Here is a 144179-nt window from a genome sequence, read left to right as displayed (position 1 = left end):
CAGTGGCCTAATTCCAATGTAAAGTATTCAAGAGAACACTCATTTCTCATTTTCATCACTTCCCCTTGGGTTCCCCCATCTTTGGGGACTCTCTGAGGTCAGGACATTTGCTTTTACTATTAATATTCAGTGGGACTAAAGGGATGGTGCCTAGTCCTTGCCCTCCGGAGCTCACGTCTCTTCCAGAGAATATTATGACTGCATTCCCCAGCACAGGAAGGAAATACCATTTTCCCAGTTCTTTTTTCCAAAAAAGTCACTCCTCATTTGCTTCTATGAGATGCTTGTCTCTGAGCAGTGTTTGGATTCCATGAGCATGTGTGTGTACCCACCGCTGTCCAGCTAATGGTTGGCTTTGCTTTTCCCGGTTTCCTGGATGCAGGCGAACTTCAAACAATGCAGTTTCCTCCCGATGCTTATCTCCGCAACCCATTTCTCAGAATGTCTTGCCCATTAACTTTCAAACAACACCATTTTCAGTGCCAAGCTGCTTGCTTCAAGGCTTGGAGCTCCTCTGGAGCATAAAGTGATAGTATATCTTCCTCCACCTCCTTCCCATTCCCCTAAATGTTGCCTATCTTTCCCCTAGCCCCCAACAAAAACAAAGCTATACACTTTCTTAGAAACACCCCTAATCCTGAACCTACCCTTGGTCCCTGAAAAGTATTTGCTCGTGGATCATGACTGTAACGTATTTGAAGAGGAGATGAAAAGGCATAGAACACCATTCCTGAAAACGTGTTCCCCGAAGACATCAGAGACGCTGGGCAAAAAAGACAGGATGATTCAGTACAACCCCATACGTCTCTGAGAATCCTTCAGTGGCTCCCCATTGCCCTTAACATAAAGCACAAACCCACTAGGTATCTGTGATCTATTGGACAGTGGGCTTCAGCCCTGACTCCTCACCTTTTAAGCTCCAGCATGTTTTTAGAGACCCGTGGCGGCCGCCTGAACCAGGGGAAGCGCTCCCCCTGCTGGCGGGCAGCTCAGCTGCACCTTAACCCCAACTGCCCATGTATGTACCTTGCTCTACACAGTTGGGGGTGTTCCTGGAAATTTGCGTATTAAATTGAATCACATGGTGAGTGTTCCTGGGGTGTGCACGTAAAAAGGAAATCTGTGTCAAATCCTTTTTGTGAGGCAAGAAATCCTTTTGTGATGGGGAATAATCAATGTCCTTCTCCAGCCCTTCATTTGTTGAAGCTGTGGATTTGGGGGTTTATTGAAGGGGTTCTCTAGATGCTGGTGTTCCTGCTGAAGACCACGAGCATGGTTCCTGGGGAAAGGCCGCGGTAGCTGAAGCTCCGCTCAAAATGCTTGCACATCTGACATTTCCATGGTTTGTTGAGGCTCTTTGTAACCCAAAGCTTGTCTCTGGGGAGTGGTTGGTGTTTCTCAGAGCCTGTTGGGGGATGTTGTCAGCAGCCTCAAGGGCCCTCCACTGGTTGACCCAGCTGGACCAACGCACACATTTGGAAATGGGTCAACTCCTCCTGCGGGCCTTGGCTATAGAATGATCAGGAGGGAGCAGGAAAGAGAGGGCAAAGAGAAACACCCCCTGCATTGGAAGGGTATCAACCCTTACCCAAAGGGATTGTGCCTGTCACAATTAGGGTTGTTTTTCCTCCCTCCAGATGTTGCGTGTTACAGAATCCTTTGTTGGTAAGCACACGCATGGCAGCCTTAGCAGCAGCCGGTGCCAGCCCAAAGGCTTCAACAATGGGGGCTGCAATTGAGCACGAAGTATGATGTGCCATGCACTGAGGTATGAATGTGTACTTCTGACAACACCGGTGCTGTGGTGTTCCCAAGAGCACAGACCCAGTTCTGTTTGTGAACTTTTTGTCACCGGATATAATGAGGCCCCTGATTGAGCCTGGAGACTTGGCCTGAAGGAATGATTAATGGGATTAAGCTTCAAGGCTTGCTTGATTTTGTGATTTGAATCCTTGCCATGAGAACCCACCTTCAAGGCCAGTATTGTGGTTTCACCTGGAGACCCAGGAAGGTGGGCCCTGGGTAGTTCCCACACTAGACTCTGTGGAAGCCAGAGTCTAGAAAAGCCAGGCTGCTTCTCTATAGGGGGTGGGTGTGCTGCAAGTCGGCAAGGAGACCAACTGTGGGCTCCCTGCTAACTCAGCCATCAAAGGAGGCCAGAAACCACTGGACTTGAAAATTATGTTCACAGCACCTTGAGCTCAGAGCATGAAGGGAAACCCAGAATAAAAAGCACAAAGACTCTTTCCTTCTTCAATTGAGAGGGCAGACAGGCTACATGCATTTGAAAGCAGTTATAAACACCAGACCCACCAACTACAATTTAGGAGGTCTTATATGTAATCTGCCCAGTCCCAGATATTTTAATTCTATGTTGCAGGGAAGTGAGTGCCAGCTGGCTGCTGACCGACCACGCTCAGGGTTCAGTTCTAAACAGCACTGTTTGGGAAAAGCTCAATCTAAAACAGACAGCTCTGGTTGTGTTTAGGTTTTGCTTTCTTTCCACTTTTAAATATTAAAAATTGACTCCAGCTGTGGGGTAGAAAGTAACGCCTAACCTATAAAAACATTGACAAATAAATCACAATGCAATTTGCTGCGCATTTTTGTGAGGTCTAAACACCAGTCCTTGAAAGGAATTTTCCATTATTGCATCTTGGGAAGATAACTTCTTCATGAAAAATTCATTTGACTTTTATATTTCATAAAATCATCACATCGCATTCCCACATTTGGGATCTGCATGTGCGCTGGAGCACCCATGACTTTCAGCTTGTCTTTCCAGACTCCTAAGCCTCCCTTCATGACTTTTGCAGGGTGGGGACAACATCAGAAGCCTTACCTGGTCGTTGAGGTTATGTTGCATCCCCTGCCCAGGACCCTGTCTTCTGAAAACCAGGCAGAGTCCCAGCAAAGGGAGAGCTCTCTTTGAGCCTCGTTTGAGAACCAAACTCCCCTACCCAAACTCGGTTCACGTATGCACACCCCTGGGCACCACCCCCATCCAAGTGAGAAATAAGCTTTCACCCACATTATTTTTTGGTGGCATCACTACTAGCATTAGCACTTTTCTTTCTGAGGTAAGGATAAAAGATTCATGGGAAACAGAACAGAGGAGAGGAGAGGGGTCTATGTAACAGACTTGGTGCTATGAATTGGGTTTTTTTTTTTTTTTTTTTTTGCGGTACGCGGGCCCTCTCACTGTTGTGGCCTCTCCCTTTGCGGAGCACAGGCTCCGGATGCACAGGTTCAGCGGCCATGGCTCACGGGCCCAGCTGCTCCGCGGCATGTGGGATCTTCCCGGGCCGGGGCACGAACCCGCGTCCCCTGCATCGGCAGGCGGACTCTCAACCACTGCGCCACCAGGGAAGCCCCAAATACCTTTATTCATAAATGATGCTGATCCCAGCCCAGTTCACGTGGTATCAGCCATGATAGGGTAAGCATGCTGCTGCACTAACAAACAGCCCCAAATCTCAATGACTTATTTCTGCTTATATTACACGTCCATCACAGGTCCACTGCATTATAATGGTTATTCCAGGATCCAACCGATGGGACAACCACTATCTGAAATGTTGTCAGTGTTCGTGGCAGAGGAAAAGGGTATCTTGGAAGGCCTCTCATGAATAATTAAATGTTCACGCTCATTGGCCAGAACTGGTCATATGGTGCCATCCAGACTCAGGGGATGCCAGGAAATGAAACCCCCCTTACTTACCCAGGAGACAGAGAGCAGAAAAGACTTGGTGACTGGCATTGATGGATATTACATCCAACACGTCTGCCTAATGGTGGAGGTCCTTCGGCAGTCTCTATTCTAGCCAGCAACCCTTCTGCACCCTGGCCTTGACAAGGTCACAGCCCTGGGAGTATGGTCATAGAGAGCAGTCAGACTTGTAGTGAATACCCTCTTGGGGTGTCTTCCCGGTCCCTGTACCTCTTCTCTGAGTGTTATACCCAAACTATCTACTCATAGGGGTGACCCCAGCAGTTGCTGTCATGTCAGTACTGCACAAGCCCTCCCTAGATCCAGTTGATTGGATCAGAGGAGTGCATCTAACCAAAGCAGAGCTAACAGAATTCTATGTCCCAGAAATTTAGAATTGTGGTTCAGAAACAGCTAGTCTGAGTGATGCATGGAAATTTGGAAGCTCTGCTAAAGGCATTTTCTGCTTATGCATGGAAAAACTAAGAAAATTGTACTGCAGAAGGACGAGTCAGGCATACAGAGAGAATCCCAGCCTCACCCTAGCACGTAGACACTTGATTCTAGCTCAAACCTGGCACTTGGTTGGCAAAGAAAAATGAACGTTGTATGGGCTAATGCAAGCATCCACCACAGAAGGTAATTACTTAGGTCAAGGGCATTGAGTGTCGGTAAGATTCCTATTAAAACACTGTCACTCATGGAATAGATAATAGCTAGCACCGTTACCAGCCATGGCCACTTTATGGTGGAGAAGTTTAGCAGGTTGGGTAGCCATTTGGTGATATCTTTAGAGAAAAGAGCCCCAGATTAGTCAATTTTGATAGACTGGAATGTATGGGCTTATAATAATGAGGAAATGTTTAATTGCAGATAACAGGAAGCTCCCAAATAACAGTAGGTGATTTCTCTCACACACAAAGAGGTAGGTAGTCTGGGGCCAGCACAGCCACTTAACAAAATCAACACTGGTGCAGTTTTTTCCCTTCAGTTCTCTGCTCTGCCTGCCCTTAGAAATCTCATCTTCATGTTCTAAAACGATGGCTGTTGGAACGCCTCCATGGTGTTGTTCCTGCCAGGTGGATGAAGAGAAGAAAGTTGTGTTGCCTTCTTTAAAGACTTCCCAGAAGTCTCAGTGGCCAGAACTTAATCACTTAGATGAGAAAGGCAGGAAAGCAGCTCTAAGAAGCTCTTCCTACATGGAGTTGCCCGGGCTCCACCAGGTGCTTGCGGTAACATTAGCTCTGTTACACTGGCTCCAACTAATGGGAGTGGGAACCAGGACCCAAATAAGACACCCAAGGGTACACCAGGCATGAAGAAATCCGGCCTTGATGGCAAGTTGGTTTGAAACTGTCTAGTTGGAACTTTCTGGCCAGTTGGAGCCTTACATAATGAATGGTGACATAAAGATCAGATCAGATCCTCCCTTGGAGGGTGCACCACGCAGATGGAAGGGAGTCACACAGGCTCAGGCTATGTCCCAAATGGTGCCGACCCATTGCTCCATGTCTCCTTGAGTTCTGTTGTACATCCCTGACTTGGAAGTCCTGGGATCCTCAGGGACAGCATATTAGAGGCCACGCCTGTCTCATGTATCCTTGTAGTAAACCTCCTTACCAGATGTTATCTAGGAGAGTTTCTTTTTTTTTTTTTTTGTGGTACACGGGCCTCTCACTGTTGTGGCCTCTCCCGTTGCGGAGCACAGGCTCCGGACGCGCAGGCTCAGCGGCCATGGCTCACGGGCCCAGCCACTCCGCGGCATGTGGGATCTTCCCGGACCGGGGCACGAACCCGGGTCCCCTGCATCAACAGGCGGACTCAACCACTGCGCCACCAGGGAAGCCCCCTAGGAGGGTTTCTTTATCAAACCTTTAAGAGCCTGATTAATACAGGAATTATTGTGATAATTATAATTATTGTAATTAACGTCAGAGAGTTTCCAGGAGAGGGAAGGGAAAGAGAATGACATTGATGATTCACCACTTTGCATCAAACTGATCTGGACATGGAGAGGACTGTGATCACTGTAACTTCTGTCTGCCTACAGAACAACAAATGTATGTCTTTCCCATACCTTTCCTCCTGGTTCCTATGGCCTCTATACCTACTTTCACCTATATTTGTTAATTCACTAGGAGTTGCAAATTGGTGATATTTTAGTTCTAATAATTTGTTTTCGTTTACTAATTGGAATACTTTTATAAAGAAACTCTTGCCCTCATCTACTATTTGGTTACCCAAAGGTACAGTTCAAATAGGAAAAGCAAGATATATAAAAAGACTGCCTCCTCTGTAGATGACTAATTCTTTTTTTTTTAATTTAAATACCATTATGAAATTGTGGGTTTAAACATATGTAATGGATTTCAATATACTAAAATTATTTCTCATTGTCCTTTCATTGGTGGGGTTCTCTTCAAGTTGGCTCCTGAGTCCATTTGACATAACCCTTTGCTTCCTGTTTCCTGCTAACTGGTCTGACAAGTTGTTCACCTTGTATATTTCCTGTCTTATATTTGGAGTCAGTCATTTGTCTAAGTAGCTCTGTTTCTTTTGAGTAAGAAATAGCATTTAGAAAGCCGTCTAGGTGTTAAGGATGCCTTTGCTACTGTGTTGATCATTGTTTCTAGACATTTTCAGTGGACAGAGTGCTGGGGGTGAGGGAGGGAACATTTATGAAGCATACACACACACACACACACACATATATATATGATTACAGAGCTTTGATTAAGCTCTTAAATCTTTATCTCCTTTATTCCATGCCAAGAGTCCTGGTTCTCAAGCACACAGAGGATGATAGAATTTAGAATATTCCACAATTACTTATTTGTTTCATCCCATATTTCACACATAACCATCTCAGAATAACAATACCAATCCTACCACCACTGCAATGACCAAAAACATTTTTTTAAATAAATTTGTTTATTTTTGGCTGCATTGGGTCTTCATTCCTGCGTGCTGGCTTTCTCTAGTTGCAGCAAGCTGGGTCTGCTCTTCGTCGCGGTGCGTGGGCTTCTCATTGCGGTGGCTTCTCTTGTTGCGGAGCACGAGCTCTAGGCATGCAGGCTTCAGTGTTCTGGCATGAGGGCTCAGTATTTGTGGCTCACTGGCTCTAGAGCACACACTCAGTAGTTGTGGCACACAGGCTTAGTTGCTCCGAGGCACGTGGGATCTTCCCAGACCAGGGCTTGAACCTGTGTCTCCTGCATTGCCAGGTGGATTCCTATCCACTACGCCACCAGGGAAGTCCCCAAAAACATTTTTTTTAATGTGCATATGATTGCTCCATCCCCCCAATTTAAAAAACAGTTATACTATATCTACATGATCAGAGCATGGAGCTATTATATTCTTACTCTCCTTCTTAGCCCTCATCTAGTCTTACAGTGCCAAGTAGTTATATATTTAATGCTCCCCACAGTGTCTCTCTAGATATTTTGATTGTTCAAAGTTTATTCCCTAGTAGACTTCTTAAAGAAAGCTTAGGGGACCAGTTTCCCTAAATTGTCACATCTTGGTAACAGTATGTCTGTACCCTCCCTTTACACTAGAAAGCCAGTTTTGCTGAATATATCCTTGGCTCGCATTTTCTTTCCTTGAGTAACTTAAGCATGTAACTCCGTTTTGTTCTGGCATAAAGTGTCACTATCAAAGTCTGATGATAATTTAATTTTTTCTCTTTTATGCCATGTGCTCTTTTTTCTAGATGCCCCAAATATTTTTTTCTATTTCTTTAAAGTCATATGGTTTTGTTAAAATATATTGTGGAGTTGTTCATTCAAGCCAGTGTTCCCAGGTACATGGTATGCTTTTTTCCTCGTGATGAATTGGGCACTTTGTTATAAAATAGACTTGCTTATCCCTGGTAATATTATTTGCTCTGAAATCTACTTTGCATGATATTAACTTACCACCTCTAACTTTAGATATTTTTAATTGTGGTAAAACATATATAACACAAAATTTACTATTGTAACTATTTTTAAGTGTACATTCAGTAGTGTTAAGTACATACACATTGTTGTGCAACTAATCTCCAGAACTCTTTTCACCTTGCAAAACTGAAACTTTATTCCTATAAAACAACTTCCCATTCTCCTGTCTCCCTAGCCCCTGGCAACTATCATTCTACTTTCTGTCTCTGTGAATTTGACTGCTCTAGGTACCTCATATAAGTGGAATCATATAGCACTTGTCTTTTTGTGACTGTTTTATTTCACTTATCATAATATCCTGAAAGTTCATCCATACTGTAGCAGGTGTCAGAATTTCCTTTCTTTTTTACTTACTTCTTTTTTTAACTTTTGGCTGCAATGGGTTTTCATTGCTGCACGCGGGCTTTCTCTAGCTGTGGCGAGCGGAGGCTACTCTTTGTTGCGGTGTGCGGGCTTCTCATTGCAATGGCTTCTCTTTGTTGTGGAGCTCTAGGCGCATGGGCTTCAATAGTTGTGGCTTGCAGGCTCTAGAGTGCAGGCTTAGTAGCTGTGACACACAGGCTTAGTTGCTCCGTGGCATGTGGGATCTTCCCAAACCAGGGCTCAAACCTGTGTCCCCTGCATTGGCAGGCGGATTCTTAACCACTGCGCCACCAGGGAAGTCCTCCTTTCTTTTTAAGCCTAAATAATATTCCATTGTATGTGTATACCAAAATTTTGTGTATCCATTCAACTTGTCATGGCACTTGAGTTCCTTTCATCCTTTGGCTATTGTTAATAATGCTGCTATGAAAATGGATGTACAAATATCTCTTTGAGATCCTGTTTTCAATTCTTTTGGATATATACCAGAAGTGGAATTGCTGGATCACATGGTAATTCTATGTTTAATTTTTTGAGGAACCACCGTACTGTTTTCGGTAGTGGTTACACAATTTTACATTCCCACCAGCAGTGCACAAGGAAGGGTTTCAATCTCTCCACATCCTCACCAGCACTTATTTCCTGTGGCTTTGTTTGTTTTGTTTTGTTTTACAGATAGTAGCCATCCTAATGTGAGTAAGGTGGTAGCTCATTATGATTTTGATTTACATTTCCCTAATGATTAGTGATGTTGAGTACTTTTTCATGTGTTTATTTGTATATCTTCTTTGGAGAAATGTCTATTCAAGTCCTTTGCTCATTTCTTAATCAAGTTTTCTTCATTGTTATTGTTATTGAGTTGTAGGAGTTCTTTATATATTCTGGATATTAACCCCTTATCAGACATATGATTTGCAAATATTTTCTCCTATTCCATAGGTTGCCTTTTCACTCTGTTGTTTATATCCTTTGATGCACAGAAGTCCAGCTTTCTTATGATTACTATTACTGTGTTATATATTTTCCATCCTTTAACTTTTTATCTATTTGCTTTTTTATCCATTCTGACAATCTGCCTTTTAATTGAGTGTTTAGACCATTTACATTTAATGTGATTTTGAATATGAGTAGGTTTCAATCTATCATTTTGTTGTTTGTTTTTCTTGTCAAGTCTGTATTGTATTCCATTTTTCTCTATTTTTAACCTTCTTTTGGATTGAGTACTTTCTATGATTTTATCTCCTTTGTTGGCTTATTAGCTATAACTCTGCTTTATTATTTAGTTTTTATTTTAGGGTTTATAATATATATCTTTAATGTATCATAGTCACACATATTATAAGAACCTTATTTCTATTTCTCCCTTTCTGGCCTTTGGGCTATTGTTGACATACATCTTACTTACATACTTTTACATATGTTAAAAATCCTGAAATATATTGCTATTATTTTTGTTTAAACAGATAATTACTTTTTAAAGAGATTTAAATAATAAGAAAAATTTTATACATATGCACATGTACTCACCATTTTCAGTGTTCTTTATTCCTTTGTGTAGAACCATATTTTTTAGTCTAGTATCATTTTCTTCTGCCTGAGATTTCCCATAGCATTTCTTATAATACATGTCTGCTGGTTATTAATTCTATCAGCTTTTTATGTCTGAATAAAAAATCTTTATTTTACAGTTTCTGGGAAAGATCTTTTTGGTAGGTATAGAATTCTATCAATAGATTGATGTGACCTTCTCTCTTCCATTGCTCCCCAAAGGAAATCTACTATCATTCTTATCTTATTCCTTTGTATGTTAAATGTCTTTTACCTCTGGCTGATTTTATCAGTGGTTTTGTGCAATTTGATTTTGATGTGCCTGCATGTAGTTTTCTTCTTGTTTCTTGTACTTGGGGTTCATTAAGCTTCTTGGATCAGTGAGTTTAGAGTTTTCATCAAATTTGGAAGCAATTTGGACATTATTTCTTCGTATGTTTTTTCAAGCCCCCTCCTCTCCTTCAAGGACTCTAAGTACACTTCTATTAGGCTATTGAAGTTGTCCCAGAGCTCACTGATACTCTGTTCACTTTTTGAAATTATTTTTCTCTCTGTGTTTCATTTTAGATAGTCTGTATACTTATATCTTCAAGTTCAACTAATCTTTTTTTTTTTTTGGCAATGCTTAGTCTGCAATGCCAGTCATCTCACCCAGTATATATATATTTTTAGTTTGTTGTTCACTTTTAATTTTTTACTTCTCTTTTTCTTTTTTTTGAATTTTATTTATTTTTTTATACAGCATGTTCTTATGAGTTATCTATTTTATACATATTAGTGTATACATGTCAATCCCAATTTCCCAATTCACCACCCCACCACCACCCCACCCATCCACTTTCCCCCCTTGGTGTCTGTATGTTTGTTTTCTACATCAGTGTCTCTATTTCTGCCTTGCAAACCAGTTCATCTGTACCATTTTTCTAGATTCCACATATATGCATTAATATATGATATTTGTTTTTCTCTTTCTGACTTACTTCGCTCTGTATGACAGTCTGTAGGTCCATCCATGTCTCTACAAATGACCCAACTTCATTCCTTTTTATGGCTGAGTAATATTCCATTGTATATATGTACCACATCTTCTTTATCCATTCATCTGTCAATGGGCATTTAGGTTGCTTCCATGACCTTCATCCAGTATACTTTTAATCTTAGAAATTACAGTTTTCATTTCTGGAAATTCAGTTTGGATCTCTCATATTTTCCATTTTCTATTTAACTTTTTGCACATAGTCATAAAGAACTGTTTTATTGTTCTTGACTTTTAATTTTAACCTCTATGTCAGCTCTGGGTTGGTTTCAATAATGATTAATTATTCTCCTCAGTATGGCTTGTGCTTTCCTGCCTCTTTGCATGCCTGACCAGAATAGGCATTATTCCCAACCCTGTGTAAGCATCAGGTACTCTTCCCCTCAGTCTTTTCAGATGGTTCTTTCCCCAGCTTTGGGTAGCACTGATCAGTACTCTGTTGAATACCCTAAAAGGGCCCTCTTCAGATCTCTAGAGTTCTTTTTCTGTGCTGCTCTCTCCTCAGCGTTCTGTTCTGCTAACTCTAGCTCCTTTTGGTCTCCCTAGGCTCATAGGTTTGTCTCCTCAACTTGAGGAATCTGCCAGACTCCTCCTTGGTTTCCCATCTTTGCACCAAAACCTGGAAACTCTCATAAGGCAGCAAGTTGAAGCAATCATAGAGCTTACTTTGATTGTTTCCCGTGTCTCAGGGGTCACTGTCATTCATTGCTTGATGTCCAGTGTCTTGAAACCACTGTTTCATATATTTTGTCCAGTTTTTCTTTGGCTTTTCCATATTGGAGAGTAAATCCAACCTCTGTTATTCCATCTTGGCCTGAAGCAGAAGAGTGATGTGCTTTTCAACCTTTTTTTTCAGGAATATTTCCAGAATTGTGCATGCTAGTATTTTTTCTGTTCCATTGTTTTAATTTTCATCTTCAGAAATTTCTGTTATCTGTATGTTGGATTTGTTTTGCCTATCTTCAATATTTGTTCTTTTGTCTCAAATTCTTTTTATGCCATTCTTCACTTCTTTCTGATTTTTAATTTTTTCCTCTTTCTCGTGTCTACCTTTCTTAAGACATTATCTGTTGTGTTTTTTTGCTCTCAGCTTTATAGTTTAGTATTCATTTCTTTTTTCTTAATTTTTAATTTTTGGCTGCATTGGGTCTTCGTTGCTGTGTGCAGGCTTTCTCTAGTTGCAGTGAGCAGGGGCTACTCTTTGTTGCAGTGTGCGGGCTTCTCATTGCAGTGGCTTCTCTTGTTGCAGAGCATGGGCTCTAGGCACACGGGCTTCAGTAGCTATGGCTTGTGGGCTCAGTAGTTGTGGCTCACGGGCTCTAGAGCGCAGGCTCAGTAGTTGTGGTGCACGGGCTTAGTTGCTCCGTGGCATGTGGGATCTTCCCAGACCAGGGCTCAAACCCATGTCCCCTGCATTGGCAGGTGGATTCTTAACCACTGCGCCACAAGGGAAGTCCTAGTATTCATTTCTGAAATAATGTTCTTTTTTTTTTTTTTTTAACATCTTTCCAGAGTTCTGTCAGCTCATTTCTGAGTTTTTCTATTTCTGACTTTTGTTGTTCTTTCAAGTCTTAAATTATCTTCCTAATGTTTTTTGGTTCATTTTGAAGTAATAAGTTGTAATTTTGATATGTTTTGTGGACATGTCTTTCTGGTGTGTTTTTTATTATTTATAGGAATGTTATTCTCATTGACTTTTGTTTTTAAATAGTAACTTTGTATGGGCTTTGAGTGTTGCTCATTATGTGACATTAGTTTTCCTAGGCATGTAGAATGAGGTAGGAAATGAGGTTCGGGAAAACTTTTCTAACCGCTCAGAGTGCCATCTTCTGTTGTTGTGTAGAGTTAATAAATACATGAGCTTCTTTTCTGACACTTGCAGGCTCTGTTCTTTCCCTCCATGTCAGATTGGACTTTTTCTTTCATCCTTTCTTATTACCCATGTCCTGACCAATTTTGATTCCATTCCCATAAGTTTCTCCTAACTGTGTGGCCCTGTCCTAGAAGGGAGCTCTGGGTTAGTTTTGAGAGTTCAGAGGGTTAGATGGATCCAGCCTCTTCAGTCATTCTTACCAGAGCCCCTTTTTATTCACTTGTATGGGAAGAAGCAATGCCCTCCCAGTTTCACCTGCCATTCTCAAATTGGCTCACTCTGCTTTCCAGTTTGTACCTGCTGGGTATTTGTTCTTGGGCCCATCAAACCCTGCCAAGTTGCTTCTTTCCTCTTCCACTTGTGCAGATCCTTGATACTGTGCAGTTTTGTGGCTGCTGTTGGTTTGCCTTATCTGCTTGCGTTTTGGGTTGTCACCTAGTTTTGTGTCCATGTGTTTTCAGTTTTGCTATGTATTTGTACTGTATTTATGAGGGGGTTCAGACAGATTGAAAAGCTCTGCTGTGACCACCACCATTTCCCAAAGATTCTGTATCTGGCACATGACATTTTGAAAGAGTTTCTTCCCCACTGGCAAAGCCCTAGACAGACCGAAACCAGGAAAGGGGAGTGAGAGATAGGATTCCCACAAAGATGAAATGGAGAAAAGAATTAGGAGGTTATCCAGTGCATTCAGTGTAGGTGCTGAGGGTAAAGGAATGGTGTTAGTATTTGAAGAGCTGCTTTATTTACTTCTACTCAATAAATATGATGTTATTTTTCCATTATGAGGGTCAAGAGGACCTGCAGTAGTTTGGGTATGTATTTCTAGATCCAGCATATATAGATCTCTTACTTCAGGCTCAGTAACTTACAATATTTTGTTCTGTTTTAAATTAAAATGGCCTATTTCCACATTCTCACTGATACCTAGGACTCTCAGTTCTAACATTCTGTGCTTCTAAGGATCTCAAAATATTTGATAGATCTTTTATGGTATGCGTCCTGTAATGACCTTGGAGATGCAATTCAGGATTTCAACTACCCTATATTTTCCTACCCTATATTTCACTAATATGTGTGATAGGATTAGCAGCACAGGGTCAGAAATTGATGAGTCCCAAACCTCCCATTCATGTTCTCCTGCTCTGGCCATGTCGCCTTTCCCAGTTGAGTTTGTCTATCCCACTTTTGAAAACAAACCCAGGCCATTTGCCAAAGGGATAAAAGACACTGAGCAGTGATGATGCCTAAACTATGCTGAGCATGTTGCCCAATCTTTCTCTTTCTGGGCTATTGGGCTTTCCTGGCAGACGGACTTTGTGGGGCTTCTCAGAGTGTTTGCTACAGGTAACTGTCCGTGTCTCATTTGGAGTCCATGGCTCCAGAGCTATAGGGAGCCAAGGGAGGAAATGGGCTGGATTCCCAGATGAAGGGGAATGTGGCATTGGAAAATATGGGGGAATTAGGGCAAACTTTATCTCCAGATGTAAACAGCGCCTTTCTAAGGACTTGTCAGATGATTTGCAAAACAATTGTGTTTTCTTCAGTGGCCCGAAGCAATGTCCAAATGGGGTTTTTATGGTTCTAGGGTCCCACATGGCCCGGTTTCTTTTCAAAATCACATTCAAAGAAAATGCACTTCAGAAACTAAAAACAATTTTAAAATCACACTAGTCTTTATTGTATCTCTCAAAGATGGGGGATCCAATTTTGAATCCTAGGCAACACAGGGTACCATAAAATTTTCACACATCTCCAATACTCCACAGCTATTCCATAGCCTCTAACTCACTCAGTCTTCTCCAAAACTTTCCCTGACATCCATCCTGCGGGTCATCATACATGATTTTCTCCACTATCATTATTCTCTGCCCTGCTGCCTCACCAGAAATTGCCACAGGGGTTACCACACCTCCAGGCTGCTCTAGGAAACCTAGGAGACCTGTGGCTCCTTATCCCCTGGTCTTCCCTTGTTGCCCGAGGGAAGATGGCAGGACCTCTGGGAACTATATTCTTTGCTTGCTCTGAACATTTTTTTTTGCATGTAAGTCCAGGGAAGAATTACTAATGACTAAAGCTCTCCTCCTTTATATATTTAATCAATTATGGAAAGTACATTTGAGAAAGCTTCCCAATGAGACACTGGGGTCAGTGATAGTGGTGAGAAGGGGACTAATGCTGAGCAAGATCATTAATTACCACCCCAGTGGATGGGCAGGGCTTCCAAAGGGTAGACCTCCAAGGGAGTACTGGGGAGTGACCTTGCTTGTTGTAGAAGCTGACTGTGTGGTCTAAGCTCCCTGGCACCCCTTTAGGAAAATCCAGTTTTGCTTGTAGTCCCCTTATAAGTGCTTCAGTGTCATCTGGAGTGGTTTAAACCTAGGGGACAGATGGGAAAATTTGATGAGGTATTAGCAGTGATCAGAGATGGTCAAAAGCTTACAATTGGGCCTAGATTAGAGAAGAGTATGGAGGTCAGAGAGAGGCAGTGTGGTTTCACAACAGGATGGCCCACTAGGAGCAACGAGAAAGTGATAATTATCTACAAACCTAGAAGGTACTGGGGCACCCACCCAGGAGGCTGGGACTCATGGGCAGTCCTGGAAAGATCAAGGCACATATTTTGTCCTAGAGAAATTGAGGTGCTGGCTATGACAGGCACTCCATGCAGGGGAACTAGAAAAGGATGCAGTGAGCAGAAATGGGGCCTAAAACAAGGAGACTGGTCATAGGGAGCAAGACACAGCCTAGTTTTTAGAATCAATGGACAAGATCAGAACTAAGTCCTAGGAAAACTGAGTGAAGCTGAGCCCACAAAGTACAAAGTGTAAGAGCATGGGCTGGGTTGGAATCCTGGTTCTTTGACCTCTCACCTTTGTGACCTCAGGAAAGTTAAAGAATCCCAGCCTAGTTTCCTTATCTCTAAAAGGGGGTTAGTAATTCCTATCTCACAGAATAGTCATAGACACTACATGGCATGACTGTCCTCAAGCACCGGTACTGAGGAGTAGGGCCATAAAGCATGTTAGCTCTTCTTCTCCTCCCCCAATCATCATCATCATCATCATATCTCACCCACCCATTCAGAACACGACTCACCCCAGAGCCGGGGCTGCTGATTCTGCAGAGAAGTGATGGGGAGAAGTAGGCACAAAATACCTGCACGTGTACAAACGAGATAGCCCCATCTTCCTCAAGTTTGTTTGCAAGTCAGTTTTTTGGCACTCGGAACCCCTGTCCTTCAAAGCTATACTATAAACAATGGTCGAGGTGTCAGGCTGGCCCACCCATGCCTTTTTCTTCAGGGGAAAGAGGCTAAGCATTGAGTTGCCATGAGGTGGGGCTGTCATCTTCACTCTGACCTTCAAAGGAGAGGACTTGAAAGCAGAGGAAGGGTGGAAATCTGCCTTGAGATGAGACAAGCTCTTCAAGGCCACACGAGGGCTTTCCCAAACCCATGGATCTCTTGGAGCCATGCTACGACCCTGCTCCTGGAGAGCAGCGCCGAACCCCCAACCATGGAAGCCCCGATGTTCCAGAGCTGAGAGCTGGGGAGAAGGGGGGCGGCTGGACCTTCTTTGCGATGGTCCACGATCCTCATTCTTTTCTCTGCCCCTGCGGAAGCTGCGCTAGTTGAGTGGGTGCGTCTATGTCTGCCATTTGCCAGCTGTTGGAAGAGAACTAAAAGTCCCATCTGAGGCTGTGATGACCAATTTAATGATGTGGCTGTGAATTAGGGCCTAACAACAGAATTGTCCCTTCATTTTCGGGCTTAGATGAGTTGAGCTCACTTTATGCTGTCTGGCCCTGAAGTGGGTCCTATGATGCAGCTCTGCGTGGAATCCTCCAGGAGGGAGAAGGGGTGGAAGAAGGGCAACGACAAAACTTGCTCAGGCCGCTCTGAACAAGAGGACACAAAGTCTCAGATTAAATGGGAACTGCATCAATACCCAACTTACCCTGAATTGTTGGAGAATAGGAGCTCTAAATTGATGCATTTTTTAAACAACTGAAAGCAAATGCTTCTTCCCCAAAATGGAAACTTCTAAAAGCACATTCATCATTGTTCCATGCTGTAATGGAGCTGTGTCCCGAGGAGCTTTCCCTGGCACTAAATGACCCCCAACTAATGTGTTTTTCTATTCGGGGATTCTTTTGTCTCCTTTTTTATTGCCAGCTACCACTTCCCAGCATGTCATCTCCCAGCATCTCCCACTCTGCTTGCTTGGCTTTGAACTCTGCAGGAGCTAAAGGTTACCAGAGAAAATGAGAAAATCAATCTGCTGGAAGAGTATCTTTATATTTCATTTGATTCTAAGGCAATAGAATTGGATGAAGTATTGTTTTTCTTCCTCATCTATGTGTCATCACTGCCACCCACCTCCCCAAAACACATACAGAAACACTCAAGGAAGACCAAGGCCCTGACCCACAGCCTTTTTCTTCATCCGAATCCCTGCCATTACTACCCTTAGACCCAGCCCACCAGGGCTCCTGCCCCAGACCCCCTCTTTTAGAGGACCCTGCTGTGACCTTCCTACAGCCGTCTCCCTTCCCATGGGGCAAGGAATCCAAGGAGCCAAGGGAAGAGTCCCATAGGGAGTCCATACTCCCTCTTTCAAGTCCATGTTCTGGGTACCTAGGACCCTGGGCGTCCATGCTCAAACGGCCTTGAACCCACTTCAAAGGCCTCTTCCCTCTAGAGGGTGGACAGCGCTGCTGTGGTTAGAAGGGTGTGGGTGGAGCTTGGAGGCACAGGCTGAGGTCACACAACTAACTCCATCTGGGAACGGAACAGGGCTGGGAAGAGAAGGAAGGCACCACCATCTGCATTCTTGCCAAAGCTACACAAATCTTAGGGGTGGACTAAATTCCTGCTGTATTTTAGGACATTTCAATGGCTTTGTGAGTGTCCCATCCAACACAATACTAGCCTTTTTTGGGTTCTTGGCCTCCTGAATTCCAAGTACCTTCACCTGCACTCCAGATTTTAGCATTGCCCTGAATTTCACTACTACTTCTGAATTTGTGGGCACTAAGCATATCAAATATTATTTGCCCACTTGGGCCATTCCCCTCCTGCCCTCTGCCAGTTAAGGCACTGAGCCTGGGAAACCCAGGCCACCATTTCTTTCAAAATCTGAATCTCCTTTCCCTTCTCATTGCTGTGACATCACCCTTTGGGGAAACAATCTGCTCCCTCTTTGACAACCAACTTTAGTTCTTTGATGAGCCTAGAACTTTAAAAACACAAAGGCCTCTATTAGGAATATCTGCAAAACAGCTGACCCTGTCTACCTAAAAAGACACAAAAATCTGAACAGGAGAAGCACAGAGGTGAGGGAGAAATACTTTTCACATCTCTACAGATCTGACACATCTCTCAAAGGCCACCCAACCACCCTTGGACTCTCCCTTGCTTAGAGGGTTGCCACTTGTATTTCAGCCTATTCTGAGACATTCTGTTCCGATTCTTGACTTTGTGCCTTTCCTCCTTTCATTACCTGGAGAAGGCCCTAACCACCTCTGCCCTCGAATGTCATATTATTCTCTCACGCAGCCTCTGTTCTTTAAGCCTGCGCTTCATGCTGAAGCAAAGCACAAATCAGGCTGCCTTACCCTTTGTAAAACCCTTCACTGCTCCCCATGCGGAAGAAAGCTCCCACTCTACGGCCTGCCTGTCCATCTCTCCATACTCATATCCCATCATCCCCAGTTTCAGTAATATCAGATCACTTGCTTCTGTGTGTTTGTTCATGCTACCCCTCTGCCTGGACGCCCTTGCTGCCACCCCGCCCCTTCACTGTTCACCCCTCTTCTCATGACCAACTCTGACTGTCCCTTGACACTCAGTTCAGGTGTCCACTTCCTGACCCTGCTCCTATGTCCCGGCAAAGGCCAGGATGATGTCCCTCTACTGGGCATCCACAGGACTCGTTAAGCCCCTGTATGTGTTTTTAAGTGTCCTTAAGTTCCTCAAGAGTGGCCACTGAATTTTTTTACCTCTGTGTCCCAGCCCTGTCTCACCAAGCCCTCAATAAATATCTCCTGAACACATTCAAACTGAGAAGAGGATGTGGATTTGGGGGATATTTATTTCCTCATTAGTGACTCACTCAAAGGTCTGCTTATTTCTGGGTCCCCTATGACTGGGGCTAGTAGAAGTCAAACTACTAGTAGATCAATCTTAATCAATCAGTTAATTATTATATCAATAGATTCATTAAGCATCTGCTATGTGCTGAGCATTCCGAAAAAGTACGCAATTATACTCAAAGGTTTCTGTCTTCAAGGAGATGAAAACCTTGATAATTTTTCTGGAAACTAAAAATAACATTATTCACAACACAGCATTTTTAATAGAAAAAGCATGAAAAAAGTTATTTTTTCCCTTTTCATGTCTCAAAATGTTTGATTATCAGCTTGCCTAAGGTTCCCAAGCCACAGGTTTCTGGATTTTGTTTGGCAGCCACAGTCTGCCTGAGAGGACTGAGAAAATCAAATAAGGACAAAGTATTATAGGGGAATGTTATTTTCAGGCAATAAAAAGAGACCAGAGCTAGAAAAGCAACGACAGACCAAAGCGGGGAAAGGTGAAGACCTGTTTCTTTTATTCTTTTGAGAAAAAAAAAAATTGAACAAGCCACTTAGAGAGATTTTGTGGAATATTTGCTTCCAGAGCAGTGATTTTGTGACCCTTCGTCAGTGATTCTCAAACAGGGGCGATTTTGCCCCCCAAAGGACATTTGGCAATGTCTGGCGACATTTTTGGTTGTCACATCTTCAGAGAGGGATGGTCTACTGGCATCTGTCTATCAGATGGAGGCCAAGGATGGTTCTAAACATCCTGCAATGCAAGGACAGACCCCACAGCAAAGAATTATCTGGCCCCAAATGTCAGTAGTGCTGAGATTGAGAAACCCTGCCCTGTATTAGGGAGTGGGATCGACACTAACTACATTCCAAAATTCCACAAAAATAATCAAACGCAGTAATGGTGTTTCGTAGTCACAAGCTTGACCCCTGGGCAGCTCTGACTCACACGTAAGGACAAAGCTGGGACTTTGACAGACGCCGGAACAGAGCTCTTAGATGATTTTTATGCTATAATTAGCCTTTAAATACTCTCACCCGCCTTTCCCTTCCCTGCCTCCAGTTTTTTTTTTTTTTTTAAAAAGGGAAATTAAATAAACAAGAGCAACCCCAAAATACCCTTTGTTTATGTCGTTGGCTTTTGTTTTTTTTTACTTTTCTTTGCTGATGGAGTAAAACACAATATTATAGAGAAAGAAGATCACTAAAGGTTACTGCTGAGGCTTTAGTGGCAGCTCATGGAGCACAGCAAAAGCCTTGCTTATGTGAACTACGCAAGAGAGTCAAACGCCTCAGACAGAGATGAAATACATAGGGGAAATATGATCGTCACGACTTGCTAATTGTGCTTTCCCCCATGGTAGGTATTTCTGGGTTATTTATTTATTTAAACACGGTAGTGTATGTTTGAAGTAAGAATATCCCAATCCATATTGTTCTATTTTCCCCTGAGAGGGTCATATTTCCTCTGTCAATAACCCAGGCTCAGTTCTCCTTCAGCCCCATATTACACTTCCTCATAAGAGATGAAAATGCCACATTTTCCTCGAGATCTTTTTTCCACATGACTTTGCTAATGACTAGAGTAAAATTGAGACGTTCAGGAGCAGGAAGTCTCTCCCTCTGTCAAAGTGAGTAAACAAACCAAAGGCAAACAAGACGCCAGAAGCTGAAATGTACTTTTAGAGTGTTTAAGATATGTTCCACAAACCTGGAGGATATCCTCGATCTGTGCTAGGACCTTCATGCCTCTCCACCCAATTCTCCCTGCAACATACAACCATGTCACATAGCCAATGCTGACAAAATCTTCTCATCATTTTGTTGTAGATTTTTGTCTCTTGGCATTGACAGGATGTAATGCAAATGTTTATCAAGTCTCGCCAATCTTACCTCGCCCCTATCTCTTTACCTCCACCCCACAGCGACTCATCTGTACCCAGATACCCACATGAGCATGCTAATTCACATGCCCAAGCCCTCGTAATATCTTACTGCTCTGAAGCACTTTCCCGACTTGTTCACCTGAAGAACTGTTCACCTTCAAAACCTTGCTATGACAGCACCTCTATGAATATTCTGCTGACCTATAATACCCTCCCCCCCACAAACATAATTCTGTGTCAATGTAGCAGGTGTTGTTGACACCTCGTTCTTATTCCCTGGGACAACCCCAGAAGCCACCTGGAGATTCAGTAGACAATTCCTGTACATGTCTATGACTTCACTTCTCAGGATGCTGTGTCTCTTGACTTGAGGACTTTCTCTGACCACAAGAGCATGTCATCCCCACACGTGGTAGGCAAGAGTGGTGGGGGAAGGTTGCCTCAGAAGCAATCCTTAACCATTGAGGGGTGGGAATTCATTCCTTATTTTACAAAGAAACCATCTTGAGGGATGTTCTCCACCATTGTCTCTGATGGTTCCTGGTAGGTCCGAGCCCCTGTTACCCACAGCCTTTACCCACTTATTAATGCACTCTTGATTGGCTCTTTCTCCTTCTCTGTTTTACTCTCTCATGCCTTCTTTGTACCTCCTTGGATCACCTCTCAAATAAATGAATGGCACCCAAATCTCTGTCACATGATCGACATCTTAGGAGAATACAAACTAAGACAGTCCCATACAAACTTCCATTACCATGTGTCTGCTCTGTGTTGTAATTATTTTTTCTGTGTTTCAGATAGCTCCTCCGAGCATAAGCACTGTGTGGTATTTATTTATCCTCAGTGCCTGACAAATAGTGGACCCTCGGTAAATGCTGGTTGAAGTAAACTGACGGGGAAATGGATGGAGAGGCTTGAACAACCATCTGCAGAAGAACTGGAAGAGTGGACCAGTGGGAATAGAAATAAAGAGAAGAAGGAATTTACTTATACAAACTGAGTTCTGAAGAAAAATCAAATAACTAGTGAGGATGGAGAACTCCCAGAAACAGCAATTAGAAAATGCATCTACTGAGGGGAATTCTCAAGAGGACAGAAGCAGTATTATAAATATGTGGAAGGAGGACTCTCGGGTGGGACAGTATCCAGGCTGGCATTTGGGTGGCCAAGGAAAGGGGGTTTCCTGCTGAATGAAAGGTGTAGATTAGACTGAACACAAAGTCAAGATGAAGGAGTAATCTGGTTCTTTATTTATAAATTATTTATTTATTTTTGGCTGCATTGGGTCTTCGTTGCTGCGTGCAGGCTTTTTCTAGTTACGGAGAGCGGGGGCTACTCTTCGATGCAGTGCACAGGCTTCTCATTGCGGTGGCTTCTCATGTTGCAGAGCACGGGCTCTAGAGCGCAGGCTCAGTAGTTGTGGCTCACGGGCTTAGCTGTTCCTCGGCTTGTGGGATCTTCCTGGACCAGGGCTCGAACCCGTGTCCCCTGTATTGGCAGGCGGATTCTTAACCACTGCGCCACCAGGGAAGTCCTGATCTGGTTCTTTTTGAGGAGAAACCTCCCTGAATGGTTAAGCCCCAGACTGATGTGTCAGATGACATCAAGGTTTAGCCCTCTGAGCACTTGCCATCCACTTGCACGTAGTTTCTGCTCAGCAATGAATGTCAATATGGTAGAAAAAACACGATGTGTGTTCTAAGTGGCTGAGCCTGGGCTGGGCTGCAGATGCACTGAAGAAGAGTCAGTGGAGAGAAGGCAGAGGCAAGGTGCCCCAGGTGCCCCAGGTGCCAAGGGAGTGGAAAGCCCCAGGAACAGAGCACTGGGTGTTTATTTGCCTGGGGGTGTGCATTGTTTCATCACAATGCTATATCCTTCCTTAATTTTCTTCTCTTTGTAGACTCTTTTTTTTTTTCATTTTTCATGATGCAATGCTAATGAAAACTCTCAACGGATGTGAATGGAGAGGCAGCGAATGAATACAGGATTCCATCTGACAAAAATTTACTGACAATCCACTAAGTACCAGGTCATGTGCCAGAGACTAAGCTTGAAGTGGGTAAAAATATAATCCCTACCCTCAAGGAGCTTACAATTTAGCAGGGTCGTATTTGTAGCACATTTTCAGGAGGGCATGGAGAAGGGCATGTTAATTCCACAGAGGGGACAGAGAAGGGACAGCTTTAGAGAAGAACTGAAGTTGGAGCCAAACAAGGAAAGTAGGGATTTCATCAGGGAGTGAAGACAGGGCAGGCAACCAGACAGCCATTCACTTGTTCATTTGCTCGCTGATATTGAGTTCCTATTAAGTGGCAGGCATTGGGTCAGTGATAATGAATAAGATGACAGTCCTGCCAGTTGGGTAGAGTCCAATGCTAGAAGCTGATGAGAACCAGGTGTGACCATACAGTGGGACAAGAACAAAAGTAAGTAATTAGCATAATTAGTAAGTAATTAGCATAGTGTGCTATTGTACACTGATGGCACAGTATGCTTCCAACCTGGAGGGCAGTGGGTAGGGGCAAGAGTAGAGGATGGTGTGCTAGAGGAGATGGCATCCCAGCAGAGATATGAAGGTTGAGGCATTGGCCAAGTGAGGACAAAGAAGAATATTTTAGCGAAGAGGCCCTTCTGTGCAAATGTCTGGGAAGAAAGGGTCCATTTAGGAGGATGGTTATTGATGAGCCTGGAGAGATAAACTGGGACAAGATCTTCAAGGGCACTTTGAAGGAATGTGGACTTTATTCCTCTGACAATGAGAAATCATTGAGGCCTTCAGCATGGGCATGCCATGTTTGTCTTTGCATTTTAGAAGGATTAGTCTGGCCACCAAGTAGAAAATGAATTGAAGGGGATAGGAATAAAGGCAGGAAGACCAGCTGGGAGCCGGCTGCAGTAATTCAAATGAAAAATGAGATCCTAAGAATGAGTGGTAACAGCACGTAGAGATGGGGAGAAGTGACCCAAGTAGCACATGCACACGCCCATAGACACCAAAGAATACAGTGGAGCTGAGAGATGCCACATAACGTGGCTTCAGCCCAGAGGGAGCGGTAGAAATTGAATCAAGGTTACCCAAATGTTTGTGGACTTGCAATGCCATGCTAAGTAATTTGGAATTCATACTAATGGCAGTGGTAAACCAATGAAGGATTTAAGGAAAAGAAGATTTTAACCCTGATATCTCTGAAGGATGGATTGGCAAGAAAGGAAACTGCCACCATTTTGGAAATTAATGTCACAGTCCAGATGTAAAACTGGGCCAAGATGTAGAACCTATCTGAGCCTGGCAGATGGTATCTGTACTCAACTATAATGTAAGTATAATAGTCTTTCAATAAGGTAAAATGGATAAAAATCTACCATATATAACTAACTAATTATATATACTATATATATATTTTTTCTATCTTTCTTTTTTTCTCCCTTTAGCTCTGAGCCATGTGGCTGACAGGGTCTTGGTGCTCTGGCGGGGTGTCAGGCCTCTGCCTTTGAGGTGGGAGAGCCGAGTTCAGGACATTGGTCCACCAGAGACTTCCCGGCTCCACTTAATATTAAATGGTGAAAGCTGTCCCAGAGATCTCCATCTCAATGCTAAGACCCAGCTCCACTCAACAACCAGCAAGCTACAGTGCTGGACACCCTGTGCCAAACAACTAGCAAGACAGGAACACAACCCCACCCATTAGTAGAGAGGCTGCGTAAAATCCTAATAAGGTCACAGACACCCCAAAACACACCACCGGCTGCAGTCCTGCCCACCAGAAAGACAAGATCCAGCCTCATCCTCCAGAACACAGGCACCTGTGCCCTCCATCAGGAAGCCTACACAGCCCACTGAATCAGCTTTAGCCACTGGGGGCAGACACCAAAAACAACGGGAACTACGAACCTGCAGCCTGTGAAAAGGAGACCCCAAACACAGTAAGGTAAGCAAAATGAGAAGACAGAGGAATAGCAGTTGAAGGAGCAAGGTAAAAACCCACCAGACCAAAAAAATGAAGAGGAAATAGGCAGTCTACCTGAAAAGAATTCAGAGTAATGATAGTAAAGATGATCCAAAATCTTGGAAATAGAATGGAGAAAATACAAGAAACGTTTAACAAGGATCTAGAAAAACTAAAGAGCAAACAAACAATAATGAGCAACACAATAAATGAAATTAAAAATACTCTAGAAGGAATCAATAACAGAATAACTGAGGCAGAAGAACGGATAAGTGACCTGGAAGATAAAATCGTGGAAATAAGTAATGCAGAGCAGAATAAAGAAAAAAGAATGAAAAGAACGGAGGACAGTCTCAGAGACCTCTGGGACAACATTAAAAGCACCAATATTTGAATTATACGGGTCCCAGAAGAAGAGAAAAAGAAAGGGACTGAGAAAATATTGATGAGATTATAGTTGAAAACTTTCCTAATATGGGAAAGGAAATAGTTAATGAAGTCCAGGAAGTGCAGGGATCCCATACAAGGTAAACCCAAGGAGAAACATGCCAAGACACATATTAATCCAACTATCAAAAATTAAATACAAAGAAAAAATATTAAAAGCAGCAAGGGAAAAACAACAAATAACATACAAGGGAATCCCCATAAGGTTAACAGCTGATCTTTCAGCAGAAACTCTGCAAGCCAGAAGGGAGTGGCAAGACATATTTAAAGTGATGAAAGGGAAAAACCTACAACCAAGATTACTCTACCCAGCAAGGATCTCATTCAGATTCAACAGAGAAATTAAAACCTTTACAGACAAGCAAAAGCTAAGAGAATTCAGCACCACCAAACCAGCTTTACAACAAATGTTAAAGGAACTTCTCTAGGCAGGAAACACAAGAGAAGGAAAAGACCTACAATAACAAAGCCAAAACAATTAAGAAAATGGTAATAGGAACATACATATTGATAATTACTTTAAATGTAAAATGGATTAAATGCTCCAACCAAAAGACATAGACTGGCTGAATGGATACAAAAACAAGACCCATACATATGCTGTCTACAAGAGACCCACTTCAAACCTAGGGACACATACAGACTGAAAGTGAGGGGATGGAAAACAGTATTCCATGCAAATGGAAATCAAAAGAAAGCTGGAGGGCTTCCCTGGTGGTGCAGTGGTTGAGAGTCCGCCTGCCGATGCAGGGGACACGGGTTCGTGCCCCGGTTCGGGAAGATCCCACATGCTGCGGAGTGGCTAGGCCCATGAGCCATGGCCATTGAGCCTGAGCGTCCGGAGCCTGTGCTCCATGATGGGAGAGGCCACAGCAGTGAGAGGCCCGTGTACCGCAAAAAAAAAAAAAAAAAAAAAAGCTGGAGTAGCAATTCTCATATCAGACAAAATCGACTTTAAAATAAAGACTGTTACAAAAGACAAAGAAGGACACTACATAATGATCAAGGGATCAATCCAAGAAGAAGATATAATAATTGTAAATATTTATGCACCAAACATAGGAGCACCTCAATACATAAGGCAAATGCTAACAGCTATAAAGGGGAAATCGACAGTAACACAATCATAGTAGGGGATTTTAGCACCCTACTTTCACCAATGGACAGATCATCCAAATGAAAATAAATAAGGAAACACAAGCTTTAAATGACATATTAAACAAGATGGACTTCATTGATATTTATAGGACATTCCATCCAAAAACAACAGAATATACTTTCTACTCATGTGCTCATGGAACATTCTCCAGGATAGATCATATCTTGGGTCACAAATCAAGCCTTGGTAAACTTAAGAAAATTGAAATCGTATCAAGTATCTTTTCCAACCACAGCACTATGAGACTAGATATTAATTACAGGGAAAAAGCCTGTAAAAAATACAAACACATGAAGGCTAAACAATACACTATTTAATAACCAAGAGATCACTGAATAAATCAAAGAGGAAATCAAAAAATACCTAGAAACAAATGACAATGAAAACACGAAGACCCAAAACCTATAGTATGCAGCAAAAGCAGTTCTAAGAGGGAAGTTTATAGCAATACAATCCTACCTCAAGAAACAAGAAATATCTCAAATAAAAAACCTAACCTTATACCTAAAGCAATTAGAGAAAGAAGAACAAAAAAAACTGCAAAGTTAGCAGAAGGAAAGAAATCATAAAGATCAGATCAGAAATAAATGAAAAAGAAATGAAGGAAACAATAGCAAAGATCAATAAAACTAAAAGCTGGTTCTTTGAGAAGATAAACAAAATTGATAAACCGTTAGCCAGACTCGTGAAGAAAAAAAGGGAGAAGACTCAAATCAATAGAATTAGAAATGAAAAAAGGAGAAGTAACAACTGACACTGCAGAAATACAAAGGATCGTGAGAGATTACTACAAGGAACTCTATGCCAATAAAATGGATAACCTGGAAGAAACGGACACATTCTTAGAAAAGCACAACCTTCCAAGACTGAACCAGGAAGAAATAGAAAATAAAAACAGGCCAATCACAAGCACTGAAATTGAGATTGTGATTAAAAATCTTCCAACAAAAAAAAAGCCCAGGATCAGATGGCTTCACAGGCGAATTCTATCACACATTTAGAGAAAAACTAACACCTATCCTTCTCAAACTCTTCCAAAATATAGCAGAGGGAGGAACACTCCCAAACTCATTCTATGAGGCCACCATCACCCTGATAACAAAACCAGACAAAGATGTCACAAAGAAAGAAAACTACAGGCCAATATCACTGATGAACACAGATGCAAAAATCCTCAACAAAATACTAGCAAACAGAATCCAACAGCACATTAAAAGGATCATACACCATGATCAAGTGGGGTTTATTCCAGGAATGCAAGGATTCTTCAATATACACAAATCAATCAATGTGATACACCATATTAACAAACTGAAGGAGAAAATCCGTATGATATCAATCGATGCAGAAAAAGCTTCTGACAAAATCCAACACTCATTTATGATAAAAACCCTCCAGAAAGTAGGCATAGAGGGAACTTACCTCAACATAATAAAGGCCATATATGACAAACCCACAGCCAACATTGTTCTCAAAGGTGAAAAACTGAAAGCATTTCCACTAAGATCAGGAGCAAGACAAGGTTGCCCACTCTCACCACTCTTATTCAACATAGTTTTGGAAGTTTTACCCACAGCAACCAGAGAAGAAAAGGAAATAAAAGGAGTCCAAATTGGAAAAGAAGAAGTAAAGCTGTCACTGTTTGCAGATGACATGATACTTACATAGAGAATCCTAAAGATGTTACCAGAAAACTACTAGAGCTAATCAATGAATTTGGTAAAGTAGCAGGATACAAAATTAATACACAGAAATCTCTTGCATTCCTATACACTAATGATGAAAAATCTGAAAGAGAAATTAAGGAAACACTCCCATTTACTAATACCACAAAGGGGATAAAATGCCTAGGAATAAACCTACGTAAGGAGACAAAAGACCTGTATGCACAAAACTATAAGACACTGATGAAAGAAATTAAAGATGATACATATAGATGGAGAGATATACCATGTTCTTCAATTAGAAGAAGAAATATTGTGAAAATGACTCTACTACCCAAAGCAATCTACAGATTCAATGCAATCCCTATCAAACTACCACTGGCATTTTTCACAGAACTAGAACAAAAAATTTCACAATTTGTATGGAAACACAGAAGACCCCGAATAGCCAAAGCAATCTTGAGAAAGAAAAATGCAGCTGGACAAAGGGAGAGAGTGGCATGGACATATATACACTACCAAATATAAAATAGATAGCTAGTGGGAAGCAGCTGCATAGCACAGGGAGATCAGCTCGGTGCTTTGTGACCACCTAGAGGGGTGGGATAGGGAGAGTGGGAGGGAAGGAGATGCAAGAGGGAAGAGATATGGGGATATATGTATATGTATAACTGATTCACTTTGTTATAAAGCAGAAACTAACACACCATTGTAAAGCAATTATACTCTAATAAAGATGTTAAAAAAAAGATGTGGCACATATATACAATGGAATATTATTCAGCCATAAAAAGAAATGAAATTGAGTTATTTGTAGTGAGATGGATGGACCTAGAGTCTGTCATACAGAGTGAAGTAAGTCTGAAAGAGAAAAACAAATACCGTATGCTAACACATATAAATGGAATCTAAAAAAAAAGGTTATGAAGAACCTAGGGACAGGACAGAATAAAGATATAGATGTAGAGAATGGACTTGAGGACACGGGGTGGGGAGAAGGCTAACCTGGGACGACGTGAGAGAGTGGCATGGACATATATACACTACCAAATGTAAAATAAATAGCTAGTGGGAAGCAGCGGCATAGCACAGGGAGATCAGCTCGGTGTTTTGTGACCACCTAGTGGGGTGGGACAGGGAGGGTGGGAGGGAGATGCAAGAGGAAGGAGATATGGGAATATATGTATATTTATAGCTGATTCACTTTGTTATAATGCAGAAACTAACACACCATTATGAAGCAATTAAACTCCAATAAAGATGTTTAAAAAATAACAATAAAATTATCCATCACACACAGTAAGCCCTCAGTGTTAACCTTATTTGTTCTCTTACTTTTGTGAGGGTTAAATTAAATAATGTATATGAGGTTCTCAGCAGAGTAATGGCCCATACCAAATAATAAGTAATAACTATTAGTATTAGTTCTATTATTTTATGATTAATATTGAGATCATGAACTAGTGCTATGACGATGGAGAGCCAGAGGAAGGAATCTTGTCCACAATGTCATGGTGAGTACAAACTTGATAAATCACTTTCCAAAAATAAAAAAGAAATAGAGAAGCTCTTTTTTCATTGTTTCAGAACCGTTGGAAGTAAGAAAGCTAGCCAATTTACTTTGAAATATTATGATATGATTAAGAAAAACAGGCAGGGGCTTCCCTGGTGGCGCAGTGGTTGAGAGTCTGCCTGCCGATGCAGGGTACAGGGGTTCGTGCCCTGGTCCGGGAAGATCCCACATGCCGCGGAGCAGCTGGACCCGTGAGCCATGGCGCTGAGCCTGCGCGTCCGGAGCCTGGAGAGGTCACGCGTACAGCAAAAAAAAAAAAAAAGAAAGAAAGAAAAACAGGCATATGGTGAAAACGATTTGATAGGTTTCAGACTCCTATATTGAGGATGTTAAAATTTTTTTTTAAATACGTAAACTATATTGTCAGTGCAAATCTTTGCAAAAGTCAGTCTTTCCTTTCTAGCCTAGATTCTTTTTGTTTCGTGAAGGTTTCAGAGCTTGCCCTTTTTGGGTCAATGAAATGTCAACTGGTTATTTTTTCCTTTACCTGCACGCAGAGGTATGTTTACCCTAAAAAACAAAGCAGATGTGCAGTATTTAAAAATTTCTGGCTCTACTCAGGTGCCCTGTGACAGCAGCTCTGCAGCCAAGCTTGGGAAGAGTCACTTTGCCACGGAAAGGCCCTCCAGAATGATTCTAGGACTATGACCAGGCTTTGGGTCATTCATAACCAAAGGATCTGCAGGGGGTAAACCAGAGTAAAGCCTCATCTCCTGCACAGAATATGCAAACACACGAGTAAGAGTTTCCCTTCCATTGTATCAGAACAGCTGGAATTTTTATGAGATGACTTTCAAGGTTAGATGAAGTGTTGAATACCACCCCCCAGGACCAACTGGTGAGAACACCAAAAAAGATGGTTTCTTAAATCCCGTGAACTTCCCCAGTGGAAAGTTATAAGTAATACTTGTACAATCTTGTGAAATTATTTTCCTTTCCACTCCCCCTGGTTGCACACGTTCTCTGTGTACCCAAGGACAAAATGGCAGCCGTTAGACCCTGAGTGTTTACTCAGCCAGTGCTGGTGTCCTTAGGAGCCTCTCTGGCCCAATACTTTGTGATCTTTTGAGGGCTGGCTCCAAACTGGCCCCAGGAAGGATCTTATTACTTTTCCAAAACACTGGGGATCATCAGTCAGACACCAGAGTAGAAACTGCCTCAGTCATTCAGTTAAAAACAAACAGAGCTATCTGGTTAGGGAAGAGGTTTATTCCCCATTGTGCCCTTGGTATCGAGGTCTGTTTAAGAACTTTGTACCATCTTAGCTTATTGAGACCCGTGTTAAATAAGCAAGGCTGGATTTTAAAATATATCAATTTTTAGACCCTAAACTTGTCAACACAATATCAATCTCTCATAACTTGATAATAAAATCATAAAGATACCTTTATCAACTCTTGTTTTTTGTCTTTCTCTTTCTTTCTGTTTTGGAAATGATGTTTTAAATTAGAGGGGAGAAATGGGAGAAAGATGAGCTACAGGATGAGAACAGGACATTTGGAGCACTGAGCCAGCATGAGGGCTCTGAGTCCATGTTCCCTCTTCCTGCCCCATTTGAAGTTCATGAGCAGGCAGAAGCCTGCTGACCATACATATCTGCATGTAAAACCACATTTGACCAGTATTCCTTCCTGGGATTCTTTATATTTTATTTCCTTGGGGATCTATGGACTGTCCTTCTCACGGGGCTTACGGACTGCAAGAGAAAAGCAAACCTGTAATTTAGTTAAGATATTGAGAATGTGGAATAAATCAGGACTAGTAGTAAAAGAGAGAGAAAAATTTAGGATGTTGTTGGTTAGTGCTAAGAGTTATAGTGTTGGACTTTATTGTGAAAATCCTGTTCAAACATAATCCAGTGCATTGGCAGTGAGTTTCGTGTCCAATTCTATTATCCTTCCTCATGTCATTTTGGAAAAGTAACTTAATCAGAGACATCTTGGACTGGACAGAGAGCATGGTTTCTGGAACCAGACAGACCTGGGTTTAAATCCTGGCTCTATAGTGACCTTGGACATGTTAATTAACTTCTCTGAACCAGTTTCCTTGTTTATCAGATGGAGAGGGTTACCTTCCCTCATACGGTTTTGTGAAGAATAAACAAGACAATGTGTGTAAAATGCCTTCCACTTCCTCCTGCCTTCTTTTTCCAGCTTTAAAAGATGAATTATACCTGCTACCTACTTGTCTAATGATCTATTAGGAAGATTAGTTAAGATTAGTTAATGCCTAGAAACCAGTTTTAGTGAGTAAAATAAGTTCGTTTACAATAAAACTACGATTATTAAGGATTAAGAAGGGACTTCCCTGGTGGCACAGTGGTTAAGAATCTGCCTGCCAATGCAAGGGACACAGGTTCTAGCCCTGGTCTGGGAAGATCCCACACGCCGCAGAGCAACTAAGCCCATGCACCACAACTACTGAGCCTGCGCCCTAGACCCTGCGTGCCACAACTACTGAAGCCCGTATGCCACAACTACTGAAGCCCGTGTGCCTAGAGCCCGTGCGCCGTGACAAGAGAATCCACCGCAATGAGAGGTCCGCGCACCACAACGAAGAGTAGCCCCCGCTCGCCACAACTAGAGAAAGCCAGCGCATGGCAATGAAGACCCAACACAGCCAAAAATAAATACATAAATAAATAAATTTATTTAAAAAAGAATTAAGAAGAATAATGCCATTTGCAGCAACATGGCTGGACCTAGAGGGTATCTATGAAGTGAAGTCAGTCAGACAAAGACAAATATGATACAATATCACTTATATGTGGAAACTGATAAAATGACAAAAAATACTATTTCCAAAGCAGAAACAGACTCACAGACACAGAAAACAAACTTATGGTTACCAAAGGGGAAAAGGAGGGGGACGGAGTTTGGGATTAACATATACACACTGCTATATATAAAATAGATAAACAACAAGGACCTACTGTATAGCACGGGGAACTATACTCGATATCTTATAACAACCTATAAGGGAAAAGAATCTGAAAAAGAATATATATATATATATTCTTTTCAGTTATACGTATAACTGAATCACTCTGCAGTACACCTGAAACTAACACAACATTGGAAATCAACTATACTTCAATAAAAAGGAATTAAATAGTGCAAATGCCCAGGGACCTGAGAGTGGCTGGGATTCACATGCCACGGCTGACCGACAAGGCCCTAATCAAGTTATTCCTCTGAGCATTAGTGTCCCCCAAATGAAAAGTGGGGCTGGGAGAAGCAGTGGGTTTAACTATCACTGTATAGAGACTGAAGTCCCCCCCAGCTGGCATGATTTTGATTCAACCCATGACTAGTTCTGTAGTCTGTGGAAAGTATTTTTATAAGGAAACCTTCTAGGACAAGTAAGATTTGTCTCAGAGTGGCTTTTGTAGTGTCTTCTCTTAGTCACTAGGTAAAATGTTCTGATTCCGAAGGCTTTATGACGGTGATGGCATGTGAGTGCCGATACTGAAATACAATGACTTCGGTGGTCTATTTCATGAAACATGTATGTTACCAAGTAAAAATTCCCCATTTGCCATTGTCCAATAGAGAATCTTAACTATTTGGTTCAGGAGTCTCTATGTGCCAATGAAATAATGTGTGCACGTGCATTTGGAGACAAGGGGAGTTCCGTTTGCAGTGAACTTCACAAACACTCGGAAGTCAGAAACGCTTTTAAAAAATTCAAAGTTATCTTCTCACAAGTACAATGGCAGGTGTCTCAATGTTTTTGTAAGTAGAGTCCAAGGAACTTTGTCTGGCTTTTCTTCCTCTTGTCCTAAAGGACAAGACTATAACAATGTTTTCACATAATAAAGATGAATATTTCAAAGGATTTCTCTTCAAGGGCAAAGCCTACAGCAATATCAACTTCTTTGTTCCTAATTAAAATGTGCATTCTTCATTATGCAGCAAGAAGCCTGGAGCTACCTTGCCATGCTGTCCCTAGGGACCACGCCCAGGACCCTCCCACACTAAGACTTCATAATGTGAAGTTCCAACAGGGACTTTGTTTATGCAAAATTCTCTTTTTTTTTTTCTTCTGAAAACATAGCAAAGTGCCAGGGCCTTTGAGTATTTCTAAAGCTTACGGTTAACAAAATGCACACGTATCTCACAAAGGCATACTGTTAAATAGCATTTAAAATTTTATCCTTACTAGTTCCTTAAATGCTTTCCAGATTTATCCAGTTAAAGAATCAACCAGTCGTTGCTTAATAATAACCTAAAAATGTAAGATTTTGCCAGTTTTAGTTAATTTTTTGACCACGACATCACTTTTGTTAACTGAAATGAAAATGCTGAAAGGCTTGAGAACTCATTTTAAGTCTTTCATGTTGTCAAAGAAAAACACACAATAAGCTTTCAGGCATTTTATTTTATTATTTATTTATAAATTTATTTATTTATCTGTGGCTGTGTTGGGTCTTCATTGCTGCGTGCGGGCTTTCTCTAGTTGCGGTGACCGGGGTCTACTCCTTGTTGCGGTGTACAGGCTTCTCACTGCGGTGGCTTCTCTTGTTGCAGAGCACAGGCTCTAGGCGCGCGGACTTCAGTAGTTGTGGCACACGGACTCAGTAGTTGTGGCACGCAGGCTCTAGAGCGCAGGCTCAGTAGTTGTGGCGCATGGGCTTAGTTGCTCCGCAGCATGTGGGATCTTCCCGGACCAGGGCCCAAACCCCTGTCCCCTGCATTGGCAGGCGGATTCTTAACCACTGCGCCACCAGGGAAGTCCCCAGGGCATTTTAAACTTTCTTTCTTTCTCAATTTTTTATTGTTTCAATAAGATAACACAGGTAAAAGTCCTAGTACATATCTAGGAATTCAGTAAAAATTATTCCTCCATTAATAAAATGCCCCTTATCTAGCTGATAACACTTTGGTTTAAACATCAAATGCCAATAAGACATTGCCCAAATGCAAAAGTCAGGTCAATAGGCTAGAAAAAAACACAGAAGTACAGGTCTAGAGCTGGCCCAGCCTAAGCTGTGCTTAAGTTTATGTTCTTCAACATGCTGTTTGAGCTCGAAGACCATGCATCAATTCCAGAGAATGGCATTCTTACTTTCAAGAACCTCAGTGCCAAGATTTATTGGGAAGTTGGGAATTTGTTTCTAAACTGAGGGGCCTCAACCATAACATAACCAACGTTGAGGAATAGGATTTATAATCCTCTAGAGAGCCTTAATTATTTGGCCACTACATCATTTTCATTAACTGGAATGAAAACTCTGGCTGGTTTTGAGAACTCAGTGCTAATCATGCAGAGTATACTGACATCTGGTGGCACTGATTAAGCAAATACTTATGAATTAATAAGTGTTGTAATTAAAATTATTGACTGAATTCTTTTTAAATATTCAGCATTCCTTTGGAGCTTTCCTAAACTCTATTTAAAAAGGCTTTGCTGTTCCCCGATAATATTTATCAACTGGCTTAGTCCATTCATTTAAGACACTCAGTAAAACATTATGTTTCAACTCAAGGTGAATTAAACCTAAATTAATAATGATAGGTGTGAACTGTTGACTAATTTAGGACTCCAATTTCAACAGTAAGAGCTAAACAGTAATCAATTTTTATGGGTTTTTTTTTTGGTTTCAAGGAATGCTTTAACATGGAATGTGATTATTCTAGTTTCCTGCTTAGAGGCCAAGAGTGGAGAGCTGCCCACAGTAAAAATAGGGTGTGGTGTGTACAATTTTATGCTACTAAATCACTTGACCTTTGAAAAATACATCTAATCAAATCTAGGAGAGAATTACCACTGTCTCCTTATTAGCATGACTCTCTCCAGAGTTGTCCATCAAGGGAAGTTAAACAATAGTTTCCACCCGAATTTTCAGAGTAAAAGATGAAGACAGATTTCGACTTGTCCAGTCAGTGTCAAATCCATGAATAGAATCCGGGAGTTACTAAATCTTGGTTCTTGCCACCTTTTGATGTGTGTTTCCATTTAAGATGAGTGACAAGTAGTCAGTTGTCATGGTTTTTAAAAGATCTCTGTAAGGTCTGGATTTTGCATCAGAGTCTGGACTAAAATCATGTTTAAATTTTGTTTCCTCTCATCTTTTCCTGGTTTTGATTATTTTTTAAGAGTAGTTGATGGTCTCATGACACGAGCCTTCTATTTTGTGTTTTGTGTCTTATGTTTTGAATTTTATGTGAAATTGTGGGTTTGATCTTTGACCTCTGTTTACTATAATACTGATTTGCCACTAATTTGATAGCAAGCCATAGGGATCTAGTATAAACATGCTGCTCACTTTACACAGCTCTGTTTTACTCTTAAGTGAAGAAATATGTGTGTAGAATATAATTGAGAGGCTCTTGCAGAAGTAATAAAAACCACATAAATTTTCAACTTCCCAGGTAGCACTCAGATTAATCACCTTCTGTGGCAGGAAGATCTAGTAAATCAAGAGGAAGTCATCAACGTAAAGAGGTATAACCTCGAATTTAGTTGTAACTTGGTCAACGTACTCCTCCAGAAATAGGGGGAATGTTATAGACCGCACAGTTCTCCTGACCTGGCCGAGGCTCTGAATTCAGAGAACGCTGATTACAGGTGTGGTCAGCGCAGGAGGTGAGATTAGCCCTGAATCGTTTCATGCACTAATCACGAGGTTGGGGGTGGGGGGCGGGATCGGTGCAACTGGGCAGGAAACGCGCAACATGGGGGGGAAGAACTGCCCATGATTGAGAGTGGCAGGAAGTGGGCATCGTGAAGGTTTGGCCAAGCCTGCTCTGGAGCAAGCACCAAACCTGTGAGGTGTCACACCATGAATTGTATTTCCCACTTCTCAGATTTTCCAAAGGGACTATGTTTAGTTCTTAATCCCACAACCAAAGAGAGATGAGAAGACCTTGTCAAAACTCCAAAAAAGGTTTGCCTTGTTACAGCTGTGCCTCTGGTTTACTGGCCAGGAAAGCACAGAGCTGCACTAACCTCAGGAAGGTAGGGAAATGGCAAACCCATCCTTTTGGGGGGAAAACAGTTCCTGTTTCTTCCTGTTATGCCAACTGTCTATGAGTTGCTGGCCTGAAGTGAAAGTTGTGAAAGAATTGTCCTATCAGTGTATATTCCAAGTCTTAGTTTCCTGTGGGCTGGTTTCTGTTATGCCCAGTTTAGGATCACTCAGCCCTTATGACTCCAGGCCTCAGCTAAACATGGAGCGTTAGTGGCTGTCCTTGGAATACTTTGATTCATTAGAAAAGAATTTGCTGTTAAAAAGACAACCTGGTCTCCGTTTTTCAGTTTCATCTCATTTCTCTTAATCATATTCAGAGACAGCATGAGAATGAAATCATTCGTTTGTCCAACAAGTATTTATTGGGTCCCCGCCTTCTTAATGCACTACAGAAGGCATTGTGGAGGAGAAAAGAAATATACGCTAGTTAGATGCTCCCTCAAAGAGCATAGAGTTCCAGTTGGAGACGTGGGGCATACACATGGGCAAAGTCGAGGAGAAATTCAAGAGTCTCAGTGCACAAGACAAACACCCAACAAGGTAGAGGTGCCACAAAGCATGGTAGGATTCTGAGGAAAAGGAAATGGTGTCAACAAAAAGTGTGTGAGCTCAGAGGAGGAGAAAGAGAGCACGGAATACCGGAGCTCAGGAAACGTTTCCTAGCAGGCAGAAAGTGAACTGGAACTCAAAAGGCGCCCTTGCACACGGAGAAGGGGGAGGCATTCTGTGTTGCAGCAAAGAACCGGGTAGGCATGTTTGGGGAACAAGTCTAACCTAGAAGAAAAGATTCATGAACGTGTCTCGTGTTGCAGGAGACATGAGTTCCAGCCCTGACTCAGCCCCTTATGGCTGTGTGGCCTTTAGCCGGTCTGTTAAACCAGCTATACCTGCTTTATACCTTATTTATCTGTAAAATGGGAATGCAAACATCCCCTCTGACTTGCATGAGGGTACTGTAAAGATCAAATGAAGTAATAGGCATGAAAATGCTTTGCGATACCACATAAGGGACAGATTAGAGAACGCCTGAAATGCCAGCTGGGATTTGTCTTTAATCCTTTAAGTAATAAGAAGTCATTGAAGATCTCTGAGGAAGGGAGTGAATGACATGATGAACAAGGTGTAAGGAACCTAATTCCCTTCTCCAACTCCCTCCTACAGCCCAGCAATCTGTCTCTCTTCTCTGCTGACAATTTTCTGTGATGTCAATTCAACATCTCCTACAGGCGCTGGGAGGAAAATCCATCCCAGCTCTTGGGAAGGGCTGTGTGTGCCTTGAAACAATCATGCTATGTAAATCAAAAGCCTTGCTGCATCTCAGTCCTCCCATTCACTTGAGCATATCTATTGTTTTTGGAACTTCATCCAATTTATTCACATTTCAAGATGCTTCATACTGTGTACAGAGCATTCTTGTACTGTATCACCAGAAAGCATCTTTGTTTTATGATGGTTGTCTTTTGGCTAGGCAGCCCTAAAGAGCATTAGCCCTTTTCCCCATTTCACTGCCTTGCTGAGTCCAAACACATTTCTAAGCCCCTTTAATCTTTTAACATTATCCACCTTTTGAGAGGAAAATGTTTATTTTTCCTTATATTTGAATTTTATTTGAATTGCTGCTAAAATTCATGATATTACAGAGTTTTAACTTAGCAATGAATCATTTTGCAGTAAGTTGGAAAATCATTAAATATCCAAAATCTTAATCAAATACAGCTAATTTTTAAAAATAACATATTATTCAGTTTAGTTTTTCCTTTCTTTGTTTGAAACAACTGAAAGGTTTGAAGAAAATTAAAAGGTAATATCTAAAGACATTTTTAACCCCCTGAGTGATTCTATGAATTTTAGTTCCTATTTGCCTTGGCAAAGGAATGAATGAATGGGTGAACTCAAACAACTAGATCTGGAAAAACGTATTTCTTTTTATATCATTCATCTCGTTCAGGAGTTGGCGAACTTTTTCTGTAAAGGGACAGTTAGTAAATATTTTCAGGTTTGTGAGCCATATGGTTTATGTCACAACTACTCTGTCATTGTATCGGGAAAGCAGCCATAGACAATACAAAAATGATGGCTATGGCTGTATTCCAATAAAACGTTATTTACAAAAACAGTCAGTGGGTGGATTTGGCCTTTCGGCTGATCTTGTCCTCGAGCTCAGTTGTTCTCAAACTTTGGTGTACATCAGAATGATCTGAGCGACTTGTGACAACAAAAGCTGTCCAGACCCCAGATTCTGATTCCATGGGTTTGGGCTGGGCCGGGGGTTCTCACCATTATTCTAAGGCACCAAAGTTAGAGAACCTCTGCTCTTTTCCCTTAAGAAATGCAGCTCCAATGTCCTATATTAACCACCACAATTTTAATGAGAGACTCATAAAAGGGAGGTTTAAGAGAAGAGAATCAAACTTGGCCCAATGAAGATTAGCATATTTTCAATTGTAAAAATAAAACAATTTTTGCATTTCTGGAAATTTTAGGGACTGATCATTTTGACCCATAATTCTAGCTAGCATCAATTTCTATATATCATCTAAAAGGTGACATTCAAATAAATTATAGGACTATAGCTATAGCCAAATTATACTTAAGATTTAGTTCTTAAGGCATAAACTGAAGTTAAACAACCTCAAGTGATTTTAAAAGATTCATCAGCCTTCCAGCTTCTAAAATAGTTTATTACTATTATTGTTAAAATTATCACAACCAAAAATTACTTAATAATAAGAGCTTTACAACCCATAAAATACCCCATTGTTTTAGCATAGCATCAGTTGATACTTTATAAATCTGGATCCAGACTTTTTCCAAAAACTTGTTGAAAGCTACTCAGTAAAGCAATGAAAAGATAGAAAATATTTTTTTCCATATAGAAATTGAGAGGCGCATGGGTCCCACCCTGTACAAAAGCATTTCTCACACAAAGAAAAGACACTCAAATTATAAACAGATGGCCAATCACATGGCAATCAATTAAAATATATCAGGTGAGATCTGGTTCCAAATTTGAATTCCATTTTTGTTGGCTAACCCCAAGAGTTTCCTTCACAGTGGGATGTACTGCTACGTGGAACTGTAGGCTCCAGCCACTCCCTGTTCTCCCTCTCTGGATGGCAAGGAGAAAGACTGCTGCATAAGCAGAGAACTTGGCATCTAAGGAGGACTGCATTACTCTTGAGCCCATCTGCCAGCTGGTGGTGATGGATGGGGGAGTGAACTATAGCCCTTCTTGGCTAGTGGATGAGTTTCCATTTGGTGCTCCTTTGTTATTCAACTCAAAGCTAATAATTTTTTAAAATTTTATGATTTTCCTTCTTTTCTCTTAACAGTATGCCGCCTGCCTGACATACTGTACAAATACAGACCAGGTTAAAAAACAATCAGAGTCTGATTCTTGAACTTGAACACTGGATTGATGAATGCATACGCACAAATTGCTTCATTTCCCTGCACTTCAATTTTTGATAAATGAGAGAATAACACTTTTTAATGTATTTAATTATAAGACAATAAACAGGTTAATCCTGGCTGTAAGGCAGTTGGCCATTAGAACAGAGAAAATTCAATAATCTGATATTTTAAATTGTTTTTGTAAGTGATACAAAGCTGTTTTACATATGTGGTTAATGATGCAAGACGTTAATGCCCATATAATTAAGAAATGATTTTTATATTTGTATTTGGCAAATATAAACTAACTTCTAAATGCTTAATACCATAGTAATGATCTCTGTATGTGTCCAAATCCTCTTAAACCCAGAGCACTGCCTCCCAATGAGGACACATTTAGTACTCTCTGGTTTTTATTTTGAAAAGCTGCTAATCCTCAGCTTGTCCTCAAGTGAGCACTGGTGATCTCACTGGTTTCGTTTAAAGCCAGGTGAACCACACGGATACCGTTTCTGAAGCCTCTGGTAATGCCGAATGAAGAATTCTCAGCCACAAACAGAGTGCCTGCCACACACCCTAACTGCTGATCTCGTTCTAGTGCATGGTCCATAAAGCCCATCGGATTCTGGAACACATTCTAAGAGGTCAAATATGTAACTGTATTTTCCCCAAAGATAGTGGAATAAAACGCCTTTATGTTTGCTTGATTTAATTTTCCCCCCAAAGAACAAGCATCACGGCCCAAGAATGTTGGTTTACTACCAAACTGATATTTTATCTTAAAGTCACAATACTCTTAAAACAATTTATTCCTCTGGCTTGTATTCCCTCTGTGTCTCTATTCAGTTTGAAATCAACTCCTGTTTTTCTCTATTATTGTGATCCAAGAAGACGCACTTTCATATCACATCTAATATGCATCTCCCAGACCTCTATTGTATGACTCTCACTTTTGATCTCGAGGTTCAACAATGAGTTGCTTATTGGTACCTGCAGCGTGTAAAATGGAGCAATCTTTAAGCGTTTGCTGAATTTTCTACATAAAGTGCTATTAATCTCCTTAACAATAACATAAGAAGCATCCTGTTGAAAACTTTTCGGGGTACATTTCTAAAATGAGAGTGAATAAAGTAAAATGAAGATTAACCCATTCATCCTAAAGGAAGACTTTTCATAAAAGTGTGTACTTTTTCTTTTCTTTTTCTTCTTCCATCAAGCATCAAACTACAGTATAACATCTCAAATAAACAAGACTCCTAAGTTCCAAAACAAGGGAAAGGAAAGCACAAAAATCCTCTTCTGGGAGAATTTATGTCTTCCATTCTCTCTTCTCCAGATGAGCCTTCATTTTTCTGAGTCATATATCCTCCCTTCACTATTGTATCTGCCGAAATTATATTCATCTTCTGACACTTTATTCAAGTTCTGCACACTCAGTGATGTTCTCTGTCTTCCTCTGACCAGAAAGCTATACTCCTTCTGATTTGATATACTTTTTTTTTTAACATCTTTATTGGAGTATAGTTGCTTTACAATGGTGTGTTAGTTGCTGCTGTATAACAAAGTGAATCAGCTATACATATACATATATCTAAATATCCCCTCCCTCTCGCGTCTCCCTCCCTCCCACCCTCCCTATCCCACCCCTCTATGTGGTCACAAAGCACCGAGCTGATCTCCCTGTGCTATGCAGCTGCTTCCCACTGGCTACCTATTTTACATTTGGTAGTGTATATATGCCAAGGCTACTCTCTTTCGTGCCAGCTTACCCCTCCTCTTCTCCATGTCCTCAAGTCCATTCTCTACATGTGTGTCTTTATTTGGTTTGACATACTTTGGACAATATACTGCACACAGATTACCCTGCAGCTATTCTCCAGTGGCTTCATATCTGTGTTTTGTGGCTTGCCCAAGGTCACATGACTAGTAAGCACTTAGGAGGAAATGAAAACCCATGGCTGCTGGCTCCAAATTCTGGGATCTTTCTCTCCACATCACGCATCTCCTTGAACATTGCTCTGTGTTACTATTTGCTCAGAAAAATGAAAGAAGCTGTCTTTTCCCCAAAGAACTGTAACTTAGTATTTCATGTGCTGTCAAAGTACTTTGTCTCTATAAGTTCCATTCTTCTAACTGGTTCTCTGCTCCTTGAATGTCTCCTTTGGGGGCTCCTGGTCTCTCATTGTTCTTTCCAATTTCAAAATTCCCCAAAGTTTATCTTCAGTCACCTTCTATTGTGTTCTCTACATCATCGGCTTCATTTATACTTATGAGTTCAACAACTGTTCCTGTGTAGATAATTTAGCTCAAGTCTCTAGGCCTGCACTCTCTCTAGTTCCACTATTAAATTTTCTGGTGCCTGTTTAAAGTCTGCAACATGTTTTTTTAAAATGACCTAATCATTTTCCTGTATTAGGTCCTCTTCCTACCATACCAGGTTCTTCCAAGTGAGAATCTCAAAGTAATCTTTCTTTCTCCTGCATCCCCATTGTAATCACCAGACAAATCTTCTAGGTCTGTTCCTTCTTTTCCATTCCCAGAGGCACCTCCCTAATTCATCTCTCTTCTGAACAATTGCAATAGGTAGCTAACTCTTTTTCTCACAACCTGTCTCCCTGCCCAATCGTTCCTATACATCGCTTGAAGCCAGGGAATAAATGATGCCAAAGCACAGGAGGCAAGACTAAGTAAGTACCTTGACCTTGAACAGAGAGAAAACTGGGACCTAATTAAACTTAAAAGCTTTTGCACAGCAAAGGAAACCATAAACAAAATGAAAAGACAGCCCTCAGAATGGGAGAAAATATTTGCCGACGAAGCAACTGACAAGGAATTAATCTCTAAAATATACAAACAGCTCATGCAGCTCAATATCAAAAGAACAAACAACCCGATCAAAAAATGGGCAAAAGATCTAAATAGACATTTCTCCAAAGAAGACATACAGATGGCTAAAAAGCACATGAAAAGATGCTCAGCATCACTAATTATTAGAGAAATGTAAATCAAAACTACAATGAGGTATCACCTCACGCAAGTCAGAATGGTCCTCATCAAAAAATCTACAAACAGTAAGTGTTGCAGAGGGTGTGCCGAAAGGGAAACCCTCCTCCACTGTTGGTGGGAATGTAAACTGGTGCAGCCACTATAGAGAACAGTATGGAGCTCCCTTAAAAAACTAAAAATAGAGCCACCCTATGATCCAGCAATCCCACTCCTGGGCATATATCTGGAGAAAATCATAAGTCGAAAAGATACATGCACCCCAATGTTCATTGCAGCACTATTTACAATAGCCAGGACATGGAAGCAACCTAAATGTCCATCAACAGATGAGTGGATAAAGATGTGGTACATATATACAATGGAATATTAGCCATAAAAAAGAATGAAATAATGCCATTTACAGCAACACGGATAGACCTAGAGATTGTCATACTGAGCGAAGTAAGTCAGAGAAAGACAGATATATGATATCGCTTATAGGTGGAATCTGAAAAAAACAGTACAAGTGAACTTAGCTACAAAACAGAAATAGAGCTACAGATGTAGAAACTTACAGGGGTAAGGGGGGAGAAGGATAAATTGGAAGATTAAGATTCACATATACACGTGACTATATATAAAATAGGTAACTAATAAGGACCTACTGTATAGCACAGGGAACTCTACTCAATACTCTGTAATGACCTATATGGGGAAAGAATCTTAAAAAGTATATGTATAACTGATTCACTTTGCTGTACACCTGAAATGAACACAACGTTATAAATCAACTATACTCCAATAAAAATTTTTTTAAAAAACTGACTTTTAAAGATTGAGGTAGAATAGATCAATAGATCAGTATTTTTAAACCATTGGAAAATATAGGGAGAATGAGAGAAAGAGAGAGATTGATTGATTCTGAAGGGATATCCTGAAAGCCAAGGAGGAGAAGCAAGGAGGGACCAAATACTGAAGAGTTCAAAGAAGCTACTTCTTTACCTCTTGTACATTCTACTTTCTTACCATCTACATTCTTATATCACCAAACTCTGGTACATTCTACTTTCTTACCATCTACATTCTTATATCACCAAACTCTGGTACATTCTACTTTCTTACCATCTACATTCTTATATCACCAACAAGAAATAATTCTGTTAAAGCAAAAACCCAAAATTAATAGCCACTTCATTTTGGTATTTACAATTAATTGCACCCATCAAAGTAATGATTCTCAAAATATTGGCAGAGTAGGAAGTCAGAGCAGTATTAAATAGGATATAAACCTAGATCCTGGGAATGTACTAAAGTGTTCTTTTCATGAGAGTAATAGTTACTACTGTATCAGTCTCAACATAATATCTTTTATAAGACTGTAGTGAGTATATTTAACTCCTAACACTCGAGGGAAAGTGTTAGGTTTTATCAACCCCAGGTAAACATTTAAACTTTATCAGAGAAAACAAAATCAAACAGGTATTGGGCTTCCCTGGTGGCGCAGTGGCTAGGAATCCTCCTGCCAATGCAGGGGACACGGGTTCGAGCCCTGGGCCGGGAAGATCCCACATGCCACAGAGCAACTAACCCCATATGCCACAACTACTGAGCCCGTGTGCCACAACTACTGAAGCCCGCACACCTAGAGCCCGTGCTCCACAACAAGAGAAGCCACCACAATGAGAAGCCTGCGCACCACAACCAAGAGTAGCCACCGCTCGCCACAACTAGAGAAAGCCCATGCGCAGCAACGAAGACCCAACGCAGCCAAAAATAAATAAATAAATTTATTTTTTTAAAAAATCAAACAGGTATTTAATGTAATAATATACATGCTGCATCCTTAAAACGAAGTGTTTCTCATTTGACTACACATTAAAATCTGAACTCATTTGCAACTGAATCAAGAAATGGCAGAGTAAGCAACCATTAAAAACTCCTGGGTACATTTAGTCTCCAACCAAAGGTAATCAACCCTTAGGAGGGTTGATACATTGCAAAAGGAAAGCATCTTTATTTAAACCAGATTTTTGCCAACTATGGTTTCCCATTAGTGAGCTGCAAGATTAATTTAGTGGGTCATGACCAACATTTTTTAAAAAAATGAAATAGAATAACATAAAATGTTAGAGTTCATCACAAATTGTAAGGATATCTTTATTCAGTAAATATAATATATCTGTATGTATTGTACACTGTGCTACAGTGTAGATAATATATCTTTTGTGTATTACAGTCAAAAAAGCTTGAAAAACTGATTTAGGGCAGTATATTATACTTCCTGCTGCTTAATAAAAAACAGTGACAGCAGCAAATTCCACCAAATTATACTGCTTTGCATTATCATACCTATTCTTGAAGTAGCTGCTTTAAAAAAATACCCTGTCTCTCTCCTCTGCTCCACCTTCCGTGCATTTCTTATACCAGTGATTCTCAAAGTGCTGTCCATGGACTCTGGAGATCTCTGAAAAGAGTCTACAATTTCATTGTAAGATGAGGATTTATTTGTATTTTCACTGTGCTGACAGTTGCATTGTTGCAGCAAAGGCAAAATGGATAAAACAGCTGGGGCCCTAGCACCAGTTGAGGCAGTGGCACCAAACTGTAACAGCCAGTGTATATGGCACTGCCATGCCCTCCTGGATTTTTCTTAAAGTGCCAATTTCACTTAACAATGATCCCGATAAGGCAGTAGAAAGTATTCACTTTATTAAATGTCAACACTTGAACACGTATCATTTTAATATTTTGTGTGAGAAACGGGACGTTCTAACAAGACCTCGAGGCATACCAATTATGATGGTTGCGAGCTAAGCTAGCTGCTTCTTTAATGGAATACCATTTTTACTTGAAAACAAACTATGCTTATTCAGATGTGGGTATTTAGCAGACATTTTTTCTAAAATGAACAAAGTAAGACTATCACTTCAAGGAAAACAACTGAAAGTATTTATTACCAATAATAAAATTCCAGCTTTATAGCAAAAATGAAAATTTTAGAAAACTTGACAGTATACCGATGCTTAAAGAATTTTAGGATGAAATCGGTGGTGATATTGACCAAAGTGATTGTTTGATATTGTATAATGAAATGTGTCAACATTTGGAAGATCTGCATAACTCAGTGAATCAATGTTTTCCAAATGACCACTGCATGATAGACCAATGGTTTTAAGAGGAATGGAGTATAAAATGTCATTAATATGGTTTAGAATCCACCAACTTTTAAGAAACCAACCGTTAAAAACTATTACTCATATGTATAACTGAATAACTTTGCTGGACACCTGAAACTATCACAACATGGTTAATAACATATACTCCAATATAAAATTAAAAGTTAAAACAAAACAAAACCTATCACTTTTTGCATTATGGTGTCAAGTCAAAAAGCAATATCCACAATTATCTAAGAAGGCTGTTAAAATACTCCTCCCTTTCCAGTTACATATTTGTGTTAGGCCAAATTTTCTTCATCTATTGCAACCAAATGATGTACCATATCAGATTGGATGCAGAAGCAGATATGGAACTACAGCTGTTTTCTATTAAGATAGACATTTAAAAGATTTATTAAAAATGTAAAACAATACCACACTTCTCACCTTTACTCCTTAAAAGTCTCTTACGTTATTATATAGTAAGCTTATTATTTTCAATGAATATATAAATTTTAAAAAATTTTGCCTTTAATGTCTAATACAATAAACATTGATAGATAGAACACACATAAACAAAAGCTCTTTTGGGTCCTCAATGATTTTTAAGAGTATAAAGAACCCTGAGACCAAAATGTTTGAAAAACTCTGTCCTAGACCTTATTTGACTCTTCTCTCAAATCCAAAACTATGAATACACATTTGAGCTTCTGAATCAACAATCAATTACACTGTTTAAAAAGAGCTTAAACAGGTATGGATGAGGGAATACTTAAAGCCATTTCTGGGTTTAAAAAATGAATTTCCTAACTGAAGAATATTTAAAGTACCTATCATATAATAGGCAAGGTTAACATAAGGCCCCAACTAAGACCTTTAGTGTTTTCTCTCCTGCTCGTCTTGATATTAAAGTGTTTGCTTTTAGAGGGAGGAACACTCCCAAACTCATTCTATGAGGCCACCATCACCTTGATATCAAAAGCAGACAAAGATGTCACAAAGAAAGAAAACTACAGGCCAATATCACTGATGAACACAGATGCAAAAATCCTCAACAAAATACTAGCAAACAGAATCCAACAGCACATTAAAAGGTTAATACACCACGATCAAGTGGGGTTGATCCCAGGAATGCAAGGATTCTTCAATATACGCAAATCAATCAATGTGATACACCACATTAACAAATTGAAGGAGAAAACCACATGATCATCTCAATAGATGCAGAAAAAGCTTTCAACAAAATTCAGCACCCATTTATGATAAAAAAACTCTCCAGAAGGGAGGCATAGAGGGAATGTACCTCAACGTAGTAAAGGCCATATATGACAAACCCACAGCCAACATCATTGTCAATGGTGAAAAACTGAAACCATTTCCACTAAGATCAGGAACAAGACAAGATTGTTCTCTCTCACCACTATTATTCAACACAGTTTTGGAAGTTTTATCCACAGCAGTCAGAGAAGAAAAAGAAATAACAGAAATCCAAATTGGAAAAGAAGAAGTAAAGCTGTCACTGTTTGCAGATGACATGATACTATACATAGAGAATCCTAAAGATGCTATCAGAAAACTACTAGAGCTAATCAATGAATTTGGTAACGTTGCAGTACACAAAATTAATGCAAAGAAATCTCTTGCATTCTATACACTAATGATGAAAAATCTGAAAGAGAAATTAAGGAAACAGTCCCATTTACCATTGCAACAAAAAGAATAAAATGCCTAAGAATAAACCTACCTAAGGAGACAAAAGACCTGTATGCAGAAAACTATAAGACACTGATGAAAGAAACTTAAAATGTTACAAACAGATGGAGAGATATACCATGTTCTTCAATTAGAAAAAGAAATATTGTGAAAATGCCTATACTACCCAAAGCAATCTACAGATTCAATGCAATCCCTATCAAACTACCACTGGCATTTTTCACAGAACTAGAACAAAAAATTTCACAATTTGTATGGAAACACGAAAACCCCGAATAGAGAAAGTAATTTGAGAAAGAAAAACGGAGCTAGAGGAATCAGGCTCCCTGACTTCAGACTATACTACAAAGCTACAGTAATCAAGACAGTATGGTACTGGCACAAAAACAGAAATATAGATCAATGAAACAAGATAGAAAGCCCAGAGGTAAACCCACACACACATGGTCACCTTATTTTTGATAAAGGAGGTAAGAATATACAATGGAGAAAAGACAGCCTCTTCAATAAGTGGTGCTGGGAAAACTGGACAGCTACATGAAAAATAATGAAATTAGAACACTCCCTAACACAATACACAAAAATAAACTCAAAATGGATTAAAGACCCAAATGTAAGGCCAGACACTATAAAACTCTTAGAGGAAAACATAGGCAGAACACTCTATGATATAAATCACAGCAAGATCCTTTTTGACCCACCTCCTAGAGAAATGGAAATAAAAACAAAAATAAACAAGTGGGACCTAATGAAACTTAAAAGCTTTTGCACAGAAAAGGAAACCATAAACAAGACAAAAAGACAACCCTCAGATTGGGAGAAAATATTTGCAAATGAAGCAACTGACAAAGGATTTATCTCCAAAATATACAAGCAGCTCTTGCAGCTCAATATCAAAAAGCGAACAACCCAATCTAAAACTGGGCAGAAGACCTAAATAGACATGTCTCCAAAGAAGATATACAGATCGCCAACAAACGCATGAAAGGATGCTCAACATCACTAATCATTAGAGAAACACAAATCAAAACTATAACGAGGTATCACCTCACACCAGTCAGAATGGCCATCATCAAAAATCTACAAACAATAAATGCTGGAGAGGGTGTGGAGAAAAGGGAACCTTCTTGCACTGTTGGTGGGAATGGAAATTGATACAGCCACCATGGAGAACACTATGGATGTTCCTTAAAAAACTAAAAATAGAACTACCATATGACCCAGGAATCCCACTACTGGGCATGTACCCTGAGAAAACCATAATTCAAAAAGAGACATGCACCACAATGTTCATTGCAGGTCTATTTACAGTAACCAGGACATGGAAGCAACCTAAGTGTCCATCGACAGATGAATGGATAAAAATGTGGCACATATATACAGTGGAATATTACTCAGCCATAAAAAGAAACGAAATTGAGTTATTTGTAATGAGGTGGATGGACCTAGAATCTGTCATACAGAGTGAAGTAAGTCAGAAAGAGAAAAGCAAATACCGTATGTTAACACATATATATGGAATCTAAAAAAAAAAAAAAGGTTCTGAAGAACCTAGGGGCAAGACAGGAATAAAGACGCAGACGTGGAGAATGGACTTGAGGACACGAGGAGGGTAAAGGGTAAGCTGGGACGAAGTGAGAGAGTGGCACGGACATATATACACTACCAAATATGAAATAGATAGCTAGTGGGAAGCAGCCACATAGCACAGGGAGATCAGTTCGGTGCTTTGTGACCACCTAGATGGGTAGGATAGGGAGGGTGGGAGGGAGATGCAAGAGGGAGGAGATATTGGGATATGTGTACATGTATAGCTGATTCACTTTGTTATAAAGCAGAAACTAACACACCAGTGTAAAGCAATTATACTCCAATAAAGATGTTAAATAAATAAATAAATAAAGTGTTTGCTTTTATTCACTGTACTGTCTAGCTGGGTATCATTACAAACACATTTATTCATCAGTAGAAGCCACAATTCTCATCTGACACTTTAAATGCCTCATCTCGCCTGAGATGTGTATCACACTTGATGCAAAATGCCTGCCACAGCGCTCCCAGTGTCAGAGCTCTTCTTGGTGAAATGGCAGTATGAGAACCAGTGCACCCATGCCCTCAGAATACTCCAGAACAGACGTTACCCTGCAATGAAAGTTCATATGAAATCAGCATGACTTAATTACACTCATCAAACTGAAAATCAAATTCTATGCCAATGATACATGGCACTTGGAGCTTATTTTACAAACATTAACGAATTAATCTCAAAACATCCCTGAGAGGCAAGACATAATGATATATGAGCTGACAATCTAATGATGTCTAATTATTTATAAGATTTCCCCCTTCCAAGAGGTTTCTATCACCAGTTCAGAGAAGTGGGCTCCCTACGTGCTCAAATCAGGTGTGGAAATCAATTATCACTTATTCCATGCAAAATTGTCTTGCTGTAAAGCACCCACATTTCCTTTTAGAACAGATCAACCTGTACCATTTTCCATTGGAAAGGCTCATAGAAACTCCAAAGCCCCCAAGCAATCTAGTGTTGAACTCATAGTTCTGTACCTTAAATGACATTCTTTGCTCATTTTTTACCCACAAGCAATTTTGATTATTATCCCAATTGCTTTGACCAGCTTCGCTCTACTGTCCTCTTTTTCCCCCCGCAGTATCTTTTTCCCCTGTAAAGATACTCACAGACACTGACCCTGTCATCGAGACAGTTTCTTGCCTCCAAATTCTGTCATCAGAAAGCTGCCTTCTCTGTGCTTTTGTTCCTGTTGCCTCGCTGACTTGAACGCTCTCGGGTTTCCTCAAGTTCTCTGCATTCCCTTATTTCCATTCGACTTGAAATTAGGCAACTTTGTTCCATCAGATAATTACACATCAGCTTCTAAATTTTCTCTTGAGCAGCAAGTTGGGCCTTGAAAGTGAATGCCATATGTTTAAAAACATTGCTAGAAGACATATTGTGAAGGGGAATGTTACTGTTTGTGGGAAAAAAAAAGATTATACAAGTATGCTTAAAAATACACCTCAGGAATGTTATTTATTTAAATAACAATTCTTATGAGGGCTGTATTAAAATTCTCCAGAGACAGAGAGATTTATTTTTAAGGAATTGGCTCACATGACTGTGGGGGATGGTAAATCCAAACTCTGCAGGGTAGGCTGGCGGGCTGGAAATTCCCCCAGGAATCGATCGTGTAGTTTTGAGTCTGAAAGCCGAATTCCCTCTCCTTGGGGGGAACCTCAGTCTTTGCTCTTTAGGCCTTCAAATGATTGAATGAGGCCCATCCACATTATGGAGGATTTTCTGCTTTACTCAAGTCTACTTATTTAAATGTTAATCACATCTAAAAAAATACATAACAGCAACATCTAGAATGGTGTTTGACCAAACAACTGGGCACCATAGCCTAGCCAAGGTGACACATATAATTAACCTTACAAGGGCCTACCTTGTTTAAGAAAGCTTTTTTTTTTTTTAACTTTTGGCTGCGTTGGGTCTTCGTTGCTGTGCATGGGTTTTCTCTAGTTGTGGCGAGTGGGGGCTACCCTTCGTTGCGGTGCACGGGCTCTAGGTGCGTGAGCTTCAGTAGTTGTGGTACGTGGGCTCAGTAGTTGTGGCTCATGGGCTCTAGGGCACAGGCTCAGTAGTTGTGGTTCACGGACTTAGTCGCTCCACATCATGTGGGATCTTCCCGGACCAGGGCTTGAACCCCTGTCCCCTGCATTGGCAGGCAGATTCTTAAACACTGTGCCACCAGGGGAGTCCTAAGAAAGCATTTAAAGCAACTGTATTTTTCATCTTTGTAATCTTACTGGCTAACAAAGTACCTCCTATACTAGGTGTTCACTAACTATTCAGTGGTGAAATAAATGAATGTGTATTAGACTTGTGTTTCCAATAAAATTGTAAACTTGAGCGACAATATTTCCTTTGCATTTTCTGTAACTATGGCAATCACATAACTCAAATTTTCCAGGGTAGTATTGATTTCAAACGCTCCGTCCCATTGTCACACCATGTGTCCTAATTTTAAATTGTAGAAAACATGGTGACCATAATTCTAACAAGTAGTTTCATGCTGAACACGGTACTTAAACCTCACTAAATACTTAACTGATTGAAATGGAATTTCCAGCCAGTGGACACTTTGTTTAAAATATGACAAAATACAACTGGGGGAAATTATCATTTCTCTTCTCATTTATTCCTGAGACACGAAATGCAATCTGGTTCTTGTATTTTAAATTTTCCAGTTCTCAGGGTGTGGTTATAATGAATTGCTGAGGCAGTATGAAGTAAGATACTTGGTAATCAGGGCAAGTTTAAACAGTGTTGAACATTTTTTTAGGGTGAGTGACCATCCAGGTAATGTATCCAGGAAAGGCCTTGAATAGAAAAGGAGGGACACTATTAGACAAATAAAAAATCCCTGTTTCTGGATTCTCTATGCAGGTAATAAAACCTTGAGATTCCAGGAGGAAAGTTGCTGAATTTTTTTAAGATAGAAGAAGACAGAATCAAAAATAAATAAAACATTAAGAATTGTCTTTTTTTTTCCAGTAAAAATTACTTAAGGCTTTTCTGGACTGCAGAAATTATTTTCCTACATTATAATCTGATGTGAGCTTTAAAACTGCTGGTTTGTTCCAAAATGATATCTCAAAGGAGTATAAGTTATACCACTTGGAGTTTAGATAGCCTTGGTGAAAATGTAAAGCTATTATAGAAAGATGAGTGATGAATTCAAGGAAGCCAGAAAGTGCTTGAACCAAAAGCTTTTCGCTATTCAGTCAAAAAATTAGCAAAATTTAGTGACAGCTTGGGTACGGGGGGTGGTGAAGATATGGAAGAGACAAAAGATGTCTTAGCTGTGGTAGGAGACTAGAATTATGCTAATCTCATTATGAGAGACAGAGAAATTAAGACAGAGAACCAGTTTGGAATATTTAGTAGAGGAATGAAGGTGAGTAATTTTGAGCATGTTGATTTTAAGTGAAACATGGAGCTACACTGGAAACAGCTAGAAATACAGTTTAAGAAAGTAGGTGAGAAATCAGAACCAAAGCCGAAGTTTCCAGGATCTTTACTATAGAATTTAAATAGTGTCCAAACTATTGACTATGTCTTCTCTATATCTGCCCTAGCCAAAGATGTACTTTTCCTGGACTCGAGCTGAATGGGATGATTTACAGACCCCCTACTTGGTCTTTGCACCTTCTGGGACATGTGATTACGCTTTCCTCACCTATCTGGAATGCTCTTTTCCTTTCCACAGCCCCATACACCCCAATAACTCACATTCCAACTTCAACTCAACCTTTAGGTCTTGCTTTATCTTTTCTGGATGTATGCCCAGTAGTGGGATTGCTGGGTCATATGGTAGTTCTATTTTTAGTTTTTTAAGGAACCTCCATACTGTTCTCTATCGTGGCTGTACCAATTTACATTCCCACCAACAGTGCAAGAGGGTTCCCTTTTCTCCACACTTCAGGTCTTACTTTAGATGTTTCTTCCCTGACTGCCCCGAGTTTAAGGTTCCCGAGGGCAGGCACTGAATCTTTCCTGCTCATGGTTATACTCCTAACTCCATTATACATAGTAGGTACTCAAAAATTGAATGAACAAATGAATTTTCAGAGAAGGTTGAATGTGGACAACATCACAGTAGATAAAGCTCCAAAAGCTTGTCTGAAAAAGAGGTTGATATTTGATGATAGTTGATACTTCAAGTAACAAGCTTGAAGTGCCTTGAAAAATTAATTCCTGTGGCATACTTGTATCTTGTGGAATGGATGTTAAGGTTATGGTGTTGTATTCTGATGTGATTTTTCTGGTAAGACATGTAAGGCTAAAGCACACCCATGTGGGTGGTGGACGTGTCTTCTAAGGAGCCTGAAGCCTTTCTCCAGGGCAGCCACCTGGGAAAGAACTGTGTCCTCGAACAGGAAGTAGAACTGAGGGGTGGGCTTGAGGGTGGTGGAAGGAGAGGCTTCATCTTGCTTAATCTGGACTATGCCTCCTAATACAGCAGCCATTAGATGTATGTGGCTATTGAGCCCTTGAACTACACTGTCTGAATTGAGATGTGCAAGTGTAAAATCCATACCAGATCTTAAACTTAGTATGAAAAAATTAAATATTTAATTAATATTTTTATATTGACTATGTGTTGAAATGATAATATTTTGGATATAGTGGGTTAAATACCTTATTAAAATTAATTTCATTAATTTCTTTTTACCTTCTTCACATGGCTACTAAGATTTTTTAAATTCCATGTGTGGCTCGCCTTACAGTTCTTTGGGACAGTGCTGGTCTAGACTTAAGAGAAGATCTAGACATCTCTGAACGTCCTCCTGGGTGGAGCCATTAAGGCAGCGGATGGGATAGGCCTGAAAGCTTGGCAGCTAAGCCTTGTCTTGTAAAAGTAGGATGATTTACGAGCATCTCTGTCTTGTTTCCACCGTAAGTAAAGGCTTCTTGCTGGTGCCTGCTACTTGTTGGGCTCTGTGCTAGGCACTGGAGCTTCAGGATAAACCGGATGGACATGACCCTACACTCATGAACCTTGCTATCTGGCCACATGATTCAGTCCTCTCCCCAGTCAGGAGATTCTCCCTCCACTCCTGCTGTCCTTGGAGGAAAGCCAGTGGAGGAGGGAAGCACGACATTTGTTACTTTTACTTTTGTTTGTTACTGTGATTCAATTTGTTGAATACTTACTCTGTAGGCGGGCTGAGCACTTTTGATGCCTTGTCTCGCTGAATGTTCATTAATAATCCTGCAAAGCAGGAACTATTATTATTCCCATAAAGAGGAAGAAACTGAGGCTTGGGGAAGTAAAATTAACTTGCCCAAGGACACACAAAAGGGACAAAGCGCAGAGTGAAATTCAGCTCTGCGTCGCACCAGTGTCCCACTGCTAACCACTATACGTCACACCTCATTTCCTCACAAATACACAGGTAACAGTCACCCTGATGGCTTCAGTTTGTGGAGATCTACTATGTGCAGGCGCTGCCCTCAGCACCTGGTTCTTACCTATTTAACCCTCACCATAATCCTAAGGAATGTGGTTCTTGTTGTTATTGCTATTCCTATTGTACAAAAAAGAAAACTGAATCTCAGAAAAGTGAAGTAACCTGTCCAAGATCATATAGCAACTAAATTAGGGCATTATTTGAATCTTAGTTCTCCTACATTTAAAGTTCTCTAAATATTCCATCTCTCTAAATTACCCATAAAAGATATTTTTTAAAATGTGGCTGGTAGGTAAAAGCCAACCCTCTTTGATTAGAGACTGTCAGACATCTCAAGACATTTTAGGGAGAGGGATTAGTCCCTTCTAAAGCTGCTCTCTCTTCCCCTAAGCAGACAGGGGAGAAAAAAAAAAAACAGTTTGATATAATCCAAAAAAGATAAAAATTCTCCTAGACTCCTCCTTCAGAGTTGGAAACATTCTGCATGATCATCTGGTCCAAACCTCTTATTTCACAGATGAGAAAATGAGGTTCACAGAGGTCAAATGACTTGCCCAAGGTCATGCAGCTGGTTAGTGGCAGAGCAGAACTGGAGCGCATGTGGTTTCTCACAGAACTTGACTCTCTCCACAACCCACACTGCCTCCTGAGGACAAAGGAAGGCCTGGGGGAAATTCAGGGGCGGTGCAGGGCTGCCCCAGTGGCGGCAGGAAGCAAAGTTTACATTGTCTCCTAGCTCACGCAGTTTCTATCATGTCCCCAAAGCACTCACGAAGAACCTACAGTGCTGTGGACCCAGATACAGAGGACTAACAGTATAAAACCAGCACGAACTGTGCACAGGAAAACAAGTTGAGGCTTTTGCTTTAATTGCTTTTCTTTCTTTTGACCATGTGCAAATCCAGGCTTTTAAGAGGACGTGTACGTAACTCAGTGGTGCAGCCGTGACGCTTGACCATCTGGGCAGGTCTAGGAAGGCGTGTTTGGGAGGAGATGCCTCCAGGAGATGCAGACTGGAGGCTCCATGCTGATCCTGGAAAACTTCACACACAGTCAAAAAATTTTAATGAGCAAGCTGGGCCTAAAGCTGTTCCTGGGTGCTGCGCTTCAGGCGTCCAGCTGTTCAGTGGCACAGGTGCCGCCAAGCCGCCGCGCACTGTCTGTCCCCGCACATACTTGCACTCTCCACTTGCACCCGGCATTCTGTATTCCTGTCGTAGTCTTTCTCCTTCCCGACACTTATTTGGTCACACTCTTTCCTCAGGCCCTACCCGAGGTTCCCAACCTCCTTGAAGCTATTCCAGACCGTGGTCAGCCTGCTAATCGCTCCTTTTTCTGGAATCTAAATGAATATCCTCCTTCATTTAGCACTTAGTTATCTAGTTCATGCTTGATTTGTACTTCTTTGTGTACATGTTCTGTCTCCTAAACTGGAATTCAGCCACTCAAAACAAGGGACAATACACTACCAAACGTAAGGTAGATAGCTAGTGGGAAGCAGCCGCATAGCACAGGGAGATCAGCTCGGTGCTTTGTGACCGCCTGGAGGAGTGGGATAGGGAGGGTGGGAGGGAGGGAGACGCAAGAGGGAAGAGATATGGGAACATATGTATATGTATGGCTGATTCGCTTTGTTATGGAGCAGAAACTAACACACCATTGTAAAGCAATTATACTCCAATAAAGATGTAAAAAAAAAAAAACAAGGGACAGATCTACTTTCCCCTGCAAATTCCAAATTCCTTCCTGGTACAGAGCCATATAAGCAGCAGGCACTCAAGAAACCTTGGATGTTGATGACGATGATGACTGTGATGATGATAATGATGCTGGAGGAGGAGAGGAGGACAAAGCTAGAGAAGAAATTCTATTCAGGTAGAAAGCTCACAGAAACCTACGAAACAAATGGGATTACTATAGACGTCAAACTCCAGGCCAAAGGAAAATGGTAGAAATCATCAAATTTATGTCTGTGAAACTTCTGCCTGCCGCATTTGCCACATCTGGCTTCACAGGCCATTTTATTAGTATTAAGAACAACACAGGGCTATCTTTCTTATTCCCTTCCTTGAGGAGCCCACTATGATGGCTGACTTCATGTGTCAACTTGACTGGGCCATGGATGCCCAGGCATTTGGTCAAATATTACTTTGAGTGTTTCTGGGGGATATTAGCATTTGAATCGGTAAACCAAGTAGAGTAGATTGCCCTCCCTAATGTAGGTGGGCCTCATCCAATCAGTAGAACAAAAGGCTGAATAAGAGGGAATTCCTACCCACTCCACCACACCACTGCTGAGCTGGGACATCAGTTTTTTCCTGTCTTCAAACTTGAACTGCAAAATCAACTCTTCTCGTGGTAAGATCTGAGGGACAATTTTGCATGTCCCACCTCCACTGGCCCCAATTCTTATTCCTCTGACAGAAATACTCCTTTGGGTTAAGACATCACATGGCCAGGGGTCTATTTAGAAAGCAAATAACCACAAAAGATCTATTACTTTAATATCTTGACATGGATTCTTTCCCAGATGAAAGTAGAGAGCAAAAGACTGAGACATAAGATGGTACAATTTAAGACGAGGCAGAGGGAGAGATGCTGGGGGACTGTCTGGGGAGGACCGGCCCAAGTGGGACACAGCCTTGGGAAGTTGTACACAGTCAGATGTCAGTAAAAGCAGGAGGGACAGGGTGCAGGTGGAGGACAGAGGATGGGAGGGGCCAAGAAAGAGGTCTTGAAAGGAGTCAAGGAAAGGTCAGACTCCTCCAAAGGGGTGGGCACTGGATGAACATTCTGTCAATTGGACACTAGTGTTACAGCAACTGGCTCTGTACCTGTTTCTCCAGGCCAGAGACCAGAGACTCTTATCAGCTCTCTCCTCCCTTGGCCTCTCCCACCTCCTCACGATTTCTCACTAAACTCTGCTGTTTTAAACCTCTTGTTGCTTGGATCATGTCCTCACGTCTGATTCCCAAAGATGCAATTCTGCCACAGGCCCTGAGGGTCACACCAGGACTGTGCTCCACCTTTCAGCCTGGTTCCACCCTCGAGGGACCCCTCCCACTTTGGGAATCGAGGCCCTCTAATGTGGATGTTCCCAACACTCCCTCTCCTAAACCTCCTGTGGCTTCACAGTGATGCGCAATTAGGTAAAACTCCTAGCTCTCCCTTAACAGACTTCTAACCTGCTCCTATCTAAGGCCCTTTTTAGTTACAACTAACATTCCTATAGCAGATGAGAGTTTACTGAAATATTATTGTTACCTATAATCTGGCTGTTATCCCAACACTCAACTGAAACTGCTCAGGCAAAGATCACCAATGACTTTTATTGGTCGTTATTGCCAAAACCAAGGAACACATTTCATTTATTGTCTTGGTGTCCTCTTTGCTGCCGATGGCATTATTCAACATACCCTCATTTTTGTTACTCTCTCCTGCCTTAGTTTTCATGGCACTATTATCTGCTGGTTCTCCACACCATGCTTTTGTCTCCTCAGCATCCCTTTTCCTTACCTTGGTAAGTGCCCCACCTCCCTGAATAGAGTGAGCACATGACCCAGGTTGGCCAATCACAATATCAAATCCCTCTGTCCTCAGTGATTGGTCCAGAGATGGGTCACATGTCCCAAATCAGGCCAATCAGTTTTTCACTAGGATTTTCTAAATGAAGCTGGTTGGGAATACCCTTAATCAATCAGTTTTGCCGTGTAACAAATACTCTCAAAATCTCAGTGGCTTATAACAACCGGTATTTATTTTCTTGTGCGTGAGTCTACAGGACAGAAGTGGCAAGGATCGGCTTCAGATATGCTTCACAGGTTTCTTTACTCTCTCTGGACCAGTGGCTACTGGGGACATACTCTTCTCAGGAAGGAGCACAGAGCAAGCAGAAACATGTGATACCTCTTAAAGTCTTGGCCCAGAACTGTCACATTGTCCCTCTGTCCACATTTCCAAAGCAAGTCATGTGGCCACACCCAACATCACTGGGAAGATGCCTCTGGTGGGAGCAACTGCAGTCACTCAGCAACGGGAGGGACTATGTTATGCAAATATCCCTGCATGGAGGGGCGTGAAGAACTGAGAACAATAACCAATCTGCCACACTCCCTTTACCTTTCTGAACCCAGGCTCTAAAGATGGACACTGGGAGCTGCTGTGGCCCTACCCCCCACCATGTGAAGCTGATCTGAGGATGAAGCCCATATCCAAAAAATCAAGTCCCTAGATCCAGTGGTCTGGCTCCATCCCTGCCTTCCCAGATTTTAGTTATGAATTATTGAATTTCCCTTTGAATTGGGATTCTATCATTCACATGACAAGAGACCTAGAAAATATAGTCTCTTCCCTCTCGAGTGGTCCTTTGTGACCTTGTGCTCTGCACTCAGCTCTTCTCTCTCGAGAACAGGGGTCGGCAAACTATGGCTCATGGGCGAAATCTGGCTGGCCATCTGTTTTTGTACGTAGTTTTATTGGAACACATCCACATGCATTTACTTATGTATTGTCTGTGGCTGCTTTCACACTACAATATCAGAGTTGAATAGTTATGATAGTGACCATACAGTCCACAAAACATAAAATATTTACTAGCCGGCCCTTTACAGAAAAACTGTGCTGAGCCCTACCCCAAAAGATGGAGGCCATGTGCTCTCCCAGCCAGTCTCATCCACCTGCAAGCTGGGGACTCCCAAATCTATTTCCCTGGCCCTGGCCTCACCCTGCATCTTGGGATAATTCTGCACACCCTTTTCTGCTCGGATGCCCCGCAAGCACCTCAAATTCAATAAGTATCGAACTTAAACTGAACTCATCCTTTCGCCCTAAACCCTTTCCTCTTTCCAATTCCCATCAGTAATGGTGCTGGCTTTGCACCCAGCAGCCCAAGCTAGATTATTCCTTCTGCCTTCCTTCCCTGCCCCATCAACAGGTTGTGCTGGTTTTACTTCTAAACTTTTCTTAAACTCTCTCTCCTTCTCTCCAGCCTTCCTCATGTATCCTCACTTGAGCCATTGCAGTCTTCTCACTTGTCTCTTTATCTCTGTTTTCCACCTGTCCCTCCAGCAGGGGATCTTTTACAGCCCCAATCTTGTCCTGCAGCTCCCTTATCTAAAGTACTCAATGACTCCCATTAAGAGTCAAGTCCGGGACTTCCCTGGTGGCGCAGTGGTTAAGAATCCGGTAGCCAACGCAGGGTACATGGGTTCAAGCCCTGGTCTGGGAAGATCCCACATGCCACGGAGCAACTAAGCCCATGCACCACAACTACTGAGCCTGCGCTCTAGAGCCCACAAGCCACAACTACTGAAGCCTGCGCGCCTAGAGCCCGTGCTCCGCAACAAGAGAAGCCACCGCAATGAGAAGCCCGCGCGCACCAACAAAGACCCAATGCAGCCCAAAATAAATAAATAATTTTTTTAAAAAAAGAGTCAAGTCCAACTTTGACAACCCACCTGGCAAAATCCTCAATTTCCTGGCCCTCCCAGTCTCTCTATCCTTATTTTAGAGTATATCTCATCTCACCCAAGACTAAAGTGAAAACATACAAACTATGCTGTTTCTTGCCTCTGGCCTTTGTTTATGCTGTTCCAGCCCTGTTCACCCCCTACCTCTCTCTCTCATTTGGCTAACTCATCCTTCAGGATTCGCGACAGGCATCACCTCCCTCTAGGTAGCCATCTCAGGCTTGCACCTGCCTTCCTGAGCTGAGCTGAGTGCATCTTCTTTGCTCTCTCCTAGCTCTCAGGCAGAAGTTAACTTGAGTTTACCAGTTTACCTGCCTATCTGCTCACTACGATGCAAGCTTCCAGGGACAGAGCCCATGTTTCATTTATCCTTGTGTCTTTGGCTCCTGCACAAAGTAAATGTTTGGTGAACTGAACTGAACTATAAGATTTTTTACTCATATTACCTGTCACTGAAAGTTTGCAACAGACTTTGAGATAAATATGATTATTTTCACTTTATGAATTAGGAAACTGAATCTCAAAGAATTTGTCCAAAGCCATGTAGCTGATAAAGAGCAGAAGACTGAACTTAAATCTAGGTCTATGGACCTTGAACTTTTGGAAACTCTGACCACAAAACCGTGCTTTTATTCCTGAATTAGTCTTTTGTATTAGTTATAAAATATATAATAGTACAAAAGTTATGCCACATTACACATAAATTCATATCTTTAAGAATAATAATACAATGAATGCCCATGTAGTCCATTGCCCAGTTTAGGAAATAGAACATTGCCAATACCTTTGAACCACTATCCAAATTTTGTGTTTATCATTCCCTTACTTTCCTTTAGATTTTCTCACGTATGGATGTACTCAAACAATGTATTGTATTCCATCATATGAATGTATCAAAGTTCATTTGTCCACTACTCCTGTTGATGGATGCTTGAGCTGTTTCCAGGTTTGTTTGTTTGTTTGCTTGTTTTTACAAAGAGTGCTGTTATCCTTGTACAATTCTGCTATCCACATACAGAAGTTTCTCTGGGATATATTCATAAGAGTGAAATTCATATGTGCACCTTCATCTTTACCAAACAATGTCAGACTATTTCCAATGTCTATAGAATCAGCAATGAATAGTAGTTTCTGATGCTACACATCTTTACCAACATTTGGTGGTACAAAAAGATGTTTTCTTTTTGTAGAGACAGCAGTTAAAAAAGAGAAGAAATAAATACGATGTTAGAAATTATTTTATAAAATACAACAAACCCCTGATATTTGTGAGAAATCCCAAGAACTCATAACATATAAAAATTTATGCTGAAAAACAGCGTCACCTCAGCACCTTAGAGCAGATGTTGGAAACTGGCTAGATGGTGAAGAGGGTCATGACTTTTGGGATTTTGGAAGGCTCTGGATTTGTCACTTGGGAACGTCAGGGGTCTACTGTAATATAATTTACATGAAGTCAGAGTTAACGGGAATTCTTCTACTCATTAATATTACTTATAATCATTCTTACAGTTAAGTAGCACAGTATTTAGGGGTAGGCAAAAAAGGCTGAAGTGGGAAGAAGAATGAAAAGAATAGGTCTAGGGGGAATGCTAAGAGGACAGGAGAAAGGTGACGGGAAGGAACAGAATCTCCTATCTTTTCACTATTTTGTGTCATCTCAGCAGCATGCCATTCCTCCTATTGGAGAGGGGACAGGCGGTGGTCGAGCCTGGCCTGACTTAAACCTCAGCGTCATCAAAGGACAGAAGATGCAAAAGCACCTGGCAGGATCAGGCTAAGAATGAGAACAGGGAAGTTGGATGGGAAACAAAGGAGAGAGGGGCATGACGGGAAGAGTCACAGAAAAGGATTACCCAAGAAAATGGGCAACATTAACATCATAGGCCTCCAGGGACTATCTCCTCTGAGGACCACCGAAGAAAGAAGTATCTGTGCAAATTAACACAGCAGACCACTCTTTGATGTGGAGGGGGAAGAAAGATAAAAGGAAGAAGTAAAGGTTGCCAAGTAGAGGCACATTCCAGCTAAGGAGAAGGACAAAGGAAGGCGAGCAGGAGAGGGACTTGAGGGGGGCAGTTGGACCCTCTGGGAGGGGCTCCCAAATGAAGGCGAGAGCCGCCCCCCGCCACCCCGATGAGGTTAAGGAGTTTGCACTGGGTGGTGGTTGTGAAGGCTTGTTGGGGCAAAGGGTCAGCAGGGGCGAGGGTGCCCAGCCAGCTCTCCCTGGGGCATCTGTGAGGCACAGCTGTGGACACAGGTCCAGTTCAGCCCAACTATGTACTGAAAGTGGCCCTGAGTTCCCGGAAGGCTGCCTGGTGGAGCTTCCTCTTGTCTTCTGCCCGCTTCCACTCATCTTGCTCTTTTAGCTCCGCTTCAGACTTACTGGCAGAGGACAAGGCTTGGACCTTGGCTTCAAAGAAGTCCTTGGCACCTTTGACGCCCTCCAGGGCAACATCGATCTCAGAAATCTTCTCCAGTGCTATCAGCCCACTGTCCTCCCGTAGTTCCCCTGCTGCGGCCTTGTGGAATATAAGCAGGAGCTCACAGAAGCTGAGTTTGCCATCAAAGTCCTCGTGCACTTCCTTGATCATTCTCTTCAGGCCCAGGTGGGTCTGGGGGCCCCCAGCTTCTCCATCACCAGCTTCAGCTCCATCAGGTCGATGAAGCCATCCCTTCTGGCATCGTACAGTTTGAACATGCTCTCCAGGTCCTTGATGAGGCGGTGGCTGAACTCTGGGAACTCGGAGTAGAGGTGGAAGACCTTGCAGCGGCGGGGTCGCGCCGCGCCCTCGTTGACGTTCAGCCGTCGGTTCAGCTGTGCGCTCAGCTCGGCGTGGGCTCTGGCCGTGGGTGCCCAGGCAGACGCCCGCAGCTGGGACTCGGGGACTGGGGCGGCTCGGGGCTCAGGCTGGAGCCCGCCGTCCACCTCCTCCCACTTCAGTCACTGCTGCAGCTTGCTCGCTAGCTCCTAGCTGGCCATGGCCACGGTGGATGCGGGGACGCGGGGACTGGGTGGACAGTGCGCTCTTCGCCAGCTAGCGACTCTGTGACACTTCCAAAAGTTCTTAATTTTATTGTAATTGTATGTGTCAGTCTTTTCCTCTGTGGTTTGCATTTTTTCTGTTTGTTTAAGGAATCCTTCTCTATCCTAAGGTCAAAAATAGTAAACACTATTTACTGAGTACTATCTGTGTTTCAGTACTCTTAATTCCCTTTCATGGATGATGAATGTAAGACACAGAGAAATTAAGCCATTTGATCAATATCACGCAGTAAATAAGCAGTGGACTCAGGGTTTGAACCCAGACCATCTGCCTTTAGCATTTGCACTTTAAAGACTGTTTATACTTCCAGTTGTAGAGATCATCTGGTTAGTCTAAAAGATTTAGAGCTTTACCTTTCTCATTAAAGTATTTAATCTGAAGTTGGCTTTTGTATATGATGTAAGATACCTGAATTAATCTTTAATAACTACTTCATCCCCTTAGACATTCATCATTAGTGAAACTAGTGTTGACTGATTCATGCTAAAGATGAATTTTTAAAAAAAACTAGGAATTTCCCTGGTGGTCCAGTGGTTAAGTGTTCGCCTTCCAATGCAGGGGGTGCTGGGAGCTAAGATCCCACGTGACTCGGGGCCACAAAACATAAAACAGAAGCAATATTGTAGCAAATTCAATAAAGACTTTAAAAAATAAAACATAATTCCCAACTTAAAAAAAAAACAACAACACCTATTTCGTGGAGACTGCAAGAGAGTGATCCCAAGCAAAATGTAACCCTGCTCTCGAAGTTCGCAGTGAAGTTGAGCTTCAAATGATGTGCCCCAGAATAGAATTCTTTGAATTAACTGAGGAAGGCAGACCTCCACCGTTCCAGAGTTGAGGACAGAAGATTGATCAGAGGCTTTGGGCATCTTGTAAAGTGAACAGAACATCCCCTGAAGAAAGCCTGCAAAAGGCAGAGGCCATCACAATGCCCGGAACAGCCTCCAGCTCTGCCTACGCTGCTGGGACCAAAATAGCTCACACGGCCTTCCTGCCGCCTCCTTGTGAACTGTGTGGGAAGGAACACTGGTCACGAATTCTTTGTTTCAACTACCCGCACACGCTACAACAGTCACAGCAACAGCAGCGACATCTTGGAATCTGGAGAATAGCACATCACAGGCTAGACATCATACCTATTCTGCACCGAGTGCCATCTTCCTCCAAAATTAAAGGTTTTTAAACAAATGCCAAGAAACTGAAAATGATTTTTAATTAAAAAATAAAATGGGAATGAGCTGATTGTGGGCCAGATCATAAAGGGTCTCATATTGACAGACTTAAGAAGTGTGAACTTCACTGCGTCAGTGAGCAGGTTTGGAAGTCTTTTAAATAGGAGAGTAGGGGGCTTCCCTGGTGGCGCAGTGGTTGAGAGTCCGCCTGCCGATGCAGGGGACACGGGTTCGTGCCCCGGACCGGGAAGATCCCACGTGCCGCGAAGCGGTCAGGCCCGTGAGCCATGGCCGCTGAGCCTGCGCGTCCGGAGCCTGTGCTCTGCAAGGGGAGAAGCCGCAACAGTGAGAGGCCCGCGTACCGCAAAAAATAAATAAAAAAACAGGAAAGTAACACAAACCGTTTATTATTTTGCTCATTACAGACTGTATGACTGGTTACAATATGGGTGATAGAATACCCTAAAGACTGGCTGTGACAAACTCTGCCGGTGGTGCCCTCTTACCCCAGCCCGGTTTTTCCCTGCCGGCAGAGCTCGCCTCCCACTCCGAAGGCTGGAAATGCCTGACAATCACTTTCCCAGCCTCCCTGGCAGGTAGAATACGTGCATGTGACCCAGTCCTGGCTAATGGGACCTGGTGGGAGAGGTTGCTAAGGGGATTCTGAAAAAGGTTTCCCTCTCTAATAAAAAGATGCGTAAGAAGAAAAGCCCCGCTTCTTTTCTAAACATGATCGTGTTTGCATGTAATGCCTGGAGCTGCCACCGCGAATAGGGAGACGGCCAATACCTCAGAGATGGCAGAGCAGAAAGATGGAGGTGACGACGTCATAGAACCACACAGAGCCACCTTCCCTTTGGAGATAACAGATGCTTATCGTTCAAGCCACTTTTACTTGGATATTCTGTTACTTGTACCCTACACCATCTCAAGGAAAGAAGCATTAATAAAGCCTCCAATATACAATGTAATATAATGTTACAGAAAATATTAAAAATAGACTGTTTTTCCTTCAGATACTTATTTGAAATAAATGAGCCATAAAATTGGAAATAGCTACCATATTAACTGTTCACTGAACATTTTGGGTGCTCAAGCAAGAAACTATACAATCTCGGAGATGTCTTATTTTTTCTCTATCTGAAATGATTTTTTTCTCATTTTCTTCTCTCATTTGCACATTTCCCTAAGAACATTTCTCGCTGCTCCCCGCGAGGCAGCAATTCTCTCTTCTTGAAGGTCTCTGTTTCATGAAGTCACCGCAGTCATAGCACATTATTTAAGAAGCTCAGCATCGTGCGAACAAAGAACTGCAAGTTCCAGGGCTTCAGGCAACAATACAGAATCACAGAGTGCTCAAGGTGAGAGGTACTTAACATCATCTGTAGTATCGCAGTAGAATTTGAATACAGATAAAACCAGAACATCTGGTTAGACTTCCTTAAGACCATTAACAATTATCTCCCAACCTAAACCTAAATGCAGTGGCTGGCAACTTTTCAGCATGTCCTTCTGGTTGCATCTGAAGGAAACCCCATCCAATCCCCAAAACACGTCAGGGTCCTCCAGCTACCACTGTAGAGTCCTTCTTTCATTCTAGGAATATTTGCTAAGGCTCTATCAAGTGTTGGCACTGAGATTTAATCTCTCCGATCTTTATTCTCATGTCGCTTACAGTATTTTCCGGGAACTCGGGACTTTTCCATATGCGAACCATTTTAAAAATACAAGTGAGAAACACTGCATCTGAGATAGAGAGCTGGATTGCCAGGTACAGGCGGAGTGAAGGTGGCTGCTTTGGGTTCGCCAATGTCTCCTTTCACACCTATTCACTTCGATAAGTGTTGACTCCGCGCCGCTGGGGCTGGAAGGGCTTTGGCCCCGACAGGTGCGGACCCGGCGCGCAGAGGGGCGCGGCTCTTCTCCCTCTTCGGGCCCGTGAGGCCTCTGCTCGCCCGTGCCCGGCGGCGGGACGATGCGGAGCCAGCCGAGACGCCCCGGGAGGCCACAGAGCGCGGGGCTTCTCCGGGAACCTGGCGCCGCGCGGGGGCGGGAGCCAGGTGGCCCAGGCGCGCCCGCCTCGCCCGGGCACCGAGCAGGAAGTGGCTGCGGCGCGGCCCGGGCGCGGCCTCCGCAGGGCGCGCCTCCTTCGTGGCGCCGTGCTGTGCGGCCGGGCCGGGAGGAGGCGGGAGCCCGAGTCCCAGCACGGGGAGCGAGAGCTAATGGCGGCGCTTGCGCCCAGGGGCCCCGGAGCCGCCGCCTCGGCCGCCCTGGACGAGCTGTCCCGGAACCTCACGTACGGGGCGCTGGGCGCCGGCAATGGCTCCCTGTCGGGCGCTTGGTACCGCCGGAACCAGGTAAGGGCCGGCCGCCCCGCCGCCTGGTGGGGACCGGGGTGGTGCCGCGGCGCCTCCGGCTCCTCGGCCGCTCTCCCTTCGACTCTCAGAAGGACACCGCGCTGTCCAAGTGGGGCAGAGCTGACATGATGTTACCACACATTGACTTCACTGCCCCTCGTTTGGGAGAGCGGGAAGCCCTGGTCTGCCTCTCCTGGGCATCGATTCCTGGGAGCGGGTCGCACAGGTCTGCGGTCATGGGCCTCTGGGGCCCCAACCATCCCGCCTCTCCGGCCTGAATCCGCCTTCTTCTCCCGGAATGATTCTAGGAGTGCGGGGCGAATCTCCTCCACCCATATCCGCCCCCCCACCCGCCAGGATCATTTTACAGTTCAAAAAAAATAAGTGACACTCTGTTCCCCGAATCAGAGAACTCGTTAAGGGCCGCCAAATGTCACCTCTGTGCGGATGCTCTGAGCGTGTGCGTGTGTGTGAGTCCCCAGTGTGTCAGCACAGCTCTTCCATTGCGGCGAGAGGATCGCTAGTGCTCTCAGCTTGCGATTGCCAGACTCCTTTTTCACCGGCCCTTTGGGGAAACGTCGAAAGCCTCAACAACGTGCATATACGCTGGAAATACACGTTTAACAGAATCAAAGAGGATTAGAGCTGCCCATTTATTTGGGGCTTGGTTTAAGATCAGCCGTATTTCTGTTCTTTCTAGTGGGTGCAAGTGATCCTTCCTCTAGCCGTATTTCTGTTCTTTCTAGTGGGTGCAAGTGATTTTGATATGGTCGATTCCAAGCTTCCTTCTGTTTTCATATGGGTGTTGCTTTGTTCTTGTTCTTTAACAAATCAATGGTTCTTTTTATTTTACAACAATATAATTATAAAATATTTGTTGCTGTTGTTCTACATCAGGGATTTTACCAATAATCAAAGGCCTAGAAACCTTTTATGCTTGAAAAGTGTTTCGAATGTTAGTTTCTGAAATGTTAGAATTTTGTTTTCAAAACCAACACGGAAGATAATTTACTTATATAAAGACAAAACAAGCATGTTCATGTTATTAGTATTCAACAGAGGAGACAGTATCACTCTGAGTCTGTTTTACCACAAAACATACTAAAATAGGAAAAATGGGGGCACAGAGCCTATTGGATTTCATTTCTCCTTGCTTCCACCCACAGGAGTTACAAAGACAAGAATTGCTTTTTATGGGAAGTTCTTTGAGCATATCTGTTACACTATGCTTATGCTAGCATATGTTATAAAGCATATTATAATATGCTTATGCTAGAAGCACTCCCAATAAAAGTTTAAGAATGATATTTTGTCTTTTGGTAAAGGAATTAAAGAGTAAATGGGACCTACCATGGCATCATCCAGAACAGGAGAAAACATTGTTTGCAGAGTGGAAACCGCTGCAGTCATTAGTTTTCTTTAATGTTTCCTGGAATTCAAGATCATCTTGGCTCTCTGACACCAAACACAGCTTATCATGTGACATAAATGTGAGAATTTAACTTTATGTTTGTAAGGCTTAACTTGCCTTTGACAATATAGAATTGTACAGGTTACAAAGGGTGTATCCAGGATATGCTAATTGAAACTACCCAGCTGACACCCAAGCATAGCTAGTTTGAGGTAAGACTATATCAGCTTTTCCCATTATTATGCAAACTTAGACTATCTTATAAGATTGTGGTATTTTATCCTTTCAGCGACTGCATTTGTTTTTAAGCAAAAGTAAAAATTGATTTTTAAAAATTCATTCAGCAAACATTTTATTGAGTGCCTCTAGTGCTGGGCAGGCCAGTAGAAATAAAATGGAATCTAATTTTTCTTTTATTTTTGGACACTAACTGAATACAGATGGCTGAAAATGGGAGTGGCTCCAGGAAAACAAAATGAGAGATGAAAGTTTAGGACTCGAAACTAACCTTGATTGCTGGATAGCCAGGATTTAATAAGTTTTATCACTACTGAAATGTTTGAACAGTGTCTGTTCACTGATAGCCCAGCTTTCTGTGTCTTTCCAAGAGACAACCATGAGATCTGATAAATTAACCTTACCCACAGAAAAAGACCAACTTCCCTGAAACACATTCAGGTGACAGATGAATATTTAACAGTGCCCGCTTAGAATCAGTCTAAGGCAAAGATGTGAGTGCTTCTAGAGGAAGAAATCCCAAAACAAGTAGGAAGTAGAAGTTCAGTGGGGAAAATGTTTTAGGGAATCAGGGAAGTGAGGCCTTTGCGCCATCTGCATCTCTTAGGAGTCTACCCATACAAGTATAGATGCAATAAAATTCTACAAAGGTATTTTCTTCATGTTTCATCCACAAGTTTTCAGTATAAAAAATAATGTTTCTAAGATGGTTACTGAGCTCCGTGCTTTGTACAAATCACTGTAGGATATTCAACATAGTCTTTAGACTCAACCCCTTCCTTCCTTCCTAATGTTATTAGGTGCTTGGGGAAACGAGCTATGCGGGTAACTGTGAAACAAGGCAGTATGTTTTAAGTGTCGTGTGAGGAATATAAAGTCCTTTGGGAATTCAGAGCAAGGTGGTTTTTAGCAGGGGCCATCAAGGATGTTTTGTGGAGAGGTAGTATTTGAGCTGGACACCTAAAGACAGAGTTTCATTGATGGGAGTCACAGGTGGAAAGCATTCCAAGAAAGGGAAAAGTCTGGAGACCAAGGAGCAGCCCACGCTGTCTGAGCAGGTGCCCTTCTAAACATTTTTGTACCTAGAGTAGAAGTCAGTGGCCATTCTGGTTGCAGTGGGAAACTGATACTGACTGGAAGGTGGAAATACAGTTTCGGGTCTTAGATATTGTCATGGATTGCCGTGAAGGACAACAGGTAAAGAAGTTTGGACTATATCTGGTAGACAGTGGGGAGCCATTGAAGGTTTTTCAAAGAGGGAGTAAAAGGATCGAAGCAAATTAAAGACATTTAAATTAGGGTCAGGTACTTCCGTGGTGGCTCGGTGGTTAAGAATCCACCTGCCAGTGAAGGGGACATGGGTTTGAGCCCTGGTCCTGGAAGATCCCACATGCCACGGAGCAACTGAGCCCATGTGCCACAACTGCTGAGCCGGCATTCTAGAGCCCGTGAGCCACAACTACTGGAGCCCAAGCACCTAGAGCCCGTGCTCCGCCCCCACTCGCCACAACTAGAGAAAGCCCACGTGCAGCAATGAAGACCCAACGCAGCCAAAAGAAAAAAAACGAACACACAAATTAGGGTTAGCAGGATGCAGAGGCCTCTGGCTAGCTATGGACCGAATCCAGCCCGTAGACGTATCTTGTGTCAAACTGCAGAGAGGTTTAGAAAATGTTTAATACGTTGCCAGTGTTTAAAAATGAGTAGATTATATATAAGGTTTCAAGTTTCCATGAACTGTTTAAATATTAGAAGTGCTAGCAACTTGGCCCTCTTTCACACGTGATAACTGTGAGGGGGAGTTCACTGTTTAGAACAACTGTGCTCCCCACTTAGGCCCCTCTCTTTGCTCTCATCTCTTTTACCTACTCGCCTTGTAGGCACTTAATTTGCAACCAGCGTTAGAGGCTGTTGTCTAGTTTCTGCTGTCAACTAGCGGAGTTCACATGGGCGTCACACTGGGCTTCAGTTTTCCTTACTGGTAAAATTAGGCTTAGAATAGAAGATCCCCAGACTCTTTCATGCTATCTGGTTGAATAAATAAGTGCCAATCCGGCAAGGCTGTAGAGGGAATAGACAGGAAAGGATGAACGTGGGAATATTGTGAAAGAGGGGTTTTGTGGCTGTTTCTTTAAGTTTATCCATGTTGCTAAATATCTAAATTCACAAAGACACTGTCAGAAAGGTTTATTCTGCATAGGGTGAAATGAAAAATTTAGATTTTTTTAATGTCCTTTATTTGAACTTTTGATGTTCAATGGCTTGAATTTTTAAAGTCAACATATTTAGAGGAAAATTGATACAACTTGGCAGGGAAGAGGCGAATCGAAGAGACATTTGTTACGCATTTACTATGTGACACTTTATAGCTATTATCTCATTGGAGCCCCGAACAACCTCGTAAGGTACATATTATCCTCACTGTTCATGTAAGGAAACTTGTGTTAAATAACTTGCCCCCAGATCTTACAGCAAGTAGATTTAACTGCAAAGCTATTTTTATTTCATGCCTGAAGGCCATTGCTTAGAAACTAAGGCTTGAAAAGAACGTGGTAGGAGAAAATGAACATGGCTTGTCCCACTGTACTAAAGAAAAATCACATTGAGTTTTATGTTGCCCTTTTATTGATTTTGCTTTGCTACCGTTTATCTCCTTTCTGCTGGTCGCTGCATCTGATTGCCTCTTAGAGAAAGAAAAGTGCCAAAACTTACAAATAACCAAAGGGCCAGGTAGAGGTTGCTGGTCCTTTCCATTTCCTTCCCAAGAAAAATCCCTTTTTTGTTTTGTTTATACCTATTGACCTTTCTTTCTTTTTCTTTTTCTTTTTTTTTTTTTTTTTGCCATCCTTATGTATCCAACATGGCATTTTCCCTTTACTACATTTTCTTCGAGATATAGGTATAAGGCAGCAAAAAGAAAGAAGGAAGAAAATGATTACCTCAAAGCAACTGTATCAAAGCTTTTTTAATCATTATCATCATCATCATCCCATGGTCCTTATTAGAGGAACAGACTCTTAATGCTGTTGTGAATTTGTCACACCACGTGTTTGCCTTTAAATCTACCTGACATCCTCTTTACGGCTTGATTTATATTAACCAGCTATAATATTTGCATTAATGCAATCAGCTAAGTTCAGGCTGTGGGAAACTTCAGTTTACAGGTTTCTGTGGCTCGGTTTCTTCAAAAGTCATTTTTACAAGGGAAAAAAAAAAAAGGAGAGCAAGGATAGAGGGAGAACCTGTAGATTAAAATACACCTAAAAGACCTATTAGGAAAAAAGACAGCCTTCATTCACAGTGTTTAGGGACGCACACTTGGGTCATAAAACTATAGAGAAAAGCAAGGAAGTGATTGCCATGGAGTCAGGCCAGTGTTTCCTTGGGGAAAGGAGAGGATGGGATGGGATGAGGCAAAGGGAGGTCTTTGGGTGGGCGCCCAATTTCTGTTTCTTGATCTGGTTGCTGTTATGAGGGTATTGGCCTTATAATAATTCATTTTAGTAAATTGTTCATCTATATCATTTTCTTTACAGTTGCCTGTATCTATTATATTCTACAATTTTAAGATGTTAAAAAATATTAGGATTGCTATGACTGTTCAACTTGCATGTTTTACCCAGATGGTGTGGGAAGTGGTATGCCATATTCATTTTGTTTCCTTAGGAGAATTTTTTAAACAATTTCTTTTTAAAATGTTGGTGATTGTTCAAAGTGGCATTTGAGAGTTTACCATGGAAAGGATGACATTCCCCTAAGCTATCCTTTTTGTTCAAGGATAGTGTGGTCTAAAAAGCTCAGCTTCTTTGCTAGGTGCATTGGCAATTTTCTTAATTTCTCCAAATCTTGGCTTTCTCTATTGAAATGGTAATAACACTACATACCTTATAAAGTTGATGTAGGAATAAAATAAGATAATGTATATCAAATAGTTCCAGACACATAGAAAGCACTCAGTAAACACTAGCTATTATTAGAAGTATTACAGTCAACCTATATTATAGGAAATGTCATAAAATACATATTTCTAATAATTATTAATTATTGTACTTAACTCATTATAAGTGGAAATAAGAGAAATCATGTCAGTTATGTGATGTAATTCTGTTTTCTTTAATCTAAAACCACTGATTTCTCTACATCCACTGCCTTCCTCACTCCCTTTGATGTTTGCCTCCCCTTCACTCTCCAAACATATTCACATTACAGAACACTTCCTGATTGCAGTAATTTCCTAATTGGAACACTTGTTATCCTGAAGTACTAAGGTGAAGATTCCTCCCATGTCTGATGCCACTTTCCAGAATTCAGGGTTGGGGTGGATGGGTGTGTAGCCCTGGGAACAGCTGACAGGTTTTGGTGGCAGTAGTGTGATGACGTCTTCAGACATTGACTATAGTTTAACCACCCAGCAGGACCAGCACCCCAGCTTGGGAAGGCTCATGCCGTGTTAGCGTTAAGACTTAAATGCTATTTATTTTAGCTTGAGTGTATTTTGTTTTTTGTTTTCCGAAGGTCCAACATTCCTCTATTCAGTTTACACCTTTTCTAACCTACCCCCACGTGTTCCGTCCAACAGAATTACATTTTACATAAAGTCAGAGCTCTTGGCCGGTCTGTCTTGGTCCACCAGAGTGTCCTAATTGCCTGGAAGCTGGCAGATAACACTCCACTTCCCCTCCACATAATTCTCAGCATGTACCTACCTGTACATTTGCTTCACCTTGTCACTTGCCTGGTCCTTGGTCACTCCCAGCATGGTCTCCTGTCATCTTTGGCACCCATCGGGAGACACGGAGTAAATACAGGCTCGTGTCAACACAGGCTAGTAGATGTTTAGTCATGAGCTCCACACCACCAAATATTGCGTTTGTCCTGGCGTGACTCCTTCAGAGACCCACCCTGGCCATGGCAGGTCGTCTTGAGGCCTGCCAACAGCCCCAGCTCTTGTTTCCTAAGCCACCCCCTCACCTTCTCGGCACCTCTCAAATTTTCTCCTTTCAGTTACTTGGACCCCTGGCCTGACTTCTTTAGCTTGTAACGGGAGTCCATCTCTCTTCTGGCTTTTGAACTTGGCTTCCCTACCAAGAATGCTTTGTAAGTTAAGAGGCTTTGGTTTTCGAGTCACAGGAAACCTAACATTAACCGGCTTAAGTAATAGAGGAAATTAATCAGTCTGGATGACGTGGAAGGCCGGAAGAACTCTGGGTCCACACCAGCCACGTCAGCATTGCTGGTATGTCATTCAAGCTTGAGGAGAATCCCGTGAATTCTGGGAGGGGTCTTTATTTCTTCTTCAGCCTTTGGACTTGCAGGGCTCTGGTTGTTCTGGGGCTGTTTGGGAGACAGCAGCACTATGTTCCCTCTTGTCACAGCCCACGTCAATCTTGATCAGCTAATTGGCAGTGAGGGCCCAAAATGCAACCAACATTCCACTCAATAAAAATCACAGGCAGAGGGTCCTTCTCAACAGAACAGTGTTGGGTAGTGATATCAAACAAATCAGAAAACGTGGACTGCGTCCTCAAACCGTAGCCATGCATATGCGTGTGATATACATAAATTATATCACGTGTACATTATACAACGTGCAATGTGTATGTGTGAAAGTGAGATAGAGAGACTGCTTTTGAAACACTTGAAAAACAACATTTGAAGGGCTGGTGTGAAGCTACCCTTGCTTATATAATCTGATGGATTGCTTCCATTGTGCTTCCAGGACTAACATAGTACAGTTATGTAATTGTAAATAAAGAGAGCCAAAGCAGAAGAGGAAATAGTGTGATGTACCTTTGGATATGGCCGCCTGAGTCACAGCAGTGGAGAAATGAGTGATTGTTTGTGAGCAAGGTACGAGCAGACCTCATGTTACAAGCAGCTGCCACAGCCATAAAATAGAGAATAATTCTGAGTTCCATGTACAGCATTTTATTAGTCTTTTGAACTATACTTGCAGACCCAAATCACAGTCACCATCAATGAGTCCTAGGGGTATCATATGTGGGATGATCATAAAGTATGTTGGAACCTGCCTGCTGGACCAGTGGGATGCGAGAATTTTGCCAGGAATGGGGGAAATTATCTTGGCTATGAGGACTGACCCTTTAGAGGTAATGAAGAGTCCAAGTCACAGTGTCCCAGAGGAGAAAATTTGAACTTGATTCCTGCCTTGATGTCAGAAAGATCTGATCTTGTGGGTGGCCTGGCAGGTCAGTGAGTGGCAATGTCATGATCCCTCCCCCATACTGAGGCACAAACTCACCCAGTGGCTGGGGCCTGACATAGACAATAGAGTTCAGTCTCCAGGAGGATGGAGCTGGCAAAATACAGCCAGAGTGCGAGGCAGGCATTGCTCTCAAAACGGACATGTACTCTTGAAACCTAAGCAGGTGTTGGGGAAAGAGCTGTCATTCAGCGAGGTCCCAAGTTTCCAACTTTAGGGTAGGAAGCCTCTCGCAAACCCTGGGCTGGCCCTGCAAGAGGCAGCCTGCAATCCTGCTTCTTTGGAAACAGAAGATGACAGATTTTTTAAATTATTATTATGAATATGTTCTTGAAAAATTTGAAAGTAATGGGACCTCATCTTAATCTGGATGCAAACAATCGCATTCTTTGTATTCAGCATGTCTGTCCTTGTTTCAAAGATTTGCCTTTCCGATGTTAAACGGGGTTGATTTGTTTTGTAATAGAACCAAGTTTAAGATTTCCTTAAGTGATATCACACCTTCCTTAACTATTGTCGCTCTCCTTTTAACCAAGTGTTAAAAGCCCCCAAAGGATGTCTTATTAAATTTTTCCCATAAATTTGCTCTGCTGCAACTTAAATTTCTCAAAAGCAAAATAACATGGTGGCTTCTTAGGAAGCTTAGTAAGGCTTATCCTTAATGGAGTTCAGTTTTTTAAAATAATGAATGTACAGTTATGTAAGTAAATGTGTTCCCGAGTAAAAGACAAAATGTAATAGTGCCTAATTGTATGGAAAGGCAACATGTTGGGCTTTTCTGCCTAGGTTTTAAGGTTGATTAAAAATTGGCCTGGGACAGCTTGTAGAATAGCAACGATATACTGTGGTATGTAACCCTGACCTTTTCTGTTGGCTCGAAATCACCAGATTTGGATCCAGTGTCATGAGAGTTTCTCAGGATAGAAAGGCAATAACCGTATAACATACAAAAACCAAGATAACAAATTAAAACTCTGTTCCTGACTGAAAATTTTTCTTTCTTCTTTTTCACGTATGGGATTATAGTTTTAACTTAGCTTGGGTTAGTATTGCAGACAACGTAATTATCTACAAGGGCAAAGGTAAGAATAGTCCAACCCATTCGGTAATCTAAAAAGCATTTCATATTTCAGGTTGCCTCCAATGTTTGCTGCGATGAATATGAATATTGTTCCTCTATGGCCCTGTTGTAATTAACTCTCCACATTTCCCCTACTTCTTCTCTGAGATCCCGAAGTGTCTCCTAATTGGTTTTCCTATTCCCTGTCTTGCTCCCTCCTAGTCCAGCCTCCACACTGTAGCCAGGATGAGTCTTCAAAAAGTCACGGCTGGAACTAACAGTCTCTGGTTTAGAGTCCTGCATGTTGTAGCACCACCAGCAGATGCATGGCATGAAAAGCCTCCTGCCTGCCTCTCCAGTCCAGCTATACTGGAGTCGTGCAGATGTGATTAAGTTAAAGATCTTGAGGTGGGATGATTATCCTGGATTATCTGGATGGACCCTAAATGCCGTCACATGTATCTTTTTATAAGAGGAAGACCTGGGGAGATTTCATATGGAAGAGGAAGGCAATGTGGCCACAGAGACAGAGATTAAAGTGATATAACCATAATCCAAGGATATGTCAGCAGCCACCAGAAACTGGGGGAGGCAAGGAATGGATTCTCCCTTAAAGCCTCTAGAGAGAGTGTGTCCCTGCCATTTTTTTTTTCTTTAATCCTTGAAATAAAAATTTTAATGACAAATTAATAACTAAACAGATTAGGTAAACAGTAAATTGGAAACAGCAAAAGAGCCTTATATCACAGTATAGGCAAACAAGTTCCAGTCTGTGCACCTGTATGCAAAATGTTATTTTAAAATAAGGCTTCTAGAAAAAAATGTAGGAAGTTTTCTCATAACCTTATAACCCAGATATAAAGGGTACCACACATGAAGTTAAGGATCAATAAGTTTACTTCATCAATAGAGTATATTTAAGTCCTTTTATTACTTAAAAGTTTCTATGCAAAAAGAGGCAAGACACAGAGTGAGAAAAGTTGTACAGAATGCATATATTCAAAAAGAAATCATATTGGGGATAAAGTACTCTTACACATCAAGTACAAAAAGACTGCCACCATCAATTAAAAATTGGACAGTCTGGAAAAACATTTAATGAAACAAGAGAGCCAAGTGGTTTATAAGATTATCTGAAGGTTCAACATCATTGGTCATTATAAAAATGGAAATTTAAACCATAATGAGATGTGAGGTTCTCTAGAATAGCTAAACTTAAAAAAAATTACAATACCGAGATACCAAGTGTCGGAGGGGGAGAGAGGCACCTCGAAATGTTATTTACTTCTATATAACATTTTGGAAAAATCATTATGAGTAATTATAAAACCCAGACATATGCATACCCTATGAGCTAGCAACTGAACTTCTTGGTATGTGGGTCCTGCCATCTTGATTTCACTCCAGTGAAATTGATTTGGGGCTTCTGGGCTCCAGAACTGTGAGAGAATAAATTTCTGTTGTTTTAAGCCACCAGGTTTGTGCTAATTTGTTACAGCAGTCACAGGAAGCTAACATACTCTCCAACCTAGGCAAATTTGTACTTTGTCCCTTCTGTTCCCATGGGTTCTACAGAGCATACCTCTATTATAGATGTCACAGGTGGTAGTCTGTTATTGGTCGCTTTTTCTACCTCTTCTGAGCTTATCGAGGATACTTTGCATCCTTAGTTCCTGAAATAGGACCTAATATTTAGCAGTTACTAAATAAATACCAAATGGGTGCATGACTGAGTGAAGAGCTTCTGGTGTGGGCTTCGAGTTGTCTGTCTCCCATATCTACCATCTTCTCTCTGATCACTTCCATTTAATGTCCTTTTCTTCCACCTTGTGTGTTTTTCCCAAGCAGTGTCTACCTGTGGTTTTAAGCTGTGCAGTGCTTTTATTTTTCTACTTAATCTCTTTCCTTGGTTCAGCCAGCTTCCTTTTTATTTGTTGCTTTTATTTCTTTCCTTGTTATCATCTCCTCTTTTAACTCTTTTTCAATGAATCCATATTCTCTTTAATTTCATTGAGTCTATAAAGCAGAATTTTTTAACTTCTTAGTTTGAAAATTTTCCAACCTATAGATAATTAAGAAGAATAATACAGTAAACTCCCTATGTCCTTCACGTGGAGATTCACCAGTTAACATTGTGAAATATTTGTTTGTTCTCTCTCTCCCTCTGTTTTTTATCTTATATTGTCATGTATCATTTGAAAGTAAGTTGCACACATTATGCGTCTTCACTCCTAGAAACTTAAGGATGTATCGCCAAGATTTTGGATGTCCTCCTATCCCCTCCCAACTTTCTGGAAGTAGATTTGTGTCTACCTGTTTACTAGGTGCAAATAAAAAACAACCCCAGCTCATTCCTAAGAGTTTGCTGTGAGATGAAGTGACCTGAATGTTCATTTCTCAGGTATATCATTTCCTTTCAGGTTCAGGCTGTTAAGATCATTCCTGCAGTGATTAGTTGACCTAAATCACTTAACCTATGGTATTTCTGGTATTCGAAACTGGATCGCTCACGTCCATGTTCAGGGATATTTTACTGCCTGGAACAGGAGGTAGCATTATTCTAGTTGTGAGTTGAATATGACTATTACAGTGTTCAAGACTAGCTCTGGGGCTTCCCTGGTGGCGCAGTGGTTGCGAGTCCGCCTGCCAATGCAGGGGACACGGGTTCGTGCCCCGGTCCGGGAAGATCCCACGTGCCGCGGAGCGACTGGGCCCGTGAGCCATGGCCGCTGAGCCTGCGCGTCCGGAGCCTGTGCTCCACAACGGGAGAGGCCACAACGGTGAGAGGTCCGCATGCTGCAAAAAAAAAAAAAAAAAAAAAAAGACTAGCTCTGAATCTATGGTTCTTTTGAACCATGTACTAGCTCCACTGGGTCTGATTCCAGATTTATGTTTTGAAGGCAGAGCCAGGAATATGGTTGAGTTCAAAGACAGAACTGGGATAGACTATGACCAATTCCACACATCCCTGTTATCATACCCCATTGCCATCTGGCCAAATTGCCCCACCCATGGATTATAGGTCAATGACTTTATGTGAAATGTCTAAAGAACATTCTGGCACCAAAAAGTGAGATAAGATTGTTATTCCAAATAAAACAAAAACATTCTTAGTACTCATTAGTACTGATATTTTGAACCTCATTCTCCATAAATTGTTTGCTGTGGCTCCCACCATCTATTTGTCAAGCCATCCTGGAAAAGCCAGAAATTGAGCTACAGTACTGACAGGAGTGAGCACGGCAAAAATTAAGGCCATCTTTCTGTGTCTCTGGTCTGTACTTCTAGCTGCATTGTTAAGGTGTGGAGCAACCTTTCCTTCTAACTATTATCTTTGCTTATTTTATTTGCACTGAGAAAAAGAAACAGATCCTGCTAATTTTAAAACCGTGGTAAATTGGCATTGACTAGCCAGATGGTTACCTATTGCAGTCTGTGAAGAAATGGTGATTCAGACATGAGCTGGGTGCCTTGGGGCCAGAATTTGCCTGGTATCTATCTAGCTGTGTGACTTTGCACAAGTCACTTTCCTTCTCTGGCCCTCTGTTCTCTTTCCTGACCACCAGTCTCCAGATCAACAGGGAGGGGAGAAAAGAGGGCAGGGGAGAGAGAAGCTCTGAGTTTCCACTAATTCTAATATGCTAGAAATCAGATAACACTCTGAATAAAGTAATGAAGTAAACTAAATGTCTTTAATTTAAATGGCAAGTTTATAAGGGCTGCTCACTGTATGCAAATGCCACTTCTGATTGCAGGTGAGGATTTTGTAGTCATTAAAGCACATTTACCGGAGCCTCTAATTGGAAACAGCATTTAGTAATGCTTGCCTCAAGTCACTCTATGTCCTTGAAGGTAGTTAAACCACCTTTTTTAAGAAACATTGCAAATTTGAACCTTCCCCCCCCAACAATTAGGGGCATTAATGAGGATTTACTGAATTACTGCTCTTTACAGGTATGTATCAAATGAATTTAATGAGCATGCAATTAACCTTGAATAATTAGGTAAATTTTCAGAAAAACGAACAATAAGATATACCAGTTTATAATGTGTACTGGCGTACTTCCGAGATACTGCACGTTCAGTTCCAGACCACCGCAATAAAGCAAGTATCACAACAAAGTGAGTCACATGAATTTTTTGGTTTCCCAGTGCATGTAAACGTTATATTTACACCTACAGTAGTCTGTTAAATGTGCAATTATATAGCATATTGCATCGTGTCTAAAAAAACAAGGTATATTGATTAAAAAACACTTTATTGCTAAGAAATGCTAACCATCATCTGAGCCTTCAATGTGTCATAATCTTTTTGCAATAGTACCGTCAAAGATCACTGATAACAGATCACCGTAACAAATACTGTGATAATGAAAAAGTTTGAAATATTGCGAGAATTACCAAAATGTGACACAGAGACACAAAATGAGCAAATGCTGTTGGAAAAATGACGCTGATAGACTTGCTTGATGCAGGGTTGCCACAAACCTTCAATTTGTATAAAATGCAGTATCTGCAAGGTGCAATAAAGTGAAGCACAATAAAATGAGGTATGTCCCTATTAGCAGGAAACTGTTCCTGATGCCTGCTTTATACTATATATTTCTGTTTTTTAGTATATATGAATTCACTAGATTTTAAAAGTCAGGGGCTTCCCTGGTGGCACAGTAGTTAAGAATCTGCCTGCCAATGCAGGGGACACGGATTCGAGCCCTGGTCCGGGAAGATCCCACATGCCGCAGAGCATCTAAGGCTGCGCCACAACTACTGAGCCTGCGCTCTAGAGCCCGCGAGCCACAACTACTGAGCCCGCGTGCTGCAACTACTGAAGCCCACACGCCTAGAGCCCATGCTCTGCAACAAGAGAAGCCACTGCAATGAAGAGTAGCCCCGGCTCGCCGCAACTAGAGAAAGCCCACACGCAGCAACGAAGACCCGACGCATCAAAAAAAACAAAAGTCAACAGGCAGCTTTCTTTTATTTATTTATTTTTGGCTGTGTTGGGTCTTCGTTGCTGCGTGCGGGCTTTCTCTAGTTGCGGCAAGCGGGGTCTACTCTTCATTGAGGTGCATGGACTTCTCATTGCAGTGGCTTCTCTTGTTGTGGAGCATGGGCTCTGGGCTCACAGGCTTCAGTAGTTGTAGCAGGCGGGCTCAGTAGTTGTGGCTCACGGGCTCTAGAGCACAGGCTGAGTAGTTGTGGCACACAGGCCTAGTTGCTTTGCGGCATGTGGGATCTTCCCAGACCAGGGCTCGAACCCGTGTCCCTTGCATTGGCAGGTGGAATCTTAACAACTGCGCCACCAGGGAAGCCCCAGCAGGCAGCTTTCTATTGCACACTAGTGGACACTTAATTGTTGAAATCTGAATTCTGGGACAAGCTTCTTCTCTCACGAAACTGAGTATTTGCTGTATTCAAACCCCAGTTGGTTATAAAATACTGTTTGACATCTTCCTAGGGCCAAAGGTCAAAATTTACTATTTCTAGACAGTGTATAATCAATCTGAGACTATTTCAGTTCAAATAGCATTTAATAAACAACTTCTCTGTGCCAAAGACCTCTACTAGTCATTTGGGTTACAAAGATGAGTTGATAAGTCATAGCTCTGCCCTCAAGGAGTTTATAGTCTAGAGGGGAAATGCACTTGTAAAACATAATTATAGTACAGTTTAATATATGTACTGATAGGCATGTATAAAGACTCAATTCAAAAGGAGGCCAGAAAAGCTAAACTTGAAGATAGATCTGAGGAAATTATCCATAACTCAGTACAAAGAGATAGAGTTGGAAAATATGAGAGCTATTTTAGGAAACAAGAATTTAAAAGTCCAACATACTTGTAAGAGGAGTTCCACGTGGAGAGAATAGAGAGAACCATAGATGTTGGGTTGTAGTTGTGTAAGATGTTAACATCAAGGGGAGGACTGGGGGAAGAGTTCATGGACCTACCTGGACATTTCTTTGCAACCTACTGTGAGTCCATAATTATTTCAAAATTAAAAACATTTAACAATAATTACTGAAAGACTATAAATAAGATGTGTAACTTCCTAGCCAGAAGAGTAGGGGAAAGAAAAGAATAAAGAAAACTCAATCGTTTCAACAGGATTCAGGAAAAGAGAAATTAGAAAGCAAAGAAAAAGCAAGATAACTACAAACACAAAAAATATAGAAATAAAGGAAAATATATTTATAATCACAATAAACAAAATGGACTAACCTCCCCATCTGACAGAAAATCTAGTTATTTTCTATATATAAGAGACTTGACTAAAATATGATGCAGAAATGTTAAAGTGATGTGGAAAGTAGCAAATATCAAAAGAAAGCAGCTACAGTAATATCAGCTAAAATAGATTTTAAAGAAAAAACCTAATGATAAAAGGAACAATTACTGGGGGGGGGGTGGTGGTGTGATGAATTGGGAGATTGGGATTGACATGTGTGTATAAAATGGATGACTAATAAGCAAAAAAATAAATAAATAAAAAATAAACATAAGTAAATAAATAAATAAAAATAAAATTAAAAAAAAAGAACAATTAGCTGGGAAGATAAAACAATCCTGATCCTATATACACCTAGGACTATAGTCTTAAAATATATAAATACATGTTTGAGTAGATTTTTAACATACCTCCCTAGGCAATTGATAGACAAAGCAATACAAAATTTAGTAAGAATATCAAAGATTTGAACAATGACCTAATGGAGATAGATAGATGAATGGATAGATAGATAGATAGGAAGGATATATAAAATGTATTAACTCAACTTTTAAATACTTTATTTTCCAACATACATGGAACACTTATAAACTTGACCCTACACCAGCAGGTCACAAAACAAATTCCAATTTACACTGTATAATAGGTCAAAAGCAAATGTAAATATACCCACAGTGTATTTTCTGCCCACGACTCAGTAAAATTAGAAATTAGTAATGAAGTGATAGTCGACACCCCATTCATTTAGAAATATTAAAAAACACATCTCTGAATAATATAAGGCTCAGATAAAAATGATGAGATAATCAGAAAATAGTTAGAACTAAATACCAATGAAAACTGTACATGCCAAAACTATGCGGGCAGCTAAAACAGAGGGTGTACTTAGGGGGAAATGTAAAGTCCTATCTGCATGATAGAAAGAAACAGAAAAAACCAATGAGTTAAGAGTCCAAATGAAGAAGATGAAAAAAAGAAAAGCTGAGTAAACAAAATAAATAATAAAAATAAATCGAGGAAAGAAAGAAATATATTTGTATCAACTTCAGAAAAAAAAATCACTTATCTCTGGGAGGAAGAAGAGACTGAAATAGAGCTAGTTACATTTGTAACATTTTATTTCTTTGGGCAAAAAAAAAGATGTAAATGCTCTGTGTTTTTAAAATTATTTTTGTATAACAACTTATTGAAATGTAATTCACATATCATATAATCCACTCATTTAAATTGTACAGTTCACTGAGTTGTATGATCATTACCTCCAGCCTTTAGCTGTCATATGAACAATATTGGTATGTAAATTTGTGTACAAGCTTTTGTGTGGATATATGTTTTCATTTCTCTTGGATATATACATCGTCATGGAATTGCTGAGTCAAATGGAAATTCCATGCTTAACTTTTTGAAGAACTTCCAGACTGTTTTCCAAAGTGGTTGCACCATTATATATTTCCATGAGCAGTGTTAGAGGGTTCTGATTTATCTACATCCTTACTAACACTTATTATCTGACTTTTTGATTATAGCTATATTATTTGGTATGAAGTGGTATATCACTGTGGTTTTGATTTGCAATCCCTGATGACTAGTGATGTTGAACATCTTTTCAATGTACTTGTTAGCCATTTGTCTTCTTTGGAGAAAGGTCTATTCAGATCCTTTGCCCATTTTTAATTGGGTCATTTGTCTTTTTATTATTGCGTTGTAAGTGTTCTTTATATAGTCTAGGTATAAGTCCCTTGCCAGATATATGATTTCCAAATATTTTCTCCCATTTTGTGGATTATCTTTTCACTTTCCTTGATAGTGTCCTTTGAAACAGAAAGTTTTTTAATATTGATGAGGTCCAATTATTTTTTCTTTGTTGCTTATGCTTTTGATGTCTTATCTATGGGAATCCATGGCCAAATCCAAGGTCACAAAGATTTACCCTTTTGTTTTCTTCTGAGAACTTTATAGTTTTGGCTCCTACATTTAGGTCTTTTGGTTAATTTTGCGTTAATTTTTGTATATGTTATGAGATCAGCAGCTGTACCATTTTACATCCCCACCAACAAAGAACTGGGGTTTCAATTTCTCCACATCCTTACCAACACTTGTTATTTTCTGTTGTTTTTTTTTTAAATTGTAGCTCTCCTACTGGGTTTGAAGTGGTAGCTTATTGTGGTTTTGATTTGCATTTACCTAATGATTAGTGCTATTGAGCATCTTTTCATGTGCCTATTGGCCATTTATATATCTTCTTTGAAGAAAAGTCTATTTGAGTTCTTTGGCCATTTTTCAGTTGCATTGTTTATTTTTTTGTTGTTGAGTTGTAGGGATTCTTTATATATTCTATATATCAATCTTTATCAGATATATGATTTGCAAATATTTTCTCCCATTGTGTGGGTTGCCTTTCACTCTGCTAATAGTGTCCTTTGGAGCACAAGAGATTTTAATCTTGATAAAGTCCAGCTTATCTATTTTTTCTTCTGTTGCCTGTGCTTTCCATGTCATATCCAAGAAATCATTGCGAAATCCTGCTAACCAATTTCTAAACACTTGGCCTGGTGGTGTTTAAACTACTCAGTGAATCATTTAAAGAATTTTGAAGTAACTTATTTCTATTCAACAATTTACTTTTATAATTATAGAAGATTTTCATAATTATCCATTGAATCCCAAACTTCTTCTGGATTTTTATTTTCCTGATTACTGCCAAATGCAGTCAGTCAATTGTAAATCGAAAGCATGGAAATAGCACATTATATTATGATACAATTGTTCCCCATGAGGAATAGTGATCAAAATTAGTGCCAACTGCTTTTATTAGGAAAAGAAAATTCTTAACTGATTAAAGGCCATGGATATTATATGTCAACTATTAAATGGGTTTTCAACTTTTCTGCTTCATTTTTTAGAAATACTGAATTTCACTTCAGCACATATAATGAAGTTCTAAAACTTCAAAGGCATTTTGCATTCTGAAAAGGGTTCCTTGTGGTTGTAATGTTCATTTGAAATTCAAATAACTCCTTGGAATTTGAAGCTAGCTAGAAGTTATGTACTGTAGAAGAAGAAGGGGAAGAGCCCTTCTCTCATTGCTAATTTTTACTGCTAGAAGATATTACATCTTTGTACCTAGATAGGAGCAGAATATGCATCTCTTGAAGTCATCAAATAATACATATGCTATCTATAGTAAAGATCTTGGGCAATGTGTCAGAACTAATTTTTTAACCTCTGTAGTTCTTGTTTTAAACCACTCTATACTTTCTCAAACAAGTATTTTTTTAAGCCCCTCATTTTTTTTTAAGTCTCTACATTTTATAGTAGATGATGTAGAAGACCCAATGGAAGTCTTAGACATGATTCCCTTCCCTCAGAGAATTTGCCGTCTATTTATAGAGCCTAATGATACACCTGACAATATAAAAGAAGAAATAAGGGATGTTCACCATTTAGAGTCTGAGAAAGTAAAGATGGGCTGTGGTGTCTGAGAAGGTCGTAAGGAGGTAGAGCTCCGATGGCCAGGTGGGTGAGATCTGATTGAAATGGGCTGAGGGAAGAAGATACTCTGTCTGGGTGAGAGGAATGACATGAGAAAAAGTATGACATCTGACTGGAGAAGTCAGGAACCAGGTACCCAAGGTAGAGGGAGCACCTTAAAGTGTGCTGTGGACAATTGGATGGGTCAGGTTAAGGACCGATTATGGGGAGCTGGTACAGTAGTTTTGTATTTAATATAGTTGTCTGTAGAGAGACATTGTGGGTTCTTGACCAGCAGAGTGGCGGGAAAATTTAGTCTGTCTCCAGTGAGGTTCATAGCAGTTTAGAGATAAAGGGATTTTGGGAAACATCTTATCCAACATCCCCTGTTTACTGAGGCCGAGGGAGGAGCTGAAATAACTTACTCAGTGTCGCCCATTAGAAAATAGCAGATCTGAATCTCAGGTTCATCCTTTAACCCCAAAGCCAATGATCTCTCTTTCATACCACAGTCTTCCAGAATATCTTAAGAGAAAGAAAAGAGGGAGAACAGAAATAATTATATAGTCCATACTTGAGGCAATGAACACCCCAATCAGAGAGGTTGCTGAGGAAATTGGCAGACAGGATAAATAGAAGCATCTTAGTGGGAAAAAGTCAGAACCTGATGACTGTTTATTTTAGTGAATGAAGCACATATCTAGAGAATTCAGTAAAGGACTGAACTAGTTATAAAAAATAATATTTGACTAAAGTGAAAAATTAATCCTAATAAAACCATTATTCATATTCCAGGTGACCCTGGCAAACGGGTGCTAAGTAAATATTTGCTGAATGAATGAACAAATGAATGAATGTATCAACTTAAATTTTCATAGTTTTTTTGGTAAATATCTTACAAGTGCTATTTAAAGTACCATTTAAAGAAAACATTTTCTTTTATAGATTCACCTTTTTGGAGTTTTGCTGGCCATTTTAGGAAACTTGGTAATCAGCGTTTCCCTAAATATTCAGGTAAGAAGAAGCTTATTTTCCTAACTCTGTAGTTTGATCCAGGGACACATTATGACTTCAGTGAGCCTCAGGCACTTTTGCCTTCTTGGACTTCCTCCTCCATTAAAGAAAGTATATCTTATGACCTCATTGATATAAAGACAAATATAATCCAGGCTAGATTGTGTCCATCTTTTTTCTTCTGATTTTAAGAGAAGTTAAATGTTTTGTGAGCCTCTTAATAGTATTGTGTACCCCAGACCAGGCGCCTGTGAATTTGTATCACACTTAAAAAGATGTTCATATCTTGGCATAAGCCAAGATTTATTTTAATATTCTACATTTTCTTATAGTACTTTTATTATTTTCTAAATAACTTCTGAAATTTTAAAAAAATTTTAAAGAAAAGATTTTAAAATAATCTAGAATTGTACATACTTCTTAAGGAAGTAAGTTCAGTTATCATAAAATCAATAGGGAAATAGAGCTTTATTTAATGGCCAGTTTTTCAGGAATTCATACATTTCCAATACAAAGAAATACTCAGACCAGATATAAATGAGTTCCCCCATCCCTCTGCTACCAGAGCTTTCTGCCCTGTTATGTTTATTGTGGTAGCAACTTCGACTCATAGATTTGAATCCCTTTTCCAAAGGTGTTTCTTTAGTAACTTATTATCTTTATTTCAGCATTTGAATTTTTTTGACAATCTAAAAGAAGTATTTTGGTGTGGTGAACTAAAAAGTCACTTAACTCCTTAACACACACTCCGTCTTTAGATAGTAACAATGATATTTACTTCACAGAGCTGTTACGAGAGTTAAGCAATATGTGAGAAGGCCCTTTAAACTATACAATGCTATATCAGTGTGATTCACTCCTGTTAATATGTTTGGAACAAACAGAAAACCATAATAATTGCTCTGTAATAATCTGCAAATACATTTAAAAACCATGAAGCAATTTTATAGGACCAAAAATTTCAAGGCCAAGTTTTGGTTGGGTGGAGATATTTTCTTATCTACATCGTGATGTACTTCCAGAAATATTCGCATCTTCAGCTGGTGCACCAAGAACACCCGAGGCCGTACTTCAAGAGCGTGCTGTGGTGGAGCGGCGTCATACTGATGGCTGTGGGAGAGACAGGAAACTTTGCAGCCTATGGATTTGCCCCCATTACTCTCATTGCTCCATTAGGCTGTGTGTCTGTTACAGGTGAGCCATTTTTCTGTGTTTTGACCAATAGAAATTTTAAGAGATCAAAATAGTTGGCAAAAAAAAATACAGCTTAAACAACACATGCACAAAAGAAAAAAGTCGTTTCCTGTTTTCTTAGCATGTTGACTTGGAACAATTATACTACCAATTTCAGTTATTCACTGTCATGGTGCCACATTAACCACAAAGAAACTTGCATTTTGTAGCTGTAACATCTATGTTTCAAAGCCTGATTCCCAGTGTCTGAGTCTTAATAAATGAAATTAACAGTAGCAGAAAATGTTATACCATGCTTTTTAATCATTAATGAATTATCTTAAAGCATTTGTAATAAAATGTTATGTTTTATTCATATGCTAAACTGACATTACACGTAGTTAGAGTCCTTGACGCCTGATCCATAGGTTAGCATCTCTTTTACATTAAGAATTAGAAATAAAAACAAACAAATGGGACCTAATGAAACTGAAAAGCTTTTACACAGCAAAGGAACCATAAACAAGACGAAAAGACAATCCTCATAATGGGAGAAAATATTTGCAAATGAAGCAACTGACAAAGGAAAAATCTCCAAAGTATACAAGCAGCTCATGCAGCTCAATACCAAAAAAACAAACAACCCAATCCAAAAATGGGCAGAAGACCTAAACAGACATTTCTCCAAAGAAGATATACAGATTGCCAACAAACACGTGAAAGGATGCTCAGCATCACTAATCATCAGAGAAATACAAATCAAAACTACAATGAGATATCATCTCACACCGGTCAGAATGGCCATCATCAAAAAATCCACTAACAATAAAGTGCTGGAGAGGGTGTGGAGAAAAAGGAACCCTCTTGCACTGTTGGTGGGAATGGAAATTGATACAGCCACTATGGAGAACACTATGGAGGTTCCTTAAAAAACTAAAAATAGAACTACCATATGGCCCAGCAATCCCACTACTGGGCATATACCCTGAGAAAACCATAATTCAAAAAGAGTCATGTACCAAAATGTTCATTGTAGCACTATTTACAATAGCCAGGACATGGAAGCAACCTAAGTGTCCATCGACAGATGAATGGATAAAGAAGATGTGGCACATATATACAATGGAATATTACTCAGCCATAAAAAGAAACAAAATTGAGATTTGTAGTGAGGTGGATGGACCTAGAATCTGTCATACAGAGTGAAGGAAGTCAGAAAGAGAAAAGAAAATACCGTATGCTAGCACATATATATGGAATCTAAAAAAAAAAAAAAAAAGGTTCTGAAAAACCTAGGGGCAGGACAGGAATAAAGACGCAGACTTAGAGAATAGACTTAAGGGCATGGAGAGGGGCAAGGGTAAGCTTGGACGAAGTGATAGAGTGGCATGGACACATATACACTACCAAATGTAAAATAGGTAGCTAGTGGGAAGCTGCTGCATAGCACAGGGAGATCAGCTCGGTGCTTTGTGACCACCTAGAGGGGTGGGATAGGGAGGGTGGGAGGGAGAGAGACGCAAGAGGGAAGAGATATGGGGATATATGTATATGTATAACTGATTCACTTTGTTATACAGCAGAAACTAACACAACAATGTAAAGCAATTATACTCCAATAAAGATGTTAAAAAAAAAAAGAATTCAATATTGGTTATTCTATGTTACTATAAGAATGTGTAATTTTAGGGCTTCCCTGGTGACGCAGTGGTTAAGGATCCGCCTGCCAATGCAGGGGACACGGGTTCGATCCCTGGTCTGGGAAGATCCCACATGCCATGGAGCAACTAAGCCTGTGCACCACAACTACTAAGCCTGCTCTCTAGAGCCCACGAGCCACAACTACTTGAGCCCGTGTGCCACAACTACTGAAGCCCGTGTGCCTGGAGCCTGTGCTCCGCCACAAGAGAAGCCCGCGCACCACAAAGAAGAGTAGCCTCCGCTTGCCACAACTGGAGAAAGTTCGCGCACAGAAACAAAGACCCAACAAAGCCAAAAATTAAAAAAAAGAAAAAAAACAAATAAATTTAAAAAAAGAAAGAATGTGTATTTTTACAGTAATGTCACAATTATCCTACTTTCAAAATTTGTATGACTTACTAAATACATTTAGAAAAGAAAATATGAGATGTTGGTAAAGACTGAAAAAAAAAAGCAAAAATTACTGCTAAAAAAGAGAACAGTCTCTAAGCCATGTTAAAATCAATAAAATCTTTTGAGTTTCACCCTTTATCTGCTGCTATGGAAACAGCATGTTTCTGTGAATTTGGCATCTTCATTGAAATAGAAACAAGTTGATGGCTATTGTCTGGTAGCAACTAGATCAAGCATAATGTGCACCCACATATCCCAATTGTAATATTTCTCCTAAAAATTATATGATAATCTTAAAAAAAAAAGCATAGTTTAAACTGAAATAATGTATACTCAAAGAGAATTTTATTTCATTTTGAAAGTAGTTTCCCCTTCTTAATAATTTAAAATATCTTATTTAAAATACTTTCATGATGTACAATAGTAGAATAGTTAGCAAAGAACACTTTTTTGGCTTTCAAGAAATTGTTCAGTTAAAATCACCCTACTCTGAATAGGCACACAATTTATGTAATCATTTGACTTTTTTTTTCTTTTTTTTTTTTATTTGACATTTTTAACATTCAGATAAAATCAGCAATTTGAGGATATCTTATCTTCTATTTACTACTGCACATACCGCGTACATGGACATTCTGGATGTATTTTTCTTCTCAAAATTTGAGAAATAATAGATAAAAGGTATTGTTACATTGTCACCTTGGGACCTCTACAGGCCCCAGTTGTTCTGAAAATGTTGTATTATTTTTCACAGTGAGTATCTGTTTAGAGGTGATCTTTAGTTTCGTTTCTTATTCTGCTTCATGCTCAGTTTCTATGCAATGCCCAAAGACAAAAGTGTCCGTGCAGATCAAACAGATGCCTCGGCGGGGAGGGTTGAGTGTGTGAGCCACATTGTACTGAAATTCTCCATTTATCTCTAGTCCCCCAGCCCTGGGAAAACTTTTTTCTGGGAATGAGAAGAAAAGAGCCATTCCAACTAACACAAAGAAAGGGGGATGTGCTAGATTTATTATAAAGATCAGCGATCTCACAGAAATGAAATATTAGCCAGACCTCTTGGGACCTGAAGTGAGAATTCGGAAATTGCCGGAGATGATGGGCCAGCCTTGATACTCCTCATAGACATTCAATGAAGACGCCTGTGACGCTGCTCATTTTGGCACGTCTTGCTCGAAACTCTCATTAATAACGGGAAGTTTTAAGTTTAACCACCTTCCCCTTGGACAGTGACCTGTCCTCCCCAAACTCCCTGAGGGGAGGGGGCAGTCCACCCACCTTCAAACTTGGAGATGGGCTTTTCTCAATGCTACAGATCATTTTTCTTTGTCTGCTCCTAGCCTGGATTAATGTTTCAACTTTAGAACATTTTTAGCAACCTCCCTCTCTGCCCATTTAAAATGATTCCAAGAAGTAAACTTATAGCCTCAAACATAAATTGTTTCCTGCTTTACAATCTTTGCAAACAGTAATATATGCTCATACATAATATTCTCACAGCACTCTTGCACTGAATTTAGGTCACTGTGCAATGCTGTGGGAGGGTGAGGGATGCTGGTGATTGAGAATTTTCCCCAGAACAACCCCCTACCACTTTTATAATTCTTTATAAAGATTCTAGAAACTCTAGAAAACTTGAAGCAAAAGGGACAGTATTTTTTAATAAATACGTTATCTTATGGCTATGTCTACAGATGAGGCAGAAGAGTGTCTACACTTTACTGAGCTAGAAATTTTATTTTCCCTATTATTTCTTGGGAGCTTCAAGAAAGAAATCAAAGCTTTCTTTGAATTTTTTTTTTTTTTTAAAGATAATGTCTGTTGCATTGTTGCATGAGGGATTGCATATTCTTTTCTGGCTTTCAAATTTTGAAAAGGAAAAAAAATAAGAAAGGAAGAAAACTGAAGTCCAGAACAGTTTTTTAAAAGTTTTAGCTCTTAAGTCTGAATTAAGGAACTTTCTTCCATTTTCCTCATTCTCCTTGGGCAGCCTGGTTCATACCAACACACTGTGTTCCTTTTCTCATCTCCAGAAGTAAGGATAAATTGTGTGAGTCACTATCTCACTACATCCAGGCTGCTAATATTGTCAGTCCCACTGTTTTGTCTTACATAATCAAAATTCCTCCTCCCTTTGTACACTTCAGTGGAACAGATTTTTTTTGTGTGTCTTTTTTTTTTTTTAGGACTAGCACTACAGTAAGCACCATGGATATTTCAGTTCTCACTCTACCCACATTCCTGCCTTGAACCATCTTCCTTTCTATTCTTTCTTTCCCTCTATCTGTGTGGCCTGCTGCTCTACACTGACATGCTTACCTGGAGACAGCATTTCTCGAGCACTAGTTTTACTGATGGTTTCATAGGTGTTCTAAGAAACAAAGAATTCTGTAAGCAAACAGGTTTCCGCAATATTGGATTTAAAATGTGACACAGGTTTTGTTAGTGGAGGAGTTCTTGAGGCCCTGGGATGGGCCCAGGCATGCTGTCAGTCTTTCCGAGGCAGATGCAGTAAGCCAGCTTTCCCAAACCTATTGTCCACAAGGTGCCTTTATAAGAAGTATCTCAAGGGACAGCAGTTTTGCAGAAAACCCTTTAGAGTTCTTCAAGCAATGCTCACAAGCAGTCACAGCATCCTGGAGACTCAAACAGGGTAGATAACTGGCCGGTGCCTGCAGTGGGGGGTGGATAATGGGGAGTGATCCTGGTGTATAGGCGGATCTGAATTCCCAAGCCTGGGTCCAGCTTTTGGAGAAAGAGGATCAGAGCCCTTGTATCCTTGTATCACCTTATATTTTCACCCTCTTTTTCTCACTGAAGGGCTTCCTCAGTGAATAATAGGGCAAAAGCTTATTCTGACTAAAATGCTGGTTATATGCTGGCAGTATGATTAATTCTAGATTTTGACTTGTGTTTGTTTTTCCATTAATTAAGAAAGCTTAAGAGATGGTTTTTCAATTTCGTCTAAAGCCTCGGGTGGATACTCTTCTACAGGGCAGTAGAATGGTGAAGAGCGCAAAGCTCTAGGACCACACTGCCAGCCTTCAGATCTCAGCTCTGACCCTGGAAAGCTCTGCGACCTTGGGCAAGTTATTTAAATGGGAATATGCCTCAGCTCCCTAATCTGTAAAGTGGGGATACAAATAGTTCTTACCTCAGAAGTTGTTGTGGGGAAGAATTGAGTAAACACGAACACTTAAGAACGGTGTAGGATACATAGTGCAGTGACAACTAGCCATTGTCACTGTGATTTATAATCATTATTAAAAAGAAACAAATTACTTTATTCTTTTTTTGAATTTATTTATTTATTTATTTTTGGCTGCGTTGGGTCTTCATTGCTGCGCGAAGGCTTTCTCTAGTTGCGGCGAACGGGGGCTACCCTTTGTTGCGGTGCACGGGCTTCTCATTGTGGTGGCTTCTCTTCTTGGGGAGCTCGGGTTCTAGGTACGCGGCCTTCAGTAGTCGTGCCTCATGGGCTCTAGAGCGCAGGCTCAGTAGTTGTGGCGCATGGATTTAGTTGCTCTGCAGCATGTAGGATCTTCCTGGGCCAGGGCTCGAACCCATGTGCCCTGCATTGGCAGGCGGATTCTTAACCACTGCGCCATCAGGGATGTCCAGTACTTTATTCTTTATAACAGAGTTTACTTCCATGCCCCTGAAGGTGACTGGTGGTTAAATTATCTAAAATGGATGAACCACTTCAAGAAATGCTTTTTATTGTTCTTATCCATGCAGTAATTAATTCTCAGGGAGCAGAAATGTGGGCTTTTCACAGCTCATTTGTTCAGCCATTAAGCAGCATTTACTCTTTGACTTCTCCACATATTCCCCACTAAAACGTGTTGGAAAATACTCAAATTTCCAAATAACCTACCAATACCAAATACATTTAAAAAACAGACACAGAAATTTGTCCAAGGAAAAACATAGCAGTCTGAGACATGCGTGCAACTTTCTGTCTTCTTGCTCTGGCTTCAAAGCACTTTTGTTCACTTGCTAATTAACTTCAGAGAGGCTTTCAGGTCTAACTGCAATTTGAGAAAGTGTTTTCTGAGAAACTAGTTATTATACCAGAAATCCAATAAAAAGAAATAAGTTGGATATTCTGAGGAGTTTGTAATAAAATTTTAATCTACTGCTAATCTTTCCTGTCCCACTTCCCCAGGAGGCCTTTCTGGGCTTCTACACTAAATTAAACAAGCTTATTCTCTGCTCCCTAAGCACCCTACATGGGCCCTCTGCTCAGCTATTTGGTGCCTTTTTGTGAATTAGAAAAAGGCATCCTTTCTCATGATACTCTATTTCTGTCTTTCTGTTTGCAAATTATCGTAATACAATAATTTCATTAGAGAAGGACACTCTCGTGCCATCTGTCAGAAAATTGTCCTGAGAAATATACAAGTCACCAAGATCTGACATGTGGGTGATGACCCCTCAGGTGTAGTGTATTTGTGCAGTGCACAACCTGCTCGACTGCATGTAGCAGCCTTGACCCTATACTTCCCCTTTGGCAACACTCATCATGTTCACAATGACCTATTTAATGCATTCTGGCCATTCAGCTGAGACCCAGGAGACTGGTGACTGTGTGTGCCTGCTGTCTGCTCTTTCCAGGAGAGCATGGTGCAGGAAATCACACAACACAATACAGCCTCACAGAATTGGTTCGAATTTGAATTATGATAAAATGAGGATTGGGCATTCTGCGATGCTCTGTTCTAGGATGCTGGACGAGAAGCGTTCTGTTCTGTTCTAGGGTGTTGTTTAAAAGATTTCAATTCCCAATGAAGCACAATGGCTAAACATTTCATTGCAAACAACTTGTGAATACTCACTCCTGTAAATATTTAAAGGTTTATTAAGCTTGTCCTTTGGGGTGTTGAGTTATATTATTTGTGTATCTACAAAACATGACTTTACATTTAATGTTTTCGTTTTTCTGTTCATCGCCATGACTGTGATCTGTGCTATGCGTCAGCATTGAGATGATTAAAAATAATAAAGTTATCGACAGTCCAAAGAGTTGAAGCCACAAAAAATTAAAGGAGGTTCGTGGTAGACCTTTCTCAGCATAAAACTGACTTGGCTAGGGGTGGCAAAGGAATGGGATATGAAGGGAGATTGTTGCAGGGGCAGGGAGGGTGGGAGAAATAAAACATAATAGAGGACTTCCCTGGTGGCGCAGTGGTTAAGAATCTGCCTGCCAATGCAGGGCACATGGGTTCAAGCCCTGGTCCGGGAAGATCCCACATGCCGCAGAGCAGCTAAGCCCTTGAGCCACAACTACTGAGCCCACGTGCCACAACTGCTGAAGCCCACGTGCCTAGAGCCCATGATCCACAACAAAAGAAGCCACAGCAATGAGAAGCCCATGCACCACAACGAAGGGCAGCCCCTGCTCACTGCAACTAGAGAAAGCCCACACGCAGCAACGAAGATCCAACACAGTCAAAAATAAATAAATAAATTTATAAAAAAAAACAAAACAAATGTGATGGACATTTTTCAGTTCTATACCTCTGAGTATATTGATTTAAAGCAATTAGAAAAGAGTTCAGAGAATATATCACCTTTTTCCAAGTTAAATTCAGGCAACAGTTTAGAAATAGTTAAAGATAAGAAACTAATATTGAATGAGCATCCACCTTGCCAAGTACTGTATGAAACTTACAACCTTGTTATTTTACTTAATTACTGCCCAGATGAATAGAAGTGAGTAATAAGTAGGTTAAATTTGAGATGAATTATATGAGATCAAACACTTGGAATTTTATATGGAATGATAAAATTAATAGCAGTGAGATCTCCTTGGCCCTGGAATAATTTCCTAAGAGAAGTAGTCACCCTGTGACTGGGCTAATTTGGATTAAGGCTGGAAAGCTGACTGCACTGAGAGAATGAGGCAGATGACTGGTAAGTCTTTTCCATCTCTCATTTTCCCTAACATGCTGGCTTTTGCTCAAATTGAAATTCATGATGTGGAATATACGTTGTTTCGTGTATCTCTGTGTGCCATTATAAAGCTGTAAGCTGAAATGTGTCTGTATTCCATTAAATGATGGTCATAGCACAGCCAGAAAGCCCTGGTGAGGCCTTTTGGAATTCCAGAGAAGTCATCTCAAGCAGAAACTTTGGTCTCCAAGATTTTTATTAGAAACAAATGAAAGAAAACATAAACAGGCCAATGAGCGAGTGACCTGTAGTGTTCCACAAACCTCGATGCTGTGGATTCTCTCAGTCCTTTAGCGCCCTGTGCTTGGTGCCAGCCTGGATGAAGTCATTGGAGCTCTAAACCTCACGGGCTGCCTGTGATAGTGGCACTTTACACGGACGTTTATTTTAATGTTGGAAATATGCAGAAAATATCCCTTTTCTCAGTGGCTTGCTGGGTTGTCTGCCTTAGCACATTTGTCTCAAAACCAGCCTAAATAAGATGTGTGAAATAAATCTCTGAAGTTCTCATTTTGTGTCTGCTCATGCACTCTCAGCTGAAAGCATTCCTAAAACCTAAAAAACTTTATTTGAAACATCTTTTCCACCCATCCTTATTTTCTGAGAACGCCACAGTGTATTTCTAAAGAAATTGCAAATGATGATGTAATGCACTATTACATTTATAATACAGAGTTAATCCTGTCAGTGACAGTAGTTTTACTTTTTTGGACTCCTTTCAATTTAATCACTAATGTACGTCAAGAAAAATGTAGAAAAGAAAAGATTGGGTTTCCCTGGTGGCACAGTGGTTAAGAATCCGCCTGCCAGTGCAGGGGACATGGGTTCGAGCCCTGGTCCGGGAAGATCCCACATGCTGCAGAGCAACTAAGCCCATGTGCCACAATTACTGAGCCTGCACTGTAGAGCCCATGCACCACAACTACTGAGCCTGTGCTCTAGAGCCCGCGAGCCACAACTACTGAAGCCCGTACACCTAGAGCCCGTGCTCTACAACAAAGAGAAGCCACCACAATGAGAAGCCCACGCACCACAACGAAGAGTAGGCCCCGCTTGCTGCAACTAGAGAAAGCAAGGAAGACCCAACGCAGCCAAAAGTAAATAAATTTATTAAAGAAAAAAGAAAAGATTATTGTTCATAATCCAGGTCAGTTTCCTCATTTGAAATTATGCACTTTACCTACAATTTCATTATCTTCAATAAATGACAATAGCAATTTTTTCCCTTTTTAAAATTGAGGTATAGTTAATTTACAATGTTGTGTTAATTTCAAGTGTACAGCAAAGAGATTTAGCTATATAATATATACGTATTTTTTTCAGACTCATTTCCATTATAGGTTATTACAAGATACTGAGTATAGTTCCCTGTGCTATACAGTAGGTCCTTGTTGTTTACCCGTTTTATATATAGTAGTGTGTACATGTTAATCCCAAACTCCTAATTTATCTCTCCTACCCCCTGCCCCCTGCTATTCCTTTTGGTAACCACAAGTTTGTTTTCTATGTCTGTGAATCCATTTCCGTTTTATAAATAAGTTCATTTGTATCGTTTTTTTAGATTCCACAAATAAGTGATAATATTTGTCTTTCTGTGTCTGATTTACTTCACTTAATTTGATAATCTCTAGGTCCATCCATGTTGCTTCAAATGGCATTATTTCATTCTTTCTATGGCTGAGTAATATTCCATTGTATATATATACCACATCTTCTTTATCCATTCATGTTGATGGACATTTAGGTTGCTTCCACGTCTTGTCTATTGTGAATAGTGCTGCTATGAACATGGGTGTGCACGTATCTCTTTGAATTATAGTTTCGTCTGGAAGTATGCCCAGGAGTGGGATTGCTGGATCATATGGCAACTCTATTTTTAGTTTTTAAGGAACCTCCATACTGTTCTCCATAGTGGCTGCACCAATTTACATTCCCATCAACAGTGTAGGAGGGTAGGAGGCTTCCTTTTTCTCCACACCCTCTAGCTATTTTTTAATTAACATGAATTACTGGACACTTTCATTCCTGCCAATATGGATGGTGGGACAACTTTTCTCTCTATAAAGAAACATTTTTCAAAGTGTCACATCCTCAGATTTTCAAATCCTAATTCCGTGGAATTCACTGTAATTGACATACTTTTCCCCTCCAATTGTACAACTAACGGGGAACGGTCGTTTTGGAGAAGTCAGTACCTCAAAACAGCTAGAGTTGATTGAGCCCATGAGCACACTCAACGCGTCCACGTGTTTGAAGCTTGATTGTGACTGACATGAAAGTGCTTTTGGGGTTTGCTTTTTAGCAGTACAATAAAGTTGCCATTATAAGTGGTCAGAAACCACAAGCCAGATATTTACATGTGAGGATCTGTTTGTAGCATTATTATATAAATATGTTCTTTTCATGTCATGGGTTCTCTTTTTTTTTACTACTTTGTCTTCTACTTTCCTATATTATAAGCGTATACCCTGCTTTCTCTTCAGATCATAGAGGTTAAACAATAACTTGAATATCCAGGCAGGAAAACTGATGACATTTTCATTTGTGGACTAGATCAGAGTTTACAAACTGGTGGCCTGTAGACCAGATCTGGCCACTGTTGTGTTTTGTTTGGCTCAAAGAATGTATTTTAAAAATACAAATTAATTTCCCATGTTTAAAAATTGGATAGTGATACACAAAAACTGGATTTTTGTCTTAAAGTATCAGATTTGGTAACACTGGACTTGCAGTTGGCTAGGGCTGAATTCTGACTGCCACCTTTCACTAATCTTGTGTACGCCAGGTCACCACCGCTCCACAGCCCCTCATCGCTACAGCCCACCACCCTCATTATTCTTTCTTCTTTAGAGGATTACCTAACTGGCCCCTGGAGGCATGTGAGTTCGTGACCTGTGGACCAAAGGTTTTTTTCTTTCCAGCTTTATCAGATAAGAATATCATATCCATAATCACATTTAAGTAAAGTGTAATTGATTTTTAAAACTTTGGGTTAAATTTGTCTTTTTAGAGGTGGTCATAAAAGGGTAAAAAATGGAGGGAAGTAAATAAATGTGGACAAACTCATTTAAAAATAGCCATACCATAACACATTTAAATAGTTACTGAAGTCTCTTCTGTGCTCTTAAACCTTTAATAAAAAAATTATTATCTGGGGAGAAAGGGAATTTAAGTAAAATGTGCACATATATCTTAATGTTGAAAATTGAAAAAAGGAATGCCAATTTACCTGTTACTCTACAGACACAAAAATCTAAACTCACATGTAAAAGTCTACCCTTGAGTTTAATTGCTAACATATAGAACGTTGATGCTTAACTTCTGGTTTACTAATCCCCATTAGTAGCTATTACAGAAGATAATCTAAATCAAGTTTGTACATCCTATCTGAACTGTCATATGCCAACTCTTGACCACATTAATGTAAGTAACTCTTCCATAATTACAGCCAGCTCTTGTGATGTCAGAGTGGAGGTGAATGAAGATGAAACGAAGGTTTATTCCTACGTAGATCAGGAAGCATTAGGGAGCTCAACATCAGGGCACATGTTTACCCTTGGGACTGGCACCTCCCCTATGCCTAGACCTGGTTCAGCTGAAGCCACGGGGATCTTGCTAGGCCTCTATCTGTTTTCATCTAGAAATCCGAATCAGAATGCCCAAATGTAAGTTTCCTTGCATCAACCTTGACAGGAAATCGTCTCCATCCTGGTTGTTAAACCAAGTGACATTTAATGGCTGAAAAGAGTATAGATGACTCACCAGTAGGAGTCAGTCCATTATAATTGTTGCTGAGATTCTCCTGACCATAAAGTATTATGATGAAGGCCAAGTGACTACCTTAATACACTGCCCCATGGGTGCACTCTTTTGAACCAAAGAAAATACTAGAAAAAACTTCTTTGTCCTTTCCTCTTACAGAGTATTCCTACTATATTTTTTTAATTGATCATTTATTTCTTTTTTTTATATTTATTTATTTTATTTATTTACTTTCTTTTAGGGGGGCGGGCTGCATCAGGTCTAGTTGTGGCATGCGGGGTCTTCATTGAGGCATGTGGGATCTTTCATCGAGGCTCGGGCTCTTTGTTGTGGTGCGCAGGCTTCTCTCTAGTTGTGGCGCACGGGCACCAGGGCGCGTGGGCTTTCTAGTTTGCGGCACACCGGCTCTCTAGTTGAGGCGCGCGAGCTCAGTAGTTGTGGCGTGCGGGCTTAGTTGCCCCATGGCATGTGGGATCTTAGTTACCCAACCAGGGATCGAACCTGTGTCCCCTGCATTGGAAGGCAGGTTCTTTACCACTGGACCACCAGGGAAGTCCCCCTACTATATTTTTTTCCCCATAACCACTGTTTGAATTTTGGTATGTTATCTTTCATATGCTCCTTTTACCTTTTTTTTTAATGCATTATGATCATTGTGGTCACAATGCCTCACTGTGTAACGAATTTAACTCCAGTGTCCAGGATCACGCTGTATAGACCAGTGTCTGGGAGCACTCTCCGTGTAGACCCATGTCCTGTGAAGGCCAGGATGGAAAAGGATTCACAAACCTCTGCCCAAATATGCCTGTAGTCAAAAATGTACACAAAACTCTGAGTGCTGAAGTTAGCGCTCAGTGGTAAACTATAGTTTAATAAGTTACAAGTGTGTTCTGTTTTAATGCTTTTGAACTATTGATCTTGAAATACTCTCTTTTTAAATATTAAATTTTACTATAGGAATAAAAGAGTAATAGTTTTTCCCCCGTTGTACATGTTTATTAGGCAATGGTTGTTGATGTAGCAGCAACTAGACAGGGTTGAGTTTGACAGATCTCTGATTGCAAATATATATGGGAGCACTTCAGTTTATTTATCTTTTCTCATTTAAAAAATTTACTTCTGTTCTTAGAAGTCATGTTATTAGCTGTTGCTCAGAAACTGTCTTTTTCTCAGCACAGCTCTCATTTTAACCATGTTTTGCAAGATAAATGAGTTATAAGTAGATATATCTTAATAGAATGTTCCTTTTTATTACTTTCTTTGATAGCTAAACTTATTCTCTTATCTGAAAATTTTGGAGAAAATCACGTTCTCTTAAAACTTAAAAAAAATACATCAGACATATAAATTCTTTCAGAAAGTAAAGGTAGCATATTTATGTTTCATAAAACTCTATTTTATGTCAATTAATATAATTTGATGCTTATGGTATATTTCAATTTTATTGTTACCAGTCATGTCCTTTTTGCTTTCAGCAGTGAAATTATCTCCTACATAACATTCTTCCCTCTTCCTTCTGAAAGTGAAATTATTTATGAGATGGTGGCTTAGCAACAAGAAGAGAAGGAAAATGATGCCTTTCTTACTCCAAGAGAGAAATGGAGTGTCGTGTACTAGAAAGAGCTCTGGACTGGAATGAGCAAATATGCATGCTGGTTCCAGCTGTGCTGTTATATAAATGTTTGTTAGATGAATGGATCAGTTTCTTTGGACCTCAGTTTCCCAATTATAAAGTTTAGAACCTAGAGTAGATTATCTCTCTGTCTACTATTAGCTCTAAAATTTCCTTATTCCATGTAAGCAATGTCTACCTTCTTATTGGAATCCTTTGCTGTGAAATGGTCAGTTCAAGTATTGTTATAATGCAATGCGTTTGGTATGTGTTAGTGTAATGATACCTCACCTATTTTTTGTTGTTAATCTATCTCCCTCCACTTGGGAACACTCCTTACCTAATTACACAAGAAGTCAGTAATGGGAGTGAGGTCTTGATTTTTATACTTTAGTATACACTTTTATACTTTTCTAATGCTCTAACATGTGAAATTAGTTTCCATGAATTATGCGGTCCAAATCTGAAATAGAAATTTATCATACATTTTTATGCTTGTCCCAAACTCAATTCTTAATGTAACGGGCTACATAGCTCTACATTAACTTATCTTCAGAAGATACTGCTTTAATGTTTTAAAGCCATGCCACACAATAAACTCATGCTTGGTGGACATTTCCCATGCTCTGTTTATTTTGTGTGAAAGCCCCCATTCCTATAAATAACCTGCTCAGGAAAACTTTGCAAGGACATAGCTCAACTTGAATGAGAGAGAGCTAGGTTGAAAAAAAGATGGAAAAAACATATGTGGATTCCAGCTTATCCTGAATGAGTGTTCTGGCGTGGATTTTATTTTGTTTTAAATCAATTCCCAGAGCACCAGATATAGTTACATTCAAGCTTCACTGATTTAATGTATTATAATTCAGATTCATTAAAATTTTATCTATGAAGAATTTTTAATGACATGGCAAATGGTAATACAGTAACTGAGGAAACTGAGAAAAGAAATTTTGCCTTACAGTTTGATCTCAACCAGAGGGAAATAAACACACAAACATATTAACTGTGGTTCTTTCCTAGATGATGAGATTATTTTATAATGATTTTTCTTTCTGTATTTTTGCTTTAAAAAAAATAAGAAATTCAACTAATAGTTTTTGTCAAATATTTAAAATACAGATAATTGTTTTTTGTTTTTGTATTATTGCAAATTTGGATCTTCCCTTGCCTCTACTCGTGACTCCATAAGAGGAACAGCTCAGATTCAGCTTACCCCACACACACCTGAGGCCATAGCAGTAGGTCATGGCACAGTTGTAAGGCTGAGGTTTCAGTAGCATCAATAATGGGAAAGAGGGTCTTCAACATCACAAGGGTCAGCAAATGCAGGAGATCCCACCAACACTTTTATTTATGTGCTGAGTACTAACTACACATGGGAGATCTTCAAAGAATAAGGCATATCTCAGGGTAAAAGGAACTGATAACCTTTTGCAGGAGACAGGCAAAAAAAATCCTAAGTGTAACGAAAAAGTTATATATTATAAGGGGTAATCACACATATGGGTGGAGTGGTCAACTCGGTCTGGGGGAATCCAGAAGTGATGCTTGAGTCTAGAGTTGGGTGAAAGATGGAGACAGAGTTGCCCAGGGAATAGCTTATATAAAAGTCCGTTAGGGGCTTCCCTGGTGGCGCAGTGGTTGAGAGTCCGCCTGCCGATGCAGGGGACACGGGTTCGTGCCCCGGTCTGGGAAGATCCCACATGCCGCGGAGCGGCTGGGCCCGTGAGCCATGGCCGCTGAGCCTGCGCGTCCGGAGCCTGTCCTCCGCAACGGGAGAGGCCACAACAGTGAGAGGCCCGCGTAACGCATAAAAAAAAAAAAAAAAAAAAAAGTCCGTTAGCATGAAACTCAATAGGGGTTCTGGGAATTATGATTATTTTAGTAAGAGTGGACATAGAATATAAAAGAGATCGAGGGCAAACGTGGCAAGGAAATTGTTAGGAGTAAAATCACAGCTGTCTTTTCGTGTCATGCTTAGTAGTTTGGCCTTTGTCTCTGGATGGCTAGAAGCCATTAAGAGGTTTTAAAGCTGTGGTTTTACATTAGATTTCCATTTTAGAAAGACGACTCCTAGTGCTGTGGGGAAGGGGTAGTGAAATGGGAGGCTCCAGAGGGAAGCTACTTTAACGGTCTAAGCCTGAGATGAAGCTGACCTGGACCATGACAAGGGAATGAAGAGGGGATGGACTTGAGAGACAATGAAATCCAGACTTAAAAGACCCAGTAACCTGTTGGATGTGTGGTGTGAAGGAGAGGGGATACCAGGAGGAGTCTTAGGATCCTGGTGTTCAATAGAGGTATCCCTGGAATAGGGATTATGGGAGGAGATGATGGGAAATAATGTTTCCGTTTGGAATATATTTAAAGTTAAGACTTCCTCCTTTTCATCCTTTCTTCTTTCCTTCCCTTCTATCTCTTTCTGCCTTTCCATCCCTTCCTTCCTTCCTTCTTTCCTTCCTTCCTTCCTTCCTTTCCTCTACATTCATTCATTTAGTAAACTCTTATTAAGCCCTCACTGTATACCATGCACTCTCCCAGTCACTGTCGTAGGTTCATTGTAATCCACGCCAATTTCCATGAATCCTCAACCATGAGGGGCAAGAGGCCATCTTCACAGCCCCAGCCGCCAGGTGTCTCTGACCAGGACACAGCTAGTCAGGCCTAAGACTACTTAACTCCTTTCAAATGGCATTGCATAATATATGTTTTTATATTTGGAAACACCACTAATGGCCATTTTCTTTCTAGGTAGTGCCATTATTTCTGTTATGTTTCTGAAAGAAAATTTGAGAGCCTCAGATTTACTAGGTAAGTAATTATTTAATTCATGTAATTAAAACACTGCTTGACGAGGAAATAAATAATCCTATCCAATAAAAATATGTGTTTTAAAAACAGGCAACAAATTACTGAAATGGATATAGTCTCATCTAGAGGCGAACATTATTCTATCTCGGAACTGCCATCTGCTCTTTGACAAGAAATACGTGCACCTTCATTATACCCTCTGCCCATGCCATTGACCACAGCAAATCATTATTTTACAGTATTATTATTATGAATGTTACGAAATTTTTATGAACATAATAAAATCCAAGAAAACATCTGTGTTACCTAATAGAGTATTCCACTTCATAGGACATATTTGATAGATTGTTGTATGAAAGTGCTACATAAAAATGAAAACCACATACAAAAATTAGATGCACCAAATAACTGCCTAATTTCTATTTAGCCCTTTCCAAAAGTAACATAGAATGTTGATCTTCAAAATTTTATTTAGAAATACAGCTATTAATGGAAAATCACAGTAGCCTTCCTGGCTGTAAAAGATTTCCGCTATATGGCAAAGCCATCACATATTGATCGTATCTTCTACCTCTCGTTGGAAATATCATTAGTGAGAAGAATTATAGAGCTTCATATTTTCTTCCTTGACAGAATCCTGTCTGAATTACCGCTGACATATGATAATGAGTATAATACTTTAGAAACTTTAAATAAATCTATGTCTACTCAGTTCCAAAAAGATCATTTTTAAAAAATTTTGAGCTTAAATGTGACACCAGTGTTGGTATGTTGAACATTTGTTTCCCTGATCATGTTTCCCTTGAGCCTAGTGTCTTGAAAGAGTTTTCACTTTTTCTTTTTCCTCCTTGGTTTGATTCTGCGAGTAGAGTTTTTAGTCAACATTGTCAAATTTTCATGGTTAAAATGTTTTTCCAAATGCATTCATATGTGAATTCAAATATATTATTTTTCTGTACTCTTTTTTCGTACTATGTTTATGGACTCATTTGGGGAGGTTGTATGGAATCAGAAATAAGATGCCTGAGTTTTATAGATTAAAACAACTAGGTCCTACATTATGTTTCTCATTTATCAAAAGTCTTAGGGAACTTTAAATCATTTAATCTAACATATGTCATCTTTTGTAGTTAATGGTTGGTTAATGTTTAAATAAATGTAAGGTATTTAATGAGGTAATACAGATGGATATAAAGGAAAACTTGCCAATTATCGTGAACCCTGGTGATAAAAAGATGATTAAGACAGAATCCCTGCCTTCAGATAATACAGTCAATGATAAAATATATACAAAAACACATTTTTTTCAAAGCAGAAGATAATATGTATCATAATGCCTTGAGCCTTTAGTTTACGGCTGGGTTTCTCAACCTCAGCACTACTAACATTTTAGGCTGGATAATTCTTCATCCTAGGGGGCTGTCCTGTGTGTGGTAAGGTGTTCAGCCGCATCCCTTTTGGCCTTTACCCAGTAGATGCCAGTAGCACACTTTGCCCCAGTTATGACTACCAAAAATGACTTCAAACACTGTCAAATCTCCCCTGGGGGGGCAAAATTGCCTCCGGTTGAGAACCCCTAGTTTAGAATAAAGAGAGATTACTCTAGCTGGGAAGCTCAGAGAGAATTTTCTACAGCAGAGGTACCATTTGAATCAGTTCTGACAGCTGAATAGGACAGGCATGGGCCACATCCAAGCATTTGGAGAAAGACATACAGAGGGAATGACATGAGAAGTGTTGACAAAGGTACAAAAAAAGTAAGGCAAGTTTCTATGTAATACTGTACTACAACCACTGCCAATGAGGATTAGGGAGAAAATTAAGGCAAGTCATAACTATAGAAAGGGAAGAAACAGAAATATCAATAGGTGCCAATGATTTGATTTTCTACTTAGAAAACCCGACCAACTAAACGTTGCTAAAAGCAGTATACTAGCTCGACATCAAAGGATATAAATTAAACTCACTCTCAAGGGTTCAAATCTGTATTCAACTTCTGCTATCAACTGTGTGGCCAACGTATTACTTAACTTCTCTAAGCCTCAGTTTGCTGACAAATATAGACGACTGTTTTGGGGGGAGGGGGTTGTTTGTTTTTTAATCTTTGGCACGCGGCACGCAGCATGCGGGATCTTATTCCCCAACCAGGGATGGAAGCCGCGCCCCCTGCAGTGGAAGCGTGGAATCTTAACCACTGGACGGCCAGGGAAGTCCCTAGAAGACTGTTTTAAGGGTCACATTGGATAATTGATACATGCACTTTGAGAAATGTAAAGCCCTGTTAATTAAATTGGCATTATTTCTGTGATCAACTTCATTACCAAGAGGTAATACTAAAACATAAGAAATAGGAAACACACACACATACACACATAAAAAAAACACAAACAAAAACCTCTATTAGGGCTTCCCTGGTGGCACAGTGGTTGAGAGTCCGCCTGCCGATGCAGGGGACACGGGTTCGTGCCCCGGTCCGGGAAGATCCCACATGCCGCGGAGCGGCTGGGCCCGTGAGCCATGGCCGCTGAGCCTGCGCGTCCGGAGCCTGTGCTCCGCAACGGGAGAGGCCACAACAGTGAGAGGCCCGCGTACCGCAAAAAACAAACAAACAAAAAAACCCCTCTATTAATTCTTTGATTCTTTGCTAATTTCTCTTACTTTAATAACAGTCAACATTTATCAAGTATTTACCCCTTTCAGGTACTGTGTTTTACATGAACCACCTCATTTAAATGTAGGAACAATCCATTTATAGAACTGATACTTAGGTTAAATACCTTAACCAAGGTCAAATAATTAGTCAGTGGTGGACCAGTGTTCTAATAATGGCAGCCTGATTTAACTATAGCATAATGGGTGAGGGTAAGTCTCTAGCGTCAGAGAGCTATGTGACCTTTGCTAAGTTACTTAGTCTCTTTAAGCCTCATTTCCTCAACCTTAAAATGAAGTATTACCTATCTCATAGGATTAAATGAGTTCATGTATGTAAGTCTCTGAGAATGGGGTCTGTCATGTAATAAGTCCTCAATAATGTCAGCTATTATTATCCTTATTACTAACACCACCACCCACCACTACTGGTTCATGAGAGGAAACCTTGACTAGGATATCCTAACGAACATTAGCAATCCAGGTAACATTTCGCACAACTCTGGCTGAGTTTTTTTAGCCTTTTAACTTAATGCTTTTTGAGCAGGGATATGTCTGATGTCACATTTGTTTCATACTGTAATTACAAGTGACCGATTCTTGACTTGAAACTAGAGTCACAGGAATAAGAAAGGATTTAGTCACCGATTCCATACCCATGCTTCCAAACAGCAATATCATACAATTATCATGATCTAAGATGTAATAACCCATTTCATGCTTGGGGAAGGACTTTTCCCCAACCGTACTCAGTAATGTGTTAAGTCACCTGTATTTTCTTTGGGCCTGTATTGCTGTTGCCTTGAGAAAATTTGGCTTTTTCCGTTAAAAGCTAAAAATGCTTTTTTTTCTTTACAGGGACTAAAATCAAACAGGGAAAAGAGTAGTTAATGGCATTTTTTGAAAGATTAACGTATAAGCATGCTAAAAACTAAATTGTCAAAATGTGCAAAAGAAAATCATTTACTTTTCCCTGCTTCAAGCAAATGAAAGTTTGTTTTTCATGATGGAACAAATGAAGATTTTTTTGGACCATGTGGAAACAAGCTGAATTAATTTATTGCCAAATGTTACTCTGTGGCTATGAAGCATTTCAGGACTAGCCTCAAAAAATGACCTCACAAAAGCTATGTCTGAAAGGAATCGCCAACTATTATTAACTCAATGACAGGCTTTGGACTGTGCTCTGATTCTTAGTGGATTAATAATTTTAAATTATTTTAATGATTATTTTTCCTCTAAAAAGCACCAAATTTCTCTCCCCTTCAAGCAGCCAGAACTATAGTATTTTCCCCCTCTTCGCCCTTAGTCATCAAAAATCCTGAATCTAATAGTCTGTGAGATCCTAGTTGATTTAATCCAGATAGCGTCATCATAAAAAGAAAAATTATAGTCAATTCATCAGCACTCTCCAGAGACCAGTAACTTGATTATTTCAAGTCACCTATAAATGGTTTCCCCAGATAGAACGTCAAGAGATTAATAGTGAGACAAAAACCACCTCCTTCCTTCCTATTCCCACACTAGAGGTCAGCTTGGTTTGAAGCCAGTATCTAGAATGCAGATCTAGCCAAACGAACCATCATTTCTGGTTGAGAGGACAGATTGGCTATTTGGTCTTAAAACTGCCTCAAGAAAGGTAGACTTTCTGATGCTAGATTCAGAACCATTTGGATTCACTGTATTTTTGAGACTTCCCAATCCAGGGCTCCTTCAGGATTTAGCTGCCTTCAGCCTAGGGAATCTGGAAAGATTGTACTGAGGGGAAGGCATCCTTTGGTGTTAAGAGGTCCAGTTTATGCTGTGACTCCTGGTAACCCACAAAAGCAATAGCTGGACCCCCATTGATCAGGAGGCATATTGCAGGCTCCAAGAGAACCAGCCAGCAGTGTTGGTTGACATCAGGTTAGCTGAATTTTTAAAACTCTTATGGCTACCAGAAGTCAGGTCAAGCCAGATTCCAGAAGCTAGCTAAAAGGCGGTTAACACTAGCCGGCATTGAGCCGGAGAGTGGGGACAAAATTAAAGGAGATTTCAGGTTTTACTTAAGGAGAAGGGTGGGCTGGGAAATCAGATGTCAGTTGAGGAAGAACTGTGCAAGTAGACCCTAGAATCCAAGGCTTGCACAGGTGAGGAACTCAGCAGGTTGGAGATGCCGGTGAACAGAAGCATAAGGGGAAGCCTGCTTCTAGGCTGTTTTCCCTTCCACCACTTTTATATTTCAACTTCAGTCCACAAGTATCTATAGGAGACTTTTGCAACAGAACTTCAGTAGCCTCTTGAAACAGAGGCTGCATTCTCACAGCTGGATCCAGTTAAATGTCAGGCATTTCTCAGAGTATAAAACATTCCTCAAAACACTACTTCAGGATGATATAAATGGTCAAATATGTTTAGAAAATATTACAGCCATATCCTCCCGAAGGAGATTCACAATGAACACTAACACACTGAGGATCTCAGGGGTCTTCCAGTAAAAGAACCATTTAACTTGGTTTAACTCACCTCTTTCCAAATAGATTTGACTTGAGACCTTTTTTGGTGGAGGGTCCATCTTATGAAACTGGGCTCTAGGGAACACCAGTTTGGAGACGCTGTTCTAAAGGAACCTCAGGGCCAGTCAGGGACCCCAGGGAACACTGCCAGGAGGAGTCAGTTCCTTCTAGCCCCAGTGGGGATGCTTCATCCAGCCTCAGGTTATGGTCAGTACAACTCCTGGGTGCCACTCACTGAGACTACAATGTGAAGGACAGCCGTGAGTTGTCCGTTCGTCAGCTCTGGTCCATCGTGCATACAAGAGGTAGAAGAGTGTAATCACTGAGAATAAGTTACCTAGGTTCCAATCCAAGCTCTCCGCTTAGCTAGAAAATCCCAGTCAAGAGAGTTATTCCTTCTGTGACTCAATTTTCTCCTATGTCAAATGTGGCTAGTAATACTTTAACAGTATCCAATGTTATATATTATATAATACATAATATACATATAGTATATGTTAGTATAGTAACATGGTGGTATAGTTATTTTTTGCAGGCTTTTTTGTAAGAATTATTATATGTGTATAAAGCATTTAGAATTGTGCTAAGTATTAGCTATTACTATTATAGTTTTTATTTTCATCACATTTCTGTATGACGGTGATCATAATATAACTCTCATGTCAGCCACAATTGTCTATGAAATCTATAGTTTTAAGAACATCACTTAAAAAGAATGATACTTGGGCTTCCCTGGTGGCGCAGTGGTTGAGAGTCCGCCTGCCGATGCAGGGGACACGGGTTCGTGCCCCGGTCCGGGAAGATCCCACATGCCGCGGAGCGGCTGGGCCCATGAGCCATGGCCACTGAGCCTGCGCGTCCGGAGCCTGTGCTCCGCAACGGGAGAGGCCACAGCAGTGAGAGGCCCGCGTACCACAAAAAAAAAAAAAAAAAAAAAAAAAAAAAGAATGATACTTTCCTTTGCCCTCCCAGGATACTAGTCTATCTGCTATAAAGAGCAGGGATGAGTTTGTTTCCCTGCTTTGTACATATGACAAGTTTATAGGAAGAGATTTTATTAATACTTTGTACTGTATCAAGCTAAATCTGAAACTCCCATCAGATCATTATAGACTTTTATGTGACTTGAGTCATATTTGATGAGAAAATGTATTTGCTGCAGGTCTGGGCATGAGGGTAGTAGATGAGGCCACATCCCTGTATCGTGGGTCATGTCCAGCATCCCATGGTTGACCCCCACCTGCAGCTTACCCACTGCTGCCCGACTGCTCCACCTTTGGTCCCCTCCAATAGCCAGCTCTTGGTGCTTTGTGCGCCAGTTCCCTGAGGCTAGTAGTGGGTAGCAAACATAGTGCTGGTAGTGTTTCTTCTTCCCTGTGTTCTCTCAGTTATGTCCTTTGCTTTCTTTTGCCTTCTTTTAAGACCAGTGGAGAGAAGTCTTCACTAGGCAGTCAGGAGATGCCAGCCAAGTCCTTCCTATCCTGCCCTTCTATTCTCAAATTGAGTTGTTAACCCTGTAGAGACAGCCCCAGGGACAGTCCCTAGTCATCCTTAAGCTACAATATTAGAGATACAAGTTTGGATTAAGTTTGAAGCTTGACTCAGATGGTCTTTGACCCTTGGCAGTCCGCATCCTAAGTTGGATCTGTCCCAGGGTCCTTTGTCACATCAGGTCTCCAGATGAGCTTTCAAACATCTTCAGCTCCCCAGACTGGCCTCTTGCAGAGCCAGATTCCTGGAGTCTAGCAGGTATGATAAGTTAATTTGTACCTAGAAATGAGGACACTGCATCACAGAGGGATAAACGACTTGCCCGGGCCCTTCCAGCTAACGGTAGCAGTGAAATTCGAAGTCTGTGGAGCTGGTCTCAGCTTGGATTAGACTTCTCCTATCCAGGTCTTGACCTGACAGTTAACCATTTCCCTGGGCCAAGGGCATGTCAAGTGCTGCTTTCTTTTCTTTAGGATCTTATACTTCCAGAGTACTCCTTTGGTCAAATGGGCCAACAAAAGGTAAACTAGCAAGTTTTCTAAGTCAGAAATCTGCGCCTTTCAAAAGAGGGAATATTTGCGGCTTTATTGAAATAAAAATAACAGGAACTGGTGTTTCATGCCGCTTTTAGAAAAAGGTGGGATGCAAATATGTTTTACAGAAATGTAGTGAAGGACTTGCTAATGGCTACCTTCGACACTTTTAAACAGTTAACGTCAATGTGCACATGACTTATGAAGCAGAGAGTAAATCACACAGAAAAATAAAAATGACACCAAAGAGACAAGCAAATGACAGGTAGCAGCTATCCAGAACTGCCTTTGTAAATGTCGGAAGCTGCTGAAATTAAAATTGTTAAGCAGAAAGAATGTATGACCTCCTGAGCTGCCACGGAGTTACTCACTAGTCTTGCAGTGACATGAGGTACAGATGAGATAATACGTGTGAAAAAGTACTTTGAAAGGATAATTGGAAAACCGTCAGTCATTTTATTTGTTTTTAAGGAGTTTTGGAATGCAGTGAAGATCTACATTGGTGGAAATGGGCACAGTCTGCAAATGTGGAAGCAGATGTAAAACAGGGAGGGATGTGTCAGGACGTGAAACAGAGACCATATTGGAAATAACACTGCCTCCACTGCCTCCACAAAATAACACTATGCAGACTCTGAAAGAATGAGGCCGCCCGACGTAAAATGATGTGAAACATTCTCCAAAGATGTTCTGTTAATTAGAAAAAAAGCAAGATACAGAAAAGTGTGTATAATATGCTATTATCATTTGCATAAAAAACCAAAACACACGCACTCTCACACACACCTGCCTAAAACATCTCTGAAAAGAAAACCTCAAGAACCAGCAGCAGTAGCTAACTTTGAGGAAGGGACCTAGTGAGCCCCAAGGGTGTGAGAGAGATTTAACTTTTCACTGATCCCTCTTGTGTGGCTTTAGAATTTTTTACCATACGCGTGTGTTACCCATTCAAAACTAAATGTTCTAAAAAGGAAATTTAATTGACACTAGATACAGTTAGATGAGATAAAGAAATGACTGGCAGAGGAACTCAGTATAGATAAGAAATCTGGATTTCACAAAAGTAAATTGGAAGTCTCTGAGACTTTGAAATTGTATTCTATGCATTTATTCTACTTTACTATACCAAGTTTAGAAAAGTGTTTTTTTTTAATCCCTTCTTCCTAGAAATGTAATATTGAACAATTATAAGATCTTTTTTTTTTTTTTTACATCTTTACTGGAGTATAATTGCTTTACAATGGTGAGTTAGTTTCTGCTTTATAACAAAGTGAATCAGTTATACATATACATATGTTCCTATATCTCTTCCCTCTTGCATCTCCTTCCCTCCCACCCTCCCTATCCCACCCTTCTAGGTGGTCACAAAGCACTGAGCTGATCTCCCTGTGCTATGTGGCTGCTTCCCATTAGCTATCTATTTTACGTTTGGTAGTGTATATATGTCCATGCCACTCTCTCACTTTGTCACAGCTTACCCTTCCCCCTCCCCATATCCTCAAGTCCATTCTCTAGTAGGTCTGTGTCTTTATTCCTGCCTTACCCCTAGGTTCTTCATGACTTTTTTTCCCTTAACTTCCATATATATGTGTTAGCATACGGTATTTGTCTTTCTCTTTCTGACTTACTTCACTCTGTATGACAGACTCTAGGTCCATCCACCTCATTACAAATAGCTCAATTTCGTTTCTTTTTATGGCTGAGTAATATTCCATTGTATATGTGTGCCACATCTTCTTTATCCATTCATCCGATGATGGACACTTAGGTTGCTTCCATGTCCTGGCTATTGTAAATAGAGCTGCAATGAACATTTTGGTACATGACTCTTTTTGAATTATGGTTTTCTCAGGGTATATGCCCAGTAGTGGGAGTGCTGGGTCATATGGTAATTCTATTTTTAGTTTTTTAAGGAACCTCCATACTGTTCTCCATAGTGGCTGTACCAATTCACATTCCCACAAACAGTGCAAGAGTGTTCCCTTTTCTCCACACCCTCTCCAACATTTATTGTTTCTAGATTTTTTGATGATGTCCATTCTGACTGGTGTGAGATGATATCTCATTGTAGTTTTGATTTGCATTTCTCTAATGATTAATGATGTTGGGCATTCTTTCATGTGTTTGTTGGCAGCCCGTATATCTTCTTTGGAGAAATGTCTATTTAGGTCTTCTGCCCATTTTTGGATTGGGTTGTTTGATTTTTGTTATTGAGCTGCATGAGCTGCTTGTAAATTTTGGAGATTAATCCTTTGTCTGTTGCTTCATTTGCAAATATTATCTCCCATTCTGAGGGTTGTCTTTTGGTCTTGTTTATGGTTTCCTTTGCTATGCAAAAGCTTTTAAGTTTCATTAGGTCCCATTTGTTTATTTTTGTTTTTATTTCCATTTCTCTAGGAGGTGGGTTGAAAAGGATCTTGCTGTGATTTATATCATAGAGTGTTCTGCCTATGTTTTCCTCTAAGAGTTTGATAGTTTCTGGCCTTACATTTAGGTCTTTAATCCATTTTGAGCTTATTTTTGTGTATGGTGTTAGGGAGTGATCTAATCTCATACTTTTACATGTACCTGTCCAGTTTTCCCAGCACCACTTATTAAAGAGGCTGTCCTTTCTCCACTGTACATTCCTGCCTCCTTTATCAAAGATAAGGTGACCATATGTGCGTGGGTTTATCTCTGGGCATTCTATCCTGTTCCATTGATCTGTATTTCTGTTTTTGTGCCAGTACCATGCTCTCTTTGATTACTGTAGCTTTGTACTATAGTCTGAAGTCAGGGAGCCTGATTCCTCCAGCTCCGTTTTTCGTTCTCAAGATTGCTTTGGCTATTTGGGGTCTTTTGTGTTTCCATACAAATTGTGAAATTTTTTGTTCTAGTTCTGTGAAAAATGCCAGTGATAGTTTGATAGGGATTGCACTGAATCTGTAGATTGCTTTGGGTAGTAGAGTCATTTTCACAATGTTGATTCTTCCAATCCAAGAACATGGTATATCTCTCCATCTATTTGTATCATCTTTAATTTCTTTCATCAGTGTTTTATAGTTTTCTGCATACAGGTCTTTTGTCTCCTTACGTAGTTTTATTCATAGATATTTTATTCTTTTTGTTGCAATGGTAAATGGGAGTGTTTTCTTGATTTCACTTTCAGATTTTTTATCATTAGTGTATAGGAATGCCAGAGATTTCTGTGCATTAATTTTGTATCCTGCTACTTTACCAAATTCATTGATTAGCTCTAGTAGTTTTCTGGTAGCATCTGTAGGATTCTCTATGTATAGTATCGTGTCATCTGCAAACAGTGACAGCTTTACTTCTTCTTTTCTGATTTGGATTCCTTTTATTTCCTTTTCTTCTCTGATTGCTGTGGCTAAAACTTCCAAAACTATGTTGAATAAGAGTGGTGAGAGTGGGCAGCCTTGTCTTGTTCCTGATCTTAGTGGAAATGCTTTCAGTTTTTCACCATTGAGGACAATGTTGGCTGTGGGTTTGTCATATATGGCCTTTATTATGTTGAGGAAAGTTCCCTCTATGCCTACTTTCTGGAGGGTTTTTTATCATAAATGGGTGTTGAATTTTGTCGAAAGCTTTCTCTGCATCTATTGAGATGACCATATGGTTTTTCTCCCTCGATTTGTTAATGTGGTGTATCACATTGATTGATTTGCGTATATTGAAGAATCCTTGCATTCCTGGGATAAACCCCACTTGATCATGGTGTATGATCCTCTTAATGTGCTGTTGGATTCTGTTTGCTAGTATTTTGTTGAGGATTTTTGCATCTATGTTCATTAGTGATATTGGCCTGTAGTTTTCTTTCTCTGTGACATCCATGTCTGGTTTTGGTATCAGGGTGATGGTGGCCTCATAGAATGAGTTTGGGAGTGTTCCTCCCTCTGCTGTATTTTGGAAGAGTTTGAGAAGGATAGGTGTTAGCTCTTCTCTAAATTCTTTTTTTTTTTTTCCTAAGAAAGGACAGAGCTGACCAATAACTTTTTCCAGGTTCTTATGTATGGTTTTTATTATTTTCCTTTCATTGAAATGCTTAATAATGTATATTGTTTTCTTTTTAAAACTTCTCATTAGAAAATAGCTTTTAAAATTGTGTATATGGTTTCTGTTTTCACAAAGTATTACAGTATAAATTGTTGCATTAGAGTAAGCTTATTTTATAGGTCCTACAATACCATGAATAGCTACTGTCCAGCTTGTGTAAAAAATCAAATGAATTCTCAGAAACTAGAGTTCAAAACTCTAAGTCATTTGGTTAAGAGCAACAGGAAATTGATGTCTTCAAATTGTGAGATTTTATAGCCACACCAAATTGTTTCAGGTTGGAGTGAATGCTGGTTGTAAATTATATACACAACAATGCTGACCTCAATGGTGAAACAGGTTGAACTATGTTTTCATGTGTGCTATCCGAAAAATGCTACATAAACCAGTTTTTCTCAGGCTGCTAATTATTAATAAATAAGCAGTTTTCCATGTTATTTGGAAAGGCAAGTCCCCTTCTTCTGTGGCCACTCCTCCCCCACACATTCCCTTCCTCCATTATTACAGTATAAGTAACGTTAAGGTGATGACAGTAACACATTCCTACATAGGTTTATTATGTGGTATTTTACCAAGCTATCCCTGGAATTCTAGACTTTAAATTGGATCAAATAAATCTTACAGCAGAGTCATCTTTCACCTTCGTTATTTCTGCTAAAAGGACTCCAATAAATGGCAATGATCAAGGTATTCATTTACCAGAGTTTTAAAGTGTAAAATACCTAAGTTTGTGTGTGTAAAAGACCCAAAGATGACTACGTGCAGAGTAGATCATCATCAGGTGATGGATTTCCACACTCTCTGGGCTCTGCCATCTAGATCTAGATGGATCTAGCTTCATCCTGCACTTACTGGTCCATGTGGAAACAAACAGCCAGGTTGGATGTGTTTTCATGTCTCCATATGCATGCGTTCTGATCTTCCCCATCTTTGAGGAAAGCTTCTCTGAAGAAGCCAGGATTCATCTGGAACGACAGAGAAAAATCAGAATTTATGTCCTACCGCATCCATTCCCTAGCCCTTATCCCCCTTTAAAGGTAATGCCGTCGGGTGAATGCATGATGCTATCTGGGGATGGTTTGATGAATCGTATTTTAATAGACATGGACCTTTACGAGTAATGCTTAGTCTATAGGTAATGTTTACATAAACAAAAAGGCTTAAATGTCCCTTTTCAACTTGTTTGTCTTTTCAATTTTATTTAAAGGTATGACACTGGCATTTGCAGGAACATATTTATTGGTGAACTTTGCTCCAAATATAACTCAGGATATCTCTGCAAGAACAGTACAGTATTCCTTTGTTGGCTGGCAATTCATGACCTACGGGGTAAGAATTCTAAAAATTTTACTGTTACAGAGGCAATATTATCTAGACCACTGGTACACGCAGATGCTGGAAAACTAATATAATCTTTTCTTCTCAGCATTAATATCTCATTAAAATGTAAATATATTTGACCAGTACTAAAGTATTTCAAACACTAAATAAAAGCACCCCCATTTCCCTGGCATTCTGTCCTTGGGGGTGACCTATCACTGGAACAATTTCCACAATTTAATGGAATTTAATCCGGCAAATTCCAGAGCAACATATTTTAGGACAATTCAGAGTAAAAACAAACAAACAAAAAAACTCTTTTCCCAGGTCAAAGGAAAGTACCTGAAGACACATTTTACTTCACTGAATTTTATCCAAGATAGGTATTCCCTTCAAGAAAGCTTTCTTTGAGACCAGTGCAGTAGCCTGTCTTAGGAGAAGCAAACAGCGGGTAGGACAATACTGAGAGATGTGTAAAAGAGAGAACAGAATGAGCTGATGTAGAAATTGGAAGCCACTAATTGGGATATTTTATTTGATGCAATGGCTGTATCCGGTGGTCCCCAAATTTTTTGGCACCCGGGACCCATTTCATGGAAGACAATTTTTCCACGGAGGGGGGGTGGGGGTATGGTTCAGGCAGTAATGTGAGTGATGGGGAGCGATGGGGAGCGGCAGATGAACCTTCGCTTGCTCTCGCACCACTCACCTCCTGCTGTGCAGACCAGTAGAGGTCTGAGGCCCGCGGATTGGGGACCCCTGGTACAGAGAATGTGATTGAAATGGTTGGTATGTAACTTGTTACAGAAGTCAGTTTAGATTGGAGAATAAAAATATTCTAGGAAGGGCAGGCAGTAAGAAGAAAACTGGGATTGTCTAAATGAGCATTTAACCAAGAATCGAATTGGTAAAGTATCAAGAGTTGTGAATTCAATAAAAATAATCAAAGCACACAGAGTCAAACATTTTTAGGGTTAGAAGTGACCTCAAAAAACTATCTGGTCCAGTGCTCTGCCATTGAAACAGGTAAAATACTATGATCCTGCTGTATACCTATTATTTAAATGTGTGACATTGGCATTTGCAGAGACGTGGCGAGCTTTGCTCTCAGTGTGATGTAACTCAGGATATTACAGCAGGAACTGCGTGGTATTACACTATGGTGTGGCCCTTCCTAGTCGTATGACAAGAATCCTATATATTTTACCATCTCTGATATACAATTCTGACCACTGTGACACAAGTGTTTATAGGGCTTTTCTTTTTATAGTCTCTCACTGTACTTCTTTCTCTTACTCAACAGAGACTGTTTAAAAACATTCCTCACACTCTACACCCCCTTTAATAAACTATCCTATTTCCCTTCTAAACACCACCAAAGATTTATTCCCCTCCACTTTCTCAGCTCCTGGTCACTCCTCACTCGTCCTAAGCTAGTAGCCCCCTCCACACAAATTACCAAGTGGAATTGCCTTTTTTGGTCCTGATTCTTGTTGAGCCTTTTGCAGCACTTCCTGATGGTCCACTCTCTTCTCCTTGCATCTCTCTCTTCCCGGGCTTCCTTGGTTTGTTTTCCCTGTTTCTCTTCCTCCTCTCTGATCAGTCCATCCCAGGCTCTTGGTAGGTAACTCCTTCTCTTCTGCCATCCACTCTTTATCTATTTGTGCTACAAACTCGTCCAGGGTTTTTTAAGGTGATCTCATTGCCCACTCCACCACCATCATTCTTTAGAAAGACTTCCAAATCCAGACCTGCATCTCCTTCCCAGATCTCTTCTAAGCTGCAAAGCTCTGTTCTCATCTGTCTACTTATTACTCGTCCCTGCTTGGATGTTCCATAGATTTTGCAAAAGTAACATCTCAGAAACTGAACTCAATATCTTTTCCCCTAAACTCCCTCCTCTCTTAAATTGGAAGGTTCCGCTTACCCCTGCCCTCCATCAAACTTTAGGATTGGTCTTCCCAATTCAGAGTAGGTTTCCTCAGGTCCGTCATACTTTGTGTCTCCCCCTCCCCTATTTTATCTTCCTACTTGTCCACCATACCCAGTCCTTTAACTATTAAGGCTTTCATCAATCAAATCTAAGCACTAGAAGGGCTCATTGAGCATGTCATGGTAGTCTAGACTTGATGTCCTACCAACACATTATTATTCTTTGCCTACAAGCAAAGCAAATTCTTCATCCGGTAAGAAAAGGGTCACAGAGTCTATGACCAGAAAATTAAAAGCCTGAGCTGAATCCTTTGGAGATTAAAGATGCATCAAGACTTATTTCCTGGAATAAACAGCATTGTTTGATGATGATGTATGTTATATCATTTTAACACCATAGAAAACATTTTAAAAGAACAAAACTACCTTTTTAAACCTTATAGCTCCACGAAAAAAGTACTATGAAATTAATTGCATGTTTCCACTGTCCAAAGTTAGCTCTTCATTCATTCATTTATTCACAATCCATTCAACTTATTAGCCACCTAGAATACAGAGGAGAATTCCTGAAGCAGGAATTTTATAGTCCTGGGAGACACCCATATTCCTGTAAAATAATGAAAGTATATTTGAAAGTAAATGTTGCCAAAAATATAAATAATTCCAGATATTTATAAGATAGCATAAAATAAACCTTTAATAAAGTCACATTTGGATAGCACTATTGGCATTAGACTCTTAGGGGAATAGATCTATATTATCTTAGTTTATCTCAGTTTGGAATTTAATCCATTATATGTTGCATCTCTAAAGACTCTAGAAGTTATCAATTACATACTAAGATCTTGAGGTGAAGTTTGGTTTAAATCTGTTAAACATCTACATAATTAATATTTAATCCTTCAACGTGGCAGAGTCTGTGCTTTTTCTACAAACCATAATTGCAAAGATCATAATTACAGTAATTAAGACGATTCTTTGAAGTATGTTCATCTAACAGTTTTTGTATTACACCAAGTATAAATGCAACACCTGAACTGCCTTTTGGGACTGATCAAATAACTAATAAAATGAATAAAAATATTTTAAGTCTGAATAAATTTTATATATCTCAAAAGGGGATTGTAAAGTCATATTACAGACTAGTTAATAGCATCTCCTTGTATCATGTGTTGACCTGTCCCAGGTCAATATCCATTTTCCCTTTAAGGCTTACATGAAGTCAGAGCCTCAGAAACAAGGCCCGGGAGCCTACCCTCTGAGCTGGGACTCTTTTGGGCAGGAAGAGGATTTGAGGAGCCTGGTGTCTACTGGCCAGAGAGGAATGAAGTGTCCTTTGCTCACCCACTAAAACAGACTTTCCCACCTGCTGTTTGCCCAAGAGCAATCAAGTTTGCAAGGTCAAACTAGCTTGGAGAGATGCTATAAAACATACATGGCCCCCTGAGAAATTCATCTTCTCCATCAGCAAGTTAAAAACTAGAAGTCCTTTAGGAAAGAGACAGGCTTAACCTTGTGAATCCTGCCCTGCCCAGGCTTATATGACCACGAGGCCCTTTTCTTGAAGGGCCTTTTGTTGAGTAGCAGCTATTAATGCCTCTGCAGAACCTGCATGAGGGAACGTGGCTCTGAGCCTCAGTTAGTTCGTGTTCTTTGGCAGGCTTGACTGTGGCTGTTTTGCCCACCCAGATTTCCCCATAGACTATTCAGATGGAAACCTCTCTTGTGAACATAGAATCCTTCACAAAATAATCTGCATGGTGCTCATTTCCTCTCCACGAGACCAAAAATTAAATCAGCCGAAGCAGGGACCCAGCCTGTCGATTGGTGTAATTCTCTACCCCGAAGCAGATTATTAAGTTGGCCTTTCTGGCAAAAGCTGCTTCAACAACCCACCAGCAGGTGTTAAAACCTGAAGGGAGAAAACTACGTGTGTACAAAGCCTCCATGTCTGTTGCACGAGGTTCATCCGCTTTGTTGTCTGAATGGAAGTAGCCACTCGCAGGTCTGCGCTAGGATACACTTTGCGGCCTCAGTAGCCAACCTCACCGAGCAGTCTGAGCCCTATGCCCACTCCGACCACGGTCTGCCCTTCATCTGTGCAGCAGCCCTAGACGTTGGCAGATGGAGAAACTGAGTTAGGGAGGTTCAGTAACTTGTCCAAGGTCACTTAAATACTAAGTGGCAGAGCCAGAATTCAAAACCGGGTCATCCACTTCTGGGGTGCACACTCCAGTTCATTTCCCCACACAGCTCTCCAAGCAGAATTAATACAAGCTGACCTCCGAGTATCAGACCTTTGTCCATGCTTGGCCTCAGAGAGAACCTTTGCAGAGCTCATTTCTTTTTGACAAGGCAGCTATATCAAAGGCTATACTTTCAGAAAGAACTCGGTGAGAGAAAAAGAGGTGAACACAGGCTCAGATTCTGGTAGTAAGACTAGGGTTTCCAGTGATGAAATTTTGTGTATCTCTTTTGTCACATCATCCCGTGGACTGCCAGTGCCCTTTTTACCACTGAAAACAGGATGATGCGTGCCTTTAAATCAAATTGGAGAATGAATCCAGAAAACCCAGAATAATTCAGAAAACTCATCCTGAAAATTTTGTTCCTCTGGAAAGACTTCAGGTACCCAAACCTGAGTTCGTTTCCTATTGTTTCCATAACAAATTGTCACAAACTTAGTGGCTTAAAACAACACAAATTAATTTTCTTACAGTTTTGAAGGTCAGAAGTCCAACACAGGTCTCATGGACTAAACTCAAGGTATTGGCAGAGCTGTATTCCTTGAGAGCGCCCTTGGGGAGAATCTGTTTCCTTGCCGTTTCCAGCTTCTAGAGGCAGCCAGCATTCCTTGACTTGGGTCTTTCTCATGTTACATCTCTCTTTGACCACAGCTGGTAAGGTTCTCTGCTTTTAAGGACCCTTGTGACTACACTGGGCCCACTCGGATAATCCAGGATAATCTCCGCATCTCAGGGTCCATAGCCTTAATCACATCTGCAAAGCCCCTTTGCTGTGTAAAGTAACATACACACAAGTTCCAGAGTTTAGGACGTGGACATCTTGGGATGGGAGGGGGGGCATAATTCTGCCTTCCAGAGCTGTACCACTTAACCCTTCTGAGGCTTGGTTTCCCCATCTGTAAAATGAGGACAGTAATAGTGCCCACCTCCTGAGGTTGTTGTGAGGATTCAATGAATTAGTACAAGTAAAGCATGTGGCAAGCATGCACTAGGTGCTGTTATTATTTCTGGCCTCTGAGATCGCAATCAGCAAAGCAGCCTCTTCCTGGGTCGCAACAACCTGCAGAGGTCACAGCTTCTTTGATATTGATTTTTTCAGAGAGGAGAGAAAATGTTACTAGAAAAGAAAAAATTAACATTAACTCATGCTGCTTGAATATTTTATTCCCGGGAGCTCCGTGATCTCTTGCCACAGGACAGAACCCAGGGCAACTGCAGTCATTCTGTGAATAATAGGAACTCATGTTTTATAGATCTGAAGCCACAGAGATAGAGTTTGTAAAAAAAGTCATACATGATTTTCAAAACTTATAACTACCATCATCCACCCAAAACATGTTAATAATTGGCATGCTAACAGATTTAGCTAACATGCTCTGTACCTTAGTGCAGGAAAAGCTTTCTTCCCTCCAGCCACAAATAACAGTGGTCCCGAAAGCTGCTGGGAGCTGTCTGTAATTGTATCACGTGAGAAATGGACAACTGTGGTGGAGGGGAGACCAAGCCGAGAGGGATGTTTCGGTTTCGATGGCAGCTTTCAGGAAAGCAAATAGATAGGAGTTGAATAGCTTTTGTAGCACGACTTGATTAAATTAAAGGTCTGGCAAATAAGTGCTATAAGGAAGAGTTAAAACGATTGGTTTAATTTGCCAGGAAAAGAAAAGACTAAGGGATGAGTTAATCTTCCATATTAGATGAAAAGGTTTTTAAATGAGGAAGATATGGTCCTGCTGCTTTCCATGCCCACAGAAGATTAAAGGGAAAAACAAACCAACAAGCAAAAGGTTGAGTTAGAACAGAAGAGGCATGTTTATTTAGGGCTCCATAAGTAAAATGCAGCCCTGAAAGTAGTGAAGTCCCTAACTCTAGTCATTTTTAAGAAAAAAATTAATGCTGGTGTTTTCACTTGTCCAATGTAAACATTCATATTTATGAGTTCAGTCCAGAGATACTGTCTCTTTGGGGGGGAGGAAAAAAAAGCTATGCTTCAGGTTATCTTAAGGACTACAAAAAAGAAAAAAAAGCTAAAACAAAAATAAAATTGAGAACTCAAAATTATACTAATTCTCTTAAAGGTAGGAAAATTTTAGACATTCAGTCAATTAACACTTATTGAACACTCAATTTATTAGACATTAGGCTTGTTTTTTGGCAAGTGGTTCATAATAAATTTGAGGTGTAATTTACTCATTAATTCGAAAAATACTTATTGAGTGACCAACTGTATTTCAGGCACTGGAGGCAGAAAAGGTCCCTGTTCTCATAGAGCAGATGTGCTAGTGGGAAACAGACAAGAAACACATAACCACACGAACAGGTCATGATAAAATACTCTACAGTAGCCACCTGAAGTCGGGGTTGTGATAGGATGACTGGGTGGCTCTGTGAGATCAGGACGATCTGGGAAGATCTCTCCGGGGAGCTGAGTGACTAGGAGTCATTGTGCAAACAATAGCTCAGGGAAAGAGCATTCCAGGCAGGGCAAACTCTTAGTGCAAAGGTCCCAAAGCTGAGCAATCTGAGGACCTCAAAGGACTCAACGGGGTGGCAGGGGTTGGCGGGGAGGGGTGGGCCATTTGTGGCTGGTGCAGGTTGGACCATCCAGGAGCCAGCCGTACAAGATGATGAGGTCCCAGAAGTTAACTGGGGCTTTGTAATCCAGGAGGGAGTGTGGAGCTTATTCTTAACGTGCTGGGACGTTTAAGCAAAGGGATGACTAGATCTAATTTCTATTTTTACTACATGTATCATCCTGGATGAATCTCATAAACATAATGCACAGTGAGAAAAAAGCAAGCGAGTGAAAGCAAGTATAATTCCACTTGTATAAAGAACAAGTGTGCAAAAATAAACGGCGTCATTTGGGGATACGTAGAAAGGTGATAAAGTATAAAGAAAATGAATGGTAAACACAAAACTCAATGTAGCGGTTCCTGGGGAGGTTGCAGGAGGAGGGGAGTGCAATTGGGAACGAGAGACTTCACAGGGATTGATGGGTTCTGTTTCTCAGGTTGAGTAGAGGGCACAATGGTAGTTGTCACATTACTGTAAATACCTGATATGTATATTCATATATACTCTCTATGAATGAAATATTTCATTATCCAAATCGTTTTGTTTTTTTTGTTTTTTTTGTGGTACGCGGGCCTCTGACTGTTGTGGCCTCTCCCGTTGCGGAGCACACGCTCTGGACGCGCAGGCTCAGCGGCCATGGCTCACGGGCCCAGCCGCTCTGCGGCAATGTGGGATCTTCCCGGTCCAGGGCACGAACCCGTGTCCCCTGCATCGGCAGGCGGACTCTCAACCACTGTGCCACCAGGGAAGCCCCCAAACTGTATTTTTAAATGACTCCTCTTGCTGCTGAATGTCTGGATTGTAAAGAGGCAAGAGTCAAATCAGAGACAAAGGAGAAGCTGTTGCACTGGTCAGAGCGGGTGGCGAGGAATGAGGGAAAAGGAGGAGTTTTCAGCTTGTGCAGCAGGGCACGTGGTGATGCCATCTTCTGATGGGGTGGAGGCCCGGGAGGAACAGGTAGGGAAGGTAGGCCACCAAGAATTAAGTGTTGGCGACTTCCCTGATGGCACAGTGGTTAAGAATCCACCTGCCAATGCAGGGGACACAGGTTCAATCCCTGGTCCAGGAAGATCCCACATGCCACGGAGCAACTAAGCCCGTGGCCACAACTACTGAAGCCTGTGCACCTAGAGCCCATGCTCCGCAACAAGGGAAGCCACCACAATGAGAAGCCCGTGCACCGCAAGGAAGAGTAGCCCCCACTCACCAAAAGTAGAGAAAGCCCACGTGCAGCAATGAAGACCCAACGCAGCCAAAAAATAAATAAATAAAGAGTTAAGTGTTGGGACTTCCCTGGCAGTCCAGTGTTTAAGACTCTGTGCTTCCACTGCAGGGGACACAGGTTCGATCCCTGGTCGGGGAACTAATATCCTGCATGCCACACAATGCGGCCAAAAACAAAAAAAGAGTTAAGTGTTGCCCATATTCGTGTGTTATGGCTGTTAAACATGCATGTCAGACTTCCCTGGTGACACAGTGGTTAAGAGCCTGCCAATGCAAGGGACACAGGTTTGAGCCCTGGTCCGGGAAGATCCCACATGCTGTGGAATAACTAAGCCTGTGTGCCACAACTACTAAGCCTGTGCTCTAGAGCCCGTGAGCCACAACTACTGAGCCCGCATGCCACAACTACTGAAGCCTGCGTGCCTAGAGCCCATGCTCCGCAACAAGAGAAGACACCACAATGAGAAGCCCGTGCACCACAACTAGAGAAAGCCCATGAGCAGCAAAGACCCAACGCAGCCAAAAAAAAAAAAAAAAAGCATGTGAAAATGTCTGGTAGACAACTGGATAAATGAGACTGGAGTTGGGAGGTCAGGACTGGAGATCTAGATTTGGGCATCATTGCCATGTAGGTGATGATAGAACTCTGGGTCTGGATCACTAAGGCTCCTTATGCTGTTCTCATATATTTATAATTGTCCTTAGGAGCTCCAGTCATCCTCAACCCTCATATGATAGTTGTTGCAAAATCAAAAAGAGAAGTGTGCCATTCTGAAGACTTCGTATAGAATAATTTACACTTTACTCTTTTTCATCTTTTTCATTTCTAGATTTTAGAAATACTAATTTTCTGCATTCTCCTATATTTCCATAAAAGGAAAGGAATGAAACACATTGTGATTCTGCTAACCCTGGTGGCACTTCTAGGTAAGGATATTTTTTTGTTTTCTAATTATCTAATGTAGCCATGCTAAGTCCTAAAAGAGTTTCAAGGAAAATATTTGAGCATTCTATTTTTTCTCATTGTTTCTGCCTTTCAATTCTGATCTATAGAAACTGAGTCTCAGTTACGCAAATTATACTTTGCATGTCCATTGCTGCAATTGATATATGTTTAATTTTTAATATATTTAAGGATTTTTACTTCTTGATAATTTTATTTGCTCTCTGACAATTTGGGGATTTTTTTCTTAGTAAATAATTGAAGAATATTAAAAGAGAAACAAATGAATAAACCCAAATGAAACTTTTGTATCAGAAGTTATCTAGGCCTATCCTATTTACATTTAGAAAAAAAAAAACTTTAAAACATGGCTAATATGAAACAAATGTAAGCAGTATGATTTTTCTTGAATACATTTCTTTCATTCATTATTTAACTACCCGTTTCCTTTTTCTCCAGAGGCACCTTATAAGATTTGAAAACTGATGCTTACATAAGCCCTCTCTCTCTCTATATATATATATATATTTTTTTTTTTTTTTTTTTTTTTCTGTACGCGGGCCTCCCACTGTTGTGGCCTCTCCCGTTGCGGAGCACAGGTTCCGGACGCACAGGCTCAGCGGCCATGGCTTACGGGCCCAGCTGCTCCGCGGCATGTGGGATCCTCCCGGACTGGAGCACGAACCCGTGTCCCCTGCATCGGCAGGCGGACTCTCAACCACTGCGCCACCAGGGAGCCCAGCCCTCTATATCTTTTTAAATCACTAGGAGATCTCACTAATCATTTGGGAAATTCCCTTTTCAAAAATTTATTGATAATTCTTTCTTTGCCTAAGATGACCCATCCATCACATGTTGTTAACTCTAACTTTGTACATTGTATTTATACCTTTGAGGCAGCTGCAGCTTCCATGTTCACGAGGTGCTGGAGGTTTCATTTCTTCATTTCATCAACTCTCCTTTGAATTGGAAGAGTTGCATTTGTGATAGTTACTTATAGAAACAAATTTACTCTAGAACATGTTCAGGTATGTGGTTAATCAAAAGAACAGAAAAGAAACTTTATATTTTTTTCTTCCAAATTACCAGGTAGGGAGAACAAAAGCAAACTAAGAGAAAAGATGCACATTATGTAGGAAAATATTGAAAATAAAGGAAATTTTAAATAGGAAAGTAAGATAACAGAATTAAGACCATACATATCAGCTTTGATCATAAATGTAAATGGGGTAAGTTTACCAAGTGAAAAAGAAAGATTTCCAAATTGTACTTGAGAAAAATTCCCGTATTGATTTTGAAAAAGATTCTGAAATTGGATTCAGCCAGTTTCCTCTGGTTCAGCTCTATAAGGGTTATTGAAACATCACCCTTTCTGACTGGCCTCTGCTGGTTGTGAAATATTTTGACTTCATACATCAATTTCATCTAAACAAGGTAACTCAGATTGAAAGTAAAAGAAAGCAGAAGGTCATTACATTACCATCTAAGTTAAAATCAAGGCAGAAGCAGTAAATGCAACAGAGGATCCTGGAGGCTCCCCTATTAGTATTTAGTTGCTAATCAGGGTAGGACTGGGACTTGGAAGGAGGCGGCATCAGGGGACAGGGGCCCTCAGTAGACTGGGCAGCAGCTATTTCAGAAACGACATTAGCATAAATATAAGAGGAGTAGGAGACTTCTCTTAGCTCATGGAAATAAGGAGACAGAAAAATCTGTAAAATTAGAGAAACTGAATGCTTAATTTTGATCTGGCAGCTCTAAGGTTGAACTCTAAATCCAGAAAGCAGAGAATACACCTTCTTTCAAGTGCCTGTGTAACATTTACAAAAGCTGATCTTATAATTGGCCACAAAGAAATTTTTGATAAATTCCAGGAAGTTGAAATAGTACAGACCACATTTTCAGATCACAGTGAAATAAAAACAGAAAATAATAACAAAAATAGAACCACTAAAACCGTACCACCTGGGAATGTTAAACACTATGCTTAAACTGCAGCTGGGCCAAAGCAGAAACCACCATTTCATCACAGCATATATTTCTTAAATTATTATGAGAACACTTAATGTTAAACCTATAGTTTATGACTAATGCTGTATTCAGAAGGAAATTCATTGCTTTAAAGGTAAGTCAATTAAGTACTCAACTCAAGAAGTTAGGGGAAAAAAGCACAGAAATAAAGCTGAGGCAAGCAGAAAGGAACAATTAGTAAAGATAAAGGCAAAAAGTAATGAGATAGAAGGCAGAAAAGCAATGGATCGATAAATAAACCCAAGAATCAGTTCTGAGGAAGAACTAGGAATAAACTGAGAAGGCTGACTTTTAAACATGGGTCAGCATAATTCATGCCGGGCAAAAATCGTACTGTTAAAATGATGACAGTAATACATGTCTACTGCTGAGGATTAAGAAAACAGAGAAAGACAAAAAGAAGCTATAAAATATTTTAATATTAAAAATTCATATAATTGAGCACTGCCTCATGATATTACGGGAGTGTGTCTGGTCCTCTGTAGAAGATAGTTTACCAATAGATTTCAGAAGAACAGTGGCTGTCAACACAGTAATTGCCCTTTAGGTGATTTTCCTACAGAAATTGGCAGAATGATATACAAAGATTTGTATTCAAGGATATTCATCACAGTTTCGTTTTTAATACCAAAAAAAATGGATACAATCAAAATATCTAAGAGTAAGGAGTTCCCAAAAGGCATTCCCATTCATACAAAGGCTTACTCTCCAGCCAATAAAAATCATACTTTAGAAGAATAATTACTGGCATAGAAAATACTTAATGGTGATGGAAAATTGGTTCCTAAGTAGTATATACTGTATGATTCACATGTTATAATATATTTGTGCTTAGCGATAGAAAAATAACTACAAAGAGTCTCAAATGTTAAAAATGATCTGGGGGACTTCCCTGGTGGCGCAGTGGTTGAGAGTCCGCCTGCCAATGCAGGAAATGTGCATTCGTGCCCCGGTCCGGGAGGATCCCACATGCCGCGGAGCGGCTAGGCCCGTGAGCCATGGCCGCTGATCCTGCACGTCTGGAGCCTGTGCTCCACAGCGGGAGGGGCCACAGCGGTGAGAGGCCGCGTACCGCAGGGAAAAAAAAAAAAAAAAGATTTGGGGATGAGTGTTGAGATTACAGGTGATTTTTATTTTTCTTTCCAGACTTTTCTGCATTTTCCATATTTTTGTAAATGGGCATGTATACATTTTATAGTTTAAAAAAATGAGTTTAAAGTTTATTCATAATCCCATTGCCTAGAGATAGCCACTGATAGTATCTTGATGTAGTTTCTTCTAGCCATTTTTTCTGTGCATATGTAAGTACTTTCTACTTTTATATCTACAGCATTAGAATGATACTGCATTACAATTTGGTATTCCCCACCCATCCTCATTAACCACCCCCGCCCTCAAAAAAACTTAGAAGTACTCGACACCGGCTTAGAAATACAATAAACAGTGATTAATCAGGTGGTGATTGTGCGTGCTTTGAAAATATAGTGATTAACTCTAGCAACTGATAGTTGGTTTAGCTGTTTAATAAAGAATTCTAGTTTTGTTTTTGTTTTGTATTTAAGTAAATTTAACATCAGATGGTGGTTGAATTAGGTGGGCTTTGCAACCCTGAGGTTCTGAGGCGAAGGGAGCAATGTGTTCAACTCTTTCTCCGTGAATGATCTCTTTTGGAAACCTGGCTGTTCAGACCACAAGCCCATCACCACATCGTGCTCCAATTTCAAGCCAGGTGTTTAGGAGGAAATCAGGGTCCCTCAGGAGCTAACCTTATAAACTTAAACCATCAAGTGACATACATGTCTATAGATATTTTACATTTCTAGATTAGCTAAAATATGACTATTTTCATAATCTATAGAAAATATGTAAAATGACCAAGTCAAAAAACATTTAAGGTGAAGAAGGGCCCAGCTGTAAGGGCCTCTTTGTTCAGATTGGGAGTTTGTTTTTAGAATTTATCACCTGGTCTCCTCTGTTAATTGTGACTTTTAACAGAAAGAAAATGTCTAATTTGGAAGTGTGCCCTGGTAACCTTCAAGTCAAAGTATATTTTTATTTTTTAGAAAGCTAGGCTTTTCCTAGTTGGCCGTCACCTGCTATTTTAAACATTATATATATACATCCTTTTCAAAAGCTAAAAGGAATAAAGCTCAGATATATTATGACCAAGTAGATCAAAGATAGTATTTCTTCTTCACACTGCCTTTGACTTACAGATATTTGATTTCATGTAAAAATTATTTTTTAACTTTCTGTGGGTTTCAGCTAAATTATGGAATTATATGCAACAGTAGTTTCAAGAGACCTAAGACAAAAAGAAAATACTCTCTTCTTCCTACAGAAACACTGTGTTTCCAGAAAATTCTTCCTTGCTTTCATTCTACCATAACCTTATCAAATCACTTTTTCCTCATTGCTGTTTGAAACATATGAGAAACTTGTTCTCATAGTGATAAGTTCCTCTTTTAGCATAGAAAATAAAAACAGACATTGCTTATGTAAATCTTAGATTTAGGGTTGACTCTGAGAAATGAATACTCAGCTCTGCCCTGCTTACTATTAACGTCCTTGTCAAAAAATATTTTTAATGAAAACTTCTAGGCGTTTACTAACAAAAGGGCTCATACGTAGACTTAGTACAACTGTTAGTAAACTCACTGAGTGAGTTGCTTTTCACTTTCCAGTCTTCTCATCTATTTGGCTTTAAATTTTTTCAGTATAGTTTTTTTCCCATTAATGTCACATGGGCAATCTGCCTTTTCTTATCTCCTCCCTTCATTGTTTTCTTCCTTTCCCGTCTACTAGTAATTATAACCTCCACAGCATCCTTTCAACAGTGAGGGCTGGAAAATAAGCATCTTGCTCCAAAGATAAGCACGCAGTCACACAGCAGATCTTTAGCTGATTTAAGCAAATGGAAAGGCCACAGCTTGAGCAACAGGACTACTGCTTGGCTGGCCTCTCAGGGCACCTCTCAGGGCAGTCTTCATTCTTAAAGCATAATAGGGGTATTTACTACTCTACCATGTAAAGTTAAGATACTTATTTGTAATTCTATCTCAGATATGTATTTTATTTGTGTTTTGTGTTTTCTTTTTCAGCCTCGTTGACTGTTATTTCAGTAAAAGCCGTCTCAGGCATGATCGCTTTTTCTGTGACGGATAAAATGCAACTAACTTATCCCATCTTCTATATCATGTTTATCATCATGATAGCATCTTGTGTTTTCCAAGTCAAGTAAGTTAGCTCTTACATACTCACTGCCCTTTCAACATTCCTGTGCTTCTCTGAACATTAATCTTTATTGGCCTCAGATGATAATTAAAATTAGATGTAACTGATTTCTAAGGGTGAGGGGTCTATGCTTATCCTCAGCCAATATCCCTGGCTTTATCCTTCACATCCAATAATAAGTTTTTACGAAGCATTGCCTTCATGTTTTGTGAGTTCTAAAGTGTGGCCATAATCCAGCTAAGTGCACTTTGATACTTTCCTGATGCTCTTCTGCTTGTAATTAATATCCATCGCACACAGGTTGTCATTAGCAATAAATCAAAGGGGCAGGTCCACATCCAGGATTTCATTCTAAATATAGGAAATACATGAACCCTTCACCTTCATTTCTTAGCTCATACTCATTAATTGCCCAGAGATGGACAAAACCAGACGTTTGGCCGGGAGGGAAATCCTTTCCCCAAAACTTTGCATCTTTAGCCAGAATTTTCCTTGCACCCACGGGATTGCAGAATGATTGTTTTACATTTCTCTTGGGGCTTCACAGTGGTGATATGGAACATTTTTAATCTCTGCTCTTCTCTCCCCCCACCTCCATCTGCTCCAATCTCTTCCCCTCCATTTCACATCATGATTTTGCCTTTGCTGCTAGGTTCTCCTGAGTCCACCAGAAAGTTTTCTGTTTACCCCAAAATGCTATGCAGGAGCGCCAGCCCAGTGCCAGCCAGGAAACAAAGCCCAAATTTTGGAGGAGAGTGGTTCCTTCCTTAGGTGCTAGAAGTCAGGTCTAATTGTTACGGGTTGAATATGGACCCTGTTACAAGGAGTGTGTTGCCAGAGAAATCCAATGTTCTGTCACTGTTTCATTTGTCATAAACAAACTGTTTCTTTTGTTTGTTTATAAGACCAAGTGTGTATCTAACACTTGAATCGTGAAACTGCTTTGTTTCACCTCTCTCCTGAATTAATCGGTACAGTTACCATAGCTTTCAGAGTTTAGTGATTAGCATCATTATCTTTAAACTCTGCTTCACGAATTTAAAAGCCAGATACAACTGAAGGTAAACTACATTCCTATCACCCCTGTTTCAGTCCCTGCACCTCTCACCCTAGAACTATGTGACCACACTAGAACTGTAGAACCATGGTTCTCAGCCCTGGCTTCCCATTACAATTCATTACCTGAGGAGGTTTGTGTTGTACATATATGTATACATGCACATATATACTCACATGCCTGTGTACATGCATGTGTGTGTGTACATGCATGTACACACACACATAGAGGAACACTTGGGCTCTACTCACAAATTTCTTTTTTTCAATTGCTCTAGAATAGGACCTAAACACTAGTGCTTTTTCAAGTGCCCAGGTGATGTCAATGCAATGCACTGCTTCGGAAAAGGTCTAGTCCCTGACACCGTGCAGTTGTGGGAACCTGAACCATGTTGGCGGCCAAAGTGGGAAGCTGAGCTCCCACATGTGCTCTGCAGCTGGAGGGCTGAGCATTGTTTTTGAAACATTAAACATTCCTTTACTTCTCCATCTTCTTTCTTGGCACGTGGCATGTCAAGGGATAGCTATACCATTCCCCGATATAATATTTAACAGGTTCTAAAGTCTATCCTAATGAATCAGCCCCAGTGTGATACTGGTCCAGCAGCTTGAATCGCTTCCAACTCAAACTTCTGTGGCCTCCAAATATGATTAATTGCTTTTCATTGTTACTGTTGTTGGTTTAAACAGACCGTAAAACCTGACATCTGATCTCATACATCAGATGCATATAAGCTATGACTGCTGATTGGAAATGCCCTTTTACTGCACTTCCTTTCCCTTTGTAGTTGTAGCTAAAGAACATGCATTTCTCGATGTTATTGTTAACTTATTGTTGAGCGTCTCTTAAAGACAGAGCTTCAGTAAGTGCCTTCTGCTCTAGGCTCCTGAATCAAGCCACAAAACTCTACAATACAGCGACGGTGGTGCCCATTAACCATACTTTCTTTACAATCAGTGCCATTATTGCAGGTGAGTTTCGGCTTTCTATGCTTAGGTGATTCTATCCCCATAAAAGGCATAAATGAAGTCTCCCTCAGAGTAATGAGAAAATCAAGGAATATTTTGGTTATAAGGAATGTATAGCCCACATCCTCCTAGCTACCGCCCAGTGTCTGAACTTCCTCCATAACATCCTCTAGGAGAGGTTCTTCTACTTTGTGTGAATGTTCCCCAGAGCTCTCTGTGCCCCGAGACAGTTCAGTCCTGGTTTGAATCACTCTAATAATTTGGAGAGCTCTAATTATTAGAAAGTATTCCCCTGTATTGGAACTGAAATAAGCCTCCCTGTGAATTCCAGATGCTTATCTTAGTTCTGCTTTCTGGAGTCTTCTCCTTGCCAGCCCTTCTGATAATCAAAGCGCAGATCCTCCTGTGTCCTGTCTCTGGACCAAACATCCCCAGTTCGATGAACTCTCCCCTCCCTGGTGCTCACCACTTGCATCAGAGAGAGGGATCCAAACGTGAATCCAGTGTTCCAGGGAAGGCCAGACAGATGAGAACAGAAACTACTACCTTTACTGTTCTGGCCTCTATTTTTCTACTATTGTAGCTCTTTTCTTTCTATGGACAATTTTTTAAATATGTCAGACACAGTAGTGTTAAAAAAGTATAAATTTGAAACTTGGTCCAAACAAAAATACAGTCGACTCAGGTATATCATTTGTAAGTTTGGTACTGGTATACCTCAGTTCATTGGCTTATTAGATGTATTTACTACCTTGTCATATTGGGACTTCATTTCCCAATGCAAAGTTTATGTGTTTGGGAGGTAATTAGGTATTACCTGTTGCCTAATGGACACATCTTTTTTATTTCATGGCAAACAGGGTGACTGCCAGGGGGCCAATTTTTAAATGTAATTAATGCATTTTCTGTTTCCCAAAATTGAAACATACTTTTAAGGAGAAAGATTATATCCGAAAACATCTAATTTTTTTTTAGCATTTTATGCTTGTTGACAAAAGTAAGTAACAAAAGATTGTACACTTGTGTGCCCTAGAAATACTGAAAAAGGAAAAGAGCAAGGCCAAAGACATTTATAGGCGTGACGTACAGCATAATAATTAAGATGACTGTGCTAAAGATGTGTAAAACATGTAGTTCCCCTGAAAAGAAGGTTTTATAGGGGGACCAACAGGGCTGGATCTGAATACTTAGCAAACTAAGTAACTGATAACCAGGGAAGCTGGAACTTTCTGGGAATGATAATAGTTCACCTGATGTCACTGAAGTGTGGAATGGAGGTGAAGCTTCTTGACTTACTTCTCCTCTTTGCCCCCATCAAAAAGTATAGCTTAAAACGAAAATGAGATACCATATATTGCCTGCTAAATTAGTAAAGCTTTTGTTTTGCTCTTTTTATCTCAATAATCAATGCTGACAAGGCTGAAGTGTTGCGGGCACTCTCGTGGAGTCGGGTACCATGGTACCTCCCTCCTAGAACTGAGTTTCAGAGTTTTTATCAAGAGCCTTAAAAGTGTTTCCACTCTTTGATCCTACAGCTCAAAAACAAAAAACAAATAACCCAATTAAAAAATGGGCAAAGGACTTGATTAAGACATTTCTTCAAAGAAGATGTACTTGTGCTTGGCCAACAAGCACATGAAAAGACGTTCAACATCACTAATCATTAGGAAAATGCAAACCAAAACCCCTTCACACCCACTAGGATGACTACTAGCAAATAAATAAATAAAATAACAAGTGTTGGCAAGTATATGAAGAAATTGGAACCCTTGTGCACTGTTAGTCGGAACGTAAAATGGTGTAGCCACTATGGCAGTTCCTCAAAAAATTAAGCATAGAATTACCGTATGATCCAGCAATTCTACTTCTGGGTATATGTCCGAAAGAACTGAAAGCAGGGACTCAAACAGATATTTGTACACCTAGGTTCATAGCAGCATTATTCACAGCAGCCAAATGACAGAAGCAACATAAATTGACAGATGAATGGGTAAAGAATATGTGATGTATACATACAATGGAATGTTATTCAACCATCCAAAAGGAAAGAATTTTTGATACATGCTACAACATGGATGAACCTTGAGGACATTATGCTAAGTGAAACAAGCCAGTCACAAAAGGACAAATACTGTATGATTCCACTTATAGGAGGTATCCAGAGTAGTCAGACTTACAGAAATGGAAAGTAGAGTGGTGATTGCCAGGGACTGGGGGGAGGCAGGAATGGGGAAGTTGTTTAATGGGTATAGAGTTTCAGTTTCACAAGATAAGAAGTTCTGAAGATTGGTTGCACAACAATATGAATATAGCTGGCCCTCTATATCAACAGTTCTGCATCTGTGGATATAACCAACAGTGGATAGAAAATATCCCCTCCCCCCCAAATTCCAGAAAGTTCCAAAAAGCAAAAACTTAATATGCCGCATGATAGCAGCTATTCACATAGCATTTACGCTGTATTAGGTATTATAAGTAATCTAGAGATGATTTAAAGTATTTGTGGAGGATGTGTGTAGGTTATATGCAAATATTATGCCATTTTATATAAGGGACTTGAGCATCCTCAGATCTTGGTATCCGCGGAGGGGTCCTACAACCAAATCCTGTGGGTACCGAGTGACGACTGTATACTTAATACGACTGCACTGTAAACTTTAAAATGTTTAGGATGGTAAATGTTATGTGTATTTTACTACACTTGTTTTAGTTTTTGCTCTGTTTTAACAGAAATTCCTCTTAAAGCGACAACAACAAAAGATCCTAAAATACTGGGAAAAAAATATGTAGAGAAGTTTCCTGACACTTTACAAAAGCAAAACGTTTGAAACAATTTAAAATGTCCTTCAAGAAATGAATATTATGGGGCACCAGCTCAGAATAACAAGAAAACATTAAAATGATCACAAGGAAAAGTGTAATAACATGGAAAAGTGCTTCAGAAGTGTTGATTCATTCAACAAATATTCATCAGAATGGGACATGGCTTATTCCTGTAGGAAGTTTATCCTCTAGGTGAGGAGATAGACTTCAGACTGAGAAAGCCCCTGTCTTGTTCCCTGTGGTATCTGCAGCACCTAAGCAGTGGCTGGCACTTAGGACTCTCAATAAATACTTGTCCACAGGGTAACAAGACCAATACCACACACACACAAAATTTGATTCCAAGTAATGTATAATTTAAAGATAACTTATTTAGTAAAAAGTCTACGAAGGCTTTGGGACAATAGGCCAAGAGGAAATCATTGAGACTAACAAGGAGAGAAGAAAAGCTCATCAGAGTAAAGGACACATCCACATTTCCCTTCACCCAGAAGGAAAGACCAGATGAAGGAGATGGGAGAGGGGTTGGCAGTGAGAAATGGAGCTGGGGTAGCACATCTGCAACCTCCAGTGCCTGAATGAGAATATGCCAGACCCACAAACCGCAGGGTGTTGCCAAGACTGACAGCATGGGGAGCAGCTGGCCTGAAGTGCGAGCGCTGTGTCAAAGGCCCAGAGTCCACCCAGATGCACAGGTCAGGCTTGCTGACCCCAGGCTTAAAACTGTAGGTGGAAAATATCACTCGAGTTTTGTTTTCTTGCACATGCCAGTGGGACAAATCTTGGACTGGATAAGAAATTTCTGTTGGCAAAATTATGTAAATGGTGCTGATTTCTTAATAATGATACTTACATTATATAAAGTCTACAAATCTGTGTTCTTTTGGAATCACTGAAAATGTTAGTATGGCACGCAAATACTTTTAAACTACAGGATGTGCATTTTAAGGGTAACTGTACTTAGAAAAAATAATATATTAATTTGAAAAACAATATGTAGCTATTGTAAATATTCTTACCCTGAAATTAATGTTATCTTCTATTTCTACGGTAGGTATCATATTTTATAAGGAATTCCTTGGTGCAGCTTTTCTCACTATATTTATATATCTTTTTGGGTGAGTAAATGTCTCAGAAGTAAGGTATGTGAAATCCTATTACTTTTATGTGAGATTTTTGGCATTGTACCTGAGGCATAGAAAATTGGAAAATTATATAAGAAACATCAGTTCCCCGAGTTCCTAAAAGAAACATATTTTTCAACTTAACACCCTACCCAGGGCTCAGGGTCTTTGTGATTTAAGTATCTCTCTGAGGGTTCTGAAACATTGGGGATTTTCTGTTCCAGCCAAAGTCAAGGTAAATCCACTGGCCCTCGTAGCTACTCCACATTTTTATACTCTATCAGACCTACCCCCACCCTTGGGAACCCCTAGGTTAGATCTCAATCAGGGAACCACAGATGCCTCTAGGATCAACTTGAACAAAAGGCCAAGACTGGGGCAAATTCCCTACCTTTGGACCTAATAACATCAGATTGGTGCCATCCCTCTCCTGTGTCTGGGTGCCCAGCTTTAACCCTGCCTAGAGATTTGGAGGACAGTCACTGCTGGCATTGTGGCAAACAGAGAGCAGAACTTTGACAGAATATCGCCAATGTATCAATTCTTCCATTGGTTCCAGCTGGCACCCTATGAATGCTTAGTTGCTTCTTGATGTGGTATCCTGCATGACCATTGTTATGCAAACTTGAGCCCAGACTCTTTTCAGTGTAGAAAATCATCTATCTTGAGAATTCAATCTCATAAGATTTTTGGGCGAGGCTAAACTTCTGGGATCTGGAAACCATGACTATTCTTATGGCCAAGGACAACAAAATATCTTAGAAAATTAAAGAATAAATTATTTTTTGCTCGTGTTGCATGCCAGTAATGAGTCTGGGCATGCATGGATAGAAAATGAGACCTAGTGTCTACCCAAAGGGTTTAGAGCCTAAATTAGCCTCCAGATGGTAAAAACCCGAAGCAGAGACTTATTGGAAGCTGCCCAGGTCTTGGTTTTGGGGACAAATATTATTGGCTGCAGCAATTAAGACAAGTTCTAGGCAGCTTACCATGAGAAACAGAAAGAATAAAACCAGTGGAATGTATGTCATCATGTAGAATATGGAATTCAGTTATTTAACGCTGTGAGTTCTTTCAGTGATCTTGTGTTCTTTATTACCATTATTCTTACAGGTGTTTTCTGTCATTCCTTGGTGTGGTTTTGGTCACAAGAAATCGAGGAAAGGAACATCTGCCACAGTCTTACATTGATATTGGACACGTCCCTGGTAAAACTGTATATTCCTTGATTTAGAATAGAAAATTTTATCCTTATAAATTAATCATTGCTGGTATGATTTGGGGTGTAAAATTAATATAAAACGTAATTCTTACCCTCAAAAACATGTACATTTAATGATGAAACCAGAGGTGATCGTTTAACTGTAAATGTTAATAATCATTTATTTGAATATTGGCTTTGCACAGAACACTGGGGTTAGAAAAGAACTGATCCTGTTTTCTTGATTTGGGTGATGTTGCAGATCTCCTTTTTAGGTTTCTTTAAATTGGAAAAGGGTAGGGAAAGGAGTAGGAGTGGCAAGAATAGACCCTTGTTGCTTGGAGAGCCTTTGAGGGAACATCTAAGGCCAGAAAGTCAGGTGCTCAGACGGAGGTGGCCTGTGCACTGTAGGGCCAAGAGAGACGTTCTTCTCGATCACCTGAACGTGAGCTTCTTCCCCTCTTCCTTACCTCATTCATCCAGAGCGGATGCATCGCTGTCCCAGCTCTCCACTCTCACCGAGAATAACTAGCTTCTGTCACGTAGACAACACAAGCCATAACCAGAACAAAGGAAACGGGCTGCAGAGTCCCCACCTCCTCCCCTGCTCACCACCCCCAACAATCTCCAGTTTTGCTAGGGATCTGGGGTGACCAATAGGTCTCTAGACAAACAGCAGTGATGTTCTCCCAGCTTCCTCCACCATTCTGCTAGGACCAAGCCTTTGAAGCAAACACCATTAAAGCCTCATCCCTACGACTGAGAAAATATGGCCCTATGAGTTCTGTGTTCTCTTTTGCATTCGAGCCATCTTATCAGCTAAGAGCATTCAGTGCAAGAACTGGTATTCATGGCAAGGGTGTGTGTTAGAGATGCCTTGTATGGTTAGGGGTTCTTTGGTAGGGAATAAAGTTTACTTCTTTTTAACTCTATTTTTCATTTCACACAGCCCCATACATAGGATCAGTAACAGCTTTAGAAACCACTATGAAAGACTGTTTTTCTCTGTTGTTACATGCATTAGACTAAACATGAACAAGGAGACAGAACACTGGGGAGAGAGGTTTGGAGATGAGTGCATGCTTCATGTTAATCTCCTGACTGATCCAACCTGATTTCCGTGCTCAGCATGGTAGACCCTGGGTGGGAGACAGCTCGGTCATGTGGACAGCAATGATGACACATCAAGGGGCGTGGAGTTCTTCCTTGACGTTTATCTCTTCTACTTAGAGGGTGACCACCTAGTATTTTTTAAAGGGAATAAAATGTGGCCTAGATAGAGGAGAAATTATTAAGACTTATTCTTCTGAAAGAGCTCAAAAGATTCTTTGTGATTATTATCTCCACAGGGAAACAAACACTGGACAAAATACAGCCAGATTCAAACGGCTTATCCTATGGAACTTTGCCTGATGGAAGTGACTCCACAAAGAGCCCGAGTGGAGAGAAGAAAGAGGTCTGAAATGCCGAGAGGGATGGCTGCTGGCCTGTTATTCGATACCACCTTTTAAAAAACCGCACATGTTCAATTTGTGTCAGCAGCTATTTTATGCTGACATGTGCTCCCATTTGTTTCAGAGTCCTTTACCCCACCTCCATGTCTATGGACTATCAGGGCCTTCCTAAGCTTTGACAGTCTAATGTGTTCATGGAATGTGATTTGAAGTGTTCCCCACACCCTGGACCTCTCCCTAGTGATCATCGAACTGGCTAGATCTTAATTAGAGCCTGGCTGCCCAAGCAGGAATGTCACACAAAAATGTGCGTTCACGATTTGGCTGCAGAACACATCGGTTGCTTTTCCCATACAGCTTGCAAGGTCAGTTGCTTTGTTTTAAAGGGACACTTTAGCCCCACCACCTCGCTCCTAAACCAAAGGTTTGAGAGCATTCATTTTTCCTAAGACATCTTTTATGAACCTCCTCCAAAACATTTCACCTTCCTATTCCCAAACTTAGTGGTGAATCATCTTTTCTGAAAACTAGCCCTATCACAAATATCCTTTGAAAATTAAGGGTGTCTTTAAATTAGAATTTATACCCCATTCTACGATGGGGTATACCAAAATCAAAAGACCTTGACTGGTGGACTTTTTTAAGCTTAAGAAAGGAAAAATGTAAGAATTAGTACCAATTTTTTAAATAAAAATGTAATAGAATGGTGACGTTTTCTTCAGCTGTACGATCCTATTATACTTGAATTGAAACTGAAGACAAACTTCATATACTATGCCTTTATTTGTTGAGCTCTTATAATTTATCAAGTGGGTTTTTATGTTTTAACTTTTAACACGTCTCAAAGATCATATTTAAGTTCTTAGTGATATTTTCACTAACACTCTGTTTCTTCCTCAAGGCATTACTTCAAGCTTTAGAATAAAATTCTTCTAGGTAAAAGAACAGTTATGATTAGAGAACTGGATTTCAGCCTTTTTAAATCTGTAGACATAGAACACAGCCAAGGGGTCCAACCTAAGTCAAGGGAGGAAACCCAGGTGCTACCATGCCCTGAATGGCTCTTCCGCTGCCATAGTGACATAGCTACTAAGATACATTTGCAGGTAGAGTCCATAATCATATCTGTTATTATTTATGATCTCCTAATATTTAAATGAGAAGAAAAGAGCTAGCTTTCATTATCACCAGCACCAAATAATAGGCCCCATCCTTAATGACATTTCAAAACCTCCAGATCACTTCTGACAGGCCAGTCCAATATTATTCCAGCTAATTGTCTTGCATTTGTTTGGTTGTTTAACTCAGAACTATTGAAACTACAGTCTTAACTGCTTTGGGTCTTTTATCTTTGTTCTTTGTCATGACCTGCATTCCTGACCAGACCAACCAAACTAGCCCACAAAGGTGAGATTCAAATCCATCACCGATGTATGAATAATAACCTAGAGCCCATGTCTGGCTTTTGAACTCCTGGTAACAATTCCTGCCATTGTGGAAAGTATCCCATTAATTCAAATAACATAGTCATATAATTTATGGCATGTTTTACTGAACTTTGTCCAACATGTTGGCATTGGAAGGCTCAGCTAAGAAATGTGTCTGGTGTCTTAAACTACAGATTTCTGGTGACTCTTAAAACTGGTTTCAAAGATTTGGGAAATAATTAGACAGAAGAGTTTCACTTGAAGTGGGACTATATTTATAGCTATAGCACGTGGTTTTGCACGTTGTAGAGTTTTACACAGAGACAAGCATAATGCCAATACTTTAGTGGTCGCCAACATTTGCATCTTTTAAAAGTTGTAAGAAATGACATTGACATGCACATTTGCACAATCCAGCAATGCTTCAGGAGTTTAGGTAACATATAAAATATATTCAGACCTAATTTTACTTTCCATATTGCGTCTCCAAAGTAAGGTGAATAGGAGATTTACTCGTACTGACTTGTAAAGATTTTTTAAATTACACACTGCACGACAACAACCAAAGCCAACCCTGTCCTCTTGGCATTGTGAGTTGGGGACCTTTAGCCAACACTTGACTCATCTGACTGTCTAGACCAGGGGGTCTGCGAACTCTTCCTGTAACGACACAGAGAGTAAGTATTTTGGGGTTTGTTGGCCATACAGTGTCTGTGGCAAGCATTCAACTCTGCCATTGTAGCATGCAAGCAGCCATAGACAGTATATAAACAAATGAGCGTGGCTGGTGTCAGTAAAATTTTATTTACAGCAGGAGGTGGCCAGTTGCTGGGCTATAGTTTTCCAACCCTTGGTCTAGACTCCTCTGCTCTTGCCGTGCTGCTTCTTTCTTATTTCTTGGGCATTCAAGAGTTTAAAAAACAAACTGGATACAATGGGGGCGTTAGCCATGTCTTGATATTTACATTAGGATCTTGTTGCTTATGTAAGATACAAATGAAAGCAATGAGTTCATCACTGGTGCCCAAATTCTTCTCTGTTGAAGGTAGCAGTTCTTTTATGAGCACCACTGACTGTATCGGAAGGGCCTCTCCAATCCCACACTCTTAAGTGGATAATTGCCTCAGAAATGAGTAGCAGTTACCTCTCATGTAGCAGATTAAAGCAGAGGTCCTTACCATCTGATTGTTATCAGTTTAAGTGTTTGCTTACCCTGTAACTATACTACTTTCGTCACCAGAATCACTTGAAAACAATATAATAAAAAAATGTCTCAAGCAGTGATTCCAGAATGTAGTTTTCAACCCCCCAACCCATTCCCACAAGCTCCTGGAGATTCAAGTTTGTGGCAGAGAAAGAAAGGGAAGAGACAGATTTCATACATTAGTGCAATTTCAGTGCTATTGAAGAATAATGGTGATAATGTGTAAGTCTGGCTCCAGAAGAAGCAGGTGCAATGGTGGACATGGCTCAAATGGATAGAAGCATTGAGCCAAATTCCTGAAGCCAAGAACCTCCTTATGCTCCTTGTTTCAAAGCACACAGCTCATCCAGGGGTGGTGACTATATACACTCGGCCACACCGAAGGCTGCCTCCTGCTTGCCAATTTAATAGTGATATTATGGACGTAAATATAACCAGTTATTAAAATGAACCTTTCCAACACCCTTCCAGACTGCTTTATTTAAATTCCAAGGCTGGTTATAGAGCAGTCCTTGAACTGGGCAACTGCAAACCTAATGCACATGTCTGGCACCAGCCAGTATGAGTGCTTTAGTGAGGTTGCTAGATAAACACCACACAGTTTGAACTTTTAGAACAAGATCTCAGAATTGAACCCAACATGACTGTGTGGGGAATTTAGAAGCTGCTTCTAATTGTTAGACTCATCAACCGTCTGGCTCTTATTATGGCCATCTTGAAGTAAAAAAATAAAATTCCACATATATGTGGTTTCCATGCAAATATAGACCAGTCTTGGGCTATTAAATGTAGTGTTTTAGTAATTGTGGTAAATGCAGGGAAGAACCTTCCCACCCAGGAATTCTTGAGTCTCTCCCCTTTCTCACCAGCCTCAGGGTACCACACAACATGCTGTCCTGTGCCAGGAGAGCAAATCAGTTACAGGAGCTGTGGCCCATCCAAGGAAACTTTTTTTTTTTTTTTTTTTTGGCTACAAAAGGAGGAAACTCCGCCTTCAGTGTCGGTCCTTATTGAGAGTTAATGAGTCCCAACCGCAATGTAAAAGAGGAATATCAATCCCAATATCAAATAAATGTGGTGTTTTGGGGTGCACGCAGCTGGAGTTTCACAGAGTTCCAGGCAAGATGCAAGATAGTCTCCGTGTTCCAGGAAAGAATCTGCTTCCCAGGGAGCTGGCAAATGCATAACGGAGAAGGAGCCCATCCATTCCTGAAGGACCAGCATGCGTGGACACAAGCCACTTTGCACATTTGAGCTGCTGCTATCCAGACGCAAGCTAATCCTTCCAGCATGCACGCATCCTGCTTTTGGAGCTTCTTCCTTCATGGTTCTAATTTGAAAACCAGCCTCGAAAATTTTCTGAGTCTTGGGCTCTACTCCTTCTGTCCAACACACCTCACCTAAATCTTCTAAACACTAAACTAAAGGAAATGAATCAGTTCAGGAACTTTTGATCTAGGGACTTGAAGCTTGAATTGCCTGCCTGGTTATAGACACTAACCCAATTACCACATGCCTCAAACAGCAAATACGCATTCATGTACTCAAACGTAATTGATCACATACTATTTTCAGTGTAATGTGTTTAAAGTTATTAGAAATATAAAAACAAATTAGACATGAAGACTAGCTCTTCAGGAACTTACTGTCTGGTCAGAGAACCGATAGCTTTCATCTGTTGAGCCCTTACTGTGTAAGTCTTTTACTTCTGCTGTTCATTTAGTCCTTATAATCTCTCTCTCTCTCAGGGAGGTCACTATCTCTACTTTACAGATTTAAAAACCAGGGCAAGAGGCAGGGCAGGGACTAGGGTAAGACAAGAGAGGCACCTAGGGCACAAAATGTAAGGAAGCTCATGGGAATCTCACCCTCAGGGTAGAGAGAGGGCCAACCCTGCACTTGCAGGCCCTGTGAATAAGGGCCCCTTTAAATTGTGTACCCCAGGCACCTCACTGCGTCCTGACCCTGGCAAGAGAAGTTAGATAACTTGACAAGTGCCGTTCAGGTGGCAGGTGGCAGAGCTGGGATTTGAACCCGGGACGCCTCTGCAACCCACACGCTTACCACTAGTACCAAAATATCTAAACCACACAGTAGAATGTCAAAGGGCCTTAAGAGTCTCGAATAAAGGGCATGGGAGCCCAAAAGGGAGAAGGGTCACTTTTGGCTAGGTGACAGTCTTCAAGGGAATTGGGAATTATAGTGGATCAAATGGGGCCCCCAACCCCGAAAAGATATGTCCACCTCCTAACTCCTAGAACCTATGAATGTGAGCTTATTTGGGAAAAGGATCTTTGCAGATGTAATTAAATTAAGAATTTTGAGATGATATCATCCCAGATTACCTGGGTGGTCCCTAAATCTAAAGACGAGGATCCTTGTAAGAGACAGAAAAGACACAAACACCCAAAGGAGAAGGCCACAAGAAGACAGAGACAGAGCGTACAGCCTGAAGCCACAAGCCAAGGAACGCTCAGAGCCTCCAGAAACCAGAAGAGGTGAGGAAGTATTCTCCCTGGAGCCTTTGAAGGGAGCACAGCCCTGCTGACACCTTGACTTCAGCTCTGGCCTCTAGAACTGTGAGAGAATATACTTCTGTTGTTTTAAGCCACACACTGGTAATTTGTTGGGACAGCCA

General features: G+C 40.6%; 1 protein-coding gene and 1 pseudogene across 1 annotated transcript; one reads left to right on the top strand and one right to left on the bottom strand.

Annotated features, from left to right (window-relative positions):
• Nucleotides 1-62201: 62201 nt before the first annotated feature.
• On the bottom strand, nt 62202-62908 carry LOC136137254 (EF-hand domain-containing protein D1 pseudogene; annotated as a pseudogene).
• Nucleotides 62909-66369: 3461 nt separating this feature from the next.
• NIPAL2 (NIPA like domain containing 2) lies at nt 66370-138918 on the top strand. Its single transcript, XM_065895630.1, has 11 exons — nt 66370-66504; nt 86080-86148; nt 87171-87342; nt 103499-103558; nt 115987-116108; nt 124906-125002; nt 130151-130286; nt 132223-132311; nt 136186-136249; nt 137369-137463; nt 138806-138918. The coding sequence occupies exons 1-11, from the start codon at nt 66370-66372 to the stop codon at nt 138916-138918; spliced, it is 1152 nt and encodes a 383-aa protein (XP_065751702.1).
• Nucleotides 138919-144179: the final 5261 nt, after the last annotated feature.

The sequence above is a fragment of the Phocoena phocoena genome, chromosome 17 (assembly GCF_963924675.1).
Source record: "Phocoena phocoena chromosome 17, mPhoPho1.1, whole genome shotgun sequence".
NCBI lineage: Eukaryota > Metazoa > Chordata > Mammalia > Artiodactyla > Phocoenidae > Phocoena > Phocoena phocoena.
The sequence above is the reverse complement of the archived record's forward strand: the minus strand, read 5'-3'. Positions and strand labels throughout refer to the sequence as shown.

Excerpts from the sequence above, each read along its gene's own strand:
- NIPAL2 (XM_065895630.1), top strand. The coding sequence starts at position 66,370 with ATGGCGGCGCTTGCGCCCAGGGGCCCCGGAGCCGCCGCCTCGGCCGCC. Across the intron at positions 136,250-137,368 it reads ATATTTATATATCTTTTTGG|GTGTTTTCTGTCATTCCTTG; the intron begins GTGAGTAAATGT and ends TTATTCTTACAG. Across the intron at positions 137,464-138,805 it reads TGATATTGGACACGTCCCTG|GGAAACAAACACTGGACAAA; the intron begins GTAAAACTGTAT and ends TTATCTCCACAG.